Genomic DNA, 144,179 nt, shown 5'->3' with positions numbered 1-144,179 from the left:
ATGAGGAATCCATTAATGTTTTCCCTTCTAAACAAAAATGTTTGCTTACAATCCCAAGCAAAGCTCTGCTCCTGTAACAAACTCCATGTTAGCTCATTACTTTGCAAACAGTCTTGTTTTAAACTGCCTGTAAACTGGCAGCCTTACTCACCAGCCTGGGGAATTATCAGCATCATCCTCAATCAGTCTTTAGCCCCTGCCACTGAGCTCCATTTGCTGTCCAAACCACCACAAACTCACAAAGGAAAACAAAACTTCCAGTTGGGCTTTCTGCCCAGCCATAACTCCCAAGGTTTCCCACCTAGCTTGTGAACTACCACAAGCAACTCTCCCTTTCTGCAGTCTTCCTCCCAACCCCTTTTCTGAAGCTCCTTATAGGGAACACCTGTTCCCCAACTCTACTTCTCAGTAGCTCTGATCAGTAACCAGGGCTGGCTGGCCCTAAGCCTCTGGCCCTTAAAGGGGCAGGCCACCCTGCTACTCTGCCCTTTGCTGGAAAATTTGTATTTGTTCTTGAAAATATATAGAGGACTGTATAGCACATTGATCAACATATAAAATTTAAAAAGGGAATGAGAACCAAGACCTTGCAAGTCAGGGGGAAGAATGGAAGTCCACATGTTGTCTGCCCTGGAGCAATTCTTGAAAATCTCTGTTAGTCGGTGCAAATTAAACCATTCCATTTTTTAAAAATTGTTTTTCAGATGTATTTTTATGAGATCCAGGGATAATTAAGCAGTAGCCACAGAGGATCAGGGAAGATCCTTTAGAGAAAACAAGATTGGACCAGGCAGCTTTCCCTTAAATTTGGTGTCTGAATTCTACCAAGGGGATCCCTGGAACCCCCTTGAACACATTACTGATAGCTAATGCCAAATGAGGGGCAGGCACTGCTCTCTCCCCATGGTAACTATGATATGCCTGGTTTAATCACTTTTGCCCCACTTCCTCCTGACCTGTTATGTCAGTATGTAGGACAGAAGGGGGTATTGTAAGGAGATTTTGCTGCTTCAAGTCTCTCCCCAAAGCACCATTCTCTTCGTACCAGACCAGACGCAGAGACTGGCAGGCCCCTTACCCCACTATTTCTACTCCCTCTCCCACCCACGGTGGGATTCACTAGGGATTCTTAGCTGCCTAACTTCCACTTTAGGTGCCTACGTCCAAAATTTAGATTCTCAAAACCCCCACTCAGCTGCTGCCTAACACTGAAAGCACTTAAGTTTCCACTGGCAAAATCACCTAGATGCATACATTTCTGCCATTGTGCATGTATTAAGCTGCCTCAGTCATGATGGCACAAAGCCGCTCAGCACCTCTCACGCACCTAGGCCCCAGCAGGATTCACAAACTAGGCATTCCCTTGCTAATCTTACCTGCCGAGCCCAAACATGCCCCAAGACGTGCTCAGAGGCTGCCTTGGAGCATGTTTACAAAACGCATTTGGACGAAGACCTTGTTTTAGATGCAATAGCCCAGTGGTTAAAGCACTCGCCCAGAATGTAGAAGACCTAGGTTCAAATACCTCCTCTACCTGAGAAGAGCAGCAACTTGAATCCAGGTTTCCTATCTCACAGGTGAGTGCTGTACCCACTGAACTGTGGAGTATTTCTTACTTGTGCTCTCTGTCTCTCATGCAATGAATAATTAAGTATTTTACTCAGAGTGGAAGAGATCCAACAGAAGATACCCACAGTATCATATAGCAGTGATTAAGGAACTCTCTGGAGACAGCTGTGTCCAAGTCCCTGCTCCTCTCCAGCAGAAGGGGAATTTGAATCTGGTTCTCCCACAGCCTGGATGAGGGTGCTAATCACATGGGTATTGTGTTGAAGTGAGTGCTTAGACCCTGTCTTTAGCCTATGCTAACAAAAGCAGCATAGACATTTGGATTATACATATATTCAATTGTATACTCTGTAGTTATTAGAGAGAGATTGACTTTGGGTAGCATTTTCAAAAGCAACTAAGTGACTTAGGAACCTACGTTTCATTTTCAGAAGTAATTTAGGAGCCTAAATTATATTGAAAGTCAATATGCCTAAGTCATTTTTGAAAAATGAGACTATCTTCTGAATCACTTAGGCCTTCCAATGCAGGAGTGGGCAAACTACGGCCTGTGGGCCGGATCCAGCCTGTCAGGGCTTTGGATCCGGCCGGCGGGATTGCCCCCTGTGGTGCCGCAGGCCCCACACTGCTCTCAGAAGCAGCCGGCACCACGTTCCTGTGGCCCAGGGGGCAGAGGGCTCCTTGCGTTGCCCTTGCCTTCAGGCACCACCCCCCGCAGCTCCAGCAGCAGCGCGGCTTGGGGCCAGGGCAGGTATGTAGGGAACCTGCCCTGGCCCCAGTGCACGCCGCTGCCACCCTGGAAGCTGCTTTAGGTAAGCGGCACCGGGCCGGAGCCCGAACCCCTTCTGCACCCCGCCCCTCAACTCCCTGCCCTAAGCCCCCTGACTGCACCTCACACCCCAACTCTCTGCTTGAGCCCCCTGCTGAACCCTGTACCCAACTCCCTGCCCTGAGCCCGATTGTACCCCACACCCCTCCTGCACCCCTTCCCTGAGCCCCCTCCTGCACTCCGCACCCCTCCTGCACCCCAACCCCCTTCCCTGAGCCCCCTCATATACCCCGCACCCCTCCCCTGTCCCAATCCCTTGCCCTGAGCCCGTTCCTGTTCACTGCACCCCCTCCCACACCCTACACTCCCTCATGCACCCCAACCCCTTGCCCCGGCCCTGCATACAATTTCCCCACCCAGATGTGGCCCTCAGCCCAAAAAGTTTGCCCACCCCTGTTCTAATGCCTAAATACCTTTAAAAATCTGGGCCTTAGGGTCTTAAGTCCCTTAGATGGTTTTGAAAATTCCATCCTTAGCAAAGGCTGTTTTATATACAATACAAAGCAATTTGTCCGACACATCAAACTAGTAGTTGCATGAACAGTGGAAAATGGTTTTGTTTTTACATGCTTATCAAGTGCTAAGGTACTGCTCCCCTTCTACTAGGTCTCCTGTTTTTACTGAGCCTAACCACAGTCTGGCACTCAACCTCTTTATAAATGTGGGCTGGAGAAAACAAAAAAGGACAGTACAGTATGTGAAGCCATATGAAAAAAGTAGATGATACAAAAGGCAACTTAAAAGATCATTCTACTTTCTTTATTTCTTATTGTTCTACACATGACATATATTACAGTTCTCCTGCTTTATAGGACATTGCATGCAAAGTCAAAGTGATATGTGATGTATTGTCACTAGCTGATACATTTAACTTGGAACTGGTGACTTCTAGCATTTGCATGAGTTTAAGTGCAGCACAAAATTTCTCATTCATGACAAAAGGTCACACGCTCCAAGGCAAAGTCCTTTAAATAAAAAATAATGTACAAGGATCAAACATTTACATTGGAAGGGATCTTTAGCAGGTTCTCACCTTAGTAGTTTAGTCAGAGATGTGACAATCAGTATGTCGGAAAACTAAACAATTTCCCTACAATATGGACTCTTTATCAACATGGGAATCATATTCAATGTACACAAAAGCCAAGTAATATCCCCACCTTGTAAGTGCACAGATACGGAGCCATTGAGTACGTGGGTGCATAAGGGAATCCATGACTGCACATCATGGCAATGTCCACAGACTGGACTTCTTGTCATCAAATATGCTCCTTTGTTTCAGGCAGGATTTTAATTCTAGCTGGGTTGTTTTGATGTTGTGGTTATGTTCCAGTGTAAACTTGGTTTCCTATAACAACATGAGGGGTGAGGGAAAGAAAGAGGTGTAATAATAAATACTATAATTATAGCACTTACATAAGTGCTTCTGAGTTTTGAAAATATTTTACAAACACTGGGCCCAGTCCTGCATGGTACTGAACATGCTTAGTTTCTGTTAACTTTAACAGAGCATATGGGGCTCATTCTCCACAGTCAGTCCCTCTGCTTTTACATGGACAGGACACTAACGGTGTCTCTCTCCTGAGGAGGAAGGCATAGAAGAAGAGACTTGCCACTACTGTAGCATCATTCTTCTGCCTTCATAGAACGATATGGAAGGCATACTGCATGGAGTTCCATGGAGATGGGGCTCTGCAAAGTTTGTGGGTAGGTTTGGGAATAGGAGGAGCCATTCTCTGCAGAATTTCCCCCTCCCTAGGCACAGGGGTGGGGGCTGTCCAGAGGAGCTAGTGGGGGCGGCGGTGATAGTATATAGCACCATCAGGAAACAGCAGCCTCTTTGTGGGAGTGGGACTTCCCTTCCTCATTGTTTCCAATACCAGAAGGACTGGAAAGTCACTCTACCTGTTTCCTCTGTGCAGACTCCTCAACACCTCTATGCAAGAAACATCACAAGTTTCACAGACCCTTGCACAAAACTAGTCCTCAACAGTGCTATGAGGTAGATAAGTATTATTATTGAAAGCAGTAGCAATTACTACTCGTACAGTGGTAATAATTAGTAGTAAAAGTGAAATCTAGCAGATTTCTTCTGACTGATTGCCAAGGTTAACAACATTGTTAACAGTGAAGGTTTCAAAACTGGAAGTTGCTCTTGTAACATCTATTCTGCCATGCAAAGAAAGAAAAATGATGAAGTCCATATATTCTGCCATGCAAAGAAAGAAAGGCAGAATGCTGAGACTGGGCTCTGTTGTGTTTTCAGTTGACAAAGGGGAATGTACAGTTTTGGAGACCTCCTCCTGTTTTGACTCATGGTTGAGAATATCTTGAATGGTCCCTTGAAATATGTTAACTCCTTATGCTAAACAATCTGTTCTACCTTGTGTTTAGCAGTGACACTGGGTACATTTTCCAGACCTGAAGAAGAGCTCTGTGTAAGCTCAGAAACTTGGCTCTCTGACCAACAGAAGTTGGTCCAATAAAAGATATTACCTCACCCACATTGTCTCTCTAGTGTCCTGGGACCAACACAGCTACAACTATGTTGCATACAACTAGATCATGTGTTCTTTTCAGCCAAAGGGAAATCCAAGAATAAGTCCCTTCTCTTCAGAGCTACAGGATCTGAGTAAGCTAAGAGGGCTTTGGATTTATTTTTGTTTTGGTAATTGAAGTGCATGATGTAATTTTTAAAAATATAAAATGCATTAGTCTGAATTTGAAAGAATTGAGAAGCTATTGTAATGAGTAATATAGAAATGCCTACACATTAATATTAAAATCTAATTCAAGTACAATTATATTAAAATATAATTTTCAGTGCCTCCCTGAGACGTATGGAAGGTTAAGGTGCTGGACTGAGATAAAAGAGATCTGGGGTCAGTTCTCAGCTCTGCCAGAGACCTCTTGGGTGAATTTGATCAAGTCACTTAGGGCCCAATTCTATGAATACTTGCCCATGGGAGTAGCCTTGCTCATACTCTGTGCCTCAGTTCCTTGTCTGTCAGATGGGGATAACAGTACTTCCTTTTACCCACACTTTGTCTCTCTTGTCTGTTTAGACTCTAAATACCTTGGGAACTGACTCTTACTATGTATATGTACAGCACTCAGCACAACGGGGACCCCATTTTGGTTGGGGGTCTCTTGGTCCATTAGTTATACAAAATAAATAGCTGAATTTTCTCTGAGACCCTTCAACTGTCCAACTTTGTAAAACTTTCAGCAAAGGGACTCTGCTCTCCAGTCTCATGATCAATATATTGGTCTGTGCCTGGACATGCAGAAGTGTTGAAAGAGAGAGTGCAAGGTGTCCCCCGGTTTCCTTGTGCTAATGTGCTCCCAGCTGGAGTCCCTGTGCTTCCCAAAAAGGGTGGGAGGATGCAGGGCTATAGTTGGCTAAGTGCAGAATAGAGCACATACTATAGAGGTCTTTTAAGCTGCGGTGCAGTGAGCATGCTCCCCCTATGTGCTCGGGAGCTCTGGGAGACATTGTGCTTCCTGGAGTTCCTGCTGCTGCTGCAGTGAGACTCCATGCTGCCTCCATGGCTTAATATCACAATCCAACCCAATGTCTTTTTATTAGCGCTACAAAGGGAAACTGGACTGAAATGTAACATTGCCCAGCATCGCACATACTCTGTACACACCGAACAAGTTCAATGTTTGTCTATACGCAAGAAAGAGCATAAAGAGGTCACCCAATCAGCTACTGACATGCCTGGATCAAGCAAATTCTGCTTCTAATGGATTGAATTTCATCATGAAATGGTAACCTGGTTATCTTTGGCAGAAATTACCCTAATTTAACAGCAGTATTATTTAAGTGGTTACATACAGATCAGAGTGCTGAAAGACCAACCAGGAATTAGAAGGGGGCGGGGGAAAATGAGTGGTATGTGGTACTTTTTCCTGTTTCTAATAGTCTGTAACCATGTCATTTAGTTTAATTACCTGAAGTAATTAAGTGAGGAGAAAGGAAAAATAAGTCATTTAACCAAATACATGAAGGTACCAAGTCCATATGAGGAAAAGGAATCACTATAATAGCAAAGGTGGACTGACAGGGGAGGCCAGAAGGATTCCTATTGTAAGGGGACTGCTGCCCCCTTACTAACATTCAGTGGGGGTGTCTTAGTTGCTAGCTCCCAGTACTAAAAAGGGGGAACAGTCAATGGGGAATCAGGACCCTGAGACTGACAGCCCCCAGGAACAATGGGGAGAGGCCAATGCTCCAGCTCAGCCTGAATGACAGGGTGGGCAGGCTAATCAGGGAGTCAGGAGGCCAGGGAGGTCCCATCCTCCATGTGAGCTGGAATTGACTGGGTCAGACAGAGTGGGGCCGAGCTAAGGAGAAAGCAGGGGCCCGAGCTGAGCTGGGGAGCTATGTTGCAGCCCCAAAGCCAGAGGCACAGCCCAGAGAGAGCAGACTTGCCCTGGGAGCAAAGCTGCAGCAACCAGAGCCAGAGGGGCCAGAAAAGCAGCCCACAAAGCAGGTCAGTGCTGGGAGCAGAGTCACAGAAGCAGCCTGCAGAGCAGACCTGTCCTGGGAGCAGAGCTGTAGCAAGCAGAGGCAGAGGGGCCAAAGAAGCAGCCCAGGGAGCTGGAGGCAGAGCAGCAGCAGCAGCGCTGAGACAGAGTGGTGGAGCTGGGGCTGGAGCAGTCCGGAGCTGGGTGCGGTGAGCAGCTGGGGAGAGCGAGGGGGACCCTGGGCAGCGGGCCCAGCACAGGGAGACAGCTCAGCCAAGATGCTCTGCAGGCCAGGCTTGGATCATAACCCCGACAGGGCAGTGGCAACACTGGGAAGAAGGGTCCTCCCACTTAGAGTCTGAGCCCTGGTCTACACTAGGACTTTAGGTCGAATTTAGCAATGTTAAATCGATGTAAACCTGCACCCGTCCACACAATGAAGCCCTTTATTTCGACTTAAAGGGCTCTTAAAATCGATTTCCTTACTCCACCCCTGACAAGTGGATTAGCGCTTAAATCGACGTTGCCGACTCGAATTTGGGGTACTGTGGACACAATTCGATGGTATTGGCCTCCGGGAGCTATCCCAGAGTGCTCCATTATGACCGCTCTGGACAGCACTCTCAACTCAGATGCACTGGCCAGGTAGACAGGAAAAGAACCGCGAACTTTTGAATCTCATTTCCTGTTTGGCCAGCGTGGCAAGCTGCAGGTGACCATGCAGAGCTCATCAGCACAGGTGACCATGATGGAGTCCCAGAATCGCAAAAGAGCTCCAGCATGGACCGAACGGGAGGTACGGGATCTGATCGCTGTTTGGGGAGAGGAATCCGTGCTATCAGAACTCCATTCCAGTTTTCGAAATGCCAAAACCTTTGTGAAAATCTCCCAGGGCATGAAGGACAGAGGCCATAACAGGGACCCGAAGCAGTGCCACGTGAAACTGAAGGAGCTGAGGCAAGCCTACCAGAAAACCAGAGAGGCGAACAGCCGCTCTGGGTCAGAGCCCCAAACATGCCGCTTCTATGATGAGCTGCATGCCATTTTAGGGGGTTCAGCCACCACTACCCCAGCCGTGTTGTTTGACTCCTTCAATGGAGATGGAGGCAATATGGAAGCTGGTTTTGGGGACGAAGATGATGATGAGGAGGAGGAGGTTGTAGATAGCTCACAGCAAGCAAGCGGAGAAACCGGTTTTCCTGACAGCCAGGAACTGTTTCTCACCCTAGACCTGGAGCCAGTACCCCCCGAACCCACCCAAGGCTGCCTCCTGGACCCAGCAGGCGGAGAAGGGACCTCTGGTGAGTGTACCTTTTAAAATACTATACATGGTTTAAAAGCAAGCATGTGAAAGGATTACTTTGCCCTGGCATTTGCGGTTCTCCTAGATGTAGTCCTAAAGCCTTTGCAAAAGGTTTCTGGGGAGGGCAGCCTTATTGCGTCCTTCATGGTAGGACGCTTTACCACTCCAGGCCAGTAACACGTACTCGGGAATCATTGTAGAACAAAGCATTGCAGTGTATATTTGCTGGCATTCAAACAACATCCGTTCTTTATCTCTCTGTGTTATCCTCAGGAGAGTGAGACCTAATTCATGGTCACCTGGTTGAAATAGAGTGGTTTTCTTCAGGGGACACTCAGAGGAGCCCATTCCTGCTGGGCTGTTTGCCTGTGGCTAAACAGAAATGTTCCCCGCTGTTAGCCACAGGGAGGGGGGAAGGTTGAGGGGGTAGTCACGCGGTGGGAGGAGGCAAAATGCGACCTTGTAACGAAAGCACATGTGCTATGTATGTAATGTTAACAGCAAGGTTTACCCTGAAAGAGTGTAGCCACTGTTTTATAAAATGTGTCTTTTTAAATACCGCTGTCCCTTTTTTTTTCTCCACCAGCTGCATGTGTTTCAATGATCACAGGATCTTCTCCTTCCCAGAGGCTAGTGAAGCCTAGAAAGAAAAAAAAAACGCACTCGCGATGAAATGTTCTCCGAGCTCATGCTGTCCTCCCACACTGACAGAGCACAGACGAATGCGTGGAGGCAAATAATGTCAGAGTGCAGGAAAGCACAAAATGACCGGGACGAGAGGTGGCGGGCTGAAGAGAGTAAGTGGCAGGCTGAAGACAGGGCTGAAGCTCAAATGTGGTGGCAGCGTGATGAGAGGAGGCAGGATTCAATGCTGAGGCTGCAGCAGGACCAAACCAGTATGCTCCAGTGTATGGTTGAGCTGCAGCAAAGGCAGCTGGAGCACAGACTGCCACTGCAGCCCCTCTGTAACCAACCGCCCTCCTCCCCAAGTTCCATAGCCTCCACACCCAGACGCCCAAGAACGCGGTGGGGGGGCCTCCGGCCAACCAGCCACTCCACCGCAGAGGATTGCCCAAAAAAAAGAAGGCTGTCATTCAATAAATTTTAAAGTTGTAAACTTTTAAAGTGCTGTGCTTAAAGTGCTGTGTGGCATTTTCCTTCCCTCCTCCACCACCCCTCCTGGGCTACCTTGGTAGTCATCCCCCTATTTGTGTGATGAATGAATAAAGAATGCATGAATGTGAAGCAACAATGACTTTATTGCCTCTGCAAGCAGTGACTGAAGGGAGGAGGGGCGGGTGGTTAGCTTACAGGGAAGTAGAGTGAACCAAGGGGCAGGGGGTTTCATCAAGGAGAAACAAACAGAACTTTCACACCGTAGCCTGGCCAGTCATGAAACTGGTTTTCAAAGCTTCTCTGATGCGTACCGCGCCCTCCTGTGCTCTTCTAACCGCCCTGGTGTCTGGCTGCGCGTAACCAGCAGCCAGGTGATTTGCCTCAACCTCCCACCCCGCCATAAACGTCTCCCCCTTACTCTCACAGATACTGTGGAGCACACAGCAAGCAGTAATAACAGTGGTTTCGCTGAGGTCTAAGCGAGTCAGTAAACTGCGCCAGCGCGCCTTTAAATGTCCAAATGCACATTCTACCACCATTCTGCACTTGCTCAGCCTGTAGTTGAACAGCTCCTGACTACTGTCCAGGCTGCCTGTGTACGGCTTCATGAGCCATGGCATTAAGGGGTAGGCTGGGTCCCCAACGATACATATAGGCATTTCAACATCCCCAACAGTTATTTTCTGGTCTGGGAATAAAGTCCCTTCCTGCAGCTTTTGAAACAGACCAGAGTTCCTGAAGATGCAAGCATCATGCACCTTTCCCGGCCATCCCACGTTGATGTTGGTGAAACGTCCCTTGTGATCCACCAGAGCTTGCAGCACTATCGAAAAGTACCCCTTGCGGTTTATGTACTCGGTGGCTTGGTGCTCCGGTGCCAAGATAGGGATATGGGTTCTGTCTATAGCCCCACCACAGTTAAGGAATCCCATTGCAGCATAGCCATCCACTATGACCTGCACATTTCCCAGGGTCACTACCCTTGATATCAGCAGATCTTTGATTGCGTGGGCTACTTGCATCACAGCAGCCCCCACAGTAGATTTGCCCACTCCAAATTGATTCCCAACTGACCGGTAGCTGTCTGGCGTTGCAAGCTTCCACAGAGCTATCGCCACTCGCTTCTCAACTGTGAGGGCTGCTCTCATCTTGGTATTCATGCGCCTCAGGGCAGGGGAAAGCAAGTCACAAAGTTCCATGAAAGTGCCCTTACGCATGCGAAAGTTTCGCAGCCACTGGGAATCGTCCCAGACCTGCAACACTATGCGGTCCCACCAGTCTGTGCTTGTTTCCCGAGCCCAGAATCGGCGTTCCACAGCATGAACCTGCCCCATTAGCACCATGATGCATGCATTGGCAGGGCCCATGCTTTCAGAGAAATCTGTGTCCATGTCCTGATCACTCACGTGACCGCGCTGACGTCGCCTCCTCGCCCGGTATCGCTTTGCCAGGTTCTGGTGCTGCATATACTGCTGGATAATGCGTGTGGTGTTTAATGTGCTCCTAATTGCCAAAGTGAGCTGAGCGGCCTCCATGCTTGCCTTGGTATGGCGTCCGCACAGAAAAAAGGCGCGGAACGATTGTCTGCCGTTGCTCTGACGGAGGGAGGGGCGACTGACGACACGGCTTACAGGGTTGGCTTCAGGGAGCTAAAATCAACAAAGGGGGTGCCTGTACATCAAGGAGTATTTCAGGCAGGACTTCACGGAGGGTTCCAATAAGAAATGGTGCACCTAAGTTATCGTTCTTATTGGAACAAGGAGGTTAGCCTGGCCTCTGATTGATACATGGCTAGATTTACCTCACTGCACCTTCTCTGTGAGTGACTACAGTGTGACCTAGAGGAATGAGTCCCCTAGACAGGGGAGGAGGCAAATGAGTACAAAACAAATCTGGTCTATTTCTTGTTTTGACCCACTCCATCTATCTTTTACATCTTTGGCTGGCAGCAGACGGTGCAGAAGGACTGCATGCCATCCACATCTCATGGCTGCTCGGCAGAAGATGGTACAGTACGACTGCTAGCCATCCTCATCTCTTGCCTGCCTGGCAGAAGATGGTACAATACGACTGCTAGCAATCCTCATCTCTTGCCTGCCTGGCAGAAGATGGTACAGTACGACTGCTAGCAGTCCGTATCGCCTGCCTGCTCACCATAAGACGGTTCAATAGGACTGACTGCAGGACTAAAGAGAATGACCTGGTCAAGTCACTCCAAATTTAGTCCCTGCGCCCATGTCTGCCCAGGCGCTCCCAGCCGACGTGGCCAGGAGCACCTCGGACACGACGAGGACGACTACCAGTCGTATTGCACCGTCTGCTGCCAGAAGGCAATGGGTTGCTGCTACTGTGCAGCAAAGCCGTACCGCGTCTGCCAGCACCCAGGAGACATAGGGTGACGGTTACCTGAGCGGGCTCCATGCTTGCCGTGGTATGGCGTCTGCACAGGTAACTCAGGAAAAAAGGCACGAAATGATTGTCTGCCCTTGCTTTCACGGAGGGAGGGAGGGAACGGGGGCCTGACGATACGTACCCAGAACCACCCGCGACAATATTTTAGCCCCATCAGGCATTGGGATCTCAACCCAGAATTCCAGTGGGCAGCGGAGACTGCGGGAACTGTGGGATAGCTACCCACAGTGCAACGCTCCGGAAGTCGACTCTAGCCTCGGTACTATGGAAGCGCTCCGCCGAGTTAATGCACTTAATGCACTTAGAGCATTTTCTGTGGGGACACACACACTCGAATATATAAAACCGATTTCTAAAAAAACAACTTCTATAAATTCGACCTTATTCCGTAGTGTAGACATACCCTGAGAGCATGAGACCACCACCAGAGCAAGTATCTAATCTACAGCATCCCTACAGCAAAGCCAGGGCCTGAGAAGAAGGCCTGGGACTTACAAGGATCAGACTGTGAACTGCCCTGACATTCCAGAGACACTGTTTGTGATGTTCCCTGCCACAGAGTGGGTTGATGTGTTTCCTTTAACCTTTCCCATTTTTCCTTATTTTTTTAGAAATTAATTGTTGATTAAATAACTTGCATTTGCTTTAACTTGTATGTAATGGTCAGTGGGTCAGAGAAGTGCCCAGTGCAGAGAGAGTACCCCGGAGTGGGGACACCCTACCCCCTGTCTTAGGTGACCACAGTAGGGTTGGGGGTCGAGCCCCCCAGAAATCCTGGGCCCAGTCTTGTTGGGGTTACAAGGACTCCCCCAGACAGGAGAGTGGAAGGAGAGTCCTCAAGGGCAGGGAGGCCACTGGGTAAAGGAAGTAGGAGCGAGGACTCAGATCCTTTTGCTAGCCCACTTCACCAGGGTAGTGCAGAAGCCAGGAAAGTTCTCCACAATAGCGGGACTATTCCCCCGCTTACACTATGATGAACATAAGGGAAGAGACAAAGAAAGCTGAGATGGTGAGACAAATATGGAAATAATTATGACAGTTGTCAGTTCAGATGCCAAATATATAGAGGCAATCTCAGCTCATTTGATCATAACAAAACAAATAAAAATCCCATTAATATAGATCATTAATTTTTGCTCTGTTATGGCAGTCATTGGATCCGTCTGGCAACAGGGCAAGTTTAAATATCCTTTCTGCTTTTCCTTTTTCTTAAGAGGTTAGTGATCTTTTTCCACAAGGTGGCAGAAAGACCACACAATCAACCAATAATGGTTACAATCAACCTCTGACTGTCCCTGGAATAGTTATGTTAAAAATAGAAACTAGCCGTGTATTTAAACTTTAGAAATAAAATCTTCAAACAGTTAATTCAATGTTAATTGACAAGTGCTGTCTAGCCCAGTGATTTAACAAAGTTTGAAGGGGAAAAAGATCACAAACAGCATGAGATTAAACTACTTAGTCATTTGGTGCTTAGTCACAGTCTTCTTCCATTTGCAGTATTCAAATGTATTCTTTTGCATAAATACAGACCAGTAATACCTTGATTATTTGAAGGGAAACAGGAGTATGAAAGGAACTTGGGCATGGAAGGACATCAAAGTTTAATGTAAATAAAATAGGTCTGAGGGGCCATAACCTCACTTTGGATAAGATGAGTTTTTCAGATAATCAGGCTTTAATAATATATAAAATGAACTATTTTATGGCCACGTTAGACATGTATACATTATATATGAAGTTTACATTCCTTCAGAAATTTTGCTTGGATTGACCATATTTTATCTAGCTACTTCCAACTGTCAACAGATCCCTGAGGGAAGATAGCTCCTGCAAGTTAACTGAGTCTTGGATGGGACCTGCTGTAAACTCTTCCTCCCTACCTACCTATAAATCTGAGACCACTGGGTGCTATTCCATTGTAGTAGCTACTACACCTAACTGCTTGTGAACCCCACATGTAAGTAGTCCTCTTTGCTTTTATAAGGAAAGACTGGTTCAGCCAAGTGTCCATCAGCTCCCGACAAATGCCTCTTTTAGGATCTGAGGGAGGAGTAATTCCCACGTGCTCCCATATGCAGCAAGCCAGAGGCTATGCACCCCGCTCTTGTGCTAATCAGTTTAAGCTGAGGGGACAAAGGCAGCCTATGTAGTGGGTGGAGCAGGACCTTGCCCAGTGACTATGGTAGCAGTTTGGGTAATGACAAGTATAGATCCAGGGATCCACCGGTGAAGCCAGAGTTAGGATCTAGGGGCCAAGCCCAGGGTTAGAACCAGAGTCAGAAGCCAAGCTTAACCTGAAGGGTAGGCTGGAGCTGTAGTCAGGAGTCAGAAGCCAAAGTTGTAGTCAATGATATAGCCAAGAGTGAGAACCAGAACAGAGCAGCTACAGAGGCAGAAGCAGGAATGGGGCTAGGAGCAAGCTGAAGCAGAAATGAGAGCAGGGTAAGCACATCGGCAAGCATGGTATATATTGAGCAGCTACTCCACTGCTGCTGCTGCAAGGCTCAAGTAGCAGACGGCTGGCTCCCCTGCACAATCAGGAAGCATAACCATTTGGAGGGGGGCTTACTGGGCCCAGCTGAGCTTGCTGGGTTGCCTAGCGACCAGGCTGGGAGCCAGCTGTGTCCCTAACAATTAGCCCTTTTCACTGCACCTCAGCAAGGGCTTTCTCTCCCTGACCCCTGTCAACCTAGAACTTGTAACTACTCAGTAAGAGAGAGAAAAAACTCAAGCAGAATTCAGGGGAAAAAAATGAGAATATAGAATTTAAAACCCGTGATGCAAGTACAGGCCAGAGGTGCTGGAACTAGGGGTGCTGCCGTACCCGCTGGTTGAAGTAGTAATAACAAGCCAGCTACACGGTTTCCACCTTCAGCACCCTCACTATAAAAATTGTTCCAGGACTACAGACACAGCAGTGAATAAAATAATGTAATAATAGAGGCTCCTACGTCAATCATCTTGTCATACATCCCTCCAACTTGTAAAGCCATTCCATATACCTTAGACCAGCCCTCAAAACGTCTCATCTTCTGCCTTGAATGGGATGGTGAATAAGAGAAAAAACTTCACAGTAGAGGCAGTTTAAAATTTTTCACTGAAATGTTTTCTAGCAAACAACAGCGCTTTGACACAAAGAACGTTTTCAGCAAAAACAGGAAAAAAACCCATTTTTGTGGAAAATGTCCATGTTTTTGTGGAAAAAACAAAACATTTCTGGTAATGCTGGAAAATGTTCATGTTTAAACTGAAAATTTTGAGCGCAAGTGCAAGTTTTGTGTTGGTCAAATTTCTTCACTGGAGGAAACAATTACTTCCTCAACAACTGTATTGCACAGGCTCAGGACAGGGGAAGAAGCCAGGCCCTACCTACTCTATCTTTTATAGCCACCATGGTGAGCAAATATGGTGACAGTCAGCAATGTTAACATCCCTGCCCCCACTCCTGCCCCTATGAAGATTAGACAGTTAAGGAGGTTTGTTAGCATGCTCCTCTCTGTTGTGTAGGCCAATGACAGTTGCAAGGCCAACACAGCCTGACACACATCCCTTCCATGTGGTGAGTGACAGGATCCATGAAGCATCCCTACTCTCTCTCGGGTCCCCTCACACCACTCAGGCAAGCTAGCCCCAGTTTAAGAGAATTAATTTGATTTAAAATAATCGTATGTTTTTCAAACACGGAAGAAAACTTTACAAAGGACTTTTAGTATAAAGTGGCAGGTTGTTCAAAGGTGATTTTGAAGAGTTTAATAATAGCATCTGTTTATACATGGGACAATGTTTCCACAGGGATAGAGTCCTACCTTTGAAAGGAAGCTAACACATTTAACATTACTTCACTCACGATAAAAGAAAAAACATTTCAAGCACTGTTATACATTGTGTTGAAGAGCTTGTTTTACCCTGTGGATTAAGCTGAGGAAGGATGTTTTTGTAGTTAAAACACGGTACTGAGACTCAGGAGACACAGATTCAGTTCCCTGCTCCACCTCAGACTTCCTGTGTGACCTGGGGCAAGTTATATAATTTCTCTCACCTCCGTTCTTCATATGTAAAATGAGGATGATAGTGTTTCATTTATCTCATCTGGGTAGACTGCCGGCTCTTCAGTGCAGGGACTGACCTTTACTGTTTGCATGAACAGCATTCAGCACAACAGGGCCCCAATCTTGGTTGGAATCTCTTGGTGCTACAATAATGCAAATAATAAATAAAATGCAAATTATGGACCAAATTGTTCCCTCTGCCACCAAGGAGGGAGGAAATAAAAGTCAGGTAGACTCAGTCCAGGCAGCAGAATGGGGAGTGCTACTTGTGTGGCATCCCCCACCCCTGCATTTCTTTTCTCTGCTCCCAAGGAAACGTACACCCCCAGCTAGGGAAGGAGTGGATCAGAGCAGAATCAGGTGTTCTCCACTCATGAACTTCCCTCCACCCAGTCTTAGGGTGGTACGCAAAAGTTCACACAGATGGAGTCAGTATTCACTTTTGGGTGGAGACCCTCCCTTCATTTAACATCCCACTGCTACACCCCAAAGGGTGGTCCAGGAGCAGTGAGGAAAGCCGCAGAGGCATAGTTCTTATGCACTGATGCTGCCATGAGCTGGGATGGGGATGGACAGAGCTGGAAGGGAGTGCAGAAGCACTGGGACTCCACTTGGTTGGCCCCAGCCTTAAATCTTTCCTCTGAATTCCATGCTGCTCTGGAGCAAGCTGCAGATTCTGCTGATTGCCCAGTTTGTTCCAATGGTGGAGGATCCCTGCCCCCATGAAGGAATGGTCCAGCAGAAACTCAAATAGGTTCACTTTGTGGAGTTTCCAGTCCCCCAAACAGGGGTTTTTCACTATGAAAGGAGTAATCTGGGCCATTAAAACAAATTTACTTGAACCTTGTTTTCAAGGGAGGGTTACTGTGTGTCAGCATGTTACAGAGAGAATTGCAGCTAATGCGCATAATTATGAGGATAAATTACTACAGCATGTGGACCTCAAGGGTACTCACTTTACTGCTGTGCTAACTAAACCTCAAAGGAAGGCTGGCACAGTCCTATATAGCATATAAATGTCATCTTAAATAATTTGCCCACTCTCTGCAAAGGTAAGAAGACTATTTATGCTGCCCCATCTCTCTTATCAAGAGAGCTGTCATTCAGAGTCATACCCAGCACTACTGAAGGCAATTAGTGATATGATCAAGAGTCTGAAACCTCCCTTGCCTTTTTCATGTACGTTTTTCGGAGTCCTCTGATCAAAGGATACGTCCAAGGTAACCTTTGGTGATGTGTGCTGCTTGCAGCTTCACTGAGGTACAGACAGGGCAGCCTCCTCTTTTCCTTCTCATAAAAACCTCTCTCACGTGCAGTCAGGTGTATTGCCATTGTCTAAATAAAGTGTGCCTACCTCAGAGGGGAAAATAGTTTTCTGTCTGAAATACTGAAGAGCTTTTTAAAACGCTAGAGCAGTTATTACACTATATACTCATTTGCTGGGAATATTGTAAGAAAAAGGAAAAATTGAACTCCTCTAAGGAAATTTATTGCTATCGCCCACAGAGACAGGAAAGAAATTCACCCAGAGTCAAATCCTGAGGTCCTGACACAGTCAAGCTCTAGTTGCCCTCAGACCCCTGTCAGAGGTGGAAAAGACCCCATTAAGTCCATGTCACTGCAAGAGCTCCCATAGAAGATGCATCGGATATTAAGCTGATGGTACATATGTTCTTAGCCAAAAAGACCAAGAAGAAAATTATCATCTTCTTCCTCCATCCATCAACAGAAGCATTAACATATAACTGGGGTGAAAATATAAAGCAGTAACTAATTCAGTAGAAAAATCTGCAGTGAAATCCCTCCCACCACCCACTACATCTGTCCACCTACATTGTTTGTGCTACTGCTGCATCCCTACCTAAACTTTAAGAAACTGAAACTCACAGCTTGGCAAGTCTAAGGTTTTATTATTTCACCCACTATACTTTTCTTTGTTGGTGGTATAAAATGTTCACTACAATAAAACAACCACGCATCTAACTCAAGGCCTCCAGATGTCCAAAGCGCAAGTCAATTGAAAGAGAATCTATCTGTATTAGGAAAGACACTATTTTCAATCAATAAAGGTCAGCTGTACATTTTCTTAACCATGCTGTCAGTGTGATTTCTTGTGGCTGCATATATCACTCAAAAGCTTTTCATACTTAGGAGCGTGAGTGGTTTTAGTCACTCTATGCCTCCATTTAGTTTTTGGCTGCTTCAGCGACAATGCCAAAAAGGATGCCAGATTTTATTATGATTTTTGTGACGCGGCTATGTCTCTACTAGAAACTGCACTGAAACTACAAACTCATTTCACATACTGTAGGTCACTGAGCAGCTGCTACTAATGATTTTTGCTCACTAATGACCTAGGTTGTGTTTGAATCAGTGCCCTAGAGGTGAAAACTCTATATTCCATTACTAATCCCATGAGTCATACAATCCCCTGACAATTTTTTTCTAGGTGGCATACCCCATATCATCATTTATTGACATAAAATAGCATATTTTGCAAGCGTCCGTTAACTAACCACCAAAATGCAGCAGTAGGATAGCAAAAACACTACACAACTATTTAGAGGCAGGAAGAGAAATGTGCATTATCCCATTAAAACAGAGTATTTAGGTCAGCACAATATAATTGCTCCTAAACTACCATGCATAGACATTTCTACTGCTGTGAAAAATGCTGTGGGACCTTTAATAACAGATTGGATAAGGACCTTGGTTTTAAATATCATAATTAGATAATGTTCCAGTTTAAAAATAAAAAACATTTAACTGCTAATGCAGTTCTGTCAGGGAAATCTGCTTCTTCTGCTGAGGTCTTATATGTGGTACCTGATACACTATGACTTCGCATCAGTGTCACACACTCACACCAACAAGCGGTCAGTTAAGAAGAGTACCCACTCTCTTATGAAAGAATACAGTAGGTGCATTTTAGGATTTGTCCAATAAATGTATTCGGGGTTAAAAGTACGTGAGAAGTACTTGAGTGTATGCATGGGCTAGTGTTTTTCAAATCTGTGTAGACTCTTCCGACTTGCAGTGCTTAGCTTCAGAATCCAATGTTGCCATGAAAAAAAAACATTGGTTTGCTTTTTCATCCATGCACCACACTGCTTTCACTTTCATCAATACACAGCAAAAGTCTCAGAGGGGAATCATTCCCTATACTGCCTCAGCACTTCTGATCTTTGACCTCCACTGGAAATGGATTCCAAGCACACTCTTGTCGGACAAGTGAACCATGTAAAATCTTATCCATGGGGGGGGAGGAGGGGTTTGTGAAGGGGAATGGAGTGTTGGGGGTGTTTTTTTGTTTGTTTTTAATAAGCCCTACAATACATGGAAACTTTTGGTATATTTCACATAACCTTATTTATCGGCACACTTTATTTGCAAATTACATGCCTGGAGTGGGGATGATGATATACGGCACATGTATGGAATACGTGTTACTACAGTAACGTAGAATTTTAGAAAAACAAAACGGCACCGCTTAGAGCACAGTCCTCAGGGCAAAAGAGGAAGGCTTATAGCTGTGATGTCATAAAACCTCAATAATTCCTTCAGTGCACTGAACACATACACAGCATAATGAATCTGTTCTGTAGAGGGAGAAGCTTAGAAACAGGAGGAAAGAAAAGATTATTTTTAGCTGAGGGAACCCTTTGTCCTACAGCATTAAAAATCCTTGAGTTGGCACCTCACAATAGCAGCCTTGTGCAATGCTCATGGTGCACTGTAAAAGGCAGCAATGATGCAGAGAAAAGTGCTAAACTCTTTAATTCACTTTTTATCAGATAAAAGTCCTTTGGCTTCCATGAGAATTTTGCTTAAAAAAGACTGCAGGATTTGGCCCATAGAATTCAAGATGATTTCTCTGTACAGTTACAGATTTCCTTGCACAAGATAATTCACTAGAGCAAGGGGACTGCAAATAAGTACAGGCTATGAAATTAACAAGGTAAGAGAGTTTTAAAATACGTCTAAAATTAAATCCAAGGGCCTTTCCCATTTGAACATTTCCTCTAGAAAGATGCAGACCACATTCTTCTCTAATGCCAAAAAAATTTGATTCCACATCCATTAATATCCCAAATGTCAGCCACCAACAACATTTTCATCAATCATTGCATTAAGCCACTGACCAAAAGATATACCTATAAAAGAAGAAAATACACTTACCATTACCTTAATGTCTTTACTGTGTTTGCACATTTTTAGGCCATTTAGCTGTAGGCTACTTTTAGTAGAGTGGAGAGTAAACTGCATGCACATGTCAGCTACTGAAATTTTAGTTTGATTTAGCAAAGAATAAACCACTCAAAACATATTTTAGATACATCTCTAATATTTACAAATAAAATAGTACATGGTGGTTTATTTCATTTTATTTTGATTCTGAATTTTGTTACATACAATACTGAGAGATATTTTTTGCTAGTACTGCAGGGATCAGACTGGCGTAGGTGTGACAAAGTAATCAAAGAGACTGAGGGCCAGATTTTCAAGGGTAATTAGGCACCTAAAGGTGCAGATATCCCATCAACAACCCCTTGAGCATAAGAAGCCTTTTCCCTCTAAGTCACTAGTTTGAGTGCTGCTCAGATTGATCACAACAAAATTTCCCCTCCCCACTCCATTTTATGACTTTTCAGTGTCCTAAGTTAAATGAATTGGTGAACTCAGTCCAGTCCCTAGTGTTCACATCCCAAAAGCCACCATTACTACAAGTACCCTTGTTGACTGACTGAGAAGAGATATCAAGGACAGAATGAGCAAGGAAGTGGAACTGCCAGGAAGTGATCATTCACCCTCTCTCTCACTACTGCATTAGGTCTGTATGATACAGTGACTGTTCTGCACATAGCTGACTTCTGTCTATAGTACCAGACCTATAGGGCCCAATCTTGTAAGATGATAAAAGCTGTCAAGTCAAGCAAATAGGAGTGTATGGTGCTCAGGATCTTGCAAGCCTGGGACTTTAATAAACACTAAATTTATTTTAAAAACAAAAAGAGCATTGGAGTCTATTCTCTCTTTGATAAGTCTAAATCCTATTAATATTCATGTCCACACGGCCACCCATTGTTCAGGGTTTTGTTCAGGGTTCATCTAACATCATTATTTATTCACAAGGCTTAATTTAACTTCCACCCACCTGTCTTAGCCAATGACATATATCTGGTTTGCCCATCTGTACTATTGAAATGTTGAGTACAATTTGCAAAAGCTGCTAACTGAATTAGGAGCCTATGTACAATTTTGACTTTCAGTGAAATATAGGCTCCTAAGTCACTTCTGAAAAAGGGACTCAAAGCCAGATGTATAGCAGTATTTGCCTAAAGATACAGATAGGCACCGAGTGAGATTTAACCAGCTCCTAAGCAGGTTAGGTGCCTAACTCTCATTGACTTCAGTGGGGGTTAGGTGCCCAACCTGCTTAGGCACATTTTATCTCACTCATTAAGTGCTTTTAGATGCCTAAATACCTTTGTAAATCTGGCCTTGAGTCCCATTTTCAGAAGTGACTTAGGCACTTAGGAGCCTATGTTTCACTGAAAGTCAAAATGGTACTTAGGCTCCTAATTCACTGAGGAACTTTTGCAAATGTTACTCACTGTTTTTGTCAAACCTTTGCACTTCTACAGTGAAATTCTCTTCCTAAAGTGGTTTTGCAGGACAAACAGACACAAACAGATTTCTTCCCTGAATATTTGTAGGATATGGCATTGAATACATAATTTTGAATCTGTCAAGTATCATGATACCTTAAGTGTTACCTCCTGCAAAGTGCTGAGCATAGGAGCCAACGGTACCCAGCGGCTAGCAGAAATTATCTTTAATCACTGTCCACTCAGCAATTGTACCTGAATGTACACTGAGCAAATGGCCCTCTGCAAATGCCATTTGCTGTTGACTGTCTAACAGCCTCTTACTAGTCATCACAATAATTAGGGGACTCTGAACAACTGATAAATGTTGCCTAATGTGCTCTAATTTGTTAATATTCCAACTTAAAGTAAAACACTAGCTAAAACGTTGCTGACCGACTGATGACTGCTAACACTGGGTATAGATATAGATATACAATGTACTAACCTTGACATCAAGTTTATTATACAAAAGTAGCTTAGATCAAATCTTGCTCTGTCCTCCTTCACAGGAAAATCAACTGAAATCCATAAATAGCTTGAACTTTAGCCATCTCTTAATACCATACAGTCCTGATCCCTTTCGTAAGCAAGGCAGCACATTCAAATGTTTCTAAAAATACAATACAAATATTACAATTCATTGTAACCAAATGCTTTCTTGGCGTTCAGTCTCAGCAATATGAATGAAACAGGATAATCCTTGGCTGAACAGTATGTATAGGAATCTAATTAATATCAACAAGCCGAGCCTGAGCCAAGGTGATGAGGAAAGTGCTACGCATTGGTCTGACGAAGATGAAACATGCAACACTTGCTTATAAAAAAATCCCTACCTTGATTACTGATAATGGGGTATTATTCAAGATGCTCTAGTAGCCTCGGCACAGGGTTTAGGGCTGGGATGAGAATTCAGGAGTGGAGCTTGTAGAAAGAAAATACTGTTCTTTGTACACAATCCAAATTTTCCACAAAAAAATTTCAGGTTTGGCAAAAAGAAACACAGGCATACACACTCGCTCTCTCTTTCTCCCCCCCCCCCCCCTCGCCAGTCAGGAAAATCATAATGAGGGCTTCCTAGCCCCATGCCTGGAAGGCTCTTTTCAATTTTAATTTCTTCCTCCAGGGAGAAAGCAAAATTGACAAATGCTTTCTATGCAGGGATCTGGGGAGTTGCAGCCAGACTAAGGGGAAAGCATGGAGACTGAGTGCCCCAGATCTCCACCTGCCATATAGCTGGGCTGGGGAAAGAGGCAGGAAGGTGGAGAGCCTGGCCCCTCACCCTCCAGCAGCCTGCCTGGAAGTCGCTTCTCCTTGTTGCTTTCTGTGCTAAAGTGAAATGTTGGGCAGTCCCTAAGCTTAAAAAAAAAAATTCCATTTTTTTCTCCCAAAATGGAATTTTTCTGGAGCTCTTTCTGTGAAAAAGTTAATGTTTTTGACTTCTTGTCCTGATTTGGGACAAAAATTAAATGTGATTTTTTTCCATGGAAAGGGATTTCCATTTTCTAGCCAGCTTTACTCAGGAGTTCTAGACTTTGATGCTAATTTGCTGTGTGGCCTTGGGAAAGTTACTTAGCAAAACTGAGGCTGGTTATTATGGAGATAATACTACTTGTCTACCTTATACGACTTTTGTGGGGGTCAATTAGTAAGTGAATTAAAAGAGCTATGTTATTAAGTATCATCATTTATTGCACCAAGCACCCATTCCTTTGGTTAAGATGATACTTTCTCTGGAGGAAAAAAAACACAACAGAGGAAGGGGAGTAAATGTTCTCCAATAACATCTTGTTTTTCATTATAAGATAGTTAAGGGCTGTTTGGCATTGGTCTGCTTTGGACAATCTGTTTTAGAGGGTCTTTGAAGGTAGAACTCCAAGAGAAGAGTATGTGGGAACATCACTTCCCTTTTGTTGTTTGAGGTGCACAAGCCCATATTTGTATTTTGGAGACTGCAGATCAACTCTGGCATGAATATCTTATTGCACACTGGATCTAAAGGAAAGCTGAGAAATCATATGAATCCTGTTAAATCCTACTTATTGAAATGATCTCCCTGTATATTTGGCAATAGGGGTGATGGAGGATCACGTGACTTCTAGTGCAAATGTAGAATCACTGCGTTTGATTCTCAATTCTTTCCCTGGGCATGCCCAGCCATCTCTTTACCCCTTTCATACACACCCCACCCCCACCCGGTGAGATCTCGTCTCATCAAAGGGAAAACCCATTTCTTTGTGTGCAGACTCGGGATTTCTCAGATACGTTTTTGTCTTTGGCCTTCGTGTCAAGCCATCATCATTGATCAGCTGAATAACAAGCCATCACCATTGATCAACTGAATCCTCAGCATCCTCTGAATGCAGGTTTAAGAATCTTGGTACCCCTTCCCTCATATATCACATCCTTCCCTCTCTCTTTCCTGTCCTGCTGTTTGTGCTTTGTCTAATCAATTCCAAGCTTGGCTTTATTAAGAACAGAGAGAGCAAATAATATACAACTTCTTACAGTGCTAGTATATAAATTGATGCTATTGACTGGATACTGAATTCAGTTTTGGTCACAGTCCGACAAAGAAATACAGAAACAGAAAAGGTTCAAAGAAAGTTCAAGAATAAACAAGTATGAATGGGCATGGGGCATATGAGGAGGAATTAAAAACCAGGATTATTTAATTTGGAAAGGAAATGGGCAATATGACATAACAGAAATACACAAAATAATAAAAGGTACATAAAGTTCTAAGTGAAGGATCCTACTTGTCCTATTTAAAGAAACCAAGGGACACTATGTAATTAAAAGGAAACATTTAATCTGGACAATTTATAATTAACCTCTGCCACAGAATTCAGAAGCAAAGATCCTTATGACTATGAACAGCAGCTGTATTTACACTACTAGGATAAATGGTAATGTAATGTTTCTATGGTGCTTTGAGATCTTGTGATGAAAGGAACTATATAAAGTAATATCATTAAGAAAAATACAAGAAATATAAATCCTCATGATTTGTAACAAACAACTGTGTGCTCATATCAGGAACACGTTTCTACTGAGGTAGAGTACTGCACAATTGACTAAGTGCATAATGGAGATTTTCAGAGTCTAATAAAATTGGAGAGTAAAGCCTGCATTAAACCATTGTTCTGTTCCAGTATGACAGTTCCTGTTTGCACTTATGAAAACTGGAGGCATTTAGTTTTTCAGAAGATGGGAGTTTAGTTTAGATTTCACTGTTTCACATTCTCTGTTTACTGTTTTGGATTGTTATTGACAAGACTCTGAAATAGCCGTCTGCTTCAAAACAAATTAAGTCCTAAGGAGTTTTAAAGCTCTTTAAAAATAAACAGGGACAGGGGAAAATGGTTGAGGCAGGATTAAGCGGAGAGAAATCCTGTGTAAAACATAACTGTCCCAGAAGAAAGGTAGACGAGTTGGAGGTGAGAGAGAGAGAAAAATTAACACACATTCAGAAAAAGAGAGTGATGTTAGAAGGATATAAAGCCATGTAATATGTGGAAAGATTAAAGTACAGGATGAGGGTCAGGAGATCTGGGTTCTATTTCTAGCTTTCCTATACATTTCTTTTATTATCTTCAAAAGGTAATACAAATTCTCTGTGCCACTGATTCATCATCTGTAAAATGGGAATGTCAGTAGTGCCAAACCTCCAAGTGATGCTGCAAGACTTAATTTGTTAGTGTTTTTAAGCATCTTGAGTTCCTTGGATGCAGAGTTCCATACAGAAATGCAAGATATTATCGATAGTCTGCTTTAGTTAATATACACCACAATTGGATTGTTTATAATGAAAATACAGAGAAGTGTGATATTGCTTTAAAGATAATATCCTGGCAACCAGGGATCAGCTGGAAAAGTCTGGTATGTTAAACAATATGTCTGAAACCCTCAAGTAGAGAGATTCTTCTGAAGAAAGAATTCAAGGTGGTTTCTTCTGACCATGTTCTTACCCCAATCAGGTATGAGGATCTAAATTTACTGTTTGTTGATTTGGTTTTGCTATTGTTTAATAAAAATTTAAAACTTAAACTGACAACGTGGGGTCCAGTTGAATTTCTGCCATGAGCACCATAAATCCACTTCACGCACATCTCAAATCAAAGACCCATCTGTCTTTGGCTGTTAAGTACAATTTGAAAAACTGAATCTGACAGCTCAGGTTGTTCAGATAGAAATCAGTTACGCAACTTGCGTGAAGAATTAAAAACTAACCAAGTATTCTCCCAAGCTGTCCAATACCACCACAGCAGACTCTCAGGACTAGACTCTCCCACACATACTCAGATTGAGTAGTATTTTCTTCTGTAAGAAATCCCATTGATTTCCAAGGATGAAAGGATCTGCTCTTCACACAGCAGGTCTGATTGCAACTTCTTTTCCAGGATAAGCAGTTAAAATACCCACAAACTTTATCTACTATCAGATAAACTCAGCAACTAAAAATATTTTAATATTTTAATATTTTAAATATTTTAAAGGATCATTTCCAAGTGCTTCATTTCCAGAAATACTACACTACAGTGCTTAAAGTAGTAGTAGCTGGGGGAATTCACTTAATGCTGCAGAATAAGTCTGATCTCGAGAGCTGAAAGGGGAAGTAGTAAAATGCAGCTAATCCTTTTATGTAATGACTTCTAAGATATGCTCTTCAGGAAACGTACCTTTACCGAGCCATAGTCCATATGTGGGACCAAGGCATGCAAATAAAACAGCAGAAGGATGCAAGCTAATTGCTTTCAGATTATACACATTTCTAGAAAGAAGAAATATATTAGATCATCCAGTCCCTGACCCTGCCAGTGGTCTCTGCAATAGTTTTACATCCAGTGTCTCAAATGAATGAGGTTCCACCACTTTCCTTGGAAGACTATTCCAGAGTCCTCTAGATCTCAATTGCACTCTCACTTTATCAGGTAAGAATAGCCATACTGGGTCAGAACAATGATCCATCTAGCCCAGTGTCCTGTCTCAGACAGTGGCCAGTGCCAGATGCTTCCGAGAGAATAAACAGAATAGGCCAAACTTGGGTGATCCATACCCAGTCATCCAGTTCCAGCTTCTGGCAAGTGGAGGTTTAGGGACACCTGAAGCAAGGGGTTGCCTTACTGACCATCTTGGCAAATAACCATTGATGGACCTATCCTCCATGAATTTATTTCTTTTCTAAACCCACTTATACTTTTGGCCTTCACAACGTCTCAAGGCAACAAGTTCCACAGGCTGCCTGTGAGTTGTGTGAAGAATTCCTTATATCTGTTTTAAACTTGCTACCTATTAATTTCATTGTGTGACTCCTAGTTCTTGTGTTTATGTGAAGGGGTGAATAACACTTCCCTATGCACTTTCTTCATATCATTCATGATTTTATAGACCTCTATCACATATCCCCTTAGTTGTCTCTTTTCTAAACTGAATAGTCCCAGTTATTTTAACTTCTCCTCATATGAAAGCTGTTCCATACCCCTAATCATTTTAGTTGCTCTTCCCTGTACCTTTTCCAATTCTAATGTCTTTTTTGAGATGAGGAAATTGGAACTGCACACAGTATTCAAGGTGTGAGCATACCATGGATTTATTTTTTATACACACACACACAAAAGATATATAGTGGTATTATGATACTTTTCTGTTCTATTATGGCTTTCCAAATAATTCCAAACTTTCTGTTATCTATTTTGACTCCCACCGCACATTGAGCAGATGCTTTCAGGGAACAATCCAGGATTATTCCAAAGTCTTTTTCTTGAGTGCTAACACCTAATTTAGACCTATCTCCTCTGTAAAAATGGTTCATCATTTTGTAGGGATTATTTATCCCAATTTGCATTACTTTGCACTTATCAATATAGAATGTCATCTGCCATTTTGTCATGCAGTCACCCAGTTTAGTGAGATCCCTTTGTAACTCTTCACAGTCTGCTTTGGACTTAACTATCTTGACAAATTTTTGTAATGTCTGCAAGTTTTGCCACCTCACTATTCACCACTTTTTCCAGATCTTTTTTGAATATATTGAACACCATATGTCCCAATACCAATCCTTGGGGGACCCTGCTATTTGCCTATCTCCACTGTAAAAACTGATCATTTATTCCTACCCTTTGATTCCTATCTTTTCACCAGTTACTGACTCATGAGAGGACCTTCCCTCTTATCCCATGACTCCTTACTTTGCTTAAGAGCCTTTGGCGAGCGACCTTTCTGTAAGTCCACATACACCATAACCACTGGTTCACCCTTGTACACATGTTTGCTCACACCCTCAAAGGATTCTAATAGATTGGTGAGGCATGATTTCCCTTTATAAAAGCCAGGCAGACACTTCCCCAACACATCATCTTTATCTATTGTGACAAAGTTCCTGCTCTACCTTGGTGGGTCTTGTGCTTATTGGCAGATTTGCTCGCCTTGGAGCTTCACAGCAGCCCTCAGCTTGGCCGTTTTTCCGAATTCACAGTCCAGGTCGACTCCTCCTGTGTCTGACCAGGAGTTGGGAGGATTTGGGGGGAACCTGGGCCCGCCCTCTACTCCGGGTTCCAGCCCAGGGCGCTGTGGAATGCAGCTGTCTAGAGTGCCTCCTGGAACAGCTGTGCGACAGCTACAACTCCCTGGGCCACTTCCCCATGGCCTCCTCCCAACACCTTCTTTATCCTCACCATAGGACCTTCCTCCTGGTGTCTGATAATGCTTGTACATCTCAGTCCTCCAACAGTCCGCGTTCTCACTCTCAGCTCCTAGTGCCTCTTGCTCCCAGCTCCTCACACGCACACCACAAACCGAAGTGAGCTCCTTTTTAAAACCTAGGTGCCCCGATTAGCCTTCCTTAATTGATTCTAGCAGCTTCTTGATTGGCTGCAGGTGTTCTAATCAGCCTGTCTTAATGGTCTCCAGAAGGTTCCTGATTGTTCTAGAACCTTCCCTGTTACTTTACCCAGGGAAAAGGGACCTACTTAGCCTGGGGCTAATATATCTGCCTTCTATTACTCTTCTATAGCCATCTGGCCTGATCCTGTCACACTATGCGTCTGATAATTCGGTTCTTTCCTATAGTTTTGAACAATTTGCCTGGTACTGACATTAGGTTAACTGCCAGGATCACCTCTGCACCTGTTTTTTAAAAAATCAGCATTACATTAGCTATCTGTCAGTCATCTGGTACAGAGGCTGATTTAAGCAATAGGTAGTATACCACAATTAGTAGTTCTGCAATTTCATATTTAAGTTTCTTCAGAACTATTGGGTCAACACCATCTGTCCTGGAGACTTATTACATTTTAATTTATCAATTTGTTCCAAAACCTCCTCTACAGACACTTCAATCTGGGACAATTCCTCAGCTCTGTCACCTAAAAACAATGGCTTGGGTGTGGAGATCTCTGCAGTCAAGATGTCAAGGTTCCTTCCCCACTCTGAACTCTAGGGTACAGATGTGGGGACCTGCATGAAAGACCCCCTAAGCTTATTCTTACCAGCTTAGGTTAAAAACTTCCCCAAGGTACAAACTTTGCCTTGTCCTTGAACCGTATGCTGCCACCACCAAGAATTTAAACAAAGAACAGGGAAAGAGCCCACTTGGAGACGTCTTCCCTCAAAATATCCCCCCCAAGCCCTACACCTCCTTTCCTGGGGAGGACTTGATAAGAATCTTCACCAATTTGTACAGGTGAACACAGATCCAAACCCTTGGATCTTAAGAACAATGAAAAATCAATCAGGTTCTTAAAAGAAGAATTTTAATTAAAGAAAAGGTAAAAGAATCACCACTGTAAAATCAGGATGGTAAATACCTTACAGGGTAATCAGATTCGAAACACAGAGAATCCCTCTAGGCAAAACCTTAAGTTACAAAAAGACACAAACAGGAATATACATTCCATCTAGCACAGCTTATTTTACCAGCCATTAAACAAAAGGAAATCTAACGCATTTCTAGCTAGATTACTTACTAATTTAACAGGAGTTGTGAGGCTGCATTCCTGATCTGTTCCCGGCAAAAGCAACACACAGACAGATGAAACCCTTTGTCCCCGCCACTCCAGATCTGAAAGAATCTTGTCCCCTCATTGGCCATTTTGGGTCAGGTGCCAGTGGGGTTACTTTAGCTTCTTAATCCTTTACAGGTGAAAGGATTTTGCCTCTGGCCAGGAGGGATTTTATAGCACTGTATACAGAAAGGTGGTTACCCTTCCCTTTATATTTATGACACAAGACACAGATGCAAAAAATTAATTTAGTTTCTCCACAATAGCCTTGTCTTCTTTGAGTGCTCTTTTAGCACTTTGATCATCCAGTAGCCCCACTGACTGTTCAGCAGACTCTCTGCTTCTGAGGTACTTAAAAAAATAGCTGTTCATTTTTGTGGCCTTAGATAGTTGCTCTTCACATGCTTTCTTGACCTGCCTTCTTATACTTTTACACTTGACTTGCCAGAGTTTATGTTCCCTTCTATTTTCCTGGCTTTGACTTCCAAATTTTAAGGGATGCTTTTTTGCCTTGAATTGCCTCTTTTACTCTGCGGTTTAGCCATAGTGGCATTTTTTTTAATCCTCTTACTGTTTTCTTTTTATTTGGGGTATAAATTTAGTTTGAGCCTCCATGCAGTTTGTAGGCATTGCACACTTGTAACTGTTTCTTTTAATTTCTGTTTAACTAGCTACCTCATTTTTGAATAGGTCCCCTTTTTGAAGTTAAATGCTATTGTGGTGGGTTTCTGTCATAAATATAAAGGGAAGGGTAACCACCTTTCTGTATACAGTGCTATAAAATCCCTCCTGGCCAGAGGCAAAATCCTTTCACCTGTAAAGGATTAAGAAGCTAAAGTAACCCCACTGGCACCTGACCCAAAATGACCAATGAGGGGACAAGATACTTTCAAATCTGGAGGGGGGGGAGAAAGGTTTTTGTCTATCTATGTGATTCCTTTGCCAGGAACAGATCAAGGATACAAGCCCTCCAACTCCTGTAAAGTTAGTAAGTAATCTAGCTAGAAAATGCGTTAGGTTTTCTTTGTTTTGGCTTCTGAAATTCGCTCTGCTGGAGGAAATGTGTATTCCTGTTTTTGTGTCTTTTTGTATCTTTAGGTTTTGTCTAGAGGGATTCTCTATGTTTTGAATCTGACTGCCTGAGATAAAGTTTCTTGACACCTTAAATAACTGCTTCTTGGAGCAGCTAGTCCTGGAACCCACAAGAGGAAAGGCAATTCTTGATTTAGTCCTAAGCAGAGCACAGGATCTGGTCCACAAAGTGATTATAGCTGGACAGTTTGGTAATAGTGATCATAATGTAATTAAATTTAACATCTCTGTGGCAGGGAAAACACCACAGCAGCCCAACACTGTAGCATTTAATTTCAGAAAGAGGGACTACATAAAAATGAGGAAGTTACTTAGTCAGAAATTAAAAGGTACAGTGCCAAAAGTGAAATCCCTGCAAGCTGCATGGAAACTTTTTAAAGACACCATAATAGAGGCTCAATTTAAATGTATACCCCAAATTTAAAAACATACTAAGAGAACAAAAAAGTGCCACCATGGCTAAACAACAAAGTAAAAGAAGCAGTGAGAGGCAAAAAGGCATCCTTTCAAAAGTGGAAGTTAAATCCTAGTGAGGAAAATAGAAAGGAGCATAAACTCTGGCAAATGAAGTGTAAAAATATAATTAGAAGGGCCAAAAAAGGATTTGAAAAACAGCTAGCCAAAGACTCAAAAAGTAATAGCAAAAAAAATGTTCAGTACATCAGAAGCAGGAAGCCTGCTAAACAACCAGTGGGGCCATTGGACGATCAAGATGCTAAAGGCAAACACAAGGATAATAAGGCCATCGCGGAGAAACTAAATGAATTATTTGCATCAGTCTTCATGGCTGAGGAGGACAGGGAGATTCCCAAACCTGAGCCATTCTTTGTAGGTGACAAATCTGAGGAACTGTCCCAGACCGAGGTGTCATTAGAGGAGGTTTTGGAACAAATTGATAAACTAAACAGTAATAAGTCACCAGGACCAGATGGTATTCACCCAAGAATTCTGAAGGAACTCAAACGAGAAATTGCAGAACTACTAACTGTAGTCCGTAACCTGTCATTTAAATCAGCTTCTGTACCAAATGACTGGAGGATAGCTAATGTGACACCAATTTTTAAAAAGGGCTCCAGAGATGATCCCGGCAATTACAGGCCGCTAAGCGTGACTTCAGTACAGGGCAAACTGGTTGAAACTACAGTAAAAAATAAATTGTCAGACACATAGATGAACATAATTTGTTAGGGAAGAGTCAACATGGCTTTTGGAAAGAGAAATCATGCCTCACCAATCTAACAGAATTCTTTGAGGGAGGTCAATAAGCATGTGGACAAGGGGGATCCAGTGGATACAGTGTACTTAGATTTTCAGAAAGCCTTTGACAAGGTCCCTCACCAAAGGCTCTTAAGCAAAGTAAGCTATCATGAGAAAAGAGGAAAGGTCCGCTCATGGATTGGTAACTGGTTAAATGATAGAAAACAAAGAGGAGGAATAAATGGTCAGTTTTCAGAATGGAGAGAGGTAAATAGTGGTGTCCCCCGGGGGTCTGTACTGGGACCAGTCCTATTCAACATATTCATAAAAGATCTAGAAATGGGGATGAACAATGAGGTGGCAAAATTTGCAGATGATACGAAACTACTCAAGATAATTAAGGCCCAGGCAGACTGTGAAGAGCTATAAAATGATCTCACAAAAATGGGTGACTGGGCAACAAAATGGCAGATGAAATTCAATGCTGATAAACGCAAAGTAATGCACATTGGAAAATATAATCCCAACTATACATATAAAATGACGGGGTCTAACTTAGCTGTTGCCACTCAAGAAAGAGATCTTAGAATCACAGAAGATTAGGGTTGGAAGAGACCTCAGGAGGTCATCTAGTCCAACCCTCTGCTCAAAGCAGGACCAACCCCAACTAAAGCATCCCAGCCAGGGCTTTGTCAAGATGGGCCTTAAATACATCTATGGATGGAGATTCCACCACCTCCGCAGGTAACCCATTCCCGTACTTCACCACCCTCTAGTAAAATAGTTTTTTCTAATATCCAACCTAGACATCCCCCACTGCAACTTGAGACCATTTTTCCTCATTCTGTCATCTGTCACCACTGAGAACAGCCTAGCTCCATCCTCATTGGAACCCCCCTTCAGGTAGGTGAAGGCTGCTATCAAATCTCCCATCACTCTTCTCTTCTGCAGACTAAACAAGCCCAGTTCCCTCAGCCTCTCCTCCTAAGTCATGTGCCCCAGCCCTCTAATCATTTTCGTTGCCCTCCGCTGGACTCTCTCCAATTTGTCCACATCCTTCCTGTAGTAGGGGGGCCCAAAACTGGACACAATATTCCAGATGTGGCCTCACCAGCGCCAAATAGAGGGGAATATTCACTTCCATCAATCTGCTGGCAATGCTCCTACTAATGCAGCCCAATATGCCATTAGTCTTCTTGTCAACAAGGGTACACTGTGGAATAGGAAAACTAGGCTTCATAAAGTTTAAACTAGTTCAACTGACTCTTTGAATCAATCTCTGCTGGTGATTTAATTTCCCAAAATTATTTGGGTAGAAATTGAGTTCCTCTCATACTGACACATCTAAGCTATTCTCTTTACACAATAAGAAATCAACTTTGCCACTTTTTTTTGGGTGAATGAGATCTTGTCTGGGTCTTCATTGGGATATTGGGAGGAAGCGCGAGCAGGAGAGCACGAAAGGGGAGGACTCCTGCCTCATACTAAGAAAGTAGGACAAACAGCAAGTTATCTCAAGTGCCTATACACAAATGCAAGAAGCCTGTGAAACAAGCAGGGAGAACTGGAAGTCCTGGCACAGTCAAAGAATTATGATGTGATTGGAATAACAGAGACTTGGTGGGATAACTCACATGACTGGAGTACTGTCATGGATGGATATAAACTATTCAGGAAGAACAGGCAGGGCAGAAAAGGTGGGGGAGTTGCATTGTATGTAAGAGAGCAGTATGACTGCTCAGAGCTCCGGTATGAAACCGCAGAAAAACCTGAGTGTCTCTGGATTAAATTTAGAAGCATGAGCAACAAGGGTGATGTTGTGGTGGGAGTCTGCTATAGACCACCGGACCAGGGGGATGAGGTGGACGAGGCTTTCTTCCGGCAACTAACGGAAGTTACTAGATCGCAGGCCCTGGTTCTCATGGGAGATTTCAATCACCCTGATATCTGCTGGGAGAGCAATACAGCCGTGCACGGACAATCCAGGAAGTTTTTGGAAAGGGTAGGGGACAATCTCCTGGTGCAAGTGCTGGGAGAACCTATTAGGGGCAGAGCTCTTCTTGACCTGCTGCTCACAAACCGGGAAGAATTAGTAGGGGAAGCAAGAGTGGATGGGAACCTGGGAGGCAGTGACCATGAGATGGTCGAGTTCAGTATCCTGACACAGGGAAAAAAGGAGAGCAGCAGAATACAGACCCTGAACTTCAGAAAAGCAGACTTTGACAACCTCAGGGAACTGATGGGCAGGATCTCCTGGGAGAATAACATGAGGGGGAAAGGAGTCCAGGAGAGCTGGCTGTATTTTAAAGAATCCTTATTGAGGTTACAGGGACAAACCATCCCAATGTGTAGAAAGAATAGTAAATATGGCAGGCGACCAGCTTGGCTTAACAGTGAAATCCTTGCTGATCTTGAACACAAAAAAGAAGCTTCCAAGAAGTGGAAGATTGGACAAATGACCAGGGAAGAGTATAAAAATATTGCTCAGGCATGGAGGAATGAAATCAGGAAGGCCAAACCACACCTGGAGTTGCAGCTAGCAAGAGATCTTAAGAGTAACAAGAAGGGTTTCTTCAGGTATGTTAGCAACAAGAAGAAAGTCAAGGAAAGTGTGAGCCCCTTACTGAATGAGGGAGGCAACCTAGTGACAGAGGATGTGGAAAAAGCTAATGTACTCAATGCTTTTTTTGCCTCTGTCTTCATGAACAAGGTCAGCTCCCAAACTGCTGCACTGGGCAGCACAGCACGGGGAGGAGGTGACCAGCCCTCTGTGAAGAAACAAGTGGTTTGGGACTATTTAGAAAAGCTGGACGTGCACAAGTCCATGGGGCCGGATGCATTGCATCCAAGAGTGCTAAAGGAATTGGCGGATGTGATTACAGAGCCATTGGCCATTATCTTTGAAAACTCATGGTGATCGGGGGAAGTCCCGGAAGACTGAAAAAAGGCTAATGTAGTGCCAATCTTTAAAAAAGGGAAGGAGGATGATTCTGGGAACTACAGGCCAGTCAGCCTCACCTCAGTCCCTGGAAAAATCATGGAGCAAGTCCTCAAGGAATCAATTCTGAAGCACATAGATGAGAGGAAAGTGATCAGTAACAGTCAGCATGGATTCACCAAGGGAAAGTCATGCCTGACTAACCTAGTTCCCTTCTATGATGAGATAACTGGTTCTGTGGATGAAGGGAAAGCAATGGACGTGTTATTCCTTGACTTTAGCAAAGCTTTTGACATGGTCTCCCACAGTATTCTTGTCAGCAATTTAAAGAAGTATGGGCTGGATGGATGCACTACAAGGTGGGTAGAAAGTTGGCTAGATTGTCAGGCTCAACAGGTAGGGATCAATGGCTCCATGTCTAGTTGGCAGCCGGTATCTAGCGGAGTGCCCCAAGGGTCGGTCCTGGGGCCGGTTTTGATCAATATCTTCATTAATGATCTGGAGGATGGTGTGGATTGCACCCTCAGCAAGTTTGCAGATGACACTAAACTAGGAGGAGTGGAAGATACACTGGAGGGCAGGGATAGGATACAGAGGGCCCTAGACAAATTGGAGGATTGGGCCAAAAGAAATCTGATGAGGTTCAACAAGGACAAGTGCAGAGTCCTGCACTTAGGACGGAAGAATCCCATGCACGGCTACAGACTAGGGACCGAATGGCTTGGCAGCAGTTCTGCAGAAAAGGACCTAGGGGTTACAATGGACGACAAGCTGGATATGAGTCAACAGTGTGCCCTTGTTGCCAAGAAGGCCAATGGCATTTTGGGATGTATAAGTAGGGGCATTGCCAGCAGATCGAGGGATGTGATCGTTCCCCTCTATTCGACAGTGGTGAGGCCTCATCTGGAGTACTGTGTCCAGTTTTGGGCCCCACACTACAAGAAGGATGTGGAAAAATTGGAAAATGTCCAGCAAAGGGCAACAAAAAGGATTAGGGGATTGGAACACATGACTTATGAGGAGAGGCTGAGGGAACTGGGATTATTTAGTCTGCAGAAGAGAAGAATGAGGGGGGATTTGATAGCTGCTTTCAACTACCTGAAAGGGGGTTCCAAAGAGGATGGATCTAGACTGTTCTCAGTGGTAGCAGATGACAGAACGAGGAGTAATGGTCTCAAGCTGCAGTGGGGGAGGTTTAGGTCGGATATTAGGAAAAACTTTTTCACTAGAAGGGTGGTGAAACCCTGGAATGTGTTACCTAGGGAGGTGGTGGAATTTCCTTCCTTAGAGGTTTTTAAGGTCAGGCTTGACAAAGCCCTGGCTGGGATGATTTAGTTGGGGATTGGTCCTGCTTTGAGCAGGGGTTTGGACTAGATGACCTCCTGAGGTCCCTTCCAACCCTGATATTCTATGATTGTTGTATACCCTTTTGTGCCACAAATACTGTATGAACATGTCTGTTCAGTTTTGCTCATTCTGATCTAACAACGCTCAATCTTTTGGAATATGCAATAAAGAACTGGATGACTCATAATGGCAACAACATTTATCTTTTGTAAGAGCAGTGATATGACTGTACGAGGAGCAGATGTGTGTGTCTATTAATAGCTAACAAATATGGGTCAAATCCTGTGTTAGTTAGATCTTACACAGACAAAATTACCACTGACTTTAATGGAATATTCAACCAAACAAAGACTGAAGGATTTGTTCCTATTTAAAATCTTATAATAAAGAATTGGATATGAAAACAAATTGAAGTGAATGTATTGTGTTCACAATATTGCAAGTAAAGCTACTGGAGTCCAGAAAACCCTGTATTATCTGTATATAAAAGTAATTAAACATTAAAACATTAACAAATATTAAAAATAAGACCTTTAATGAACCCCTACAGAATACAAATTAAGTCTACCAGTATGTTTGCCTAAACTCAGTATTATAAATATAAATGCAATAGAATCATGCACAAAAGAACGATAAAAGAGAGTAACTACCTTAAAAAAAGAATTGGACAGAGGTGCAAACAGCAGAGTAAGATATACATGGACGTAAATGCAATATAGTAAGTTATCTAATATAAATAAGAACTGAAGCCCATTGGATCTGCATGCAGACAGCAAGCCAATCGGACAAATTTTGCCATACCTCCACCACAATGTTTTATCTTCTACTGCCAGCTCCAAGTCACAAAATCAAGACCAGGACAATAAAATTAAATTAACTTTTGATAAAATATAGGGTAAACACTACAGAGTCTTAATAAAATTCCAATATACTACTTTTTACCAGCTCACAATTCAGTATACAGTAAATAGGAGTTTTCCCTGCAGTCCATCTCTCCTAACATTTTAATTGCACAGAACTTGTCAGCTTGCTTCAGAATCGTTTTGCATCACATCAACTAGCTCTTAACATGAGCAGTATCTGACAGAAGTCCTCTAAACCCATCTTACCAATATTTCTTAAACGCACACCCAGCTCAAAAACTTAAGTGAGCTAGACAAACTTCCATAAAACATGCAGAGCTTTCTTTCTTTCTTGGCATTTGTCATAAATATAAAGGGAAGGGTAACCATCTTTCTGTATACAGTGCTATAAAATCCCTCCTGGCCAGAGGCAAAATCCTTTCACCTGTAAAGGGTTAAGAAGCTAAGGTAACCTCGCTGGCACCTGACCCAAAATGGCCAATGAGGGGACAAGATACTTTCAAATCTGGAGGGGGTGGGGAAGGTTTTTGTCTGTCTGTGTGATACCTTTGCTGGGAACAGATCAAGGATGCAAGCCCTCCAACTCCTGTAAAGTTAGTAAATAATCTAGCTAGAAAATGCGTTAGGTTTTTTTTTGTTTTGGCTTGTAAATTCTGTGCTGGAGGGAATGTGTATTACTGTTTTTGTGTCTTTTTGTAACTTAAGGTTTTGCCTAGAGGAATTCTCTGTGTTTTGAATCTGACTGCCTGTAAGATTATCTTCCATTCTGATCTTACAGAGTTGTTCTCTTATCTTTTTTTTTCTGTTGTTATTCTAATAAAGTTCTGATTTTTAAGAATCTGATTGGGTTTTTTGGGTTTTACAAATCCAAGGCTGGTTTGTGCTCATCTTGTTTATTCTCAAGCCTCCCCAGGAAAGGGGGTGTAAGGGCTTGGGGCGATACTTTGGGGAAATAGGAACTCTAAGTGGTCCTTTTCCCTGGTTCATTGTTAAAGCACTTGGTGGTGGCAGCGTTTTACCTAATCCAAGGGCAAAGACTTTGTGCCTTAGGTTAAAAACTTCCCCAAGCTGGTAGAAATAAGCTTAGGGGGTCTTTCATGCGGGTCCCCACACCTGTACCCTAGAGTTCAGAGTGGGTAAGGAACCTTGACAGCATTAGATTGACCTATATTTTTTAGTGTAAATTTTGTTTGGGTTTATTGGGGATGCTTATTTTTTCTTAAGTAAATTGGGCAGTTTTTCAAGTGGCAAGTTATATCTTAGGTATTTATACTTTCTTCCTGAAATTCTATTCCTGGCTCAGCTGTATCATTCTAAACTTCATCAGGTTTATTTTATATTGAAATAGCCTGTATGGCCAGTCCTGGGATAAAACAGTTTCTCAGATAATTGATAGACAATAAGTCACTTTGTTTGACAACCATTCTGAAACGTTCCACTGAAATCAACAAAGCCTATGTGCAAGTTGCATATTGTCCTATGACTTTCTCAAGGAGAGACTTTTCTATAAAACTGGCTTAATATTATTAATAGCCACCATCATCTCTATTATTACAGCACCTAGAAGCCTCACTCATGGATTAGGACCCCATTGTGCTTGTCACCATACAAACACAGAACAAAAATATAGACCCTGCTCCAAAGAGCTGACAACCTTAACCAGCTCCAAGTAAGATCAAAATGTGCAAATTTGTTTGGTTTTCAGTTTTACTGTAACCTGAAAGCAAACATTGTGAATCTTTGTTCTTCTCACCAGCTTTTGAACCACAGGCCTCTTCTTTAGGTCTATGTGGCTTGAAAGCTTGTCTCTCTCTCACCAACAGAAGTTGGGCCAAAAAAAAGATATTACCTCTCCCACCTTGTCTCTCTAGAGATTAGCTTAAGCATTTTGGATGGCCCTACAAAATCATTTTTCAGGTCCCAGCCAGCCCTGTCTCACTCCTATCCATTATAATCATAACTCTATCCACAGAGTTTGTTTTTCAGATTTTCTAGAGAATAAGAGAGGATTGTATGGGACACCTCCAATACTACTCATGGGGGAATTCTGCACCAAAATATTAAAAAAAATTTGGAGTACAATATTTTAAAATTCTGCATATTTTATTTGTCAAAATAAAGCAATATAATCATGCTGGTTTCAATTATTTTGGTAATTTATTTAAACTACAATCCAATGGATGGAGAATGGGAGTGGGGAGCATTGGAGGAAATCCCCAAAGCCCCTTTGTCTAATAGTAATGTAGCTAGGTTTGACCCTTTATTTCTAGTTATTAGTCAACAAATATATACAACCATATGCTCAGTGTTACATCATCGGCAACTGAAGAGCAAGTGAGGGTTGGGGAATCAAACTCACAATTTATATTGGCTATTGACCATCTCCAGAAAGGAAACAAACAGTTCATGGAGCACATTTTGATAAGAATTTTTTTCAGTCCAAAAATTTAGACCAGTTCTAATCACTAAAGCACCATAAGCATTTATAAGCCTGTACTGTCCTTTACACCACTCTGGCAATGTAAAGGAGCCTTAAAACTTTTACACCTGTTTTATACTTCTGGGGGAATTCACAAAGACAACAGGAACAATTCACTAAGCAGGCAGGCTACTACATTCTGCTCTGCCTGAGGAGACAGAGCCTGCCCCACACCTAACTCCTCAGAAACACCCTAAAACCCTGCCCCTCCATGCCAAACAAAAGGGACAGAAAATCTCACATACACACACCAGCCCAGCCCCCTTCTGGGGTGATTTACGTCTCTACCAGCTGCTCTGGGCACCTGAACTGACCTGCCTGAGCTGCTGGGGAGGAGTGCATGACTGCTCTTGCGGCTTCCCTTTGCTTTCCTATCAGAAGTTATTTTTCTGCGGGGAAGCAAAGACATGAATTCTGTGCATGCGCAGTGATGCGGAATTCCCCCAGGACAATTCAATACTTATCAGTTTCTTGTTATATAAAAAGAAGGGGTCTCTACCCAGCCTCCAGTAACAGATGAAGTGGAGCCCAGTAACTTATACCAGTTTTTCAATGGACAATTCTTCAAATAAGCCAGGGGGATATGACTCACTATCCCCCATCTACCAAAGCTTTGTATTTGCTTTCTCGTAAGTCTTTAGCTACATTCATTAATCACTATCCCCTTGAGGTGAGGTAAGTATTATCCCTCAGCTGAAAGGTGACTTGAATAAGGTTACAGGGAGAGTCAGTTTTAGAGCTAGGATTAGAATTTAAGAGTCCATTGTTCTCAGTGTGATGCTCAGTTTGCTCAGTCAGGTTGGCTCTCACTATTTGGCTATACTCCTTGTGGTCAAAGTCACATTGGTTGTTCAGCAGAGGAGCTGGCACAGCTGTTGGGGGGGAACTTGCAATGAGCTAGCATAGTAAGCAGGACCCTCTCACCCACAACCACCACAGATTGCTCTGTGCTCCCTTATGGGGTGGGGGAAATCAAATGATGGTCATGGCTCGGTAGTTTGTACCATTACATATTTTAGCATGTTGGAAGACAAAATATTCTAAACATGTAAACATTTAATAAAGGTTGATATATAAATACAAATCAGCACCAAGTCAAAGACTGTGACAACATCATCAAAAACATGAATTAACTGAAATTCATAGTATTTGTTATCCATTGTACTTTGGTAGTACCAAAAATCTTGTTCTAACGGGATATTCCATACTCAGAACTATCAGTAATGCTTTTCTTTACAATGAATTTTCTATAATATTTACTTTCATCAACATCAGCCTGTCTACTTATACTTTTTGAATCACTGCAGGTTCCTGAAACGTAAGAGCTTTACCAAAGAAACAGAACAAATGGATTTCTAATTCACAAGGTTAGCCCCAAGCATATACAGCCATTATTTTTGCCATAATACAACTCCTCGGGTTAAAGGAAGATTTAATGCGTTGAGATACTGTGTCCATCATACAGGATTGGTGCATGGAAGTCTATATTTATATGCTCACTATCAATTTGCTATGCTCTAGAGTTTTGAGGTTAACTCAGACGCCTTAGGATGGCTTATTGTATCTTTAACTGAGGGATCAAAATGCTATACAAACCCTAGAAAGAAAAATCTCCTTATCATAAAGAACAACATTTAATAAGGATTGTTGGTTTGTCATGAACAACGTCTAACTGCATTCCCAGAGACTCACCTAGTCACCACTGTAAACAGATATAAAAAGCCAGAGATATTTTGGTCAGCTAGGTGCCCGGCTTCCTAAATAGTAGCCAAATAAAACAGTAGCGATAAACAAACACTCTATTTCACAGGAACAATTATCTTTAACTACAAATATCAAGCCTCCCAAAATGTCTGAAGTGCTAGCAGAGGATAAAGTAGCTTTATTCCCATTTATATAGGGGAAATTGGCATGAAAAGGTTATGTAAATTATTTGGGGTGATAACTCCTAATATTGGAATAGATTTGGATACTAGGAGTTCTGGCTTCTGTGTTCTACCCACTAGACATGCTCTTGCCACAACTATGAATGTACCATTATTTTTTCTTTTAAAGTATCATTTTGGGGGAGGGGGGAAGAGAGGCCCCAATCAGATGCAAAAACCCACAAACAAACAAAAAAATGAAGATTAAAAGAATAATACTTGCCAGGAATCTCAGGCTGAGATTTATGTTTGCCAATACTATTACCAATAAGGCAAACCTAGGGAGGGGATAAATTTGGAGTTTGGGATGTGTGTGCTCTCCTTCTCTGCCCCCGCCCTGCCAGTTTACAAGTAGATAAGTGAATGAACCATACCAAAAGCATTTACCCTATTCATTTAAGGGCTTGATCTTGTCCTATTTATTTCTACAATTTATTACAATGGGAGCAGGAGTGAGTACTGGTGACTGAACCCTACCACTGATCATCTCATTAATTTGAATGAGTTCATTTTAAAGCCTAGATGGGACTATTAATCTTAAACAGCTAAAGGAGACTTCACAAGAACATACAAATCCAATTAAATATTAATCATTTACTCTAAAAAAAACTAATGAAATGTCAGTATTTAAAAATAACACCTCCAAAAGTCCAAGAACATATTTTTGGGGGGGGGAAAAAACATCAGAAATTTATGTGGCTCTCTAGGGCGAGATCCAACTCCAGTTAAAGTTAATGAGAAAATGCCCACTGAATAAAATGGGAGGGGATCTGACCAGTAATGAATAAATCACATAAATTATGCCACACAAAACAATCTTTTTAGTCTAAGAATCAAAGTGGATGAATGGAATGCAGGGTATATAATAGTACATATTACATGTCTATCTATCTAGCATTCAGTAATTTTCAAGAATCCATACTTGAGAAATGTATTCAAATTAGCTTAAGTATGCATCTCACATCAGTTGAAAACTGGCTGCCTAACCATAAACAAAGGATAATGATAAATGGCACAGCACCAAACTGCAATAAGGGATCTGCTGTGGTATCACAGGGATGTGTATTAGCACAGTTTTATTCAACAGCTTTATTAATGAACTGAAAGGATGATGCAGGAAGAGAGCAGAATGCTGGTCAAATTCACAGGTGGTGCTAAATCTCATGAGCACCACTGAAAACAGAGAAAGGGGATTTAGAGATGTTGAAATATTGGCAGAAAGGGGATTTTTAGCATGGAGAAACACAAGCTAATGCATTTGGGGGAAAGTAATCCAAAACAGAGAGCTTTAGTATGAGAGAGATATTTGGTAAACTCTTATAACCAAGGGAGATTTCGGGGAAGGTGAAAAAAAGAGTTGGCATGTGAACCCTGCAGGGTTCGATTCTCAAAGGTTCTTACACTGAACTCTCCAGGTTTGCTCACAGGGGTTGGCAGCAAGCCCACTCCCAGATAGACACTGGGAGATCTGAATGATGAACTTGAACCTCCTAGGGGGAATATCTCATCATCCTCCCTACACAACACTTACATGTGGGGTTATGTGACCTGGCTGGCCCCCAGCTGACTAAAGTAGGTGTTTGCTGGCTCACTGCACATTTGTTGCAGTGGGGAAAGGACACAGACACATCCTGTCCACCAGCAAGCCCTTTATGGACTGATGATAGCAGTCCAGCCCCCAGAAGAGTTAGCAAGAGGAAGAAAAAAAAAAAAGAGTACATACAAATACCTGACACTCACCCCTAGGCCCATGATGGAGTGGGTGAGGAGAGAAAACAAGGTAGATCTGGTGTACAAGTAGATCAAATGAATAAAGCGAGGGTCCTCCAAGATTTGTTGAGTGGAGAAGAGTGGCTCCGCAAACCTGTTGTGACCAGAGCTAGGGGCAGAAGTTTGCTGTGTGCTCCACAGTCTCTGTGAGCGTAAGGGGGAGATGTTTACAGCGGGGTGGGAGGCTGAAGCGAATCGCCTGGCCGCTGAATACGCAAAGCCAAGCACCAGGGCGGTTAGAAGAGCACAGCAGGAAGCAGTGCGCATCAGAGAAGCTTTGAAAACCAGTTTCATGGCTGGCCAGGGTACCATGTGACACTTCTGTTTGTTTCTCCTTGATGAAAACCCACCCCCTTGGTTGACTCTAATTCCCTGTAAGCCACCTGCCCTCCCCCTCTTCGATCACAGCTTGCTTGCAAAGGAAATAAAGTCACTATCGTTTAAAAAACATGTATTCTTTATTAATTGATTATAAAAATAGGGAGATAACTCACAAGGTAGCCCGGGTGGGATGTGGGAGGAGGGTAGGAGGGAAGGAAAAGGCCACTTTAAAACTTGTTGAATGCCAGCCTTCTGTTGCTTGGGCTGTCCACTGGGGTGGAGTGGTTGGGTGCCTGGAGCCTCCCCCCACGTTCTTGGGCATCTGGGTGAGGAGGCTATGGAACTTGGGGAGGAGGGAGGGCGGTTAAGTAGGGGCTGCAGTGGCAGTCTGTGATCCTGCTGCTGTTGCTGAACCTCCACCAGACGCCGGAGCATGTCCGTTTGATCCCACAGTAGCCCCAGCGTTGCATCCTGCCTCCTGTGATCTTCTGCCGCCACCTCTCATCTTGATCATCCCTCCTGTCCTCATGTTCATTGGCTGCTTTCCTGTACTGTGCTACTGTGTCCCTCCATACATTCTGCTGAGCTCCGTCAGTGCTGGACAACTGCATGAGCTCAGAGTTTCATTGCGTGTGCGTTTTTTTCGCCACCTTATCTGAGATAGCCTTTGGGACGGAGGAGGGAGGCTTGAAACATTTGCAGCTACAGGATGAAAAAAGGGAGTGAAGTATTTAAAAAGATACATTTTACAGAACAATGGCTATACTCTTTCACAGTGAACAACACTATTCACATTACATAGCACATGTGATTTCAGTATAAGGTCGCATTTTGCATCTTATATTGAGTGCCTGCGGCTTTGGTATTAAAGATCACACATGCAGTGCGGGGCAACAGAATTCGGCTTGCAGGCGGCCATGGTAAGCCATAGTCTTTCAGCTTCTGCAACCTTCATAACAGCAGCACTCTCCTTTCCCATACCAAGCAAAGTCCACTGAGTTGGCCATTTAGTGCTGCCGTTTTTGTGTTAACGTGCAGAAAACAAACTAACTCCCCCACATCCAATTCTCTGGGATGATCACTTTACCCCTTCCCCCACCACATGGCTGTTATCAGGGAAGTTCTCTGCTAGCCAAACGCGAACAGTTCAGCGCCATTGGCCCCACCACCACCGCTTGGCTAACTGCGTGGAGGATTTCTTTTCAGCCACAGGCAAACAGCCCAGTAGGAACGGCCACCTCTGAATGTCCCCTTAATAAAATTCCCGTATTTCAACCAGGTTACCATGAACGATATCACTCTCCTGAGGATAACACAGAGAGCTAAAGAACGGATGTTGCTTGAATGCCAGCAAACACCAGGACCATACACTGCCAGGCTTTGTCATGCAATGATACCAGATTACTTGCAACTAGCATGGCGTGGTAAAGTGTCCTACCATGGAGGACGGAATAAGGCTGCTCTCCCCAGAAACCTTCTGCAAAGGCTTTTAGAGTGCCTCCAGGAGAGCTTCATGGAGATGTCCCTGGAGGATTTCCGCTCCAGCCCTAGACACGTTAACAGACTTTTCCAGTAGCTGTACTGGCCACGAATGCATCCCAAGTCCTCAGGGCAAATTAATCATTAAAAAACACTTGCTTTTAAAACATGTATTATATTTAAAAAGGTACACTCACCAGAGGTCCCTTCTCCAGCTTGATTGGGTTGGGAGAGTATTTCAGTCAGGATGATAAAAAGATCCTGGCTGCTGGGGAGAATGGTGTGCTGTGCGCTCTCCTCAAGCTCGTCATCCTCCTCCTCCTCATCTTCTCTGTCCGCAAAATCCTCAGGCATGGCGGAGAGTACCCCATCATCGGAGTCCACAGACAAGAGTGGGGTAGTGGTGGCGGCCCCCCTAGAATTGCATGCAGCTCAGCGTAGGAGCGGCATGACTGGGGCTCTGTCCCGGAGCGTCAGTTTGATTTTTTGGTACGCTTGTCTGAGCTCCTTAGGTTTTACACGGCACTGTGTTGCGTCCCTGCTGTAGCCTCTCTTTATCATTGCCTTAGAGATTTTTTGAAATGTTTTGGCATTTTGTCTTTTGGAACGTAGTTCTGATAGCACGGATTTGTCTCCCCATACAGCGATCAGATCCAGTACCTCCAATTCGGTCCATGCTGGAGCTTTTTCGATTCTGGGATTGCATGGTCACCTGTGCTGATGAGCGCGCCTGGCCAAACAGGAAATGAGATTCAAAAGTTCCCGGGGCTTTTCCTGTACACCTGGCCAGTGCATCGAAGTTCAGAGTGCTGTCCAGAGTGGTCACAATGATGCACTGTGGGATAGCTCCCGGAGGCCAATACCGTCAAATTGTGTCCACACTAACCCTAATTCAAAACAGCGATGTCAATTTCAGCGCTAATCCCCTCGTCGGGCAGGAGTACAGAAATCCATTTTAAGAACCCTTTATGTCGACAAAAATGGCTTTGTTGTGTGGACGGGTGTAGGGTTAATTCGATTTAACACTGCTAAATTCAACAAACTCGTAGTGTAGACCAAGCCTAAGAGGTAGGAGACCTAGGTTCAAGTCAGAGAGGGGATTTAAACCCAGAACTCTCACATCCTGAGTTACTGCTCTAACAACTAGCTTTTAAGGATGGGGTGGCAACAGCACCACCATTAGCCTTGTATGTGAGGTTAGGCATGCCTACCAGATCAGGCCCCACAGGTGAGCTAAGCAGGGTAACACCTAGTTTGAGGATCTCACTGGGGTTCAGCCTTGAGCTAGGTAGCTGAGTACATGCCCAGCAGCAGAAATTTAGGGACCTACAGTTCTTAGGTATCAACAGGATAGGCAGCAGCTGAGTGAGTGTTTGAGGATCTAAATTTTGGATTGAGGCACTTAAACTGGCATATAGGCACCAAAATCCTTTTGTGAAAGCAGCACACAGTGCCTTATCTGTATCCTCCCCTCAGCATGGCTTCTCCATCCAACATGATGGGCATGGAGACTTCTGTGTGTACAATGTAGTGAAAGAGTTCAAACTTGGAATCATTATGAGTTACTGGATGTCAGCTGAAAGGCACAACCAGCCAATCAGAATGTGGCTTTGAACAATCAGTACCTAGCCCTGCACCAATGAATTATCGGTTCATCTTAATAGTCATGATATATTTTAGTTAAACATTTTCTTTCCAATAGGTTCATTGTTTTTTTAAAAAACAATAATATACCTAAGTATATAAGAATGGGGAAAACAAATCTGGTATTAGCTCATATTTCCAAGATGTAAAATGTAGAGTATATCATTTGTATAAGGAGAGTTTTTAATAAGAAAGACACTGTGTTGTATTGTGTAAACAAGCCTATTTCATTACAGAGGGATATTGCATGATACTAGAATTATAAATATATTAGTGTATTATAGGGGAAGCGTGTAGCAACTCCTGTCAAAGTTTTTATATAGGCATCACAGTACATCTATGCAATGGCTTTACCACTCAGGAGTAATGTGGCTTTTCCGAACTCATGTTAATAAAACCCTTAGTGTCACTCCACTCAATATTGCGTAATACATAATATATTTATATTTAGATTATATTTCGAGCTGTATACACACACACACACACACACACTTTATACATTATTAAATGTTTTATACAAAAATCTAAATAACCAACCATTGCAAAAAGATGGTTCACATTTATTTTTATGCATAAAATGTTTCCACCTTTTAAAGATTTACTAAAAGTTAATTACTCTGTCATTTAAAGAATTACTCTTTCATGTATTTTGTAACATATCAACAATAAAGACTGAAGGAAGGAATATTGGCATTGCAGTTTGAAATCAGTACAAACTATCAATGGCTACTCTTGATAAGAATTGCAATGAAGAAATCCATTGTAGTAGTGAGGACTCAGCTCCTTACAAACGTAAATGAGGGCTGTGGTGGAGAAAAGAAAAGAGAGGAAAAGAACCACGTGTTTAAAAAAAGCAAATCACACACACTTTCAGACACTGGCATTTCTTTCATCAGTTGAAAAATTTGTTTTTTCTATGCCTAAAACTAAGGAAAGGTAATGTAATGTTTCCATAAGGAACTCAACAAACTTTATGGCAACATTACATTAAAACTTGAATTAGCACATACTAAATGCAGTCTTTATGATGGGATTCTTCAGAGAAGAAGCTTGCATTATTTATACCATAGCACTAATTTCATTACATACAAAACTAGAATGCTACAAGAAAAACTTCATCTTTTCATTTTAGAAGCAGAAGTTTTAAGGAGATGATTATATACTCTGGAAGGGATAATAAATTGACATTTCTGTGCATATCCAAGAAGTGCAGAACAAGTAGTCAGTCAAGACATCTAACTTATTAACCTATCTAATGATGCATGTTCTTTTAAGTATTTGAATCATTTTGAAAGAAAATAAAATACTCTTTTTACTATGGAATTCATACCAGAAGGATGCAATATTTTAAAGAGAAGTATTACAGGATAATTGAGGACAATAGTATTGCTGCATTCAGCATGGGTCCATTGAATATGAAAAGCATATTGTATTCTGCATCACTTAATTCAACAACAGTTTTGAAGAAATGCACTCTCCTTTGTTCAAGTTCACCCTGCCATTAATAGCTTCTTCATCATCTCTACCCAGTGAGACTGTGTCATCATACAACCCTGGCATGGTTAAGTAGCAGTATCTCAGGAACCACTAAAAGTAGAAATTAATGATTTTCTAGCTATTTGAAAGGTAGAAGTCCAAACTTTCCAAAGTGTAAGTACTGATTCTAACTCTAGCAGTTCTTGTCAAAGCAGCTGTAAAATAAGATAGGACTCAAGGTGGAGTAGAGGGGAGGTGGATAAGATAGGAGTCAGAGTGATGTGAACTTACAGTCTGGTTTTTTGTAAGCTATAATTCTGGAATTTAACCACCTCTTTTTAATAGTAGCCAGGATGGTATTTATAGCCCTGGTGGCTTTCAATATAATTGATCTTAAAGATGGCACGGATAGACTTGGTCGATAGCAAAGGTAGACCTAAAAGTTCAATCCAGGGGCATCTGGATAAAACTTTTCTATCAAAGCACATGGCATGCTCAGAGATGGCCCACTGATTGGATAGAAAGGGGAGTAGTTGAGGACATAACTTTCATGGAACTTCCTCTCATTTTAGCTGCAGTGACAAATTACGGGGTGCAGTCTGCAAACAAAAGAGTGAGATTCTGGAGTGAAAACCTGGTGGTAGTGCATGTTATTAACAGCTAGTCATTCAAATCACTAAGCATGTTGGGGCTGGTGAGAGTATTTATCCTGCAATGTTTAAACCTGTAACAGCTGTTTTACCACTAAACATATCCCTGGGATTAAAGGTGGCATAGCCAACATTTGTCTCAATTACAGGTGAATAGATTTCAAGACTTGGTACTGGGAGCCAACAAGGACCCCAAACAGATGCCTCAGACACTTCAGAACCTTGACTATCACTGCTCTTAGGATAGTGCAGAGATCTGTAGGGGGGTGAGGGAATTTATTCAAGTTCAGGCCACGGTGGGCCTGCCGAAACTTTGGCCAATATCAGAAGATCAGATACTGATAAATGCAGTCTGACATGGTCAATGATCTCCAGTCGTTTATCCGACATCACATTTTGCAGCAGATTATCAGGTTATCCAGATTCTTGTGGTGAGTCTTTAGTAAGGAGCCTATTAGACAGGTGGTTTCGAACCACAGGCCCTAGGGAAGATCCCTGATAAATCCATCACTATTCAGGTCCTGCATTTGACGCAGCATGAGAAAGGGTGCAAAACTGTGGCCTTCTATGGTAACAACACTTCTTCCAGGTTTTGACCTGTAGGTGGAGGTAGTCACATACTTTTGATTGATCAGAAAAATGGAAGGCCTTTTCTGGGATCTGAAACTTTATTTTCATAGTCACCTTTCACGGATCCCTGAGACATAGCCCGCGGATCCCCAGGGGTCTGCAGACCACAGGTTGAAAACCACTGCCATAGAGTATGTCTACATTACAAGCACTACAGTGGCACAGCTGCAGCTCCACTGCTGTAGTGCTGTAGTAGAGATACTTGCTACAGTGATGGAAGGGGTTTTGTTGTAGCTGTAATACATCCACCCACCCTCCTCAGAGACAGAATTCTTTCATTGACCTAGTGGTAGCTACACTGGGGCTTAGTTTGGCTTAACTATGTCTTTCAGGGATGAGAATTTTTCACACTCTGAGCAACGTAGCTAGGACGACCAAAGTTTTAGGTGTAGACCAGGCCTTAGTCTTGTCTCTGTGGTGGGTATGAAAGCTTGGAGGAGTGGTTGCTGGAAGACTAGCATCCATACTAGGGCAAAGTTCAGGGTGGATGACGATTGCTCCAATGGTGAGGTCTCTCTCTCTCTAAGTGGAATAGAGGGTAAGCTGTCTTAACTATTGCTTTTGGGTTAGGTATGTTGTGTATAGACCTGTCTTAATTGACACACAATGTAGTATTTTGTGATTTAATATTATAGACTTGCAAACAAATCCTGTCTCTGGAGGAGAGCTAAAAATGTCAGTTGCAGCTGAAAGGAAACATCAGTTAACTCAGGTGGAGAAAAATACAACATACTAGATGCCATGAAGGAAACATGTTCACATCTGTGTATTTCCAATAAGGAATACTTGCCTCCAACACAGGATGGCAGTGTACAAGCTTCTTAGGAGTCACCAAAAGTCATGGATCCAGAGTTTTCTGTTAGCACCCACAACTGGAGAGAACAGAGAAGCAGAAAAAGTATTTCAGCAGTAAATTCAAGCATAGCTTTCAAAAAAAAAGACAAAGACATTGATACACTTTAGAATAAAACGTGCTTCCCCAAAGTCCCCATCTTCTCTGCAGCTCAAGTCTCATATTGTGGAGGGAAGCTGGAGCAGACTGTCTCCTATTTCTTCTCATCAAGAACATTCTCTGATGGCACTTAGAGTGGTAAAGCTATAAATAGTAAATACTGTTGACAGTTAATGTAGTAAGTGCCCCTAGCATTTCATTAGGCCAGGCAGACTAGATAGGCAGGGTGGTTTGCATTCTATGTCTGCTCAGCCATACTAGAAAGATTAAAGACCCATCTACCATATCTCCCTCCAGCTGATCATCTGTTAAAAAATGGTTTGAATACGTAGTCAAAACTCCCATTCCCTCTTAAATGGTTGTTTCCTTACTGATAATTCAACAAGCTTTTGGTGTGATCCACAAAGCGACTTAAATACCTAAACTCCAGAGTTAGGTGCCTAAGTCCCCATATGCATCACTGAGATCCATGAAACTCCTGCTTGGCTGTCACCTAACCCTGTAAGCACCTAAATTCACTTGGTTCCTACCTTTCCACTGTAAAAGTTCCCTAGGTAGCTAAATTGTAGACCCTGGGGCAAGTAGACGAAGGTTTCTAACCATCAGAGGAGTGAAGTTTTGGAATAGCCTTCCAAGGGAAGCAGTGGGGGCAAAAGATCTATCTGGTTTTAAGATTAAACTTGATAAGTTTATGGAGGAGATGGTATGATGGGATAACATGGTTTTGGTAATTAAATAGTCATGGTAAATAGGCCCAATGGCCTGTGATGCGATATTAGATGGGGTGGGATCTGAGTTACCCCTATATTTTCTGTAGTATCTGGCTGGTGAATCTTGCCCATATGCTCAGGGTTTAGCTGATCACCATATTTGGGGTCGGGAAGGAATTTTCCTCCAGGGCAGACTGGAAGAGGCCCTGAGGTTTTTCGCCTTCCTCTGTAGCATGGGGCACGGATCACTTGCTGGAGGATTCTCTGCTCCTTTAAGTCTTCATACCACGATTTGAGGACTTCAATACCTCAGACATAGGTGAGAGGTTTTTCGCAGGAGTGGGTGGGTGAAATTCTGTGGCTTGCGTTATGCAGGAGGTAAGACTAGATGATCATAATGGTTCCTTCTGACCTTAGTATTTATGAATCTAAGTACAATGCTGCCACCCTCTAGCTGTCCATCTCCTGCCTAAGCCCTATGCCCCAGAGCAATTCACAAACCAGGGGAAGATACATCTTCATCCACCTAGGTTGTATGCAGACCCTTATCCACTTGGCGGCCCGTGAGCATGCCTAGCGGATCAGGTCCTGTCCTACCGCTTAAGTCACATGCAGGGCCCGATCCACTAGGCAGCCTTTGAGCACATCTACTGGAGTGGGTCCCAAAGGCACTCTCACTCTCTCTCTGACGCAGACTGTTGCGTGGGAGGGAGCACATGAGACAGAATGGCTCTGTAGTCCAGTGGTAAGAGCATCCACCTGGGGAGGTGGGAGGCTGCAGGTCCAGTCCCCCTGCTCCAACCATTCTTTCATTATTTATCCACAGTGGAACAGTTTCAACAGGAGAAATTGAGGGAAGCCCACATCGGAATACCCAGTGGTTAGATCAGTCCCCTGAGAGGTGGCAGACCCCTCATCAAATCCTCTCTACCTCTGGCAGAGAGAGGGGGAATTTAACCTCAGTTTCTCACATCCCAGGTGAGTGCCCTAACTACTAGGCTAAAAGTTATGAGGGGGAAGGCCCTCATCACCACCTCCTCCTCCAACCATCTGTGTAGTGTGAGGCAAGCACTGAACTCATTCCTGCAAGAAGTGACTTAGGCGCCGATCCATCTGACTCCAGGTGGCTGGTTCTGAGCAGACAGGCACCTCCCTGCAGCCTGGACTTAGGCACCTATCTTTGAGAGAGAAGAGGGGTTTAACACCTTCCCCCCCATCATCATCATTTCCCATTGGCTAGGTTAGGTGGCATCCTTTCTAGCATGCTGGCTTTTGTGGATCCCATTTTTAACCACCTCTCTCTCCCTATTCATTGTACAAGAAGCTTAAGTGCCAAACTTGGATTTGTGGATGGCAGAATTGTTCCTGTGATTTTCTAGGCACTGTGACACTCAGCATTGTAATGCCTAATGCCAAAATCCCTTTGTGGATCCCACCCTTTGAGCTTATTTCTTAGGATATGTCTACACTGCAATGTAAGCCCAGGTTTAGCAGAACTCAAGTTAGTAGACTCTGGGTTTGTTAACCTAGGGCTTGAGCGTCTATACTTATTTGTAACCCCAGGTTAGGGATTTTTGACCCCTGAGTCCCAATCTGGGGCTTCGGTGTCTACACTATATTATGCGGGCTTGCATCCAGCCACGCATATCTAAAACTTCTAGTGCCCTCCCAAAAAGTGGCCACTCCAGCCCTTTGCTGGTGGTGCAGTGAGAAAACTTGACTGTCCAGACAAAAAGTTCACCCGAGGGCTTGTGGAATGCTTTTAGTGGACTCCCAGAGCATGAGTCTAGTGCTGCTGTATTTACACTGTAAAGCAATAAGGCTTGAACCCTGGGTCCTGGCTTGACTCAGGCTTGGACCTTCCCTCCCCATGGAGTCCTGCAGCACTGGGTTAGTGCAATTTGTGTTTAGACAGAAGTGCGGTTTAGGCTTGAGTCTGATTTGATGCCTGGGCTTACCTTGCAGTGTATACATACCCTTTGATGCTTATGTGATTACATATTCAACACATCTCATAGAAGACCTTCCTCCCCACCTACAATTTTGGTATTACATGGCATACCCTTCTTCAGACAAGTGATAACTTGCATATATACTTTATCTAAATTAGTCAGGACCACCTTTGGTATCAATGGTTAATAGAAGAAAATTAAACATTCCAGTGTAGGTTCCTTAACCGTTGCAACAACCAAAGAATCAAACTCTCTTGTAGAAACCATTAGCTATTCATTTCTTTTAAGTTTCTAAAATAAAAGTTAACATCCAGGACTCTGCACAATTATCGCATAATTTTAAAGCTAACACATTATCACTATGAGCATTCAGCAAGAATTTAATCATATTTTCTAATCAGTTAAATAACAGAAATAAGGAAACGATTGCCTATAGAGTCACCCGAGCCCAGCACCTTCTCAACAACCTTAGAAAAGAGAGAGGGGGGGGCACGTGGGGGGAATATAGCCTTCTGGGAACACTGCAAAGCCTAACAAACGTATGTTCTGGCAATCCAAGCATGCGGACCCTGTTTCAAAACTGAATCCTCCTCCTCGGAGCATGTCCTGACAGCAGATCCCTCTCATCCATAGAATGGCAGCTCCAGCTCAAGCATCTTTGCTGTGGCAGTATGAGGAGGAGACAAGATACTGCAGGTATATCAGGTCCCAACCCATTTAGGGCTCTATAGGTTAAACACCACCTTTCATTTCCACCAGAAATTTTCTGGAAGCCAGTGCAGAACACTAGTCTACTGTGCTTCCCACATGCAGCATTCTGCAGTAGGCTCAGCTTCTAAATGGTCCTGAGTGCATTACAGCAATCTAATATTGAGGTGACAAAGAATTCATTGAAAAGAAAAGGTTACACTACTCTGGTCAAGAGTTAGTAGAAAAAGTACTCTTGGCCACAGCCCTATCTGAGCATCCAAGAGTAGCCCAGAATTTAAAAGCACCCTGTGTTTTTGAAAGTGCTGTTGTACTCTCTCATTAAGCTCGGTATCATCAGTGCACTAAATACACGGCAACCCATGTCTCCTCGCTAACAATCTCATATACCCTATGAACAAGAAAGGTGATAGTACAGACCCCTTCAGCAGCTACAAAAGAGCACTCTTGGGACAGAGAAACCATTGACCACAACTCCCCTTTGGGGTCCTCAGAAAGATAACAGCCACTCAAAAGCAGTGCCATCCATCCCTGCTCCTGTCTGTAAATGAGTCAACAAAATCTCAGTCAACTGTATCAAAAGCTGCTGACAAATTTATAAGAATCATACACCCTTAATCTTTGTTCAATGCTTGGATATAATAAACTAATGCAACCAGGGAGGTTTCTACCCCCTGTTAGGGCCTATGACCTGTTTGAATCCAAGGAAATCTCAATGACCTTCCTTAAAAATGGGAGATGGGACATAGGCTGGTAGCCAGAATGTGAATATCAAGAGTTGGTTTCATGAGCATGAATCTCTCAATAGCTTATTTAAGAGGTGCTGGGATCCTGTTCTCATCCACCCACAGAAAAACATTCACAATCTTGACAAATAATGGACCCATTACTTCTTCACTGGCCTTCACTAGCCAGAAAGGATAAGACTGCAACTCACACATTGTCAGGAAGCAGCTACAGCACCTCCACAGTCTCTGAGAGTAATACTGGCTGCAACTCAAGCAAAGACGACGAACTCATGTCCTTCTCCACATATGGTTGAGTTTCCATAGCAATGGGTACCTCAGTCCAAATTTGAACTTCGTCTGCAAAGTAACATGAAAGCTCTCCACAAGGAAAAATTCAATCTGCAACCAAGTGGACACAGCGAGGATTCAATCACTCAGCACAGTTCTGCTGTGCGAGATGTTTGAGAAGCTATAGCAGAATTGAAGAAAGGCAGTTTTTCACTTCTTCCACAGCCATGACAAGCAATCTTTAAATATTCCGTATACTGCAATCAAGTTAAGGATAAGATAGGGTTAGTGTAAGCATGTAGGCTGCCCCACACTAATACAAAAGAGCCTTCTGGGTTGATTAGGTTCCTTATTACACTGGTGCTGGAATCACCAAGATTGGTAACTTAGAATTCCATGGCTGCCATGATCATCATTCTACTGTCCCAGGTAGTTTTAAGATCCATTCATGAGGCTGGATATGCTTTGGATCAAGTGTTTGGACTTGGGGTGGAAGGCAGAGGAATTGATATTAACATCTTTCTATCCAGGACTGCCCATATTCTTTGAAGTTAGGGCACATCAGTCCCATTGGGATGACTGATGTTTTGACAGTTTGCCCTCAGAAGTTGATGAGCCATTTGAGTCTCTGAGCAGCTAAAAGGGATAAAATTGTTCTTCTGAGTTTTCTCTATTGATAATTTGGTAGGAATTTACAACAATCTCGTCTTCCACTATTGATACGAAGGCTCCTCACTACCAGCTTTGCCCTCACAGGTCACCTTGATTATAGATTACCTGAGACAGATGAAGTAAGAGGGAAAATGGCTAGCGAATCTGGGGCAGAAGTCCATGCTGATGTTGGTCTTTGGGAGGGCCAAGCTGTCACTGTTGGGGGCTCAGATAAACTCCAAGAACAGACCTGCTTTCCCTCATGGAGGGCTCTTCCTTACAGTGCCCTACTTTTTCACCAATTCATCTCCCTCCACAAAATCACACCTTCAAAACAAAAGATAACAAAACAGGCTTGACAAAGCCCTGGCTGGGATGATTTAATTGGGGATGGGTCCTGCTTTTGAGCAGGGGGTTGGACTAGATGACCTCCTGAGGTCCCTTCCAACCCTGATATTCTATGATTCTATGATATAGCTCCACAAATTTAAAAAGCAAAACTCCCTGCAGATAAATTTCACTAATGCCTCACAATCCTGAAGGATGAAGGCAGTCGTGGTTGATATATGCCTTCCCTTCAGTTCCCCATCTGTAAAATGGGGACAATGGTGCTTTCCACCATCATAGAGGTATTACGAGGATTAACACTACAGATTATGAGGTGCTCAGATGCTATGGTGATGGGAGTCATAAGTACCTAAGGGTATTGCTACACAGAAGACAGGAGGGTGCTTCCCAGCAAGAGTACCTAGAGACACGCTAGCTCTCCTTGAGCTAGCACATTAAAAATAGCCATGTGGCAGAAGCAGCACAAGCTAGCCATTTTGGGTACAATCCCACCCAACTCAAGTACCTGTTCATGCAGTTCACCTGAGCCACTGCGCTCAAACTGCTAATTTTAGCACACTAGCTCAAGGAGAGGTAGTGCATGGCTGTCTAGCAGTACAAGGAAGCATCCTCCTAGCTGCTCTGTAGACATAACCCTAAAACAGATTCCTTTGACAGCTCTTCTTGGTAGGACTGGATTTAGGGTCAAGCTGCAAGTAGCAGTATAATATATGCAATATAATCAGGCAGTATTTAAAACCCTGTTGTGTAGAGTCCAAAGGAACTATAATGGTGGAAAAATGTCAATGAACCGCAATTCAACACCAAAAAGATCAAAGTATATATGCACTACATCCATCTAGGAATGAAGACAGGTAACAAGGATTAGCTGTAGTAAAGCTCCTATACATTTCTGAAAAGAGCTTGTGGATAAGTAAAGGAAAGATAGCATTCACTTTGACAAACAAGGTAGTGGACCAAATTCATCCTTGCTATAGTCCACTGAAGCCCAATGGAGTTACCAACAGGGATAAATTGACCCCAAGTGAGCACAAATTTTACCCCTAAAGTCTGAACACTTTATTATAGTTAAGTTTCAGCACAGGAAATGATGAAGCTAAAGGGAAGTGTACAGAATCTAGTGAATCACTTAGATAACCTAGTGAAAATCTTGAGAATCTTGCATATGGCAAAATATAATGAAAGATTAAAATATGATGCAGGCAAAGGACATTCATCTTTGACAGAATAATGTTCAGATAACAACATTTGCTGATCTAAGAAAACATATAGGGTTAATCTGGATTTGAAGGCAGCCAGAAAGTTTTTGTAGCGATTACTACATCATAAACCAGTGGTTTTCAACTGGTCGTCTGCAGACTATATCTAAGGGGTCCATGAAAGGTGACTATGAAATTAAAGTTTCAGATCCCAGAAAAGGCCTTCCATTTTTCTGATCAATCAAAATTATGTGAATGCCCCCATCTACAGGTCAAAACCTGGAAGCACTGTCATTATCATAGAAGCCCACAGTTTAGCACCCTTTCTCGCACTGTATCAAATGCCGTGCTGAACACATGCAACATTTATAGCTCAATCCTGTTCAGTCAGTCTTCAGTCTAAGACTTTTATGGTAGGTGTTCACAGACCACAGGTTGAATTTCCAAAGAGGTTTGCACCTCCATTCCAAATTTTTTAGGGGTCTGCAGATGAAAACGGGTTGAAAACCACTGTCATAAGCTATATTGCTCATTGCACTCTGACAGACATTGAAATAGCAAATACCTCCTGAATGGCCACATGTGCAAGAATTAAAACAGTGTAAGTATCAAGTTTGAAAATTAGAGGATGTATTCCTGTCTAGGAATAGCAGAACAGCAATCCATGGAAAATTGACCAATATTATATAAATTAGAGAATTTAAAAATAGCCTCAAAATATGCATAGATAATTTTAGTTGAGGATTAGTGTTCCAAGCAAGGATAAAAAAAATATAATTCTTCATTTTTAAACAGTTTCTCGGCATGCCAATATCAAGAAAAATGTTTGCATAATCATAACCAATTTCCTGTTGAACAGCTCAAATCAGGTTAAAAAAATCGAGACACTATCTGAGACACGGAATTTAACTTCTGTTGAACAAAGTCCTCAGTTCGTAAAGGATAAAAATATTTTACAGGTTTTGTCATTTTCAGGGGGTCTATGCTTCTTCAGTGTATGTGTATATACACATCTTCATGGAGCAATATATTCCTAAAGATGATTCAATTATTGCATGCATCAATACAAGGGGAGAAGTTATCCCTTATTGGAATGCTTTTATACTTAAATATTCAAGAAACCAAACAGCTTTTCAAGTTTTATAAGTAATGTAAGAGATAGAAGAAAACTACTGAATTATAAAACATTTGGTGTAGTCAGTTTGTAAAGACGGACTGCTAAATTTCACCTTGGCATTTAATTGAAAGTTATTGGGTGATTTTGCCTTTAAAATTTTAATAGGCAACTAAACTGAACATTGTACACAGTAAGCATCTTAATGTTTTATTCATTGAATTCTTTATACAGAATAAGTTTCACTGATATTTAATTCACTGCAGTATTCTGTTGGTGGTGCAACACAGGATTACATTAATTATAAACAAAGAACAAAGATCTGACTTTTTAAAATTATTATATATATATATATATATATATATATATATATATATATATTATAATATAATATATATATATTCATTCCAGTTGACAAATAGCATCACAAATACTGTATAAAAACTGAAATCACCATGGAAGCTAAGACCTACATTTTTTTAAATCTCCAGTTAAGTTTCCCTCTGTATATATTTACCAGAGATATTAGGAACAAAATTCCAGTACCTTGAAAATAAACAAGTCTATGGTAATTTCTAGCAACCACTATTCAAGAAATGCAGAAAACATACAAGAAAAAAATGTTTCTCTTCATTGAAGTCAGAAATCTGTCACCTATACACACTATGTATGCTCAAAATCCATAAAGTTGTGTATATAATGAATTTTAAAATAATCTGTAAAACATTACGTAACGAAATGCCACTTTTCAAACTCAATGTGTGGGATTTAAAGAATAATCTACTGAAAGAACACATTTAAAAGCAATACATTTTAGTAGCAAAATTTGCCTATAACAAAATACATAAAGTACTAATCCGAGTTAAAGTGTCAATGTGAGATGCTCAAGACAACATAACATGTTTTCATGTTTATCAAGATACTGCTCTTATGATTATCGTAAAAATGCTCAATTTAAAAAAATTTAAAGCAATGCTTTTCATGGTTTGAACTTTCATTAGAACAATTATATGACAATTCCATTAGCCAAACTATGGAGAATCAATATGGAATGACATTATTCCTTGCTTTATAGCAGTACTAAAGATTACCTATAAACTTCACTTTAAAATAGCAATGGTATAATTTTCTAGTATCTTTATTTTCAGTTACTAAATATATAGCCATATAGTATTTTAATATTAATCTAAAGACTACACAAGAAATACTGACAATGTCAGCAAATAGGAGTGTCATACCAAGCTTTTTTTTTTTTTTTTTTTTAAATGAACCTTTTAGTAAGAGCTAAAGACAATTTCTAACCAGGCCAAATATAAGAGCAGCATTTAAACAACTCATTATGGAATAAGTGATGCAGTCATAATAGAATACATAAGAACAGATGATATTGCAAATATTTTTGGATCTATAATAAGCTTAACTTGAAATGGAGTTGTGGAAATGTATTTGTAACATAAAAAATACATAATTTTGTAATCAAAGATGAATTTAACATCATGGCCAACTAAACGTATACTTCCACACAGGAAGCAGAAACTTAAAAATGAAATTCACAACACAAAGACTGAAAATTGTTTTACCAGCTAGAACTTTTAAATATAGTTTTCTTTTTAGCCTCCTTCCATTAGAAATAGCCAGGTTTGTTTCCTGTACAGTTTGATACTTTGTCTATACCATATATAGTAGAAAAATAAATTCTTTAGCAACCTAGAAACAGTTTATAAAACTCTTGAAAGTTTAATTTTTCTTTGCTAAACATGCCAATGTTAGGCTGACACCTATAAATAAAAGCTATGTAGACAACAGATGTAATGTAGAACAAGTTAAGAATACAACAATTTACAGGACAGACTTTATTTTTGTACTTTATCAATTCCTGTGTGCTTTGCAACAGGAATAGGGCTTTTTGTTCTTGTTTTCTTAGAAAAGATAATTACTTGCAAGAATATAACACAAATATCCAGATAATTTATCATATGTATGTACTTCAACAGCAGCCTTGTTTATGCAATCATCTTAATCTAGAATGATAATCCAAGTCATAATTAGAAGTACAATACCTAGGACATAATTGGGAAAGGCAATTTTTATTTTAGGAAAATGGAGTAAATCAAAAACTCTTAAGAGCCTTAATTCTCAAAATCATCTATTTACTATAATACATAGAAGACGATTGCAAAATCTCATTATGAATGAAGATTACAACGGTGACCACCATAAAGCTTTTTTAAACTACACATAACATATCCTAGCAGCTGAGTGAACCAAATTTATTTTTTTCCCCTTTCCAGGCCCCCCCCCCAAAAAAGCTATAATTTGAGCATGAAAGAAAAAAACTGCTAAAAGTCTCACAAATATTTTTTACTTATGGCCTCCTCTCAATTCTGCTACAATGTGTAGTCTTCTAAAATGGTTACCACCAATTAAATGTTTAAAAAAAATAAAAATTAAAAAAAGCAGCACTCTTTTAAAGCAAAATTGGTACCAACATGAAAGAAAAAAAGTTATAATTAAAAATGGTGCAAAATGTCAGTAATTTTGAATTTTTAGTACAACATACCACAGAAAAAATATGAATACAAATTTGTGATTTTATATATACACTCCAAAGAGGTTAATTGTCAGTACCCAAAGTATTTATTGCTATATATTAGCAATGCATTTTTGTATATCTTTCAAGGGCCACACAAAAATAGATTTAAAGAACAGATTAAATTGAAGTCCTAGATTAAAACATTGTTTGGTTTACAGAATTTTACTACAACAAATTTCATGTTTATGTATGAAAAGTTAATAACCTTATATGAAAATGTCATGAACTATTTTCTACACACTAGATGTGTTCCCAAGTGGGAAAAATTAAAATATCTAAAATATATTAGATTAAGTTTACAAGACCATCAATGATCTTTTAAACATGCAGCTGTTTACAGAATTAACAGTATTACAAAATGTTTAATTCAGTAATGGAACATAAGGAAATAACTAGGAGACATCAAAATTTTTGCACAATATTTGAAATTCACTTTTACAACAAGCATGTCCTTGGCATTGTGCTGTAAGAAATAATAAGCAAGTTTACCCACCCCTCAACAAACTGTCCCACAGGTTTACTTAGAAGTAAAGATGGAAGGTGCAGGATTGTAATATTTTCAACAGTGCATTTTGCATTTTTTCAAAAACCATCCCAAGCATACTATAGCATAAGTAGCCAGGAGGTTACGAAATAAACTACAGCTGGGCCTCAGTTGTCTACACAGAATGCTTGAATGTGAATAACGCTGACAAAAATAGCACATTAAATAACAAAAACAGCCATAAAGCAGGCTGTAAGCACTGAATGTCTCAAAAATGTGATATTTTAAATCATTAAATTTCTATAGAAAAATTTTATTCACAATATATTGTGACAAACTGCCACAGGAATGATATAGTGATTGCAATAAGGTTTCATGCAGCAGCAGCTTTGTACTTTATAGCTATTTTTGTTTTTAAAAATTAAATCTCTCCAGTCATGCTTATCCCATGGTTTTGATCTGCAGTGTGTATGAATGAGGAAATACAGTATGGGTTATAACAAAAATGTCCCATCAGTTTGGATGTGAATTATTTTTCATAAATATGAAGTACATTACTGAATCCTGAAACATGCATGTCTAGCTTTATTTTCTGTCCAATGCCAGGCTGCCTGTGTCTTCTTCTATTTATATAATACCAAGAGGATCTGCTTGTAATTGTGGTTGTATCAGCTGAGGTTGCAATGGTGGTGGTAACTGAAGTGGTACCATGGGTTCCACCATCTGCACTGTATTGGATGGTGGTGGCTGACATGCCACAGGGTTGAAGGTTTCTACTATCTCTCCATTGTAAAAGAAAAACTGGCACTGTTGAATGAAGGTCTCTATAACCGACTGGTGAATCTTGGTGGTAGACAGGAACTCTCGGTTTTCAAAATCAGGTCTCATCAGAGTTGGCCAGAAACAAATTGATAAATTATCAGCAGTCATAAGATTGGTTCTATTTTGCTGGCTAACCCTGAAATGAGAATACATTTTCAGAACACATTCACAAAGAACAATTAAAAATTATATACAAACAGGTCTGATTTTAAATATTTTCATAAACATGATGTTAATTCAAAATAATATTTTTACAAATATCTATTAAAACAATAGCCCATATTCTTAGATTAGTTACACTGTTGCAAATCCAGAAATGAATAAATTATTTCAGACTTACACAGCTAACACATAAGACTTTGACTCAGTGTTTTACTATTCAAATTTGAATCATGGTGAAAATTAAAATGCAAAAAGTTTTAAAACATTTTAAAGTAGGGACAATGAACCTATAGGTAGAGCCCAGCAACACTCAGGGGATTTCCTGCCCTGCAAGGTAAAATCCATTACTTCTGCATAATGTTTGACCTTTGCACTGGGGGGGGGGGACCTACGGCAAATTTTGGAGTGGCTATAGGCCAAAAAAGACCTCCCCTAGCACCGCCCCTGCCTATATGTCTGACTTTTAAATTATAAATTACTCTTTTTTGCCGATCTCAGTGTTCTGATTGGTTTAATGCAGCTCTATAGCTGCTGAACAATCAAGCCCTCTAATGTTGTCTCAGTCCTAGGGATAGCCTTAGGGAAAATGGCACCCCCGAGCAAACTTCTATTTTGGAGGCAGAGTAGGGCTGGACGGGCTCAGGCTGTCAGCCCCAACATGCGCGGGGCTAGGGCTTACAAGTGGAGCCCTGCCATGTGTGGGGGCTTAGAGCTCATGAGCTCCACATAAGAACCTTGCGACTCCCAGTTTGGGGACACCTATTCTAGAAGAAAAAGAAGACAGCATGCCTATAAAAAGAGGAACATATATTTAGTGATGTCTAGATATCAAAAGAAAAAAGCAAGTAAAGATTGAAATATTTCACTTGATTATATGCTTTTCATATTGGCCAGTGATAAAACAGTGTCTGAAATTAAGCTGTGCTATTAAGCAAATTCCCACTGTTATCAGTAGGTGTTCTGCTTACATCAAGATACACAGGTTGAAGTGCAACATGTCTCCCCGCACAGTTACTTTGAGGAATACACTGTTGAAAGCTAGATGATTCTGCCATGTCAACACTAGCTAATGTCAAAAGAAGAGTATAAATAGCAGTAAGATTAACTTTTATTTTTTAAAATGTTTAAATTTAATATAGCTGGGCAAAGTTGGATAAAATGAATTTTGCGAAATTCAATGGAAAAGTTTTCACCTATTCATTTTGAATGGTTTGAGCCCTCTCAATTTTATTTTTCACAGAATTTCAAAGTCCCATTTTTTTTTTTAAAGTTTCTCTTGAGAAATCGCCTCCCAATTTGATGTTTCAGTTTTATATCGTTGACAGCTTGCGCAAAAGCACCACAGCAGCTTGAGTTCCAGCTGACTTCATTTTTTAGGTCTGGTACTCAAGTTCAAGATGCTAAAAAGGTATTTTTAGCTTAGGTGGGGAATAGGGAAAATCTAAAATACAAATAGTTGAGGCCAGGTCATGCATTTTTCTTTTTGTTCTGCAAGATGGAAGCTGTTGAATGAAGGGACATAAATTAAGCTGGAAAGAATAAAAAGGTACCAATATGCTGCTTCAGTGATTATCCAGAGACTCAGAGAAATCCTCCACACTGAGGGAAAAAATAACTGTATTGTACATTTCAGATATTTGTATAGATTGATAGTTATTGTACACCAGTGGCCTCCAACCTTTTTATGCCAAAGATCACTTTTTGAATTTAAGGGCAACTCAGGATCTACTCTGCACCTTCCCCAAAGCTAAGGGGGAGGGGTGCAGGCTCTGGGCTGGGGCTGAGGAGTTCACAATGTAGGAGGGGGCTCTGGGCTGAGCCTGGGGCAGTGGGTTGGGGTGTAGGAGGCGGTGAGGGGTGCAAGCTCTGGGAGGGTGTTTGGGTGCAGGAGGGGGCTCCGGGCTAGGGCAAAGTGTGAGGGTGCAGGAGGTGGTGCGGGGTGCTGGCTCTGGGAGGGGGTCAGGGCTGGGGCAGGGGCTTGGGGTGCAGGTGGGGGTATGGGGTGCTGGCCCTGGGAGGGGACTCAAGGCTGAGATACGGGTGCACTTACCTCAGGTGGCTCCCGGTTGGCAGCACAGTGAGGCTAAGGCAGGCTCCCTGCTTGCCCCGGCCCCACGCCGCTCCTGGAAGTTCCCCGTTCCCGGCCAATAGGAGCTGCGGGAGCGGTGCTTGCAGGCAGGAACAGCATGCCGAGACCCCTGCCCCCTCTTCCCCCCTGGGACAGTGGGGGCATGCTGGCCACTTCCGGGAGCGGTATGGGGCCACGGCAGGCAGGGAGCCTGCCGTTGCAGCAGCCCTGGTGCGCTGCCAGAGCCAGAGATCGTGATCCACTGGGAGAGTCCCTAGGATCAACCAGTCGATTGCAATTGATGGGTTGGTGACCACTGTTGTACACTGTTGAATCATTATCCTGAAATCAAGACTGTCTCCACAAAACAGGTCTATGTTAAGAGACTGTCCCTGTTGACACACAAACCTTCTATACCGGGGGGCAAAAATGAAGACTTTCTGTGCTATGAAGGGCCTTGTTTAACCTGCAAGTTTGGAACAGCTCTCTCACTCACTTTCCATTGCTGATTTCCCTGACCATCACCTTTTCTCCTTCAACATAGCTCCCCTGCCTCCTTTTAGTCCCTGCCATATCCAACCCTTCTGAGATTGCCAGTCTACCCACATCAGTGACTTCTTTAAGTCCTCAGCCTCTCCTCTGTTATCTCAGTAGATAACACTACACTTCCCTTGACTCCCCCCATTGTAAGGTTTGCCTAATCAAGCACAAGCCATGGCTCAGCCCCTGTCCGATAGCTGTTGCTTATTTTAATAAGCATGATTGTTTCACTGTTAACTTGTCCTCCCCTTCCTCACTGGTCTGCTTTATTCACCTGTTGTCTTTCACCATATCTAAGGTCTCTGGGAGCTTTTTAAAATTACACACATATAGCACCTGGCACAATACAGGCCAGATCCCTGATTGTTAATCTGTGCATATATAACCAACATGAATTTGTAGTGACAGGGCAAGAAATAGGCAGTTTTTAACAACTTTTGTCGGTATTTTATTGATTAGGTTAACTATTGATATTGCTCTGTATGTCCTACTATCTTTTGGATCATTATACACGCTTTTTTTTCAAAAACATATGGTTATACACGCTTCCAAACAGGAATAGGGGATTTTGCCCTTTCAGGGGAGTGACAGAATTTGTAAGCACTCAAGGTATAAAAAAGTCCAAAAAAGATGCATAGGTATTAAAACGGTAAAGTAACAAAGAATAGTACCATAACTAATGCCAATCAATATGGTTTTCTTAAAAAGTTATCTAGTTAAATAAATGTGTGTGTTTTTTGTTTTTTAAAGAGATTATACATTTGGTTGACAAAGGCAACTGTGTTGACATAGACTTCTGTAAGGCATCTGACTTAATATCACATGATATTTGGATTAACCAATCAGCACTATACAAAAATCAACATAGTACACATTATGTGGACTAAACACTGGGACATCCCAAAAAAGAACTGTAAATAGGGAATCATCACACAACATATTTTCTAGGGTCCTGCATGGATCTGTTCTTGGCCCAATGATATTCAATATCTTTATCAATGATCTGGAAGAAAATATAACATTGCTAGTAAAGTTTTCACATGACAAAATAGATGGAGTGGTAAATTTTAAGGAGAAGTCAGTTCTACTGAGTAATCAGAATTGCTTGGTAAGTTGGACTCATTTGAACCATTTTAATATACTCAGAAATACAAGGTCATACATCTATGAACAATGACCTTACAGAACGGGGAGGGGAGCCCTGAATTTTGGAAAGGAGTGCAATGCTATGCATAAGAGAGCTAATGCCATTATTGGATGTATAAGCAGGGGAATATCAAACAGGACTAGGGAGAAGGTATTATCTCTGCATAAAGCATTGATAAGACAAATACTGTGTCCAGTGCTGGTGTTCACAATTTTAAAAAAATGTTGACAAACTGAAAAGACTTCAGAAAAGAGGTACAAGAATGATCTGAGGTCTGGGAAACCTGTCTTCCTGTGAGAAAGTTAAGTGATGACTTCTTCACAGTCTGCATGTATCTACATGTGAAGAATATGTCTTACAGTAGAGGGGTCTTTAATTTAACAGTCAAAGACAGAATTTCCAATTACTGGAAACTGAAACTAGAGATTCAGACTAGAAATATGGTGTAAAATTTTAACAGTGAGGGTAATAAACCATTGCAACAGTTTACCTAGGAACTATTTACCTATGCTCGATTCTCTGTTACTAGAATTCTTTCAATTCAGCTTAGCTCTCTTTCTACAAGATATGCTTTAGCTCAACCAGAAGTTATGTGCTTGATGCAAGAACTACTGATAAAATGTTATGGCCTCTGTTATTCAGGAGGTCAGATTATGTGAACGTAATGGTCCTTTCTGGCCTTACAATCTATGAAACTCACTGGGAAGCTTGTCCCTTGTACTCTGTACTTTATCCAGCAGCAGCAATATGTTAGATTTTTAGGTTCTTCAGAAAATGATATATTTGTTTTATAACACAAGTTCCTGAGAATGAATTAAGCGTTATATAAAATTTTAAATGATTTTAATGCTTTATCATCAGCTCTTGAGTGGAGACGTTAATGAAATGACATTTTTAAAGTAACAGCTGGCTTTGTAGCCAATACACACACACACACACACACACACACGGTTTGAAATGAGAGTTCCTTGTGATTTAGATGTGATCACAAGAGAGCTCTTGCTTCTTTAAAGTTTTCTAGTTGCAACTGAATTTCTGCTGTGCCTTTGTTTCTTCAGTTTAAATGTTCCTATGAAAATGTAGGATTCTGTCCTACTTTGAAATACAGCCGCGTATATTTATTAACAAGAACAACAACTGTTTTCTTGTTTTCAACATATAAAATGAGAATTTCCATCTTGGTGCCAGATCTTTGATATCCTGCACTCCTGCCAGGTGTGTGATCTGAGGTAAGTAGAACACCTATTTATTAGGCTAAATATTTCACTACTGTTGCAGCTTTACTGAAAATCAAACTGGTTTTAGATAAGGAATCTTTACCTTTAAAATAGAAAAAAAACCACCTGCATTTAGCTGCCTCCAGACATAAGTCTACATCTTGTGCCGCAATTACTGATTTTAAGGTTTTAGATTTGTTGTTTATCTGGAAATGGGCGGAGTTTTATCTATTTTGGTTTTTAATATATGATTAAGGTTCACCAAGTTCATGATTTGTAGTGCGAAAATAATTGGTTAATAAATCTGATAGACAACTGGGACATTAATCAGGACTCAATGTATACAAATATTAAGACCATTGTACAAGAAAATATTTTCCCATTTGCAATGGAAGAAGTAATTGCAACGGGGAATATTTTGTGTTAATAAATGTAGTACCTTTATCAAGTAGTATAGGATGTATCAAATATTGTCTGTTTTGAACGTATTATGTCCAGAGATATTTACATACTCTTCCTGAATTAGGGCAATATACACATTCTCTTTCTTAAGAACAACTTCTTATATTTTAATGAGTAGTTAATGCTATCAATATTCCATGTACAGAATTTTAAAGAATTCAAAAGACAACAGGGAAGAGGTTGCATTTTGTTAAATGCTTGTGTTCAAGGATTTTTTTTAAAAAATTGGCTCTTCTACATATAATTGTTTCCTAGGCTACATCTCAGAGGAAAAGTAATAAATCAGTCTGTTGCCAACTGAATAATTGAATTAAACTTTTAAGAACACTTAAATCTAAACAGGCTAAAATGGTACACAATACCCTGCTGAGAGCAAAGGGAGTAGATTAGTTATTAAAAGGTCATGTTTTACGATAGAACAAATGCTCAGCCTTTAAAATTATCACAGAACCTTCTCCCTTTTCTTCCTGAAGTAATTCAACATGCTGCCTAGACCTACTATCTGGAGCTCTGTTTTAAACTCCATCCTTGACCCTCTCCAGTGAGACTCCCAGCTCTCTATACTTCTCTGAAACTGCTCTCACTTACGTTGCTAATAACGTCTTCACTGCTAAGTCTCAGAAACAGTATTCTATCCCTACTTCCTGTCAGGCTGCTTTTTACCCTGTTGACCATGCTCTCCCTGAAATCTTGTCTCCCTCAGCTTCCATGACTATTCTCTCTTGGCTCTTCTACCTCTCCAGTTGCTACTTCAGTGTTTGGTTTGGAAGATTCTTCTCACTCCAAATAATGAGAGTTCTACTGGGCTTCTTCCTTAGCCCTCAACTCCTCTCTCTGTATGCAAAAGTGATCATAAAGAGATAGATTTGTTCTATCATCTATCTTCTCTGTGTTGACAACACTCAGATCTACTTCTCTACTCTGAACTTGTTCTGCTCCTGGCCCCAGCTAAAATCTCAGCCTGTCTTTTTGATATCCACGGGTCATCTTAAACTCAACATGATCTTTTAATCATTGCTTCTAAATCCTCCTCATCCCTTCCTTTCTCAGTCACCATGACAAAACCTGCACTCTACCCTGACATGTGTAAGAACTTGAGAGTACCTTTAATTACCCAGCCTCGTCAAGGTATAAGATATCAATAGCTGAAAATATATGGACAATAAGGAAAAAGAATTTTCAGGGGCATGGTGTCTATCTCCATGAAAAAGATAAGTCATATTTCGTATAGACCCCCTTAATCAGTACACTCTCTGTAACTGATATGGAAAGTGTAGACTGCCCCACATTAAGATCACGACAGGTTAGATTGTGATAAATCATAGAAGATAGTCCATTTAACACAATTATTGAAGCTAAGCACATATCAGGGAACTAAAAAGGAAATTTTTAAAAATATCTTTTTTAACAAACAGTAACTGCCATTTTCATTACCTTCCCACATTAGTTTAAACACAAGGTAGCCTAGGAGTCTTTACATTTTCTACTCAGGAGCCTTTGAAGAAGTTTTGAAAATTGCAGAGTTTTTAAATAGAATGTTTGTTTCTTTAAAGCTCTTATGCTGCCAGTCTATTCCACTGGTTTCAGATGACTAGATGACCCATTGAGGTCCCTTCCAGTCCTACAGGTCTATGATTTTCAAATCCTTTTACCATCCATTACTGTGATCAAATTTAAGGCAATCTCTTGCATGAGTTTGGTTCTGCATACTGCATTTTGATCTGGTTCCACTCTTTTAGAGCTGTTAACTTTAATATCCAAATTAGCAGGACTTTCTTTCCTAGTGCTCAGAAAGGTTTCTCCAGGGAGATACAGAAAGCTATTTTTGTGGTTTAATTAGTTGGGGAGCCAAATACTTTTTTGAATGAATATCTTAAAAGGATTCAGCTGGGAGCTCACAGAGCTGCAACATGTGACCTCTTATTTAGCATTTTATTTTTCAACATGTTACTGTTACAGTGAACTAAACATAATACTACCCTGTAATGTATTTTACTATAAAATACATTCCCAAATAAATCAAACATTATATAACTACATTAAAAGTCCACGAGAATGCAACATTAAAATTGTATAGCTAGCCATAATTAAGTCCAGAAATGCAATTATGGTTGAATATTCAACTGTACCTATGTCACCTTGAGCCTATGTATTATAAAATCTTTATACTATATTGTGCTATTTAAGAAATATTAGTCATTATGAGATTTTTCTGCTCTAGATGAAGTTAAGAAGAAGAATATACACAATAATCAAAGAATCAGGGTGTTTCTTAATAATCACTTGAAACAGCCTCATCCATTGCACAGATTTTCTAAAATTGGACAAAAAGTCACTATAATGCACTCTACTCTATAGTCACACCAGTTTAGTTTCAGTTGAGTTAATTCTAATTTATACCAGTGTAACTGTGACCACAATCAGACACAAGGCTTTTCAGGGCATACTCTTGCATTGATGGGATGAGAAATCAGATGACAAAACTGGCCTTTTCACTCTTCTTTCCATTATTCTGAATATTACATATTCGTACATACACACGAAGTCATAGTATGGGGAGTGCCCATCTGCTAGTCTAAAGATTAAAAACAATTCCTTATTTGTTAAAATCAAGGAAAAACCTTGACAGCATCAAATGCTCATGTAGACCAGATTTGAGGAGACAAATATAAGATTTCACTCCATAAGAAATATTTGTTTTCAAGCAGTTTTATTAAACAAGACTTAAAGATGTTATGAAAAGCCAGGAGCAAAATAGACATGATCCTAAGTACCCCTGTATTCACACCTTACAGGCTACTGCAATGTTTGTACAAAATGTCTTGTAATGATTTCCCTCTGTATAACATTACTAGAATATATTTAAAGACAAAGACAGCCTACCCTAGGTAAAAGAGATAAACAGGTCTGTCCTAGACAAAGGAATATGATTTTAACTCAATTTACATATGAGCCATTGTGACAGGGCAGCAGTAAAACCCCTTGAATGCCCTGCCAAAATGCTAGTTAAGCCCTGCTTTCTGGTAGGGAAGCCAGGTGCAGGGGCCCAGGTAGCCAGCAGAGAGCCCAGATGCAGGCCCTAATGAGGGTCAAGGACTTGAGCTAAGTAGCGGCAGCTGGACTGAGGAAGGGAAGGGCTATAAAAGCCCTAGAGAAAGCTCAGTAAGAAGGCTAGCCTGGGAGGGGACAGGAGGCTACAGCTGTCTCCTCACCACAGGAAGGGAGCCTCATGGGCCAGGAGACCCTAGAACGGGTTAGAAAGGGGATAACTGTTGGGGGATAAAGAGGACTACACTGTAGCACTGTAAATAAAAGCACAAGGTTGAAACACTGGAACAAGGCATGAGGACTCTTATTTTGTCAGCCTAAGCACAGGGTACAGGGGAAAGGAGGAGGAAACCTGTGAGGACCCTGTGACAGCCATAAACAAAACTATCAAGCTAAACCTGCAGAGGCTGTCTTAAGCCTGAACTCTAGAGAGAATTAAAGTGGCTCCTGCCATGAAAGAGACAGGAGACTGAATCCCCGGGTGGCTTTCCTAACTTTATATTCCCAAAAAATTGGCTTTGTTCTCAAAGGACAGAGAAACTCCATCTCTATCTTTTACCTGTGAAGACAAGGGAAGCCAGCACCTTGAATTTCTGTAGAAGGTTCTAACTGAGAGACAGTCAGTCATGCTAGACAAAGAATAATTGGTGAGAGAAACCATCCTAGAGACCGTACCTTGCTAGATTAAGTTATAGACTTTTAGGTTCATATCTTCACTCCTATTACTAACCATCTTTACCTTTATTTATTTTACCTAGCATTACTTAAACTATGTTCTGTTGTTAATAAACTTGTTTTATTTTTCATCTAACCCAACCCAGTGCTGTGTTTGAACTGAACTGTTAACTTCAGTTAAATTGGTAGGCTGCTGGGTATTGTCTCTTTAAAGAAGCAAACGTACCTTCTGATTTCTCTGAGTAGTCCAGGGGAGCACTGCAGACTTCAGGGCAGACAGTTCTGGGCAAATTTGGGATTGTAGGCGTGTTGGGGTCATCTTGCCAGGTGTAACCAAAACTTGTAGAAACCAGGGATGGAACTATTGTGTTGTAAAGAGGCTGCTAGGGTCAGAGAGCTGAACAAACGGTTACTTACCTGTAACTTGTTCTTATAAATGTGATGCAGACATGTATTCTACTTATGTGTGTGTGCATGCACCCAGCACACTGGAGCTGGAAAACACTGCCTAGCAGTATTCATAGGGGCAGTGCTCATGTCCTGTGCCCTAGCCCCTCCCCTGGCCATATAAAGGTGGTACTGCCCCAATCTCCTCAGTTCTTTCACACAGAACATCAGAAGTACAGACTCTGATGCAGACGGCATGGAGCAGGAGTCATGGAATATACATTTGCATCACATTTCAAGGAAAAACAGTTACAGGTAGGTAACCAACTTCAGCCACCTCTGAAGAGGACATTGGCACACACTTGCATATTGGACGACGTGTGTGCATGCAACAATATGGCCTAGCAACTGCACACATATTCAGGCTGTGGTTGAGTCTGCAGCTCCAGACATAGGTGGGGATTGCCTGGAATCACTCAGCTGGTGGAAATGCTCTTGAACTTGTAGAGTCCATCAGTGTCCCAATGAACTTGATTCTTTGAGTTAGAACCAATGTTGACTTTCCGCTGTTTAGGAGGAGACTGAGAAGACCAGGTAGGCATAGTGTGAAGTGAACCTGACAGAAAACTTCCTCTCTGGACTTCACCCTTAGTAACCAATCACCCAGATATGGAAAGATATGAATACCCCTCTTCTTGAAGCATTCTGTTACCATAGTCATGTATTTGGGAAATCCCAGGAAGCAGAAGATAGGCTGAAAGGCAGCAGACTGTAGTGGTAGTGCTGGACAGCTACCACAAACATGAGGAACCTCCCATGGCTCGGAACAATTGATATGCGGAAATAAGCATCCCACAGGTCCACAGCAGCAAACCAGAAATTGTGATTTAAGGCGGAGAGGATAGTTGCTAGGGTGACCATACAGAATCTCACATATATATTTGTTGAGATTGAAGAGGTCAAGGACAGATCTCTTCCCTCCCTTGGGTTTGGAAACCAGGAAGTATTGGGAGGAAAGCCCCCATCCCCAGTGCTGCCGGGGAACCTCCTCTATAGTCCCCAGGGCCAACCGAGACTGAACCAGCTTGAGGGGCACATTCTCATGAGAGAAGTCCCTGAAAAGGCAGTGGGTCGGGAGGAGGGATGGAAAGAAACAGTATGGCATAACCCAATCTGATGGTGCTTAGGACCCAGCTTTCCATGGTAACTGAGTCCAAGATATGATAAAAACAAGCTAGCCTGTGCCCAAAACAGATGGAAAGGAGAAAGAGAGGTCATCACTGGGTTACAGTCCTGGACACTAGAGTCAAAATAGGCGCTTGCTGGATGCTGGGGAGAGAGGGAAATGGGGGAATGGGAGAGCTGGCAGGTTAAACCCAGAACCAGAGAACCCTCTCTTCTGGGATCTGTGGCCCTTCCAGGAGTAGTCCTTCTTCCTTACAGGAAGGGAGAACTGTCCGAAAAAACGTTGCTGTGTTGACCGCAATAGTGGCATCTCTTTATGGCCAGAGTATATACTCCCAAAGAACAGGACTTAGCTATGGAGTTTTTAAAAGAGTGCAGGGTTTCATCATTTTTTTCCTGAAAATAAATCCCAACCATCGAACGGTAAGTCTCCAATGGTCTGCTACATCTCATGTGCAATGCCCAAATTCTGCAGCCATAAAGCCCTCCTCATGGTCACAGCCAATGCTGTAACTCTGGTTGCGGCATCTACCATGTCCAGAGCTAACTGCAACAGTCTTGGTCACCATATGGCCTTCTGCAATGAGTGCTATAAACTATTCCCTGGGAGGATTCTGGCAACTTATCCACAAACTATATACATGGCTGCCCAATTGACAAGAGTCATATTTAGAGACCAACACCCGATGGTTCCCAATGCACATTTGCATGGAAGAGAAAGTATAAATCTTCCTCCCCCTTAAGTCCATCCTTTTGGACTCTTTGTCCTTAGGGGTGGACTTATACCTTCCCTGCCATGCCCTGTAATTTGCTGCAGTTTCCACCAGAGAGTTAGGAGCCAGATGGGAGTAGAAACCCTCAAAACCTGGCATGCGAATGAAATACCGCTTCTCTGAATGCTTTGCCATGGGAGGCAATGAAGCTGCAGTATTCCAGAGGGCTTCTACAGGCTCCAAAAGAGCCTCATTCATCAGGAGGGAGAGTCTCCCTGAAGCTAATGATTGGAGAATACCCAAGGTAGTGGCCATATGCCTTAGGAGGTCCTGATAAGACTTAAAATCCTTAGGTCACTGAGGGAGAGAAAGGATCTGGTACAGGACAGTCATCCAGGGAGGAGGTTTGGTGCATCAGCGACGGGTACTGTTCTTGCACCATGGGATCTGATCGCAATAACTCCGGAGGTCCAGGGGGAAACAAGCTCAGCAGTTGCTTGCAGCCGAGATGGCCTGGGAGTGGGAGCCATCAGTGGGACCAGGTATCTTGCTCTGATGTAGGTCAAGGAGTGGGACCTCAGGAGCAAAGAAGCATCCGAGGGCTTCCAAGGAGGCCACTGGGCATACAGTTTAGGCATTGTTGGCCAATAGGCACTGGGCCAAGAGCCCTGTCCCAAATGCAGAACAGATGCCCATCTCCGTACTGATGGTGATCGAGGGGGATCTGTGATGCCAATCTGATGACGAAGGGTAGGATGACACGGACCTGGAGCTTCAGTAGTCCTGGAGCTTCTCTGGTGACAACGGAGCAAACAGACTCATCTAAAGTCCAATATGGGGGCGGCATCGGTGCTGAAGAGGAATGGGTGATCAGCAACGGCAGTACTGAATGAGAGAGAGAGTCCCATCCAGTACTAGGAGAGGCACCAGTATCAATACTAAGGGCAGCACTGAAATTGACAAAGGAATCTGCTGCCATGATGATGGTGCTGAAGGATGCACCCACATCAGGGGCCATTCAGTACTGGGCCCAATGTTGGCCTCAACTCCACAGTCTGAGGCCCAGATGGTGCTCTGGTGATGACGAGCCCAGGAGCTCTGCAACATGGCCACAAGATGCCAAAGGCACAAGAAAGGACAAGGCTGCAGAGGCCATATCACCAGCCAACTCTTGAACCAGTGGAGAGTCTGGGACTGAGAGGCAAAGAAGGTCGATGCTGTTTGCTATGTTGCCAGCATTGAGACAGTTGCGTGGTGCCAACATCATTGGTACCAGACTCAATGAATGCCCCATGACCAGAACCAGAGTCAACACTACAGGCTCTCTTAGTGGTACCAGGAAGCAGTTAGATGATACTGCTCCATCCTGTGTGCTGGTGGGAGTACACTGCTCCTTTCAGAATATCAGGAGAAGCCTCCTCAAGCCCTGGAATGGTCCAGATTCATTTTACGGGATCTCTTCCTCGCCATACCAGAGGAGGAAAAACAACAACCGCTTTTTCTTCTTGGGAAAATGCCAGAGCCCAAGCATGGAGCAGAATCACTTGCCAGATCTGAAGGTGACTGCCAGTCTGGCACTGAAGCCCTCATCTAAGTGGGCCTCCTTCAGGTGCTTGTCTCTCACCACCCGAGTCCTCACTGTGAATGACTTGCAGATGGTGCACCACTCTTTAATGTGTCCTTCACCAAGACACAAGCACCTTATGTGGGGATCACTGTTGGGGATGCCCCCCGCACCCACCCTACGACAGACAATGCTTAAACACACAGGGCAGCCAACAATTCAAACTAATACTATACTAACACTAAACTTAAACTAAGTGGTACTATATTCAAGAAAAAATTCTTAGAAACTGAGACCGAAAGCAGAAGGTGAAAAACACCACATGGAACTCTGTCACTATCCACAAGTGGTCAGAACGTACGGAGGGAGTCGGGACAGCATTGCCCTTATATGGCCTGGGGAGAGGCTAAAAAGTCACAGAATATGAGTGTGCTCATAACAGGTACCGCTAGGCAAAGTTCTCCAGCTCCTGTGAACTGGGTATGCACACATTAAGTAAAATACACAGCTGCATCTACTCGGAGAACCAGGGCTCCACAGCACACACACACTCATGATACTGCATGTTTGTCTGCAGACTGTAAGCCACAGCAACAGAGCATTTAAGGCACGAGGGTTACAAAGCAGGCAGTGACACAACCCCTTACTGATCTAGACTGCAGAACATGACAGTAGATTAAATATTTATTGCATTCTTATGTTATTTAGTTCATTGTATGGTTTTGTGCTGAATTTTAATTAAATAACTCCCAAATCTACAAGTGTTGCACGCAACTGTCTCTTCAACAGAGACATTTACTCAAGGTAGAGCAAAATTTCTTATATCCCACAAAATAGTGATAGTGTCAGATTATCCTACTTCAATAAATCACAGTTTATTTTTCAATTAATCACAAATTAATAAGATAGAGTAAGGCAAACCTATTACACAAACCATGAACTCTTTTCATTTCAAATTAACTTACGTTTCAAATCCACTTTCTTGCATTCCTTTTTTTTTGCCCTTAGTATCAGTTTGGTCATGCATTCAATATTTTTATTGACAGATGAGTGATAAGACCATATAAAATATTCAGTAATTATTAAATAGATTTTTAGTAGTGATAACAATACTAAACCTGTTTAGATGAGTTATTACAAATTTGAAGACATCGTAGTTCACAGGATGGAATTTCTTCACAATTTCTTTTAGCTCATGCAGTCGTTCTGTCTTATCCAAGATCTCTGTAGAGATAATAGCAAAACACCAATTTTCCCTATATATTTAAAAGGAAACCTTTACAAATGGTGCTGCCAATTCGTCTCATGAGTTTGTAGGGACAGAAAGCATCCATACTGGAAAGGAATGCCAAGGTGAGAAACAGTATTTGACAGTTACATGAAGAATTGTATCTAGACGAACTATTGTATAGTTCTACTTCTCTATCATAGGTAGAACACAGTCGGTGCCTGATAAAATTATTTATCTGTGTTTAATGTTGGAAAATCATTTTAATAGCTCATTGTTGGCTTGTGAGATGATCATCAGTAACTCACTTATGAGTCAGATTTCCTGTCAGATTCCTCTCTGTTTTCACTGTTACTACCCAAAATATTTTATAAGACTTTTATTCAGAGACAGAAGATTCCCAAAATTTGGGGAGAGGTTGTTCTAATGCATGATTTATGCCCATGAACTGAAAATATGTTAAGCCCATCAACTAGTCCAACTGGTGAAATAACATGATTGAGCCTGGGACAGAGAATTTAAAAACCACTCAGTTTAAAAGAGAAAAAGGTAGAAACTAGCAGAAGCAGGCAAACATACAAATTTTAAAGAGCAAGTACGGACAACAGTCTAGAGAGTAAATTAACAGAGAAGCCTTCCCCACACTATTAAAAGTGCAATGTACATAGGCTAATTTTTCTGTATGGATAGCAATCACAAGTTTATCCAAACCTTTGCAAACAGCAGCTGCAGAAATTATTTGAAATAAATTTGTAATTTTAGGGTGAGTTCTTGGTGTTTAGATATAAGGACTGGCACATAAGGAAAGATCATTCAATATAAAATAAAAAGTTTAAGGTAGCAGTAATAGAAAGAGCCATTGGAATGGACCTAATCTCTCTCAGAGTAACAGCCGTGTTAGTCTGTATTCGCAAAAAGAAAAGGAGTACTTGTGGTACCTTAGAGACTAACCAATTTATTTGAGCATAAGCGAGCTTAAGTGAGCTGTAGCTCACAAAAGCTTATGGTCAAATAAATTGGTTAGTCTCTAAGGTGCCACAAGTACTCCTTTTCTTTTTGCTAATCTCTCTCGGAAGTGATATGACTAAGGTACCCTCTTTGTCTGATATTTGGGAAATATTTTGTGGCTCCCAGTGGAGCAACAGGACTGGCAGTTTTAGTACTGCTGAAAGTTGCAATTGCAGCAAAAGGACTGAAGCTCCCTCTTGATTCTCTAGAAGACAGTTGGTTAGACAAAAATAATTATCCATAATTTCTTCAAAGGCTGATTGAATGAAAGTTCAAAGAACTGGAACATAAAGGATGCCATCATGCATTTCTCTGGGTAGCCCACGATGTATATGCGAAAATTTCTTGAGTTTTAAAAATTGAGAGAGAGTGGGGTCAACTGGCCAAATGATATTGCTAAAGGAAGTGATGCTGTTTTACAGCTTAAAAAGGACTGAAATGGAATTGTGTTTAGGGCCAGGAACTCAGCGTTTGTCATATGGAGGAAGAGACTTCTGGTATGTTTTCCTATTTAGATGGTGTTAGGATTATTACTTTAAAAAAAACAAACAACAAAAAAAACAACCATCAATTTTGATCCATCAATTTTACTGTTAGTGTACATAATATTTTTACCTTATTCTTCTGACTGGTAATACTTTATTAAAAACAGGGAACAAATAGTCTCTAAACCAGACTCAAAATAATGCTACAATTAAACAATATGTAGGCACCAGGGAGTTTCCACTCTGCCCTGAACATGCAAACACTTTCTGTGGAGTTAATGCCATTTGGCATCTAGTTCATTAAAATGTTATCTGCATGATTTTATTACTAAAAACAAATTTGAAATGCAGGGCCATACAGCACAGCATTAAATCTGTTTCCAAATTGGGATTATTATTCTGCAACAATAAAATTTAATTTATGAACAGTCTTTACTTTTTTTTTTTTTTTTAAACTGAAAAAGAAAATAATTATGAGTCTACTAGATGCCTAGGAGCGGGTGGGGGGGGGGAGAATGCCCCCAGATAGGGAAGGAAAGTGAAGTTCTTCTCCTTTTTCTCTTTTCTTTTTAAGCCAAAGGAACAACACACAATAAAATACAATAAAATACTAGCCTGAGTTCTTTTAGGAAGAACAAAGGTAACAAAACAAACACTACTTATGCTAATGACACAGATAAGGAAGGGACAACTGCTCATTCTGTCAGAGGCCAAAGGCGGTAGAGAAGGAAGTGAGGGGGGTTCGCCCGTGCAGTGCTAAATAGCCTCAAGGCAGACAAAGAGGGAGGGAGAGCACATACGTGGGCTCAACTGGACACTGCTACCAAAAATTTCCCATTAGAGATGCAGGGGCACACAGACACCTAAAGTGGAGCACCCATAGGGACACTACTCGAAGAAGAACAGCTTTTCCTGTAAATAAAGTATTTATGGATATCAACTAGATAAAGCCAAAACATACAAAGATACATGTGTTAAAAGGTAGGTTAATCTAGCTGGTCTTCCGTACCAAGTTTCCAGATTTAGTGTGATGAATATACTGTCATGTTTTGGATAAGAAAACAATACTATTTGTGTCATAGTTCCACCCTGCAAAAATATGTAACATTGGCTTACGTTTATGGAATAGTTTGCTGCAATCCAATTCCCTGACCTAATCTGATTCAAAGAAGGCCTTCAAATGGGGGAGATCCATAAAAGTTATGCTTTTCAGCTGTAAGTGTATGAAACATAACTGAAAGGTAAACAGATTTAACACTGTATAGTTTTTGGGTTTTTTTAATAAACAAATTTGGGAACATTCCCAAATAAAATGAATATTAAATATTTTAACTTATAAACCTTTTTGAACTAAGTATTTATTTCATGCATGCTTCTATTACTATTCTATAAATTTCATCTTCAACTTTACTACAGACTGGCGAAGCTAATTCTTTCAATTAAATGAATTATCCAAATAAGACAAAGAATAAAATCACAATTTGGTCTGAGATATTAATTAAAGGTTTTACTTCTTTATGTAATAGTGCTCATTCATTTTAAAGAATGTCATTTTAAAACTGCACAGACACACCAGAGAGCACCAATTTATTTTAAAAAATTCAGTTTCACAAGAGCTAGTCATGTCAAAATATAATGAATTTAAAACCTACAATAAGATAACCACAGAACATAATCAACAAGAGACTAGATTTACTACTTACTTGATGCTTCTACCAACTCTGGATGTAGAGAATAAGGTATTAAAGGATCTGGCAGATCTGCAAAGAAAGCTTTAAGAGCCCCTGCCACAGCATTTACTGTCACTTCCATAGATTCTAGGTTGATATTATGATCTGTGAGACACAATGAAACAGCAATTTATTAGTGTAAGCAAAACCAACAGCTGTCACTGCACATACCTTATTTTTAAAAAGTATCTATAATATAAAAAAGGATATACCACCAAAAATTCTATTCCAAAAGTAACTGAATGAAAAGGTCCACCACTAGGCAAATACATGCCTGCAATCATGCTCTGATCCAAACGTGAGTAAATCCACTAATGTACCTATACAGCTGAAGCACTAAGATATTTTAGATAGATATTTAATATATAGATTTATATATTCTGTACAGAAGATGTTGGCTTCAATGTGGCAGAGAAAAAAATCTAATTTACTCTTGCCACTGTCTATGATGAATGTTACTGCGGGAATCAAGGTCAGAGTGTTTCTATATACATGACTGGGGCAGTATATTACAGGGTGAAGTTCAGAGAGGAATAATAATAAATACTACTAATAATACAGGACATCTTCCCTTGGAGATCCAGATTATAACCACAATACACTATTTGCATTCAAGTACATTCTAACAAGATGAATAAAGGCTCTACATTGCACTGGAAGTGGACTACCTACATTTAACATTTTAACAAGATTACTCAAAATATAATTCACTAGAATAACAGAATCCTCATTAGTCATACATCTTGCTTTTTAATTAGAACATGAATGCCAAATACTAATAAATATAAATATTTATCCAAAAATACAACAGTTAAGCTATAAAGGAAGTAGAGGTATTTTGGCAAATTACAGTTGAGAAATGTCAGTCAGAACATAAGAACTGCCATACCAAATCAGACTAGTGGTTCATCTAACCAACATCCTGTCTCACAGTGACCAGTAACAGACAGGAGTGCTCTTGGATTCTTCACTAACACTAAGGGCTTGTCTACATGGGAACACTCAGGAAAATTAATCCAAATTAACTAAAGGTATCAATTTACAGTGGATTAGTTCAACTGCATTAAACCCATGTGGACAAACATTCAGAATTAAAGTGGGTTTAATTCACTTTATTTTAATTCACTTCCAAAATCAGTGTTCCGCTTTAGGAGTAGTAACGGGGATATGTTAAAATACACTGTTAGAAGTAGAAGAACTCAAGAACGAACGACATTCATTTGAGCAATCTAAAAGAAATTAGAAAACAAAGTACCTGAGTTCTTATGAATAATATTTAATTTATAACAGCAGGATGCTAGAGTGACCAATACTGAACCCCAATTCCCTTCCAAAAACAGCTATTAAGAATAATTCTGGAGAAGAGACTTATTGCTGTACCAGGAAAACCAGCTACAATTACCTTGATCAAACTGTTTCTGAATGTTGTCTTGATCAGTTTTATTCCCACTAACACGGTAAAGGCCTTCAGTGCATAGTCCTGGTTGGGGAAAGAAAAAAACTTTTTTAAACATAAAAATATATTTTACAGAGTAACAATGAGATGGACATACTGTACATAAATATTCATTCATACATGAAAAGTAGAAATTAATGTGTTCTGCACATAAATTGATTCAAAATAATTGGCTGGATATTACATTTATATAGGAATTACCATATTGTTTCAGAACAACAGTCTATCTAGTCCAGTTTCTTGTCTCTGACAATGGCTACGTTTTAGTCACAGGTATTTTTAGTAAAAGTCATGGACAGGTCACAGGCAGTAAACAAAAATTCACAACCCATGACCTGTCCATGCATGACTTGGGTGCTCTGGAGGGGGGTGGCCTGGGGGCACCATCGGTGTTCAGGGGAGGGGTGTGGCCAAGGGCCTTCACTGGTGCTGGGGAGGTCTAAGGGGCTGGCAGGCTCCCTACCCAGCTCCACACGGCTCCCCGGAAATGACATGTTCCTCAGCTCCTAGGCGGAGGCATGGCCGGGGGGGCTCTGCAGGCCCTGCCCCTGCCCAAAATGCCAGCTCCACTGCTCCCATTGGCTGGGAACCATAGCCCATGGGAGCCTGAGCAGCTCTGGCAGCCCCTGGGCCAACCACACCAGCCACTGCAGAAGCCACGGAGATCACAGAATCTGTGATCTCTGTGACAGACTCGCAGCCTTAGCCATAATACCTGCCTGCATTAGACACATGTGGAAAAATCTCCCCACCACGAAAGAGATCTGCTTAAATCATGAAGTCCAAGGTTTAATATAATTTCTAAATGCACTGTCATTAACAAAAACTTTGGATATTGATATGTAAATATATAATCCTTTTTTGAATCCTAATAAATTCTTTGGATCAACAACTTCCTGTGGCAATTACTTCCACAATTTAATCACATGCTGACTGAAAAAATTAGTTCCTTTTATTGGTTTTGAATTTTCTACCTTTTAATTTCAGTGAACATGGCCTGATCTTAGTTAAAAAAGAGAACAGATGACTTTGAGATCTACCTTCTTTACATCATTTATTATTTTATATATTTTTATCATGCCCCATCTTATTCATCTCCTTTCCAAGGCAAACAATCCCAATCTTTTGAGAGTTTTCCAGGCCTTTGATTATTCTCATCAATCTTCTCTGAACCTCTTCCAGCTCGGCCATACCCTTTTGAGTTGGGGTGACAAGTATTACAAAAGTATTTCAGCTGAGGCCGAAGCATTGATTGTATAAAAAGGATTATGTTTTCAATATTATCCTCCATTCCTTGGCTACCCAAACATCTTGTTGGCTTTTTGGCACACTGCACATTTCCATTGAGCTGTCACCAGTGACACCAAAGTTGCTCTCTTGGGTTGATAAACTTAATTTAAAATCCTCTAAGATGTAAAAGTAGTTTAATTTTTTTCCCTCTAATGTGCATAACTTTGCATTTGTTGATGTGAAATTTTGTTTGCCATCATATTAACTATTCACCTAGCTTTAGGTCTGTCTGTAGTTCCTTACAGTCTTCTCTGGTCCCAACTAATCTAAATAACTGTGTGCCATATGCAAGTTTTGCTATCTCACTACTCACTTCCCCCACCACCTTTCCCAGACCATTAATAAATATATTAAACCAACACCAGACCTTGTATGGAGAGACCTAGCTGTTAACCTTTTGCCATGTTGAAAATTGACCGTTTAATCCTACTCTGGTTTGTCTCCTAGCCAATTTTTGATCCAAGACAGTACTTTGCCTTTCACCCTGTGCCTACTTAGTTTCTTTAGTAGCCTCTTGCAGAGGACTTTTCAAAGACTTTTTGGAATTCTACATATATTATATTATGTCATCTAGTTCTCCTTCATCCACTGCTTTACTGATACATTCAAAGAATGAGATATGATTTTCCTTTGCAGAATCCATACTGATTAGACTTAGCAGATCAAGAGCTTCCAGACATTTTATTATTTTATTTATAATTGTCAAATCACCAACCTACCATGTATAGATGTAAGGTTAACCATTCTACAATTCCTTGGATCACTCCAATGGCCTTTTTATGGATGCAACATTTGCTACCTTCCAATCCACTAGAACAGTAAATGTTTTAATAAAAATGTATTGTTACCAGCTCAGCTACTTCCTACTTGAGTGCCTTTAGAATTCCTGAATGTACCACCTGGGCTTGGAGCCGGATTCTATTTTAAATTACCATTTTGCTCCACCACCTCTTCTCAGAGTATATAATCTTTGTTATCATGAAAAAGCATGCTCAGGCTAGGAATCTTCCCAACATTGTGGGTAGTGAATATTGATAAAAAGAAGTCACTTGGCTTCTCAGCAACATCCTTATCTTCCTTAATTACTCCCTTTAATCAGTGGTGATCCAGCAGATGCACAGATTCTTTCACAGGCTTCCTACTTTTGATACATTAAAAAAAAAAGAAGAAGAAAAAACTCCTGCTTGTTTTTGTACCTTTAGCTATTTGCTTTTCAAACTCCACTTCAGCCTCTCTCATTTTCTTCCTTCTTAATGCCTGCTGTAATTTATGTTACTGTTCATTGACTTCACTATGGTCAGATAAATACATTTTGAATAATTTCTGTTTGGCTCAAATAGCCTCTCGAACTTTGCCAGTTAGCCATAATGGTTTCCTCCTTGCTTTCCTGGTTCCCTTTTTATTCAGCAGTATTCACATCTTCTGTGACTATTATTGTTCTTCTTAGTAGCATCCAAGTCACATCCACTGATTTTACTTCCTTTACTTTTAAATTTAGGGCCTTTTTGGCTACCCATCTCATTTTATTGAAATCTCTTTCTCTATAGTGTAGTGTCACTGTGACTTTTTGGTATGCTACCTGCTCTTCAGATACTGGACCTAATTAGATTACAGTCACTGTTATTTAGTGGGTCAGTTATGGTCACCTCTTGAATTAGCCTCTATGTTGCTTAAGACTAAGCCAAGAATAACTTCTGCTCCTGTGTGATCTAGAACAAGCTGTCTCAAGAAGCAATCACTTAAGCTCTGAGAAATTGTTTCTCTGAAGACGGTTCCATTGTGCCATTTGACCAATTTGTACGTTATCATTAGATTTCACTGCCTCATTGATCTTTCAACATTATGCACTCAATTTCCTTTTCTTCATCTGGAGATCACTAGTACTGCCCAACTAATATATTTATAATTTTTTCAGGTTGAAATTTGTGGCCATATAAGATTCAACTGTGTGGCCACTCAGAATTTTTATCTTGTTAGATTCTCTGAAATCCCTTATATACAACCTTACTCTCCCAACACTTCAGTCTAGTCTGTCTTTCCTGTGCAGGTATTATCATATCCCCACTGGCTTTTATCCTCCCACCACATTTCTGTAATGCATGTTATATCAAGGTCCTCATCCAGTACAAGGCATTCCGGTTTGCTTATTTTACTATTTAATCTTCTTGAATTTGGATATAGACATTTACAGTTTTTATTTGGATGAAGTGCCTGTCTTTATTTAACACCTTAATCTAACACCTTGCTGAGTTTGCAGAATTTACCTCTGTGTCCTTATTCTGTGCTCTAGTTCAGTTGTAATTTGCACCCTATCCTTTACTGGATTCGCAGATACCACTGTATTACCATCTTTATCAGATGACTCTGACTTGTGTGCTCCTCAGCTACAGTCGGCTTTCCCCATTTATAAGTTTAAATATTCCTCCAACATATTATTTATTTTACGTACCAAACTCTCCTGTGTTCATTCCACCTTCTGAGTCTAGGGCTTCTCCTCACTGGAGACAGGCCTTTCTCTGCCTAGCTCTGTAGATAAAGCTATCCCAAACAAGGATCAAAGACTTCAACTCCTCCCAACCACTTGATTATTGATGATTAGTGTCCTGAAGCTGGCATTAAAGAACTTAGTACAATGCATAACTCAAAAAGTCTAGGGGTATGTCTACACTACAGATGCTAGAGCGGTACAGCTACAACACTGCTGCTGAAGCACTGTAGCATAGACACTTCCTACATTGAGGAAAGGAGTTTTTCCAATCTGTGTAGTTAATCCAGCTCTCTGAGAGGTGTTAGCTAGACTGACAGAAGAATTTTTCTGTCAACATAGCTGTGTCTACACTAAGTCCATCCCAATACAGCGCTGTATTGGGTTGGACTTAGTGTAGACACAGCTATGTTGACAGAAAAATTCTTCTGTCAGTCTAGCTAACATGGAGCACCATTTTTCAGGGAGCACCATTTTTCACAACCCTGAGCAATGTAGGTTGATATAATTTTTAAGCATATACCAGGACTAGCAAAGAGTTGCTGTATGCTAGATCCTTTTTAAAAAAATAAATGAAGTCAGAAAGATATTTATAGATCAGTAATGTAAAACTGTATCTTCTTAATATGATTAACACAGTTCTAGTTAGTTACTACTGACATCTCTCAATCCATTCTCTCTTCCACACCATAAAATCAGGTATTTTCTGTAGACTGAAATCTTACACTGAACTGTGTAACTTGGCCTTTATTATAACCTAGTGGGAATCACAGGCAATGAGGAGCAGACTATGAAGTAAAGAGCCTGAAGGCTTGGGGCAGGGAGTGGGGTGTGAGGAGTGGAAGAGGCAGGAGAGCCTAAGGCAGCCTCCCCTCTTCTTCCTCCCACACATCCCTTATTTCCCTTCTACTCCAGCCCTGTCCCCTTCTGTTCCTGTCCCCTAGCACCCCCCTCTTTTTCATTCTGCTCCTATCACTCAGTCTACCTCTGTTTCTAGCTCCCCCAACTCTGCACCTCCTAGCCTGTCCTCCTCCTCTAATCTGTTCTCCCCTGCTCCTATTCCATTCCCCTCCAAGCATGAACCCCATCTGATCCTATCCTTCTAAGTCTGCACCTGCACCAATTTCTTGTCCCCCCCATCTCTGATCCTCAGGCCTCTGCATTTGAGTTATGTTGTTCCTCCTCCTCCACACTGCCTGAACACCAGCAGGGGGAGTGCTGAGAGCACAGGAGAGTCTCTCCCTGTTCTTCTCACTGGCACCGCATCAATCCTCAGCTGTCGAGGGAAACAATTGAAAGAAGTTCATCTCAACCCAGCGAGAATGTTTTGAGATTTTAGCTGCTTACAAATCTCTAAGGAACACGTGTTACAGTGATTTTCATAGATTTATAATTGGGGCAAATCTGAGTAGATTTTCACAGTAACAGCACAAAGCACATCTGATGTTAGGGCTCATAGGTTCTGACTTTCCAAAGTGCGAGGGTGCTCAACCCTGTCTCTGCCCCAGGCCCTACCCCTTCCCCAAGGCCCATTTCCCCACCCCGGCTCTTCCCACCAAGTTCCACCCCCTCCCCTGAGCCTGCCGTGTCCTTGCTCCTCCCCACTTCCTCCCAGCCTCCTGTACACCACAGAACAGCTGACTGCGGTGGGCAGGAGGGGAAGGCGCTGCTCCGCAGGCCTGCTGGTGGGCGGGAGGCATTGGGGGGGTGGGAAGGAGAGCTGAAAGGGGCTGCTGGTACGTGCTCAGCACCCACCATTTTTTCCCCATGGATGCTCCAGCCCCAAAGCACCCACAGAGTCAGCGTCTATGTCAGGGCTAGTCCCACCAAATTTCAAGTTCCTACTTCAAAACATGGCGGATGGGATTTTCAAAAGCACCTAAGCGAGGTAGAAGCACAGATACATTTGACTTTTGGTTTTGAAAATCTCACACAAAGGCACTGAAGCTTTTCATTGAAACAGCTGTAAGAATTTAACATTGGCAAAACAACCTATTTTTCCCGAAACTTCTTCCAAGAAATGGCTGTACAGTTTTTGTTAAAACTTTAAAAACAAAATATGGCTCAAAGCAGCCACCTGGCATGGAAAATTTCAGATCAAAGAATTGAAGTTTGGCAAAGCAAATAAAAACAGGACCTGACAAAGAAAAGTGTTAGGCCACCTTGAAGTGAAAAGGGGAGTGATTAGGATGAGGAGTCTGGGGACTGGGACTTGGATGAGAAAACTGGAGGAAGACACTTGGACAAGGTGGAAGACAGGATCCATGATGGAAGAGGTCAGCCAAGATTGAGGATGGAGAATGGGATTGATTAGGCAAGGAGATGGGCTGGGACACAAAGCGGGGGGTGAGGGGAGAGAGATAAAGAGAACTGGCACAACAGGCTGCAAGAGACATGAACAGAGAAGCCTGTGCCCAGTAGAGTACACTGTTCCAAGACATGGAATGGAACCCAGCATTCTTGAGGCACCCCCTTCATCTACTGTCAGCAAATATTTGCAAAAACCACTGGCAAAGTGCATGTTTTATGCCCTACAGGTGGATGGCCCTGTGGATGGAGGGGGGTCAACCAAATAGTACTATCAGTTATACAGTTGGCTCAAGTGGTAGAGGCCTGTGCTATGGACATGAAAGTTCCAGCCCTGATGATGACTCAGGTAATGGTCAATATGAGTCCCAAAAATGATGAAATTTGTTTTTCTGATTTGTTTTGTAAAAAGTTAGGAAATTACACACAAAAAGCTACGTTAAAAGAATGTTATGATTGCAAAGTCAATCTTTCAAGTGTTAGGAAAAGAATTAATTTGTCATTTGAGTGTGTATGCATGATATAATCCTTAATTATGTGATCAGAGCTTTTCCAGTATTTTCCAGACTATTTTAGTGCTGTACAAACATATAACCAAAAGGTAACCTCTGCTCCAAAGAGTTCACTATGCAAGTAATTATTAGTAATCTAAGGTTGTTCTATAATTGCATACGACAAGGTTTTCTTGGGTCTTCCCCGAAGCATCAGATATGTTGTCAGACCATACTGAACTAAAAGAACCATTGGTCTCATCCTGGATGGCAATTCCTACGTAAATGAAGTAATTTATGGGGAAAGAATCTAACCCATTTTATTTTTAAAGGAGAAAAAGAATAAAGCAAATCACTTATTCAAGTATGTTAAAGTTTCACATGAAATTAACCTATACAAATGATAAATTTAGAAGAGCAGACATTCTTAATCTAATCTTTTTAATTTGTAGAAAGGGTGGGATTTACACACTACTAAAATGAGGTACCATTCATAAGTTTAAAAAAAACAAAGCAGAACCAGACAACTTCAACATTAAAGTGATCTAACTGTGCTAATTAAACAATTTATAGTGAACATTAAGAACTTTCAGTGGGCAGTAGTGTGTTTATTTAAAGTTGAAACTTTTCAAAAGTAAAAAACATGGAGAGCTTCATCTGATGTTGAATTAACAGTTCTACATTTGCAAATACTAAAACTTTTTATGTTAACCAATCTCTAACAAGCCCTCTGACACTACAGCAAGCATGGCTATTCACTCTTATGTCCTAAAGTGTGTTCACACTGCTGACAACCGAATAAGATTTCTACTCATATGACACTACAAGCAGCAATTCACTTTCCCTGCAGATGTCCTAGATGAAGTGCCTATGCATTTATTTTATTAAAGGATGAGTAACTCAGATGTGAAGATTATTTAATTTGACTGCACCCAACTGTATCAGGTGTTTCCTACTTCTGGGGAGCGAGGGGGGGCAGCATATCAGTCACGACAGTGAAAACAGATATTGACACCCATGTTTAGATTTATGCTCACATGATTTATATCTTCTTTACATAATTTCCATTGTGTTGACTCAGAAAAGATATCTTAATTAGTAGACAGTTGAAATGTACAACATTATTGTATATTTCAAAACATGTGACATTTCAAGATATTGTATGATACACAAAAAATTAATTTATTTCTTACTTGTTTTCTCTGATGCCCCACACTAGTACAAACTACTGATATGTTTCTGTCCTCTGTAACACACATGTGGTGTCCAATCAGGATACATGATTTTTCATGCTGGCCTTTGCCCCTTTCTGTATTTGTTAAGGAAGACTTCTCACTTTATTATTTCCAAACTCACATAATACAAGTTAATCTGTGATGTCTTTCCTAACCTTGTCACTCAGCCCAGGCCCCAAGTCCAATGAGGTGGGCATTTATAAATACATGGTCACTCCATGACAAACAATTAACAGGTAAGAAATCGCTATCACATAATGTTACTAGCGGTACCCCTAAGCTATGGAGGGAAAGCTAAAGCCCAGGCTGAGGTAAAGTGACAAAGTCAGAAGCGGATAAAGGAGTGCCAAATTGATCCTCTCCCCTGTGAACGGTAGCCTAAGTCGAACAAGAGACTACATCTCAAAGCACTTACTGTCTTATGCCATAGCTGAAAAGGATCAAACGTATACAGAAAAATTGGAGAAGCTTCATGGAGTACCAAACAGCCGTCTGATACAATTTGTCCTCTGAGGTTTCTCCCTCTTCTTCCCAGGAGGTGGGAATTCTCTCAGCAGAGTGAGTCTGGAGTTAGGGCTCTAATCCACCGAGGACAAAATTTAGAGGCTTGGTTTCCCTTCTTAAAATCCACATATAAGAAAGGGATTGGAATTCCCTAAATTCCTTGGAGAAATCAAGATAAATCTTAGTCCCCACCACACATCTAAGGAATGTGACCAAATTTCTATCTGTGTTTTGGGAGAGGAGCAGAGAAAGAAGTCTGCTTAAAGAAAAACCTGACACTATTTGGGGGGGAAATGAGAGATAGGAGTAACCGTTTTTCTTGATGAAAAATTTGGTAGGCTAAATCGCAAACAAGGACAGCAAGTTCACCCCTCTGCAGACAAAGGGGCTAGCCACCTAAATGGAAACTATCCAAGACTGAAGAGAGAGAGGCACTCCAAGTATTCAGAGGTATCTAAAAATAGATATTTTTTTCTACACTAATCTGAGATTCCAGAGGGTCTGAAAACTAAAATGGGATGGGGATATCTTAGGTAAAATAAGTCACTGAGAAATCTACACATGGCCAGATAAAATCCATTATGAATCCTATCTACCTGACCCTGGAAGAAACAAAGGGAAGAGGCCTGGACCTGGAAGAAGCTAACTGTCAGACTGTTATCAACACTGGCCCATATGAAACCTAAAATTACCAGCAGTACAGTTTTCTGTTGGAGAATTTGAGAAATTCACATTAAGTGCATGGCTCAAATCATGTAGCAGGCAAACAAGGGCTGTTCTTCCAGTGGGACTGAAGAAGAATTATTAGGACTCTGACATGCTTGATCTATTTAGAAGGCTTTGTTTACAAGGTGGGCCATTAGCCTTTAAATTGCAGGACTGTGATGCAGAACAGATTTATCAAGCAAGGCTGGGTCTTCTGGGAAATGTAAGATTGAGACCTTGAGACAATTAGAGCACATCTGCAAATCACATTATTGGCCAATCCAGAGCCACTAGGTCAGTGGGCCTATGCTGTTACTTGCCTTTTTGAGAAACTTCCAAATTAAAAGTGGGAATAAACTAAAAAATTCCCAGGTGTACATAAACACAGAAAATACATCTTAGCCCACACCTTAGATTCTGTATACTGGCTATAGCACTGTGGTATCCAGTTGAAGATTAACTCAATGACCTCTCAATGCTGGCTGTTAAACAATAACACTTCCTTGCACAGCAACCATTCCTTCCTTGGATGGATCTATATTCTGTCAAACCAGTCAGATTGGGTGTTCAACTGGGCAGGAAATATAGAGCACTTTTAAAGAGACTCCACATGCTTCTCTGCCCTTTAACGGAAGATAGAGGACTCTCAGTAGATCTCTACTCCTGGCTTCCCCAGTCTCCTCAGTGGTTTGGGATGCTCTCCTTGACATCATGAGCCTGGGTTCTCTTTATAACCTTGGTCTACATGTCTAGGAATAGTGCCAACCCTCCTCCTCCACAGCTCCTTTTTCCCCTGCACAAAGGCTTGGATACCAAGGGAGCAAAGGACTAATCAAGGCTGCCTTCTACTGGGTTTTTCCCATTTGGGAAAAAATTGAGTTTTTCTGTCAGATTTCTGAGACGAATGAGCCCAGTATGGGTGGATCTTGGGCTGGTATGGTCAGTACTTAACTGAGGACTTGCAGATATAGAGATCTGGGTCAGCCCCTTACTAGAATAAAAGGGAAAAAATGTCTCCGTGATTCCAAGATGGAGAAGACATGTATAAAGCAGGGAGGTTTTTCTCCTACCAGGTCTCTCAGAGAGCTGAGTCCTGGACTTCACAAAAGAATTTTGAGAAATCAGAAGACCTGAGCTTTGAAAATAGAAACTTCCCCTGTGCCAAACTTCTGGGGCTCTGCTTGCTAAGATGAAAGCCTCCACAAAAATCAATAGCCTCAAGATAATTATAGACCTGAGCCTTGATGTTGAGACTATTCAGAGCTAGCAGACAACTAGTTAGATTTCTGCAACCTAGTTTGTGAAGCCAGGAAAAGAGTACTCTGTCCAAATGGACCTCCATTAGCCTTCAGATGGCAGCTGTAGATAGATGTACAAGGGACAACAGGCTTAACCCCTCAGATGAGTATCTGTCTGATCAGTCCTTCATTCATGCAGTCATTGCCTCCAGTCACAGACTAGAAATCCTGAAGTCAGGGGCCACTGCCGATTCCAAATTGGGGTGGGGCAGCCAGAGATCCTGAAACACTCAAACTGAGTTTGTAAACCTTAGTGGTAATTCATAGGAAAAGAAAAGGCCTTGTCTAGAGTGGAGTAACCCACCTCTAACATTTTGATACAGGGATGCACAGCGAGGACCTTTTCATGATTTAGCCCTTGAAGGAATACTGAAAAACTCAACCTCAACCTCCTGTCATTGTGAAGCATGTTGGTGTACAGGAAGTGACATCCATGATGGCAAGGATGGTTGTTCTGAAAGTTAACATGCTGTGGAGTTTCTGGAGAAAGTTGCCTGTGTCATGGAGGAAACTGGCCCTGTGTGTAATGAATGACTTGAGGATAGTTTCTACAAAATCTGATATTCCTTTAGTAAGAGTGTTGTAGCCAGATATGATGCATCTGGCAGTGTTCCCTTTTTTATCTTGGGAAGCATGTCGAAGTCCCTGGGGCAGGTTCATGGGGGATTAGGTTATAGAGTTTCTCTTGCAGTTGTTTGGCTTGATATCATTGATGTATCTCAATTATATTACTGATTTTGTGGTACATTTGTCCAGAAATTTTTCCTGAAGGTGGCCCATGAAGAGACTGGCATATTGTCTGGGAAAAGTATTTGAAGATATATTTAAATTCCTGTGTGAAGTGTGGTGTGGGGTCTTCTGAGTTTTATAAAGTACATTGTGTCAGTGAACTGTCGGTTGGTCTCATGGATGTACTCATCACGGTTGAGGACTACAATGGCACCCCCTTTGTCTGCTGGTTTGATCTCTATCATAGCTGAATGTCAGGGACTGAATAACTACCCTCTCAGTCGAGGAGAAATTGCGGTGGATATAATGTTTGTTAAGGATTTCACAGTCAATATTTTTTCTGATACAATCGATGTAATGATTCATTGTGTGGTCTTGTCCACTGGGGGGTGTCCAGCCAGAGGATTCCTTTTGCTTATGATTGTCCAGGATGTGGTAGTTCTGCATAGTATCATCTTTGTTGTGAAAGAATTTTCTGAGGCAGAGTCAGTGAAACAATTCTTTTTGTTCACCACATTAGTATGATACCAGTTTCTGCAGTGGTGCAGGAGTTCAGTCCCTTGTCATGGTTACTCTAGAGCAGTGGTTCTCAAACTGTGGGGTGCATTGGAGGTGGGGTCCAACTGTGGAGAAACGTTGGGGGGGGAGCCACACTTCCAGCCCCGCTCACCCCTAGATCAGCTCCACCTCCAACCCCAATCAGCCCCCCAGTCGTGCTCCACCACCAGGCCCAGTTCTACCTCCACTCCCTCTCCATCCCCAGACCAGCTCTGCCTCTATCCCCAGCTCCTTCCCCATCCCCAGTTCTGCCTCCAGCTCTGCCTTTAACCTAAGTTTCACTGCTGAGGAAGCGTTGGCTGTGAAGTAACGGAGGGGAAGCGCAGACAGATTCCATTGCTGGGAAGAGGAGGCACAACTGAAGAAGTTTGAGAACCACTGCTCTAGAGGTGTTGTTCTGTTTGTGGAGTTATATTTGGTTCCACTTTTTGTTTTTGTGTTGAATGGCTTGTTACCCAAGGTTTTCAGAACCCTAAGCAGTGGTAACTTAACTGTTTCTCTCCAGGAAGTAACAAACAAATCAATGGGAACACTGTGCTTCCATCTCATAAATGATTGATACAAGCAAGCATGCTTTTATTTAAAACTACTATTTATTAGATATTAAGCACACACCCGCAACCTGTTGCGGATATCCCAGGTATAGTTACCCATAGTCTGAGATGGTTTCGAGTCATCTCCAGCAGGGCTTCCAGGGACCCTCCTTCCATCGAGTTGATGGGGAGTTTAGAGGTCAGCTCCTTGCCCTATGAAAAGCTCCCTCAAACTGTTCTGAGGTATTTACTTTTACCTAACCTTTTAGAGCTAATTATAACAAAGCATAAAATCTATAGGAACTCCTAGTGGGTCATCATCATAATCTCTACTGGATCACCAATTCTCCTAATTTCAACAAACTACTCACGATCTCAAAACATTTGTAGCTGTAAAAACAATATATCAGGGGCAGCTAAAAACAAGGTCTCTATTCACTCACTCTCTTCCACAGCTGGTGTGTCATTCTCCCATTCTGATTAGCAAACTGCAACTATGCAGTTGTCTGACCTTGCCTCACAAAGGCCTAAAATTATTCCTCGCTATGTGGCATTTGGTTTTCAGCTGGCAATGGCTGAACATACAAAATAACTGACTGCACTACCATCAAGTTCTGGGGTGCAGGAATGTTGAATTCCAGGGTAACATGCTGTCACCATGTTCCTTCGATAGTTGTTTTGGGGTTCCTGCATGATTTCCAGTAACTTACATGATTATTTTTTCTTCCAGCGTGTGGGACAATGTAATGGATTTCGTTTGACATGATCCCTTCTGGAGTATGTGAGGTGCAGAAGATGGTTCTTCAGTTTTTCCAAAGTACGTCTGCAGAGCTGTTCAGCGTATGTGAACTTTTATGCAGCGTATGTGGTAGTCAGAAGGTTCTAAAAGGTGAGTCCTCTGGGGACGGTATTTTGTTTCTTGCCTTTGCTCAGGAATTAGATGTCATTGTTAAGTTTGGTTTCCTTCTTGTTGTCGTTGTGGAGTTTCCATTCAATAGGAGCAGGCAGATTATCAAGATCTCCTAGCCAAAAATCTAAAAAGACAAGGAGGAAGAACTGGTGTTCAGACTAAGTGAAAAGAATTGGTTGATTGTACAGCAGATACCTGGCCTTTATTGTAATAGAGGCTCAGGCCTTTTGAAAAACAGGTAACAGGAACCCAGTACATTTTTTTACTAGTGGCCAGCAAGAGATGTGTTGCTTTTGGACACACTAGAAAAACCCATCCTCTTGCATGTTCTTTTATTCTTCCTCAGTGTGCCTTTATTAATTTAAGGAGGAAATCCAATAGCTGTCTGAAGTATTTGTGCTACATAAGACAACAACTGGAGCCTCAGGAGATCTGAATAATGAAAAGCACCTTGATGAATTAAGCATCTCATGAGAAAAAGTAGCTATTAGTCTGATGTAGATAAGAGAACCATGGTCTGCGAGGCCAAAATTGGAAAGTTAAAATCAAAAAGGCATAATCTCTATATAACTTCCAAGTTACTTTTACCAACAAATAGAACGAAACAAGTCAAGCACTCCTCAACTGGAAGGAAAAAAGAGTGTATCTTCCAAGACTCCACAATGAAACTTCTCTATAGGTAATTTGCAAACAAGGTTATCTTGTAGAAAGAATTATTTTGGGCTAGAAGCACAAGAATATCCTAGCTCATTTTACTTTATTTCTGTGAAGAGAGCTCTCAGCCTCATGTGGGCTGCTTCCACTAGATGTAAGTGGTCCAAAATGGAGGTCTAGATGTTACAGACATTGGCAGGATTTCTGAGTTTCTGGATCTGTTTGTTTCTAGTGCCTCCTTTCCTACTGATGTGCACAATGGTGGTGTGGTTGTTGCTGCTATAAGCAGAACTTCTAACAGCCCTCATGGAAGGACAATTTTATTGCACTTTCCAAATGATCTCATTGCCAAAAGGCTTATGCTGAAACAAGAATCTTCAAAATCACTTCGGACTAAGGGAAGGCTTGGCTACACATTGAGTTGTTCCTGATTAATTTTTCTTGATTAACTCCATGTGTAGACACGTATTCCTGAATAACGTTAGAGAATTAAGCAGAATAAATCAGTGTGTGGACTAAGGGCTTGGCTACACTTGTGAGTTACAGCGCAATAAAGTAGCCCCAGGCGCATTAGCTCACTACCTGTCCACACTGGCAAGGCACATAGAGCGCTCTGATTCCGTGGCAACAGCACTGCTGGGACTCCACCTCGGTGAGTGGAATAACGTTTGCTGCACCCTCATTGGAGCACTGCGGCGCCAGTGTGAACGAGGTGTTGCTTTACTGCGCTCTGATCAGCCTCCGGAAATCCCATAATCCCCTTAAGTCAAGTGGCCACTCTTGTCACTGTTTGGAATCACCTGTAGGAATGCAGAAATGCCCTTTGAAAGCTCTGTTTCTGACAGCCAGCTGCTTATCTGCTCCAAGACAAAGCAACCTTTAGTGTGAAATGCTGTTTGAGAGAGAGGCGGGGGAGGGGGAGATCTGCCGCTGTCTGAACTTCCAAGACAGCATGCTCATATGCTCTCCCCCCCCCACATACACACAACACACTCCCTGTCACACTCCACTCCACCCCCCTCCATTTGAAAAGCACGTTGCAGCCACTTGCATGCTGGGATAGTTGCCCATAATGCATCGCTCCCAATGCAGCTGAAAGTGCCACAAATGTACCACGCCAGTGCGCTTGAAGCTGTGGAGAGACTGCAGCGCTTTCCCCACTGCACTCTACGAAGGTTGGTTTAACTCAAAGCGCTCTAAATCTGCAAGTGTAGCCATGCCCTAAGTGTTTTCCCATCTGAGCATCTCACAGAGAAACAGAGAAAACTACATACTGCACAAGGGGTATTTAGCCCTCAATCACCACTGAGAGGAGATTAGTCACAAAGCAAAGTCCTGAATAATAAAACAAAATGGGAGTCTTACAACTGGAGGTGAGGAATGAGAAAGGTGAAAGATTAAGCCTCAAATCTGAGGCTTACTTGTCTTATTCTTTGAAACGATTGGTAAGAAAACTGGCGCTGAAAGTAAAATAATTCTGAATGTACATAATTGAATTATTTTGTAATTTTCTCCTTTTTCTATTTCTGCCATCAAAATTGCCACTTCAGAGCATTCCACGTGATTTCTGTACAATATGTCAATGCCTGTAACAGAAGAGAAAAGAAAATTGCCAGACCTTGGCATACCAAGACAGCAAGTGTTCCTTACAAATTCAGAAAGGACCCGGAAGGAATGCTAAGAACCACTATACTAAGTCACTGGAAAAATCAATAGCAGTTTAGAACTCTAAGGAAAGCTTCATGTAATGTTGGTGTCAAACATCAAGAGTAAAATCTTGCTTGGGAGATGGGGGAAGAAGCTGGCAAAATCCAACCACTCTACTTTAAAAACTTAGGATATCACACTGCTCTGAAAACAGATTTGCTTTAACATTTATTTTTGCTTACCTGTCATAATACAGAAGCTTTAGTAAATGGAGTAAATGCTTGTTTTACGGCATGTTTTAAATATCAGTATCTTTGCAGAAGTTCCGGTTGTTTATTCTTACAGCAATTACTCACTGAATAACCTTAAGGAGGCAGTACAAATGGAAAGGGTGGATGGTGAAGCTATTTTCAGGGTGGATAAAAATCAATTATTTAAAAAAAATCAGATTTTTTTTTTATTTAAATCTGATTTTTTAAATAATTTTTTCTGCAAAAAGCATTTTATCTAAAGATAGTTTTAAGATACATTATAGCTCAAAGATACCTCATCATGGAATAGGGATTATAAATTCTAATTCTGTAGCATTCGACAATATATTCATGTAATGTTTAAGAAAAAATTGGAAAATGAGTTCATATAGCTCATGGATTAGGGACCCAATCTTACGGGGTTCGAGGGGCTTCTGTAGAGATTAAACTAAATAATCTTTCTATCTACCCAATGAGACACAGTGCTCAGTCTAAAAGATACCATAAGAGATGCTTCATTTTGCAGTTCTCAAACTGTGGATTTGTGTCTCCAGAGATAACAGCAAAAGTGTTTTAAAATAAATAAATAATATATAGAGGTGAGAAATAACAGACCTCAACCCTATTGTCCCTCTGCAAATTTGTGTATGCAGAGTCAATCCCTTACCTCTCTCTAAAAGTGCAAAGTTTCAAAAAGTTGGGGGCAGAATAGATCTGGACAAGGAGAAGAAGTCTGGAGATAAATGTGAGAAGGGAGGGATAGGCAGCAGAAACAAAAAAGTGAAGCTGTTTGAGCAGCATATTCCAGAAGTCTTGAGGTCTTTCTGAGTGTAGCCTTCATTGATTTGAGATCTACCATACCATTCTCCCACTAGCAGGGGAAACCTATAATGGCAGCAGGCCATAAAACAGACACAGTTTGGGAATATTTTAAAGAAGTTCCTCTACCTGTGGGTAAGACAGGCATGCGTGCAAAATGCAAACAGTGCAACAAAGAAATGCAAGGCCTGCTTGCCTGAATGAAACATCATCATGAGAAGTGTTCCTTCTCAGGAGGAAGCTGCATTGATGAGGATGAAAGGAACATGTCTGAACATGCAGGATCTTCAGGTTGGTAAACTTTTTTATTTCATACTTCTTTCTTAAGGACTGCCTGTCTTCCTTCTGGACTATTCTAATTCTCATGTTTGAGCAAAAAAATATAGTTGTTACTCTATGGTACTATAATTTTAGATGCAATTGTGATAAAAAAAATAAATAGCTGAAACAGGCAGATCTTCCTTTTACAATTTCACCTTTAAAGGAGTACTGAGTGTCAGTGAATGCAATGAGTAATACTAAATGAGCAGTGTGGTAATAATAATTAAATAACTGCGTTGACTTATTTTGTTTAGGAGAATCCATCCTCAACATACAGGATTCTGAAGACTATCCACCTTCAAGATCACCATCATTTTCTATAGTTTCAGAGTTATCTGCCAATGACAGTATTTCAGTCACATCATGTATGTCACATAACCACAGTATATCACCTGTAGCAAAAAGGAAAAAAAAAATCTCCATCATCCAGAAACAACCATAGATAAGTTTGTGATAAGAACCAGCAGACTACAAAAAGTGGTAATTGATGAAAAAATTGCCCTGTTTCTTTATGCAACAAACTCTCCTTTCCGTATAATTGAGAACCCACACTTCATTAACATGGCTCAGTCATCAAGACCAGGATACAGTCCACCCAACAGAGCAGTGTCACAGGCAAATTGCTGGATAAAGTGTATGAAAGAGAAACTGAGCAGTGTGCAAAAGGTCTAGAGCAGTGGTTCCCAAACTTTAACAGCCTGCAAACAAACCCCTTTCACTAAATTGTGAAATCTCGTAAGCCCCCTCCTAAAAATGAGTATTTCCAGGGATTTAAGTTTAAATTTCCTCCGCATTCCGTGGGGCTCCTGCTGCTGGATCCCGCTGATCACCCCAGTCAACTGAGCTCCATTGAGCTTGGGCTGCAGGTCCCACTGACCACCAGGGCTCGGACTGCCAGCCCCAACTGCCTGGCCCCACTCTCCCTGGGCTTGAGCTGCCAGTCCCATGCAAAGCGCTGGGGTTCAGGCTGCCGGCTCCTCCGCTGACAGGGGTAGGGCTCGGGCTGCCAGCCCAAACTGCCCGGCCCCACTCTCCCTGGGGCTCAGGCTGTTTGCCCTATAACCGGGTCCCACCTGATGCCTCCAATGCCCGGGGGCCTCTGGCCGCCATTCGTGAAATTATTCTGGCGAACCCCCTGTAATGTTCGCAGAACCCAGGGGTTCACGAACTCCAGTTTGGGAACCACTGGTCTAGAGGGTAAAATTGTTAACCTGAGTCTTGATGGGTGGAGCAACGTCCACAATGATCCTGTTGTACGTGCTTGTGTGACAACAGAAAAAGGGAATGTCTTCCTTACAGAAACAATTGATACATCACGAAATGCACACACAGCAGCAGAATACTTAAAAGAAGTAGCAGTAAAAGCTATAACAAACTGTGAAAAAAAATTCAAATGTCCAGTACACAGCTTGGTCACAGACAATGCTGCAAATGTATCCAAGATGAGAAGAAATTATTTAGAAGAGAGTCCCAAACTAATAACATATGGTTGCAGTGCTCATTTGATGCACACTTCCTAGCCAAAGACTTCAGTGTTCCAGAAATAAAGGCTAATGTTGTTGAAAATGCAAAAATACTTCTGTAACAACCACTTTGCAGCAGCTGCTCTGAAAAAAGGGGGAGAAACCAAGCTAACTCTCCCACAAGACGTGCGATGGAACTCAGTAGTGGACTGTTTTGAGCACTACATCAAGAACGAGCTTAATCGGATGAGTTTGTGAACAAAATTGTGAAAAAATAGATGGCACTGTCACAGCCAAAGTTCTCAACACTGGGCTTAAGAGATGTGTTGAACACATGCCGAGTACCCCGAAGCCTATTTCTGTAGCCTTGAACAAAATGCAGGGAAATAGCTGTTTTATTGCTGATGCTGTTAAAATTTGGAAGAAACTGAGTGAGATCTTAAAAACAGAAATATGCAATGACAGAGTTAAATTACAAGCATTAAAAAAACAAATGGGACAAGCACTATCTCCAGCTCATTTTCTTGCAAATATTCTCAATACTCGGTACCAGGTAACTGCTGAAGAAGAGGAGTTGGCTATGACATGGACATCCAGCAATCACCCCTCCATAATGCCAAAGTATAATAAACTTCAGAGCTAAGGGTGAACCATTCAAGATATATATGTTTGCTAATGATGTTTTAAAGAAAGTCACATTAGTGAACTGGTGGAAGTCACTTAAGCACTCGGATTCAGAGACTGTTGAAGTGATAATCTCACTTTTAACAGCAGTACCTTTTTCTGCCAGTGTAGAAAGAATATTTTCTTCTTTTTGGACTAATTCATTCCAAATTGAGAAATCCTTTGGGACCTGAAAAAGCAGGAAAGCTTGTTTTTCTTTTCCAGATTATGAACAAACAGGAAAATGAAGTGAAGACGACTGAGTTAGCTGCAGAAGCCAATATTTTAAGTTTCTCATGTTGACGTGGCTGACGTAGTCAATTTAATTTTTGCTGTTTTTTTTTTAAATATTTCATTTAACTATTTTAGTTAAAAACACGTTTAAAAAAACAAATCTGATTTTAAAAAACTTAAATGTTTAACTAAATTCAAAAATTCATATGCTTGTTTTGATAAAATATTATATGTTTGTGGTTGAAGAAAAAAATCCAGAATACTTAACGTTGTTGTTTTAGTTAAATAAAGCAATGTAAATGGCTGACTGGTGATGTTTTCTTCCTAATACAGCATGGCAAGAAAATCCTCCAAATATTAAATGATTAACCTGTTGAATTAAAGATCACCTCCCAGTGACACCATAAATATCTGCTTCAATTACCTTTGGTAAATGAAATAAGCGAACAATCATTCATTTTCTGATACAGCTGTAAAACTAATCTGAAAAGCTTTCAAAATAAATCACTTTAAAAATGTATAATCTGTACCTTCTAAAAATGAAACCTACGTCTATCTCTCAGTTGTGAAGAATATGTATTAAGGTTATAACCATCAACATTATGTTATGTAGAAATCCATGATTAAATCGAGTCTTCCTGACTAGTGATTTAAACCATGATTTAAATCAAATCCACCCTGGCTATTTTCAATCTCTCTTCAGTCATTTCAAAAGCTCAGTGCTATACTAGGACTCCTCAACGCTAATACTAAATATGTCTAGTTGGCAGCCGGTGTCAAGTGGAGTGCCCCAGGGGTCGGTCCTGGGGCCGGTTTTGTTCAATATCTTCATTAATGATCTGGAGGATGGTGTGGATTGCACCCTCAGCAAGTTTGCAGATGACACTAAACTAGGAGGAGTGGTAGATACACTGGAGGGCAGGGATAGGATACAGAGGGACCTAGACAAATTGGAGGATTGGGCCAAAAGAAATCTGATAAGGTTCAATAAGGATAAGTGCAGGATCCTGCACTTAGGACGGAAGAACCCAATGCACAGCTACAGACTAGGGACCGAATGGCTAGGCAGCAGTTCGGCAGAAAAGGACCTAGGGGTGACAGTGGACGAGAAGCTGGATATGAGTCTGCAGTGTGCCCTTGTTGCCAAGAAGGCCAAAGGCGTTTTGGGATGTATAAGTAGGGGCATAGCAAGCAGATCGAGGGACGTGATCGTTCCCCTCTATTCGACAGTGGTGAGGCCTCATCTGGAGTACTGTGTCCAGTTTTGGGCCCCACACTACAAGAAGGATGTGGATAAACTGGAGAGAGTCCAGCGAAGGGCAACAAAAATGATTAGGGGTCTGGAACACATGACTTTTGAGGAGAGACTGAGGGAACTGGGATTGTTTAGTCTGCAGAAGAGAAGAATGAGGGGGGATTTGATAGCTGCTTTCAACTACCTGAGAAGTGGTTCCAGAGAGGATGGTTCTAGACTATTCTCAGTGGTAGAAGAGGACAAGACAAGGAGTAATGGTCTCAAGTTGCAGTGGGGGAGGTTTAGGTTGGATATTAGGAAAATCTTTTTCACTAGGAGGGTGGTGAAACACTGGAATGCGTTACCTAGGGAGGTGGTAGAATCTCCTTCCTTAGAAGTTTTTAAGGTCAGGCTTGACAAAGCCCTGGCTGGGATGATTTAGTTGGGGATTGGTCCTGATTTCGAGAAGGGGGTTGGACTAGATGACCTCCTGAGGTCCCTTCCAACCCGGATATTCTATGATTCTATGTTCTGTACTTGGAAGTTTGAACCTAAAGACACGAAGGAGGAAAACAGAATTAAACATATGGCCAAATGGCTTTCAGTATCTTAGCCTTCAGTTGTATGTATTTATATTATTTTAGTTCAATTAGATAACTAAAACTTGAAAGCCATGCAGCATGGGACCACTGAGACTGCCTCATAGGTAGATATGCCCGTGACTCCTAATACTGTTACAGCTATCAAACCCAACAATTGTATAACACCTGCTGAATCAGACAAATCTTTTCCTTCCTCAACAATGAGAGAAATGATACAGCCTTGTGAGGGAGGGATAGCTCAGTGGTTTGAGCATTGGCCTGCTAAACCCAGGGTTGTGAGTTCAATCTTTGAAGGAGCTATTTAGGGATCTGGGAAAAAATTGGGGATTGGTCCTGCTTTGAGCAGGGGGTTGGACTAGATGACCTCCTGAGGTCCCTTCCAACCCTGATATTCCAGGATTAAAAGCACTGGACTGTTACTCAGAAAATTCTTGGTTAATTTTCCATGTCCACTGCAGATTTCCTGTGACCTTCAACATGTCAATCTCTCTACACCTAAAGACAGGTTTCAGAGTAGCAGCCGTGTTAGTCCATATTCACAAAAAGAAAAGGAGTACTAGTGGCACCTAAGAGACTAACCAACGTATTTGAGCATAAGCTTTCGTGAGCTACATCTGATGAAGTGAGCTGTAGGTCACGAAAGCTTATGCTCAAATACACTGGTTAGTCTCTAAGGTGCCACTAGTACTCCTTTTCTTTCTACACCTAAAAACTCCCAATCTGTAAAATGGGTTAATCATACTTTTCTCCCACTCTTTGTCTTGTCTATATAAACAGTTAAGTTTCTTGGTCCAGAGATTACATCTCGTGTAACCCAATCCCAGTTAGGGCTGCTAGGCACTGCTGTAATACAAAGAATATATAATAGTGTCATGATCCACACAGGAAGACAGGTGTATCCTGATACATCTGGGGCAGGAAGTCTTTCAGTTGGGGTGTGGCAAGCAGGACTCTTAAGCAATGCCCAAGGTACAATGAAGCAAAATCACTTGCTTTCTGGCACATTTGGAGCAGTACATTGGAAATTCTGGATCAGCCTCAAACACATTTAAAATAAAGATTTTAACTAAATACACAAAGGAGTATAATCCAAATAGTACTTGTTTTGTTAATATGCTTTTCCTAAATTTTTCAATGTTCCACCTACTTTTGTATTGACAATATAAAACTGCATTGCAGAATTTATGTGGGGGAAAATCTAACCAATTCTTGTAATTCTGTATTAGGAATGAAGTCCCATGCAGAGATTCAGAACAGAGCACCCTGCCTGCTCAGAAACACAGACTGCCAGGAATGTATTACCTCAACTTGCCATTTTCTGCACTGTCTCCCCAGTGACACACAGACGAGTTCAAGACTATTGTCAAGATTTTCAGAGTCCTAGGTGACAGAATGCTTCTCTGTCCATGACAACCTCCCATGACAGCGACACTGGTACAATGAAACTGTTGATCTATATGGCAAACTTATGACTGCAAGAACAGAACTTTCATGGGAGCCAAATCAAGACAATGGAACTCACTGCCAGATGAAATAAGAATAACCAGCATTAGCAGAATTCAGAGCTAAGTGCAAAACTCACTTAATCCAAGCTTTCCTGCAATAATACCGTCAACTTTTAGCAACTACAAATGTTACAAAAATTTATTCATTTTTATGTAAAAGCTTCCTTTTAGTAGGAAGGTCTACTAAACCTTGCAGTCAATCTTCAGCCTATGTGCTGATCTGAGGAGAGAATCAGACCTGTCAGCCACTGGCAGTAAAGAAGTGGTCCTTGTCCTGGATAGACCAATGGTTTGAAAACTCACACATCTAAGAATACTGTAATTATAACTAGAAGTCAACGTGAACATTTGTAACAGTGAACTCTAACACAGAAACTATGAATTTGCAGTTCTCTAATGAAGATCTTAAGAATTTTCTCCTCCACTTTAACAGCTACCAGTTTGTAGAATAACAATGTTTTAGCCCAGGATAAACTAGATCTGATGAGATTCTCAGATAAACACATAAGTTTTCCTATACAAAAGGAAGGTTAATAAGTAGAGCATAATTTTAGCACACTGTGTAGTCAGAGTGGGAGATAAAAATGTTAAGAACTGTACATACAATTTACATCTGTTTCCACCTTACAGAGATACTACAGTAGACTATACTTTAGTGCTAAATGCAGTTTCAGTTAAACTAACATGCCCACTTTCCAGAAATTTGAGAGAGTGGGACGTCCTTGATTTTTCACCTATGTAGATAAAACTGCAGGATCCTAACATGTTAAGTCCCTTCCTTACCTCAGTAGAAGTGTGGCAATTATCCAAAAAGGGCCATATTTTTGGAATTTAATATACCCACCATATACACACCCACATCGTATAGGATTTGAAAGTTTATTTTCTGTATGTTTAGATGAGATCTGATGTGGAGCTGCCAAGTGGTGCCAGTAGAAGAGGTGAAACAATGGTACCCATAATAAGAAAGGGTCTTTTTTTTTTTTGCACAGTTCCAGAAACATTGCAACATGACTACTGACTATAGTTATTACCGATTACATTAATCTCAACACCTTAATGTGGTATTTATTGGTCAAAGCTCCCAAATGACAGCATATTAAGAGATTTTTAGTGGTTTTGAATGGTCAAGGGTTTCCCACCCTGTCCCCCCAAAAAGATTAAACTGTTTAGCATGTGTCAAAAATAGCAAATAACATTTTGCAACATATTAACATGAAATATTTGCACATTGCATATTCTTAATTGTTGAAATATTTCACAAGTGATTATAACAGTTTTCTATATTTGCAACTGAACACTGCTGACCAGATCAGCCTCAAACTAAAGGTTATGCATCAGGAGCATGCGTTCTCATAGCTCGCACAGCATAGCTGGCAGATATAAATGTATGTGAATTCCAAACGTAATGCTTCTCGATTTGTAAGCTTTTGTTCATAAATGCATCCTCTAGTCTTCTTAAGGCACGCCTACACTACGGCAGGGATCGACACAATGAGATCGATCCACAGGCAGTCGACGTAGCGGGCCTACTAAAACCTGCCAAATCGACTGCATATCACTCTCCAGTTGACCCCGTTCTCTACCCCTGACGAGAAGAGTAAGTTAAGTCAAGGGGAGATTTTCTCCTGTTGACCCCCTGCGGTGTAGACTCTGAGGTAACTCAACCTAAGGTACGTCGACTCTACTTATGTTATTCATGTACCTGAAGTTGCGTAGCATACGTTGACTTACTGCAGTAGTCCAGACATAGCCTTAGTACAAGATTTTAATTTGTAATAGCCTGTGCATGCACTACTAGATTTTGAAATATTCTAGAGACTAGCTCTTTAATTCTGTGTCACTTATGCACAGGTCAGTATTAGTGTTATGCATGACAATACACAGCTTCACAGTATGAATATGCAAAAGCTATTCATAATAGAGAAAGAAGTGGCCCAACAAGAAGTAGTGAAGACAACGTTCACAAACGTTCACGATGTGATGGAGAGACTGCCGAGACTCATCAAGCCCTCGGATCGCTACCCCTTCCTGCTTTTCCACGTGGGCACCAATGATACTGCCAAGAATGACCTGGAGCAGATCACTGCAGACTACGTAGCTCTGGAAAGAATAATAAAGGAGTTTGAGGCGCAAGTGATGTTCTTGTCCATCCTCCCAGTGGAAGGAAAAGGCCTGTGTAGAGACCGTCGAATCGTGAAAGTCAACGAATGGCTACACAAGTGGTGTCAGAGAGAAGGCTTTGGATTCTTTGACCATGGGATGGTGTTCCAAGAAGGAGGAGTGCTAGGCTCCACCTAACGAAGAGAGGGAAGAGCATCTTCGCAAGCAGGCTGACTAACCTAGTGAGGAGGGCTTTAAACTAGGTTCACCGGGAGAAGAAGACCAAAGCCTTGAGGTAAGTGGGGACATGGGAGGAAGCACGAGCAGGAGAGTGCGAGAGGGGAGGGCTCCTGCCTCATACTAAGAAAGCAGGACAAACAGCAAGTTATCTCAAGTGCCTATACACAAATGCAAGAAGCCTGGGAAACAAGCAGGGAGAATTGGAAGTCCTGGCACAGTCAAGGAATTATGATGTCATTGAAATAACAGAGACTTGGTGGGATAACTCACATGACTGGAGTACTGTCATGGATGGATATAAACTGTTCAGGAAGGACAGGCAGGGCAGAAAAGGTGGGGGAGTTGCACTGTATGTAAGGGAGCAGTATGACTGCTCAGAGCTCAAGTATGAAACTGCAGAAAAACCTGAGAGTTTCTGGATTAAGTTTAGAAGCGTGAGCAACAAGGGTGATGTCGTGGTGGGAGTCTGCTATACACCACCGGACCAGGGAGATGAGGTGGATGAGGCTTTCTTCCGGCAACTCACGGAAGTTACTAGATCGCAGGCCCTGGTTCTCATGGGAGACTTGAATCACCCTGATATCTGCTGGGAGAGCAATACAGCGGTGCACAGATAATCCAGGAAGCTTTTGGAAAGTGTAGGGGACAATTTCCTGGTGCAAGTGCTGGAGGAACCAACTAGGGCAGAGCTCTTCTTGACCTGCTGCTCACAAACCGGGAAGAATTAGTAGGGGAAGCAAGAGTGGATGGGAACCTGGGCGGCAGTGACCATGAGATGGTTGAGTTCAGGATCCTGACACAGAGGGAAAAAAAGGAGAGCAGCAGAATACGGACCCTGGACTTCAGAAAAGCAGACTTTGACTCCCTCAGGGAACTGATGGGCAGGATTCCCTGGGAGAATAACATGAGGGGGAAAGGAGTCCAGGAGAGCTGGCTGTATTTTAAAGAATCCTTATTGAGGTTACAGGGACAAACCATCCCGATGTGTAGAAAGAATAGTAAATATGGCAGGCGACCCAGCTTGCCTTAACAGTGAAATCCTTGCTGTTAAGGATTGTGATCTTAAACACAAAAAAGAAGCTTACAAGAAGTGGAAGATTGGACAAATGACCAGGGAAGCGTACAAAAATATTGCTCGGGGATGCAGGAGTGTAATCAAGAAGGCCAAATCACACCTGGAGTTTCAGCAAGCAAGAGATGTTAAGAGTAACAAGAAGGGTTTCTTCAGGTATGTTAGCAACAAGAAGAGAGTCAAGGAAAGTGTGGGCCCCTCACTGAATGAGGGAGGCAACCTAGTGATAGAGGATGTGGAAAAAGCTAATGTACTCAATGCTTTTTTTGCCTCTGTCTTCACAAACAAGATCAGCTCCCAGATTACTGCACTGGGCAGCACAGCATGGGGAGGAGGTGACCAGCCCTCTGTGGAGAAAGAACTGGTTCAAGACTATTTAGAAAAGCTGGACAAGCACAAGTCCATGGGGCTGGATGCGCTGCATCCGAGAGTGCTAAAGGAGTTGGCGGATGTGATTGCAGAGCCATTGGCCATTATCTTTGAAAACTCATGGTGATCGGGGGAGGTCCCGGACAATTGGAAAAAGGCTAATGTAGTGCCCATCTTTTAAAAAGGGAAGAAGGAGGATCCTGGGAACTACAGGCCAGTCAGCCTCACCTCAGTCCCTGGAAAAATCATGGAGCAGGTCCTCAAGGAATCAATTCTGAAGCACTTAGAGGAGAGGAAAGTGATCAGGAACAGTCAGAATGGATTCACCAAGGGCAAGTCATGCCTGACTAAACTAATTGCCTTCTATGACGACATAACTGGCTCTGTGGATGAGGGGAAAGCAGTGGATGTGTTGTTCCGTGACTTTAGCAAAGCTTTTGACACCGTCTCCCACAGTATTCTTGCCAGCAAGTTAAAGAAGTATGGGCTGGATGAATGGACTATAAGGTGGACAGAAAGCTGGCTAGATTGTTGGGCTCAACGGGTAGTGATCAATGGCTCCATGTCTAATTGGCAGCTGGTGTCAAGTGAAGTGCCCCAAGGGTCGGTCCTGGGGCCGGTTTTGTTCAATATTTTCATTAATGATCTGGAGGATGGTGTGGATTGCACCCTCAGCAAGTTTGCAGATGACACTAAGCTGGGAGGAGAGGTAGATACGCTGGAGGGTAGGGATAGGATACAGAGGGACCTAGACAAATTAGAGGATTGGGCCAAAAGAAATCTGTTGAAGTTCAGCAAGGACAAGTGCAGAACCCTGCACTTAGGACGGAAGAATCCCATGCACCGCTACAGACTAAGGACCGAATGACTAGGCAGCAGTTCGGCAGAAAAGGACCTAGGGGTTACAGTGGACGAGAAGCTGGATATGAGTCAACAATGTGCCATTGTTGCCAAAAAGGCCAATGGCATTTTGGGATGTATATGTAGGGGCATTGCCAGCAGATTGGGGGACATGATCGTTCCGCTCTATTCGACAGTGGTGAGGCCTCATCTGGAGGACTGTGTCCAGTTTCGAGCGCCACGCTACAAGAAGGATGTGGAAAAATTGGAAAGAGTCCAGCAGAGAGCAACAAAAATGATTAGGGGATTGGAACACATGAGTTATGAGGAGAGGCTGAGGGAACTGGGATTGTTTAGTCTGCAAAAAAGAAAAAAAAGAGTAGGGATTTGATAGCTGCTTTCAACTACCTGAAATGGGGTTCCAAAGAGGATGGATCTAGACTGTTCTCAGTGGTAGCAGATGACAGAATGAGGAGTAATAGTCTCAAGTTGCAGTGGGGGAGGTTTAGTTGAATATTAGGAAAAACTTTTTCACAAGGAGGGTGGTGAAGCACTGGAATGCGTTACCGAGTGAGGTGGTGGAATCTTCTTCCTTAGAAGTTTTTAAGGTCAGGCTTGACAAAGCCCTGGCTGGGATGATTTAGTTGGGGATTGTCCTGCTTTGAGCAGGGGGTTGGACTAGATGACCTCCTGAGGTCCCTTCCAACCCTGAAATTCTATGATTCTATGGTTCTCTGAACTGAAGAGGGATGCAAAGCATGTTACAGCTCTTACCAACCATGTTATTAACAATCTGACAAACCCACTGATCCTGAATCACATCTAGAAGTGAATATCAGCATATCTACCAGACTGCATGTAACATCAGATATACAAGAGACTCTACTGACAACAGCAGGTGTTGGTGAAGAACAAATGGAGAGATTGGTGAGAAGTACACTTGATTCTGATGGGACATCTAGCTTCTTCAGCTCAGTCAAGAAAATCTGTCATCAAAACATCTGCTGACATGGCCAAGAAGACCAAATTTGAAGTCTAGCAAGGGAAGGAGAATCACATTTCTGGACTGATAGCTACTTGCTTCCACAGAGCCCTGTCCTTAGCAAGACAAAGATGTGTCAATGGGAACTGTCCTTAGGCACATATGTCAGACAGAGCTAAATTAGGGCATCAACTAGGAGTTCAAGCTGAAAGAATCCATGAGCTAAAAACCCACAAGAAAATAATCCACAGTATACATAAGCGATGCCATAGCCATCACACCAATGATGGCTGGAGACAAACTCCACACTTTCGATGAATTGGCTGCTGCGCATTTTATGCATGTCCTAAAAGGATTAATTCTGTAATCCAAGTCTTTGAAAGATATGACAATAGTATCTCTAAAAAATGCAGAAAGACGGCACAAGACAGGATATAAGGTTAAGCTGCAAGCAATATCAAGTGATTGGTGGATGCTCTGTGCCTCCATGGACACCCTTTGACATTCAACAAGCAGTCACCTGTAAAATTCCCCAGTTAATATAGGGTTCAAAATGCACCTGAGAGTGAAGGAGCACACCCAGTACAAAACCACTCCTTCCTGGTGGACACTTTCCCTGTTATTAAGTAGCAAAGTCCATCACCAGCAAAAGTGCTGAAGAAGCCCAAGACTTATACAGTACAGTAACTCCTCACTTAATGTTGTAGTTATGTTCCTGAAAAATGTGACTAAGTGAAACAATGTTAAGCGAATCCAATTTCCCCATAAGAAGGAATGTAAATGGGGGGATTAGGTTCCAGCAAAAAATTTTTTGGCCATACAATACAGTACTATAGTTGGGTGATGCCCCCGCCTTACCCCACACAGGCACAGCCCACTGGCACTGGAGACAATGAGGCAAGCAAGGAGGCTGAAGGTGCTGTAGGCTAGGAGAAGCACATTGCGCAGCAGCAGCTTCCCCGACTCTGCAAGCACCAGGGGCAGGGGGCCCAACCCTCAGCCCGCCCACTCTACCTCTTTCCCCAAGCCCCTACCCTTAACCCACCTCTTCTCCCCCGCACTTTCCCCCTTTACTCCACAGGCCGCATCCTCACTCCTCCCCCCTCCCTCCTGCCTGCAGCAATCAGTTGGCTCGCAACGGTCAGAGGGCAGGAGGGTGGGGGAAGGAGCAAGGACTCAGCACGCAGCCTCCCCCCTTCCTCCCGCCCGTGGCAATCAGCTAGTCTGCAGCATTTGGGAGGCAAGGGAGGGAGGGGGAGCCTGCGCGCTGAGTCCTCGCTCCTCCCCCCTCCCTCCTCCCTCCTGAATGCCACAAGCCAGCCGATTGCCATGGGCAGGAAAAGGGGGAGGCGTTGATCCGCAGGGTCTGCCGGAGGGCAGGAGGCACTATGAGGGTGCGGGGGGCGTAGGGGAGCGGATGGGGGGCTGTCAGCTGTGGACAAAGTAGGCAGCCAAACGATGTTCTAGTGAAGCATTGCACAACTTTAAATGGAACATGTTCTGTAATTGACCAGGGATGTAAGATTGAAACAACATTAAGTGAGAGGATGTTAAGTGGGGAGTTACTGTACTTAAGAGGAAGCAGTCAGAAGAATGTTTCTGCATGCTGTATATGCCAATATGGGTTTTGGGCCTCTTGGTGTCAAAGGAACCGTAGTAATTAGGTCACATGACAGATGTTTTACTCCTTGCTGTTCATTCTTTTAAAAAATTGAACACAGATATATGGACTGTAACAGTCACCACTATCAGCACAACTGACAAGCTTCAATTCATATCTGTGCATGCAATTTGTGATGCACTCACTCCTGACTTCTGCAACGTACTTCCTGCTGTACACGCATTAACAGGATGTGACTGTCATCCTTATTTGGTATGGGGGGTGGGGGGGAGAATCTGTGTTTAATGCTGTTAAAACAAATGTAGCTTACCACTTCAGAGTCCTGCCAAGTAGGGAAAGACTGACAGACAAGCTGCAATTTCTGCAGCAAGGAAGTTGGTAGGAGTGCTGTATGACCAGAGCGAAAAAGAAAAGGAGACCCACAGAGATCTGAATTGCTCGTGCCTCAATCTAGCCATCAAAAAGGACAAATCACTGGCCAAATTCCCACTACATGAGGACAGTTTTGAAAAGCATGTCAAAAGAGCACCATGGCAAACAAAGATTTGGATGTCTCTGTGCACCGGAGCCCCCTCCCACACTCCGAACCCCTCAGCCCCAGCCCAGAGCCTGCGCCTACTCCCAAACCCAACCCCTATCCCAGCCCAGATCTAGAACGAAGATCTGCTCCAGGGTCTGTAAGAGGAATGACAAAAGGAAAGACTATTGCCTGAGTGGGGAAAGGATAGATATTCCCCCCCCCCTTTTTTTTTTTTTTTTACTGGAAGGAAGTAGCTTTTGATCCAGGACATCCCCAAACACATTTCCTTTCAAAGCGGGTGGCAGTGAGACAGAACTAAGCCTGAAATTCTCCTTCTGGAACCCAATCCATAACATACTTCTGAAATTTAAGGTGCTATCAGTAGAATAGATATGGCCAAATCAAATGCTGCTTCCTGTAGAATATCTGCAACCAACTGAATGCCCAATCCACATCAGCACTTTCTGAGTCTCCTCTTTTGAGAGGCCACCACAAGCCAAGAGACTGACTAAAATATATGATCCCTTCCAAGGCAGAAAAGGGATTGGTTAATGAGGGCAGGTTACTGGCTGAGAACATAAAGATGGCAAGTCTTTTCCAGCTGATTGAAAGTGAGCTGTAGCTCACGAAAGCTTATGCTCAAATAAATTTGTTAGTCTCTAAGGCGCCACAAGTCCTCCTTTTCTTTTTGCGGATACAGACTAACACGGCTGCTACTCTGAAACCTGTGATAAAAGGAAGAGTAACCCACTTCCCAAATCATTAGAGCTTTCCCTCCCACCCCCGCCCAAAGCAGAAGTCATATTTTCATCCCCTGTGTTTGATAACAATTATAGTTTGAATACTCCAGGTATTAGGATGTTATTTTTATCGATTTCTTTAAATTAACTTTTCTCAGAGAATTGAAAGTGCTCTCACAAAATTAAACGTCCAATTTCTCATTTGACAGCTGAAAGACTTATGAATATGCAAGAGTTTATTTAGATAAGATTGCATATTACCTATCTGTAGACTTTCTAAAAATTAATTTTTCCAAAATATCTGTTGATAAAAAAGTTATTTTAACTTAAAAAAAGGAGTACTTGTGGCACCTTAGAGAGTAACAAATTAGGTGCCACAAGTACTCCTTTTCTTTTTGCAGATACAGACTAACACGACTGCTACTCTGAAACCTTATTTTAACTTAGAACATTTTATTCCCATTTTTAAGAGAACATTTTTGATTTGGGCAATGGATTCACCACCACCGAACATATTCATTTGCCATACTCTGGTAACATTTGCAAGCCAACATCAAGTAGATTACTGTTATACAGTGCCTTCTCTCTCTCTCTTTTTTGGGGTGGGGGTCAAACACCAGCTCTTGCCTTCAGGCATGGAAGCCATGAAAGAAGAGTGTTAGAGACAGACAATTCAGTTTCTTAATTCTCTGATGCCACAAAAGGTCAATGCCTGATCAATTCATCTAATGTATGTACATCATATCAATGCCATGTATAACAGATGGAACTTCTCCATGGTGATGACTATTAGTCATACCACCTGTAGTAGCTCTCTTAGAAACATTACAATAGCACATACTAAACAGCATTTCTATTACTGATAAAAATATCCAGTTTCATTTTACTAGCAATAGACATACTTTGTCACCCTACGATCAATGGGATGCTACGGGGGATAAGAATGCTGGCCAATATGAATCAGTAACATCTTAGTATGATACTTCCACCGGCCTAAAAAAAAATACCAAACAGATTAAGTATGTGTGTTATGTTGTATTACAGAATGTGCATGCATATACTGTCTTCAAATATTTTTCACTATTAGAGAATTCTCAGAAGTGTTAAACTGGACTACACAATCAAATTATTTTTCTTTCAATGTACTGCATGAACAGTAATTTCTACATGAAAAATGTTAAATATCATAAGAAAACTACTAAGAAGAGCATTATTTTGTCAATTTAAAAAGAAAATTTAAGTTGGTAGAAAGGATTTTATTGAACAAATTGCACTCATATTAAAATCAAGCAATTGTTTTCGCCACCTGAAAAATGTGGATTGAGTTTTTTTAATATATGATTATGCAAAATATATTAGCGACAATCATGGTGCCATTGTGTTAAAGTTCTAAATAATTCTACTGACATTAAAAATGAAGCTAGCCACTTATTTAAAGAGCTGCAGTGGCTATATTTAAAAATTGTGTGTGTAAATACCCATAAAACCAGTCATTTTAAGCATATGATCTAAACATACTTGATATTCCTGAAGTGTATTTTTATCTTACAGTAAACAATCTTAAAATTGTACGAATATGTACTTGTATGTCAACGTCAAATTATAAAATCAATTTCACAACTAAAGGAAAGACACACATTCCTCGCTGAAAAGGGTAAAAATCTTTCTTCCAACAATACTTCTATCCTACCTGTATCTTCAATAAATTCCACACATTTTTCAACAAACAGTGGTATAGGCTTCTCAGGTGTAACCAGATCCTGTAGGGGCATCCCAAAGTAATTACTTTCCCAGTTTCTACGGGTTGGAGGATTGAATGCCTTAGTTTTCTTTTTCTGCTACAACAAAACATACCACAGTTACTCCAAAAATATTATTAAAGCAGTGTAATAAAACATTCACAATACAAACCCTCAATTAAGATCACATCTACAGTATGTGAGTTTTCCTTAACAGCAAAACTTAAGTAAAAAGATGTTTAAAATAGTGTGCTTTAAGTAGAAAGCATTCAATCATTTCCATTCTGTTAGGTCATATCTGCACCAGAAAGCAAACAGGATGATTTTTAAAAAAAAAGACAAGAACAAATATGAAGCCCCAGGAATCATAATATACTATTTGTCTAGAGTTGCAATGATGCTTTTTCTTCTGTATTTAAACTAATTAACATGTTAACATGAAACACCATTCAGAGTGAAATTATAATGATGCCATCTTTCACAACAAAACTACAGAAGTCAGTTATGATTATGCATACACAAAAAAAGATGTAATAAAGATTCACACTGACAACAAAAGAGGAAAGAATATTTCTGCATCTTTTGAGAACCAAGTTGCTAGAACTCTGAATGACTCTTCAGTATGTTTTATACTAAGGATACTGTATTCTGCGCACTAGTTATTTTACAGACACACACACACGCAGAATTATCCCACAACAAATGTAAAATAAAAGTATAATGTAGCATCAGTTTGACATCTAGGACCCATTCATTGGTGCTTATTAAAAGTTTTGCCATTCGGCTTGTGATTTTGGCTAAAAAAAAAACAGTTTGTACTGGATGAAAACTAAAGAGAAAATGGCTGAATTTCACATCCAAGTCTTTTACTATTAGCATGTGCAGGAGCTTTCCACAATGAAATTCTTGTTTCAGCTACTAAACTGATGAAAATAATCCTGATATCAAACATTTTATCTGTCAAAAATGTAGTACTACTGGACTGTTTGCAGCTACATATCCACTTTTTACATTTCACTTGTAAAATCAGCACCTAAATGTGGAAATTAAACTAGCAACCAGAAATAAATTTTACATTTCATGTACAAGTTACAGACATACAAAAATGTCAAACTAAACTAAGATCAGAGTCAAGTATGTGTCAACACAAAAATGCAATTATGAGTCAACACTTATAAAATAGTGCAAGAGTAGTGAGTTGGGGGCCATCTAAAAACCAGAAAAGCTTTTGAATTTGTTAAGCAACTTCTCAGTAAAACATCATTTAAACTGCTAACCATAATTACAGTTCTGCTGATATGTCCACAAGATTATCACCTGAATTAATATTTAGAGTACAGCATATAATCCAAAATTTTATTTTAGGAAAAAATTCCATACCAACTCATCATCTTGCAAGACACAAGGACCTATTAGGATATATGAAGACAGAATTTTTTGGAAGTTATTTCTTTTGAAATTTCACACAATTTCTTCAATCTCGTGTTTACAGGAGGGTATTTTCCTTGGCGTGAAAGTAATTAAAAATGTATCTGTTTCCAGTCAAAGCAAACTGAAGTTGCACAGGATAAAACACTGCAGCATCCTCCCCAATAATGTGAAAAAAACCAGACTTCAATAGAAATGTCTACCTTCTAAACTGGGTTGCATATAACAGATTATTAAAAGTGACTGCTTCCCCCCAAAGCTGAGTATTTGTAAGGTATTTATTACCCCTTTGCCTACTACAATGCTGCTCCTTCTAAGGAGACTTAGACCAGTGTACACAAGAATAACATCCTCCCTACCTCACATGAGTGTTGTGAGGGATAAAATTAATTAATGATGGAGAAGCACACACATACTACAGTGAGGATGGACACATGTGTTAAGTTCTTCCCTTGGTGTTTTCTTGAGGAGGCAAGGAGAAGGCCAGAAGCGGTGCTGGTGCATCTTCCCATTGGAGCAATTTGAGCAGGACAGGTAAGGCAACTGAGGCAAAGCCATGCCTGCACATGAGCACTATATTCTGTGCACAGCCACACCAGAGGCCTGTTGGCAGTGGGATAGGGCAAGAGAACAAAAAGCTAAGAGGGATAAAAAGTGTTTTTCTCAGGGTCAGTTCTCACCCTCATCAACTCCTTGCTTCAGAGATCCCTCTAAGTATGTGCTTCACTCATAGTTCAGACATAAGGAACTTAGGATGTTTGGCTTTGAAAAGACTTGACAGTGTGGGTACTTCCTGACCTTGAAGCTCCTGCAGGAGAAAGACCATGCTGCACTCAAACGAAAGCTGACCCACTGCCAATAAGATTAAAAGCTGCAGACACAGCAGTGTGAACCAGGACACTGAAATTTCCTTGTTTTTGAGTACTTGACTTTGCAACTGTAATATTTTCTTAAGGTATTTTTAAAGGTAACGTCCTACTTTTTTTTAAAAGCCTACTGAAAACAAAAAACCCACAGGAATTACATGTGGAACCATGACTACCAGACAGCTCATTAGAAGAGCTGGAACCATGAGAGCCAGAGCACAGATCACCCAAACTACTTGAGTTAACTGAGTAACTGATAGCGGTTAGCCTCTGAGCAGAACAGAAACTATAAAGGGAAAAGACATTTTGCCAGTGCGTTTCACAGCTATTTGGAAGACAGCACAGGACTATTGAGACTCCAAGACCCTGGATTCAATTGAAAGTTCTGGAGGAGAACGTTTTCTAGGAGTTAAGACACACTTCTGCACTTCCCCTTCACAGATACTCCCTGCCCTTATCTGCCCCATTTCCCCTGTCAGACTCCTGCCCCACCCACTCCACCTTCCAAGCTCCTATCCACATGAACACTGCTCCTGTCCCTTCCCCGTTCCTATCCACATGCACATGCCTCCTGCCCTCTTACCACCTGTTTTTAGCCTGTTCCTGTCTATTCCAGCTTGTCCCTGCCCTCCCTCTCTGCATTCATCAAGCAAGTTAAATTATTTCCTCCACTACTGCATGGTGCCTGGGTAAAATGGGTTTGTTCGGGGTGGGAGAGAGGGGTATTCAGTACACAGGAAAGTTTTCCTGCTCCCCGTTTTTGTGCTCAGCACTACACAGCCAGCCCTGGGTAGCCAGGACAAGCTATTGCAGGAAAAGTCCTCAGTTTTGCCAACCCCCAAAAGTTCTAAAAGCAGGAGTCAGACCCCAAAATAATCATGATTGGCCCAAAAAACAAGTATTTTTTAAATACACCAAAAAGTACAAGAAAATGTTTTCATTTTCCCCTGGTCATCCTGAATGCGTGTATGGCAAAACAGTGTGGCCAACTCTCCCAATTCGTAAGGTAAGGTGATTTTGGCCCCTGCTGCAGGAACTCTCGCAGGCTGCCTGATGATGTGGATCTGCCAACTTCTCTCCAAATCCCAAAATTTTAATGAATTCTGCGCTGTCCCCGGCATCATCTTGACCTGTCCCCCAGCCGATCAATGTATGCACCTCCCAGCCTTACATCTTCCTCTTGCTCATCAATGTACCTCTGCTCCTCCTGAGGTTCTTCACCCTTCCTCCTCGGGGGGATCCAGCTCTATCAATTTTTCCTCTCTCTCTCTCACACACACACACACACACGATAAAGGGGAGGGGAGGTTGAAGGAGTAGAGAGGAGCAAATCCATTTGTCACGTATTCAAAAATATAAGGTTTTGGACTTTGGGTGACAAAAGTCCCCTGAAAAATACGTTTGCAGAAGACAAAAAACTGGTGGTGATATTGAAAGGTCCCCCCACCAAGTAGATTCATGGGTAGGAATACAACACACATATATTGCTTGTGACTTATAATACTGAAATATGAATATGAAATAGCTAAATGGTAAGATTAAGAGTTATATTTTAATAATTTATATTTATGAATAGTTAATGAACTTAGATAAGGTAACACTTAAGTCAGGGCCTTATTGGCATGATTGTGGTTTTGCCAATTCTCCTCCTCTCATACAGATTTGCTTAAAATGATGTTATTATTGACATAATAAAGGTGTCATGTTGTGCTGGAAGTTCTGAGATAAAAATACACAAACCTGTAATAATGAGAACCCCCTTCTCATGGGAAAATCCAGGGGAAGGATGACACAAACATGACGACATGGAAATTAAACAGCAAAAGTTGTGTAAACTGAAGCGTGTGCATGCGTATTACCTAAAACGCTTGCTTAATGTGCTTAAAATTGATTGAAGTTAAAAAATATGTAACGAGGAAATGTATAAAAGGACCGAAATAAACAAGGCCCAAATTGGAGAAACAGCAGACCAGAGACTGAAGGAACAGACAGTGATCAGAGGAGTTGACAACCATCATGGAGTATAGGAGAACTTCTAGGTCCCCCAGAATATGGTAATTTGGGACCCATAACAATTCTGTCTTATTGTTTATTGGCTGTCAGAAATATATGTTCAGACAGTATAAGTGACAAGTCTGTCTGAAATTGTATAAATAAAGGCAGAAATTAAGCAAGCCTAAATTGGGTGGACTCAGTTTCCCACCTTAAATCCCAACAGGGTCCATTTAATCTTTAGTTTCAAAATGGGCAAAAATCTTCAGCCACATTTATAGAAACATTTAAAAATAATGCTATTAGGTTTCAATCATGATTGAAGAAGGGGAAATTTAAGTGAATTATAAACAATACATTTTAAGCAAGTATTTGAATGTAAATGTTTTCCTGAAACATATGCCCAAAAGAGAGATCTGCCCTTCTGCTTACTACAATTTTAACTTCATCATCATCACTTACAGTAGTTTTCCGTAGATTTTGTCACATGGAAGGATTGAGACATGCATGAATATCCTGCTGTAGCAGCCTGGTTTATAAATATCGTCATCCGCAACTCACTGGCAGCCGAAAAAAAACTTACTTTCAAGCTTTTTAGCCTTTGGGCAATTGTTATATATGCTTTCTATAAAAAGATTTAATTCTTGCAGATTCATAAAGGTTGAACTAAAAGGGATATTCAAAATCCAACATCTATTGTGGTCCTGGAAGCACTATTAGGTGTTTTTCCATTTGCCACAATTTTAACTTCTGTGGACAAATAAGTCATTGCTTGTCCTTTAGCTCATTGTCTCCAAATTATCCTATTCAACGTTCCCACACATGCAGTTATTGTGGCTTGGAAAGTGTCAATATATAATCAGGCTAGACATGCATCATGTAACTTTTGGGTCATCTTCTCTTTCATTTCCAAGCAATTCACTGTATAGCTGTAGTTAAAAAGTTAAACTGTGCAGATTCTTTATTTTCATACTTTGCATCTCCACCAAATTCCTCCATATGCCCAGTGTATGCTCAGTCACAATACAGCTTCTCCAATTTCTTGATCAGGAAAAGCAAAAACCACTTTTCCCCATTCATAAAATAGCAATGTGCTCCTTTAGCAGTGTATTATATCCTAAACTGACCTTACTTCAGATCACCAATCTATTTGTACATGTCCTGGAGTTCAAAAGACAATAATTTTATAAAAACATGAGCGCTAACACATTTCTAAGTCTTTAACAGAAGATTTTCTCGATTTATGTATCACAATACAATTTTTCCCAAATATTAGGTGGTAAACTTTAGAGAAGGTTACCTAGGCTACTTTGATTATGACTTTTTAGCAATACTTGTAGAACAGGCTGACTGCTGCCACATGAACCATTGTGTATTTAGCCTATAAAGGTAAGAGGCTGTGGTACTAGTGTCAAGTCTAAGGGGAATACACTGAACACCTCAAGATGATTAATAGTACCTGGATCAAGAACCAGGTGAAGAAAAACAAGCCATCTTCAACATCTTACTTCTGAAGTCAGTATTACAATTTACAAGCAGAACCTAAAGACCTTGTCTGGAATTAATTTCCATTTCAGGCATGAGTGTAGCTGCAACAGCGCAAACCCTTAGTACAGATGAGGAAAACGTCAGTTCACACTTGTGAAGTTTACCTGAATTTCCAGCAGGTGTGCGCCACCACTGGAAATTGTGACTGTCTACAGAAAGAGTCTACATCAGTGCAGCTACACTAGTGGTTAAAAATTGGGCTAATTCCTGGTACAAAGAAATTCAAAGATCTAACAACTCCACATTGAACCCCAGTCCCATTCTAGGTATAACTAAGGGTACATCTACACTGCAGCTAGAGATATAATTTTCAATTCAGATAGACTACATGTGCTAGCTTTGACTCATCTAGCTTGCTAGAAAATACCTCTGTAGAAATGGCAGTGTAAGCAGCAGCATGGACTAGCCGCCTGAGTTCAATCCCATCTGAAACCTAGGTAAGTACTCGGGCAGCTAGCCCACACCACTGCTGCCACCTCGCTACTATTTTTAGTGCACTAGCTCAATTAAACACTAGTGCATGTACATCTACCCAAGCTTGAAATTACACCTTGGGTCTAAGGGTCTAAGGATGTGACAGGCCTGAGAGATCATGAATTAGTCAGACTGTAGGGAGAAAAGGATAATCTTCCATTGCTCTGAAGAGAAGGGAGCACAAATTACTGTCACCCCAAGCTCCCCTTTAGAACCAACAACATTCTGATCCAAAGTACTCCAAAAGGTAAGAGAGCAGACAGACTGTCAAGAATCACATCTGAGGGGCCCAGAATTCAGACAGTCAGGATTCCACACCCCTTCTGACTCCAAGACCCTTCCAAACCCAATGAATGTTACTGCCTGTACACTAAACTCTTATCACTGGCTCTTCATACTGGGCTCAAAGACAGTGCTCAGATTCTTCCCTTCTTTTTCTGATGGTCAGAGACAAAGGCATTAAGAATTCTCTCAGGCTTTGTCTACACTGGACTTTCATCAGTGAAACTTTTGTCGTTGAGGGGTGTGAAAAAACCACACAGCCCAAACAACAAAAATTTTACCAACAAAAAACACCGTCATGAACAGCGCTTTGTTGGCAGGAGAGCTCGCCTGCCAACAAAGCTATCACCGCTCACTGGTGGACTTTTTTTTTTTTTTTTTGTCGGCAGGAGAGCTCTCTCCTACCAACAAAGAGCAGCTACACTGTGCACCTTTTAGGGTTCAGGGGAAAAAGGCCACAGGGGGAGGGGAAAGGACGAGAAGGGACTTCTGCATAACAACTTAAACACAGCCTCCAGTCCAAGGCCAGAATCTTTGGATTTTGTGAACTGTTTCACTCTGAAGCAGCCCTGCATCCTGAGGGATTTAGGAGTCTCTGAAACAACAGGAATGAAAGAAACGGAAATAGTCCTATTAAGCTCAGCACTCTAGGTTCTCTGTGTTAATGGTAGCTCCAGCCAATGCTCCTGCTTAACTTAATCCACAAAGCCAATACACTGATTGCAGAATCCTTTAGCAAAAGAACTTCTGAGGAACTTTCAGCATTTGGAGTACTGTTTTCTCTTGGATACTTTGTCTGAATACAATATCTGAGATCACTTGAATCCAGAGTTCTATGCAGAGATGTTGCATTTGAGCAAATAAAAGGAGCAATGATAAACTTGCCCTAAACAAGGAAACATTTACATAACTTTACTTCTTCCTAAGTTAGAAATGTTAAATAGTACTGAGCACTTAAAGAGAAATGATGGTTCAGAGGCCTGCTCCCTCCAATAATAGGAAAGGAACACAGAACAGGAGCCACAGCCCCTTTCAGACACATGTGAAGGCTTGTATACCAGCCCCACATACTGATTTCCAGATGATTCTGTGACTAAAAGGCACTCTTAAAAGTGGGGATCTGCAATGGCAATACTTGATTGAAAAGCAACCAAAAACCTAGCAACTCAAATAAAAAAATAATAATAATAAAAAAGTGTTTTAATCTATAATCATTAGCCATGTACAAATCTGGACTCATTAACTATTTACACAGTTCCATGACATGCTGACCAAGACCATCTTAATCAAAGACATCAGCGATTTACAAAGACTCTTCTATTACGACAAACATACACAGTACACAGATTTAACTGGGAATTGGTCCTGCTTCGAGCAGGGGGTTGGACTAGATGACCTTCTGGGGTCCCTTCCAACCCTGATATTCTATGATTCTATACCAAGGAAAGGCCAGAAAAGTGCTTCCTTTAATTAAAACAAGCTGTTCTGGTCTCATCCTAAGCAAAAAAGCATCCACTCCGAGCACAAATTAAATATAAAAGCCCCTCAACCTGATCAGCTTATTGGATTTTTATTTTCTCAACAAAACTCAGCTATATGCCTAGTTTCAACTATTAGAGAAAATCAAAATACTCACATTATAAACCAATAACCCTAACTTTAAAGCAATAACACGGCAGCAGGGGTAGTTATAGATGTAGCTTTTTGCATTCAAATGTTTTCTGATTTTATATATATTTTATATTTCTTTATATACATAAACATATATAAAGAAATATAAAAATATCTTATTGGCAAATAACTAGAGCAAGATTTTCTTTGCTAAAGACATTTCTAAATAGAGAAACAGAGCCACACAAATGCTGACGCAATATACTTTTATCCTCTCATCCAATTTGTACACTCTACAGAAAAGTACTTTTATTTTTGGCACAGCACAAGAAAAAATTAGTTTGCATAAGTTTTGTTTATTGTGTGGGTATTTTGTTTTAAATACTTACTTCTACTTTCAATAGTATATCAAGCTTTTTACATTAGACAAAGAAAAGATGTGTATACATTGTCTTGGTTAGAGACTATGGAACAAAGAGTCAACTCTAAGTGTAAAAGTCTATACGGGAAAATTCTGCCTTCAGGTACATAATTACTTTGATTCATAGCAGACAGAAAATTAAAAACCTAAAGATTTTCCACAACCTTCGACGTGAAGAGTCCTCTGCAGTTCTATACAAGAGACCCAGATTAAATACCAAGTCTTTCACTCCCTTAGCCAGAAAAGAAAGGAGAGTGTGTTTCAACAACAACCATTTAAACTGAGTAGCCAGAAGTTTCTAAGAGCATTTTATATGGAATTTCTCAGTAACTATAGAATGGTAGGTGTTCATGGCACCAACAGAGAAAGAGAGGACACCAGTCCATGCATGTTTGTTTCTTTAACATTCATTTTCTTTACATACTTATTTCAATCAAGCCAGGAGTTTCAATAAAGTTTTATGAATATATGGGCCATAAATCTATCTGAAACATACCAGTACATTCCACAAAGTATTTCTTGCCTAATGATAACATAAAAATAATCAATTATGTACCATATGTCATAGATGAAATCGTCACTAGCTGGGAAAGGTAGCCAACTGTCTTGTACCACCACCTACAGCTGAACAATTGAAACTGATTAACAAATTTAAGAAGCCTGTATATACACCCTTCTAACCGTGAATCTAAAACAGCAGTCCTTTCATGGTTGAAGGGGGAAAAGTTAAAAAGCCTCAAAACAAAAGTCAGTAACAGTTTTATATGGTTGGTACTAGGAGAAACTGGATGTTTGTCATATGTGCAACATATCTCTTCTATTCAGTGAGGAATAGATGTAGTATAAGAGTCTCATTCTGCAATTAAAAAATTCACGAAGTGCCAAAAGACTACAACTTTCTCCTGAGGACATTCTGCACCAAAAATTTAAAAATTCTGTGCACAATTTTAAAATTCTGCAAATTTTGTCAAAAAATGTGGAAGCGCCAGCATGGCATTGGGGAGCACAGGCCATTGGCTGCACGGAGGTGGGAGATCACTGTGCAGCTCCCCCCGCCCCCCCGGGACACAGACTCAGCAGTGAGGCTGCACCCAACCCACACAGCGCAAGGACTGGGCCTGCCCCAGAAACATCCCAGGACCCTGTCCCTTCATGCCAGGTGCACCAGCTGTGGGCAGGCAGGCTCAGCAAGGCAGGATCCAAGTGTGGGGGGATCCAGGTGTGGGCTGAGAGGGTTCTGTGTGGGGCTATCTGGGTGCAAACAACTCAGTGGGAGACCCAGGTGCAGGGGGACATCTAACTGCACAGGTGCTTGTTGGGGGGCGTTCTGGGTGCAATTGTAATGGGACTCTGCAGGGGGGGGCCCAGGTGAAGGTGACTGGGGATCAGCAGGGGGTCAGCGTGAGGGCAACAGAGCTCAGCACAGGGGCCTGGGTGTGGGGGACCTAGATGCTGGGAGGAGTGGAGCTCAGTGGGGTGGGGATCCAGGTGCATCTGGTTGGGGCTTGTTGGGGTGGGGATCCAGGTGCAAGTGGCTCATTGTGGTGGTCCAGGTGCAGGGGGAATGGGGCTCATCAGGGGGGTTCGGGAGATAAGGGACCTGTACAGGGATCCCTCCTCCTGCAGCTGAGGAGCCATGGGTGCAAGGAGTGGGGGAAGGAGGGATGCAGCAAAGGGAAGGGAGTTTGCAAAGATTCCTGCAGCTGGGGGAAGAAATCTGGAGGAGGCTGGGAGGTTGACCCAGCCCCAGATGCTGTGCAGGGGAAGGGGAAGTTCTGTCCTCCACACCCTAGCCAGGACTAGCAGCTGAGCCCAGCGCAGGGTAGGAACCACCAGCTGGATCTTCCCCAGTCCCACCTCCTGCCTCATAGTGATTTACCTCTCTGCCGGCTGCCCTGGGCACCCAAAACATACAGCTGGGGAGGGTCGCATGACTGCTCTTGTGGCTTCCCTTGGACATTCTGATGGGGAAACAATTTTTCTGCAGGGAAGCAAAGAAATCTACAGGGGACAAATTCTGCGCATGCACACTGTTGCAGAATTCCCACAGGAATAATGACATCTAAAAAGTGTAGGAAAACAGAAAGGACTGCACCCTTCCAAACTGAACTTCCACTCTGCCAGAGAATCCTCCAACACTTAGTATGATCTTGCTGGAGCTATATATGCCAGCTTCAGAACAATTTTGTGCCAGTAACGCAGTACAGCAAAGGACATTTTCAACTCTACACAGCAAGACTGTTTGCACCCAAAGTAATAGGCACCCCTCAATTAGGTTTATTACAAAATTATTTAAAAGTTACTGAACTTAGTTAAAAAGCATAACTTCAAAGTGAGTATTTTTGTAACTACACAACTCTGTTGAAGATATTTCATGAATATGAAGGCTTTGTTTGTGCTAGTTTGGGAATCTCAAGAAACTGGCAGTGACTTCGTACTGAATCATGTATTTCAGAAAGTAGTCCATTTATAAAATGTGGATTTTAATTTTACATGAAAAAAATTTGTAAATGCTATTCAAGAACAGCAAATATAACCTTAAATTAATGGGAAATTCTGCGATTCTGCAAAAGGCAACATCCATAAGATCTACCAATTATTTATATAGTGACCAAAATGACAACTAATTGACCAAATGTGTTTCTGATATCATACTAAGTGAAAACCAGGAGTACAATGACCAAAGCATTTCTGTGAGACTAAAGTGTGGCACAACTACCTTAGACACCCTAAGTTAAAAAAGTAGAGGTCATACAAGTACCACAAAGTTTTCATTCTGTTTATATAATTAGATATTTTAAACAAAGAAACTTAACCTACCAGAGAACAAAAATTAGAAAAGGGATCCTGAAAAATAGAAACCTTTCATGTAGTTGCACATGTGAAACAATCACACCATTGCTCTTACTAGTATTTTTTTTTAAACAAAGATGCAATATCTGCACACAGATCTATTTAGCCTTGTGTGCAGAGTAACTGTGCATGTTTCTGAACATTGCAAATAAACAGTAAAAAATTTTAAGTGAAGTTCTATGTAGAATGTATCTAAAAATAGTATTGTAGAATTCTATGTTTAGAGTCCCAGTTTCCACGCAAAATGTATATAATTTACAAGTAAAAAAATTTTTTTCCTAAATGCTAACTCTGCAAACTCTACCAAGGATCCAAAATTCTAGCCGGCTTTATTCCCCCCTTTTCTTGCATTATCACTAAAAATAAAGGATCTGAGGACAAATGATGCCTTTTGGGACAATGTGCAACCCCACTGCCTTCCATGTGTTTGAAAAGGAGAACCTGTCTAGGACTTTGTAAACAACTGATGCATAAGGAGAAAAAACCCAGCTCATTCCCTCATATTAAACTGGCTGTTCAGTGCTAACAAGAGTAAAAACTTGCACAAAAGAAAGCAAATACAACTCTGAATACATACAAAGAGCAGATCTATTCATAAAGAAAGTGCCACTTTCTAATCACAGAAATGAATTTTAATGCTTTATAAGTTAGGACAGCCAAAGAACTGTTTAAAAAAAAAAAAGGGGAGTCTTAGCTTCATAGAACTCATCTATACACCATTTAACAAAATGGATTGAGCTAACTTACCTTCTTATCTTCTTTTACTTTGTGAGTTTTCTTCTTCATTTTTTTGTCATCTAACTCTTGATCTGAAGTGATAGCGGGGTTATCGATTCCACCTTTCCAGGTTTCAACTGGAGACAGAAGTGGATCTTCTTCACTTCCACGATGTCTTCCTTTTCTTTTTGTTTTAGATGTGGTAAAAGCCTCATCATCACTTGCGTCTGAATGTGTTCTCCTGTAGTAAGATTTTGCTTTACTAAACAGTGTTTTGGATTTATATTTGTATTTTGATGGCCTTCTTTCCCCATGACTCTTTGATATTCTGTCAGAAAATCCATTTTCTTCATCTCCTTGTGCATTTATAACAAATGAGTTTCGAATTTTAATAATACGATTCTGACTATCATCTGGAACTGCATAGATATCATCAGTAAAACCTCTGTGTTTAAAAACAGTGTCAATAGGTTCTGCATAATTATCGGATTGGTCTGAATCTTCTGGTGGTGCCAAAGGCACTCGAGAGGATTGTTTCCTTGGGTTTTTACCAATGCCAGCCTCAATCGTTTTTAGAAGGTTTGGATCCAGTTTTTTCACATTTGCCTTAGGTACAAGCGGCTTGGGTTTTATAGGAGGAGGTACTTTGTGGTTGCGTTCATGGTCATGACAGTTGAGTGGTGTGCTATGAACAGGATACTCATTTCCTTCCAAGTCTAATCGATATTTTGAACGATCGCTAGGTGTTGGGAGCAACTGCACATCATCTCCAATTGGGCTATAGGGGGGTGGTGCTTCCGTATCATCTTCTGAATCTGGGTAGTAATTATACGCAAGAGAATTTCCTCTGGGAGACTGCAGGAAAACATCTTCACTTGTATGTGTTGATTCTCTGGTGCTATCAGACATATAGGAATTTTCAATCATGTTTTTCTTCTCTAATACGTCACTGAAGAACAAGGTGAAAACCTCAGTCTGACGATGATACTGAGATAAAGAATATAAAGCTGTAAATTTAGCAGTAATCTCTGTTGCTATATGTTCTCCTTCAGTCATTAATTCCTTGATAGCTTCATTCTCAAAAAAATCTGCCTGGCTATCAGTTACAGCTACCAACTGGACAGGAATAGTGTCCTGTACTTCTGAAAGAAATGCCCGAAGCATTCCCATAGATGCCTTCCTTTTAGCAGAATAAACTAGTATATACCCATGAACTAGTTCATCTTTCCTTACACCAATTGAAGAATGGTATGATAATATGGTTATCTGTATCCGCCTCCTTTTTTCACCTATAATTTTATCAAGCATTAAAGAGTTATTCTGGCCAGCCTGAGCAGCACTACACGAGTGAGAGTCAAGGAAGGGTGAAAGAATAAGATCCACACTAAATGGATCTCCACACATGGCACACATCACAATTCTCAAGTCAGCTTCTGACAGATCTTTAATGGTGGGAACTGGGCTTACAACATCCAAATTGTGTTTAACTGCTTCCAGCACTCCCCTTAGAGCTTGCTTTATTTGAGCCTCATTAAATTTACGTGGATATGTACCAGCAGGCACATCTACAAAAGGACACTGCAACTTATTGGCTAATTGCTGACCTTGGTGTCTCAGAATAGGTAGGTTTTTGCTAATGCTGTCTCTCTGATTAGCCAATATTAACGTAAATGGAAGACTAGCCATATACTTGTCTCTCCTTATCTGAGATGCTTCAGCCCTTATTTTTCCAATGCATTCTCCAATAAAATTGAGGGATTCAATAGAGTTAAACACACAGAAAAATCCATGCGGTTTAAAGGCAGAGGTCCATAACTGACTTAAAAGGTAAGGTGACTTTGCATCAACTGGCCTAAGATCTAGTTCATATATTTTTCCATCTAAGGCATATTCATCATCAGTGGATTGTGTCCGAATCTCATTTGCCAACTCCTGCGCAAGACCATCTTTACCCAAAATGAAAAGATTAACTTTATCAATATTGGCTCTATCATGGTACAAATTTAAGCGACCATGGTCAAGCTGCAAAAGACTATTGGCAAGTAACTGCTCTACTTTAATGTCCATGCAATTTTGGCCACTGAGACAAGTTTCTTTTGTGGGATGATAAACAAATCCTATGTGTTTAAGAAGAAGGGATTCTCTATCAGGTGCAAGTTTCTGTAAAGCTTTGTATCTCGGCTCTTCACTCAGAACTGCATGAATTTCACTCATTTTATCTGAACTGGGTGTTGCATTAAGATCTAGGTCATAGAACAGTTCTGAATGTTCAAAAAGCATTTCCTGAAACTCCTCTTTGGCTTTTTCAACTATTTCCCTCTGATGCCTGCTATATACTTCTTTACTGTCTGCATCAGTGATATATTTGAATGCTTCATCCTCCATAACAAAGCACATAACTTCTTCCCATGGCTGCCCAGGTGAAATGAACTGTATTTTCTCAAGAGTTTTTTTGAACTTCTCCTTCATTTCAACCCTCCTCTTCTCAGATATAAGATGCTGTACATGGTTTTGATAGACTTTTTCAGCTTCTAATGTACTGAGAAGGTCAAATGGAATCCTCCTATCATTCACTTTGTCTATATGGTCGGTTTCATCCCAGGGTGTTTTTTCTAATACAATAAAACAAAGTTGGAAGTCTGGCCTTTTCTCCATTATCTTCAAGGCTTCTGACCAGTTCAGGTGTTCAATCTCATCAAGGTTTGACAGCAATGTGTTAAAAGCTCTTGGCAGTGTATTAATATATTCTTCTCTTCTTTTTCTTATATGTTCCTGTTTAAGCTGCTCTATGTGTTTTGAAAATGTATTTTTGGCCTTTTTTGTTCCTTCCAAATGTATGTACTCCTCGTAATCAGGATGATTTTTCAGTTTATTACTAACAGTTTTCCAAGTTGCATGATAGTCTCTCACAGTTTGCACAAGTTTTTCAAATTTATCTGTTGCAGTAACAACAAGTTGTCTCTGTGTCTTATAGGCATCCAGATACGGAATTATTTTAGGTTTGCCACGAGTTTTATCCATCATTTGTACCAGTGCAGTAAAACATGTCTCAACATTGATATTGAATCTTGCTGATGTTTCCACTACCACAAGGTTCTTTTTATTTGAAGCAAACGCCTGAACCTCTCTTAGATAATGATCCACACATTCATCACATTTAGTTGCTGCTATTATTATAGGTTTTTTAGATTTTGAGAGCTGGATATAGAGATTATTCACAAATTTAAGTTGATCATCGAATTTCCTATTGCATCCTTGGCTAACATCAATGCATAATAAAAAGCCATCTATGTTCAGTTTCCCTTCAGGCATTTGTTTTTGCTCAAAGTCTTGCTCCAAGCCTAGCTGATCTGTGCAAATGTACATTAATTTTTCTGCTGACTGCAATTTGGAGGCAGCTGCCCGTTTTATATATGGTTGTAAATTCGTACTCCGATGAGGCAAGAAAGTCTGATCATCAATGAACTCAGTCTGTTCAATTACATGAACTTTGCATTCTGTTCCATCCTCACCGCTTTGTGTTACGTCACCCCAGAACAAAAAGTGATCATTATTAACAACTCGTCCTCCAAAGTCAATTGTGCTAAGCACAGAGGTATGCTCAGGATAATATTCATCTGCTTTCGAACGCACAAACCTATTGCACAAACATGACTTTCCAACTCCACAATTACCTTTGTCTTTTTCAGTTCCAGATAGTCCAACCACACTAATAGCATAGGATGGGGGACGAGGCTCTTTGTTTTTAGCCATCATAACTTTCTTCTCGTCCTTCTGCACTCATCAAGATAACTGAATGTGGTTTTCATTCTGAAAAAAACTCTTCAAATTAAAACTGTATATCCTCGTCTCCAGGATTAATTTCAGTTTTCCTTGTTTCCCCCATCACCATGAGAGCTTATATATTCAGGATTAGGTGAATCATCGTCCTATAAGAGAAAAAAGTCATTTTTTAAAATGTTGACTATGGTTTCACTGAATATTTAAGATACAAAATCAATAAGCAAAAGTGAATCAATTTCAATTTTAATTTACAAATATCATATTACAAATGCCCTTTTCAAATTAGGAGGAAATTTTATAAATACTTTAAATAAAACATTTGTAGTTCAGACTGCACCCTTTTATATTATTTAAAGCACCAAAACTTAAACTTGCATCTGAAAAATTTTCAACTACTGTTGCTAAATTAACACTTTAAACTACTCTAAAAGATGAGAGAAAAATAAATTCTGTGGGGTATTTTTCAGGTTGTTGGCTCTGTGCATTTGGCAGCACTTTACACAATCAGTTCCATTGTTTCTTTTGTTTGTTTTGGTCTTTCACATACCACAAGGCAATGAAGTGAGCTGTAGCTCACAAAAGCTTATGCTCAAATAAATTGGTTAATCTCTAAGGTGCCACAAGTACTCCTTTTCTTTTTGCGAATACAGACTAACACGGCTGCTACTCTGAAACCTAAAAGAGAAGAACACTGAATTCTCACCTAGATAAAAACAATACAAAATATACTCCCTATGGAACTGATGCTGTACAAACCTATGCATCTCTCTAAACAGGTGAGTAGTTCAACTGAAGTTAATGGGACTATTCATATGAACAAAGTTACACGGATAGGTTAGGGTCTTATGTTTGTAAAATCCAAGTCCTACTAAAAATAGGAAGAATCTGCATGATAGTCCTTGAATACTTATTTCAGTAAAGAAATGCTTAAAAACAGAGTATAAAAACAAAAGACTTGGTAGAGTAACTAAGGAGTACACACACATACCAAAAACTAATATTTGGTATTTTTTTTTTAAATGGACTAGATTTCATAGTTGACAGCAACCCATTTGAGCAGAACAAATCACTAACAAAGTGTAGAAGGAAACAAAATGTTATCATCCAGAATTGGGATTTACAAAATAACCTTAATACTGAAATACACACAATCTTTATTTTTTACTCGGTACCATTCACGTTGCTTTCAAGAAAAATAAAGGTTTAGAATTTGTTGTAAACAACAACAACAAAATTTTAAACAAACACCAAATATAATGGAGTTACTCCAGGTTCACAATGGTATCTCTGAAACAATAATATGGCACAAAGACTATCACTAACTTTTAGCTTTCTTAACAGATCATCTATTTAATTTAGAAACTATGAAGTTATGGGGAGAGGGGAAAGAGTGGAGTACATTTCAATAGCTAGTCTATTCTAATTATGATCCCCTTTGACAGACTTCTGGGAAAACAAGGAGTATCAGATGACACGGAAGACTTGGTAGGACTACTGCTAGATTAGAGTACCACCCATACATTTGTACAGATGTATGGGCTCATAAAACAAACATGCAATTGTGCATGTATAAGCAACCAAAACACAAAGAAAAATTTTTAGGTGGGCTATATAGACTGAAATTCCAATTTTGTATCTCAATTTTGAAATCAGACTTAAATTATAATTTAGTCTTTATTTTTATTATCCTAAGAAATCCATCAACTACAGTGGATATGAATGATATGATTCCAAGAAAGCTTCTTTAGGCCTTGTTTACACAGGATGTTAGTACACTGCAAACTAATGTGCTGCAGATTTGCACCGTGGCTTGCTGCACACTAATGTCTCATATAGACAAGCTCTTAGTTTTAACAAAAACAAAAAAAAGGTTGGCATAATACATTTCCAAAACCCGCCAAAGTTTAGGTCAAGACTTAAAACAGATAGGCAAATATTAAAATGTATCTATATTTGAAATTCTAAATTAAGATGAGGCAAATAAGAATGTATTGTAAATAGACTAAACTGATGTCAAATATTCAAGAAATTATTTTTCATGGCTTTATCTTGTAAAGCCAATGTAACGCTTCAACACAGCTTTCCATTTGACATCTAGATTAGAAAGAACTAAAACTGAGCTTCAAACTGATCAGAAGCAAAATGCTTACATGTACCATCCGTTGTCATGATACTCACTTACTTAAAATTTAAACAGTTTTCACCTAGTGTTATCTCAGCTATGCTGCTATTACTAAAATGGGTAATTTTAAAACCAAATACATTTCATTAAAAACAAGGAATTTAAACTCAGCTTGATTTCTACATCACAGTGAGTTTTTTGGTCACAAGAGGCAAAACTATTATGCATTTTATTATGCTTGATATTATTTGCCAACAGTCTCTGACAGAAACATGTTCAAAAAGAGTAAAACAATGTAAGATTTTGTAAGTTCCTTCTTCCTAGGTTTTTCTCTGTTCTTACAACCCGGAGAATGCAGGCCTAAAACAAAATGGCTCTCTCAGCAAAACTATTTAGCAAAAATAAATTGGAACACTGTTTATAGATAATACTAGGTTTATTTGTCTTTTAAAGTAAAACACATTATAGTGGCATCATTCACAAGATAAGAATTAGACACTGAGTCAACATTTTCATTATAAACTACTTTCTGTTCCCCACAGTCCAGTAAAAATTTGCTGTGGACTGAAGGTTGGAATGTAAAGTCTTGGCCAAGGAGGTCTGATTCACTGATTTATTTCAAAAGACATATCATTTGAAATCCAGTTAGTTGAAAAAAATAGTAAACAATAATTTCAGTTACTATATCTACAAATTTAAGGTTTCATTTTCACATTCTCCTTTTCGATTTTTAAAAGTTTTATTTCCCTTGTGACTGTGAGATGGCATAAACAGGACAAAATGAATGACAACACCAAAGACTGATACCAGCTGCAGACAGAATACTGTCAAATGAGAGGTAAACAAACATCATAGAAAAAAAATCTTCTAAGCTTTCAGTTATAACAAACTTGGAGTTACTCATAATTCTAGCATATAAATGTTTTCAGACATAATTGATTTTTATTTAATGTATCCCCTTTAATATATAAACTGCACACTAAGTCTTTCCTTCTCCTCTCCTTTTAAGGAATCTGGGTTCAGAACATAATACCAACTTTCCAGTTGTACAACTGAGAAGACAGGATGGAAGTTATTCTAAAAGACTAAAGACCTAAGAACAAGAGGAATTAAGAGATATTTCAACTGGGAATAACAGAATGAAATTAAGGAAAGAAAAATAGGTTTTTTTGCTGAGTAGCAGTGAAAAGTTCCTGACAGGTGTATTAGACTGATGAAGATCTTTCATGGAAAGTGGTAAAAGTTGCATCAGTTGGAGCGTTGGAGCATTAACAAGATGGACAAAGGAAAAAATTGTAAGGAGGGTTGGCATTAGTAGGAACATGAACTACGTGACCCAGCAGGTCTTTTTCCATCTCATTCATGTACAGATATAGCTATAGATAGATATCGAATTAGAAAATAACACAAATAGACAATGAAATGCCTTTTAAATAAATACATGAGAAAGTAATAAACCTGTTAAAGAAATAAGCTGACTATACATTATGAGTAGGCGTTTAACAGACCATTACTACTATATTGTTCCCTAAAGGGAAGCAAGATTTTCTTCTAAGTACACCAATATAACCCTACCTCTAAATGTTCCATGTTTACAAATTTTGTAAACTTACAAATGTGCATTTTCTATAAATTCATGGTAAGATATGAGTTATATAGTCTTATTCTATTCAACATAAAATAATTACACTGAAGTATCATTAAAGATCTGATTAAAACATGAATTTCTAGAAACTTTCCCTAGGGTTTTTGATTGCTGGGAGTTCAGACCTTTGTTTTGTTTCATTTCTAAAATCCCCTACCTTCCAAAATTTTGGGGTTACTAAAGGATCACAGAGTTTCTATTTTTGGGTCCCTAAAAGAAGGGCTTTGTGAATTAAAGCATACTGAGGAAATGCATGACATCATTGCAAAAAGAGTTGCTTTGAATTGTCTATGTCTTGCCATGGGACTGAACGGGTTTTTAAATTTCAGAATGTAGTTATAAAAAAAAAAACCCATAACATATGTTGTGACCAGTATCTATTCACTTCTACTAATTTTTCAGAAGATCATGAAGATCAAAAGCCTAAACTTACCCTGATAGAAGCAAGGTACCAAGCAAGAAGATGGTTAACTTCCAGAGATTTCCCTGCAGCGATGTCACACATTTAAACTATCTCCTTCAATTAGTCCTTCCTTGAGGGATCTGAAAATGAACATATGATCCATTAATACTTTCAAAGTTATAAAGACATAAGAAAACCAGCATTGGGATAAGGTACAAAACTTTATTTTATTCATCAGAAAGATTTACTTTAGTTTAAATCTATAAATACATGAATTACATTTGTTTCCGCATATATGTACCTTAAAAATACTTACAAGAAATATATTTTTAAAATACAGTTATATATTACATTACAAGCTACTAGGTATGTTTGTCATTAGGAAGTTACAGTGGGTTATAACAATTGGAGCAGAAAAATAAAAGCATTGCTATGGCTCAAGATGAAAAACCCTCAGCTTTTGGAAATAAGTTTTTTTTATTTTAATCCTCCCCAAAAATTGAATTTATACCAAGGGATGCTGCAATAAAGTAATAAGAGAGGAAAGGTGTTACACTTCTACTATGCTGTCCTTTGAAAAAAAGAACATGAACAAAGGTTCATTTTTTCCTGTCTCTGGTGGTGGTTCAGTTCTTAATAAGACTGGTTTTATTTTATTTTATTTTATTTTGGGGGGGGGAGGGGGGGAATACAATGAAACCTTGAGTCCTGGGAAACATTCACTAGGTTTTAGTGTTCAAGGCTGGGTATGAACTATATTGATGATGCATATACCAGAGCCATTGAACCACCAGTATTCATTTCCTTACTTTCAGACATCTCAGAATGTTCCAGGATGTTAGTTACCAAGAGTTACCCTTAGGTGTTACTTATGACAGCCTTTGTAAAGTGAGTTGATAGTCTCAGTCCATTGCCTAGTGGACAAGGGTGCACACACCTCACTTCAACATTCATGCACATTAAACAAAGCTGTTTAGGAATGCTTGCACTACCTCTGACCATATTTAAACTTAAGTATTCAAGACTGCCAATTGGGCACCTTTCATAAGCATTAAAAAATGTAGTAAGAGTGACTATAACCAAACTGAATTATTCATTAAAAAAATTGAAAATGTGTAAATAACTTCAATAAATTATTTTAAAACGGTTAAAAACCCAGAAACACTGAACCAAGGAAGAAAACATTCAGGCTACATTTCAGGAAATAAGTGCAACACAGGAATAACTAACAAGAATAAATACAGAAACAAACTACCAAGAGAGGTGGCTTGAGCACTAACATTGCAGGTATTTCAAGATCAGAGAAGATATTATGTTGAATGGAACAGTAAGTAGTAAAGCGAAATAGATAGCGGATGAGACTGGATGATCCAAATTTTTATTTGTTTCTGTTTTCTTTATTATATGAATTCTAAATATATCACATTACATTTTTAAAGAGCAATACAACCTAATTAATCCTATAAAGAAACTGCTATCCTCATTTTACAAACTGGGACGGACAGAAAAATTAAGTGCTTTGCCCAAAGTGGACCCCCCCCCAAAAAAAGGCAAAACTCGGCTTAAAAAACAGGTGTTTCAAGTTCTCAGTCCCTTTCTCAATCCACTAGATTTTCCATTTCATCTCTGACTGACTAATACTATATTCAGTTTGAAAATCCCTAATTCTCTTAAGATTTAACATAACCTACAAATTATTTCCACTTTTAAAAACAAAACACCCCACAGAGCTCTCAGGATGGGATCTTATATTCCAATTGTTCTAAGAGTAACTATATTTTGACTACTTGTGGCACCTTAGAGACTAACCAATTTATCTGAGCATAAGCTTTCGTGAGCTACAGCTCACTTCATCGGATGCATACTGTGGAAAGTGTAGAAGATCTTTTATACACACAAAGCATATAAAAGATCTTCTACACTTTCCACAGTATGCATCCGATGAAGTGAGCTGTAGCTCACGAAAGCTTATGCTCAAATAAATTGGTTAGTCTCTAAGGTGCCACAAGTAGGCCTTTTATTTTTGCGAATACAGACTAACACGGCTATTACTCTGAAACCTATATTTTGACTGTTAGCAATTTCACATAGTGCTCACCAAATAAATTTACCATTTGCTATTTTTAAATTTCTTTCTAAAATCCTAGGAAGCATTTTTATGACTATTACATTACTGTATTCATATAAAAAGTTAACTACAAGTGGATGTTACATTCAGGAACCACCACAACATGTGTTGTCTTGAAATCTCAAACAACTGTTTTATGAAGACACACATGTTGGCAAACAGTAATGGTTCAAATTACCATCATTATGGAAGTCTGAACTTTTTTTCTCTAAATTAGGCTATTGGTCTTCTACAGAAGATTTTCAAATATCTGAAAGACAACTGTTAAATTTAGATACAATACCATTATTTAAACAGAAGCAAAAAGTAAAACAGTAACACAAAATTAGACTAGGCCTGATCTTGTAGTCATTATGCAGGAGCAACTCCCATTAAAGATATTCATGCTGTTCAACAAAAGTTTCTCAGTGCAAAGACTGCAGGATCAGGCTCTCCATTTACAGATAACATTATAGTTACTCAAAGACCACAAAAGCGTTGCTGGAAGGAAGATTACCAAAGGGAATTATGGGGAATTCACAACAGAACCTGCAAGATAATGGGATAAAGGAAGTGATGAAGAGGGAAAAAAAGAAAAAAGTCATAATTAGAGGAAGAAACTGTGAAACTGAACTAAAACCAGTTTGGCATGTGGAAGAAAAGAGAATAAATCCAGTCACTAAAAGGACAGAGAAAATAGTGGAGCAGAACTCAGCAACCCATATTTATTGTACCACGTAAATCATGTGTCCTTTTTGTTTAAGGAGGAATTGTGATGGATGGCCTAGGCCCCAGTAACTAAAAGTCAGGAGATCTGGGTTCTATTTCTAGTTCTGCCACTGACTTTTATGACCTTGGGCAAATCAAACATCTTTGTCCCAGTTTCCCTCGCTGTAAAATGAAAATAATGCTTACTCACATTTGTAAAGTGTTTAGAGATCTATGCATAAAAAGCACTCTCCAAGTACCAAATATTATTAACTATTATAAAGAGAAACTTAAGGCCAAATTTTACCTTTGAAAACATTTTGCAGTGCCTGGGATTTCTAAAAGTATCGTCAGTAACAAATGTTATCTTCCAGTGCTAAAATAATTGCTCACTATAGTAGTAGTATAAAATTATTGTAGATTTACTCAACATTTTCTCTAGTAACTGCCCATTTACAGTAGAACATCTCTATGCACACCTCTATGTGACTAAATTTTGAAGTCATGAATTACTCATTCATTCCAGACATCCACTTAGACAAACTTTTATTCCTTCAATAAAGGTAAATTCACATTTAGAATCAACTCTAGAAGCTGCTTTCTGGAAAATTTAAAGAATATCCCACATATTAGTCTATTAAAAATAATAAATGTTTCAAATTATATGTAAGGCATCCTCCAGGAGTGCCACTATATTTACCTTTAGTTAAGGAAGTACTTTTTGGTGGTCTGATAAGATTGCCAGCATCCTTTAATACCTTCATTAAAAGGAATGGAATTATTTTTAGTAGCATTATTCTTTAATAAAGATGCTCAGAAAACCCAAATATATTAATATGTTTATGTAAACTTCATAGAGAAATTTTCCTTGAAAGTAAAGACCTATGGGACAAAAAAAATTTAGCTTTAACCTCAAAAAACAAATTCTGTTTGTTTATACTTGTGCTAACAATAGGATTTTAAGACCATTTGTTCTGAGCATAAAATATTTAATTGGATTAATTATGTTACCAATGCCACACCTTAGAAAAAATAAAGCCTAACACCACCAAAAGAAGAAACTTGGCTGTAAGTTTTTCATTTTATTGCGTTGTTCACAATTGCACTATTAAACCTATTTACATTCCAATCAAGCTTATAAAAGGTGTTTTAATAATTTGCATATTCAGTGTTTAGAATATTATTTTCCCAAATTAAAAGCAACAAGCTAGTGATAACGTAACAAACTCTTAAAGTAGTATTCTGACACTGTATGATGTACTATATCGCCACTAAAAATATCACCACTATATTAACTGCACACTCACTATGTTATAGTAAAATTACTGTATTTAAGTTGTAGCATATTACCATAAACAAAACCAATAGTTGCAGGAAAAGAATATAAGCGCCCATGTCAAAAATGTACCTGGATGCTCATTTATAAACCAACAAGTTTTAAATATGCACTGTTAATTCTTTTTTTTTTTTTTAAAAGCATAATTCTGGGATTATGGTAACTGTTGTCACAGCTGAAAACAGCTTTCATACCACAGAACCTTATAAGGTAGGACTCCGTGACATCAACACAATAAAAAAATACCACCTATTCACTCCGCATTCATTTATGACATGGGTATTCCAGTATCAGTGCTGTAATTCATTTCAATAGTAGTGAAAGCCTTCCAAAGACACACAGTTAAAATGGACGTTCGATTGATCAGCAAATGCAGTGATCCATTTCAGTTTTATTCTGCAGTGCACACTTTTAAAAAAATTCTGTCAATCTCTACTACCTAAGCAAAAAAAAATAAATTATCTGTGTGAATCTCAACTTAAGAACACACACACACACACACACCTCTATGACTATTTTGTTTTGGACTTAAAATGTTTGACTCCCACTTATTAGGTAAATCCTTAGCACTGAGTATACCGAAAGCCTCATACCCAGAGGGGGCAAAAAAGGGGGGTAGCTTCCCATTTTCGCTGTTATTGATCCTAAATTTTTTTTAACAGATCCAGTGTTTCACCCTCCCTATATCATGCATCTGCAGCACCGTACTGTTATTTCTATATGTATCTCTGGAGCTTTCCTTGGGTGGAGAAAGTCTAAAGGTTACACCGGTGGAAGGGATATAAATGCTGTAAATTGCAACATCTTATCCTGGATCCCCTATTTCAAAGGCTTAAAACCCACCTGGTGGAAAAATAGAAACGCACACACATCATTAAGGGAGCGAAGTTTGCTGAGATTTAATTTCAAGGAATTTTTGAGGCGTGAGAGAAGGGGGCGAGGGTGGGAAAACTGAGAACAGTTGAAATCCATTAGAGAAGGGGAAAAAAGAGAAAGGAAGAATTAGGAGGAGGAGGAGGAAGGAAGGCGAGAGGACGAGGAAAGCTCCCCCCACAACCGTGACCAGCTGGCAGCCTCGTACGGCAGGCTCAGACCCTCCCATTGCTCAGGCCTTGCCCTTCACCTGTCTGGGACCAGGCAAGCTCACTCCTCTCCCGCCCTCCCCCGCGCGTAGGTGGCGGGCGGCGCTGGGGCAGCCGGCTCCCGGTTCCGCCGCTCCCAGCGGGCAGCCGTCCCGGCTCTCCGAATGGTTACACCCAGCGGCGGCGCCAGCTCCCCCTTCTCCGCCGGCCGGCCCCGGCCCCCGCAGCCCGGGGTGGGGAGCCGGGTGAGATCCCAGGGGGACGGATTCTTTCCCCTACCTCGCGCGGTCGGGATCCGGCTCCTCCGCGGCGGCGGGGGTAGCAGCATTCCCGGGACGCGCTCTCCTCGCCAGCGGCTTCTCCTCCCCGCCGGGCTTCCTGGACTCGCCGGCCCTCAGCCGCCGCGGCCCCGTCCCACCTCCCTGGCGCTCTCGGCTCAGTAATGGCGGCCGCTGAGCCTCCCCGGCTCTCGCTTCGCTGACGGAGTCTCTCTCTCTCTCTCTCTCCCCCTAACTTTACCTCAGCAGCTTCCCTCCCGCTCCCGCCGCCGCGCGCTCCCGACGCCCGGCTGCGCGTGCGCGGGAAGAAGCTCTGCTGCTCCCGCGAATTTCCTGGGAAGCTGGGCGGACGCGCGCCTTCCCGCACTCCCAGTGCGCGCATCCGTACGGGCGCGAGCTGCCGCGGCTGATTTACTCCCTCTTGGCTAAATGGCTAGTCCAAGGAACTGGCAGAGGTTGAGCCTCCGGTTCTAATCCCACCTCAAACCCTCATTAAGGGCTACGTGTGCGGTCCTGGACACCAGACACTTAAGCCCAGCTTTTTGAAAGTAGCTGTCCAAAACACTGAGCAGATGAAGATGGTCTTTTACAAGAGGGGGAATACAACCTTTGCCCACACCCCCCATCCTCCCCTCTATAAAAATAGGGTAGTGACACTTGCCTACCTAGTAACATAGTTTGGGAAATTTAATTCACACAGGAAAAAAAGCAAGAATTAAAAGCGTGAGGGCACAACAATCAGTATTACAGCCTATGAAATTTCCTTAACGCTTCCCCTTCTGAGACTGTTTTCAAGTGCTTATAACTTTGCCAGACTATAACTGTTTGGACTGAGAATTCCAGCCAACACCTGCTGCTCCTCAAAGTCATCTAAGGAGTCAGTGGAGCCCCAAGGAACTCTGCCCAGAGACGTGATCTACAGCTGTGGGTCCTTTCCCGAACTTTCTCCTCTCTGCCCCCTTCTCCACTTTCCTTCTCCTGCTGTGACGGATGGCTGTCTTAGCCAGCATCAGGAGCAAGCTGACAAGGAAATCTTGCAACTTTCTGAGGCTACAGCTTGGGGGTGAGTGAATCAGGAGGTGCAGGGAGAAGTGTAGCTAGAACCTCAGTAGGAGGTTCTGAAGGAAGGGCTGCAACCTGATGCATTCTGTGTAGATGTGCACCAGGTACACAAAAAGGACAGTTGTTAGGGGAGTTTGTGTTTGTGAACCACACCAGGTACACAGCTGTGCTCAGGGTTCTATGAAGGAACCGCCAACCATAGGCAACGTATGGGGGATGTTGGGGCATGCAAGGTCAAGTATACCTCCCCCAGATTTGTGCTTGGCCTGCCAGGGGGAAGGAAAAGGGCTCTGTCCTTGTCTCGCTGCACCTGCCCCCTGGCACACTCAGGCCCTGTCACTGCCAACCAGGCTTGGTTGGGGACCAGCCACTTCTCACGTCCGCTGCTCCTGGTTGCTGCTCTGCGAGAGCCAGGGTACAGAGGCACATTTCCGGATCCCTCAGCCCCTGTCCCCAGCAGCGGGCAACCCACTGCCTCTGCAGTTTGGCTCGTACAGGCAACCATTGCGCTTCATAGAGCAGTGACCCAGAGCAGCCAGCTTTAGCTGACTCCTTCGAGAAGCGGCTCCTTCCTAGGCCCGACTGCCAGGGAGAATGCTCAAATGTGCCAGGGGGCAGTGGGAGGAGGACAGAGCCTCCTTCTCCCCTACAGCTAATTCTGGTGGGGCAGCGAAAGCATGGGGGTCGAGACTGGGAGCAGAGCAGGGAGGTCATTGGACAGAGGAGATATGTGGGGTGGTCACATGTCCTTCCCTTTAGATTGTGCCCCCCCCAACATAAGGAGGCACAAGTTGTCTATGCCATTGACTAATATCCCTGGCAAGCTGTGGGACCAGAATGGAGTGCAGACTGGCCCACTGGGGCTCCTCGCCCTCCTTCAGTGGCAACAAGTCCCACCACTTGGTGTCGGGGCAGGACACAAGGGCAAGGAAGTGGATGGTGTGAAGCACAAGTAATACAGATGTTTTTCCTGGGCCCAGTTCAGAGGCAAACCAGCTGAATATTGTGCATTCGGCTCTGGTTGCATGTTTGGGTCAGCCAGGGAGGCTCACAGGACAGGGACCCATTGATGAGTTCCAGAGGGCCAGGGTGGATAGCCTCAGGCAGTGGTTAAGGACCATAGGTCCTCTCAGACCCTCCTATTATAGTCCAGGAGGTCTCAGACTGGTGGTACCAGCCAGGACCAACCTCCAGTGCACCAAGGGAGATTCTACCACCTGCACACACAGATGAGGGTTATGTAGCAGGGGTTCTGAGAGAATATCCTCCCACTAGGTGGCTGCCACTTTCTTGGTTGCAGAGACTAGCTTCCAGGTCCTGGTGGAAGACTGGCAGCTCAGAGGTCTGAGGGGACACACTGGTCATACTGGAGTCTTCAGAGGTGCTGGAGGAAAGTATGCACCAGCGTGCTCCACCCTAGACTACCTGCACTGTAAAGGAGACTCTGCAGGACATGGAAATGGAAGGCAGGGACCTGGAAGGCAGGGACCTGGCTGCAGTTGCAGACCAAGCCCTGCCTTCCCTACCCCAGGGGGAGACTCAGCACATCCACAAAGACCTAGTGCAGCCTTGGCCAGAAAAACTCCAGGATTATCTTCTGGGGACCATCCAGGGTTCCCAGCAGCAGGCTCAGTGTGGTAAATTAGTTCCAGAGCATCTGATTGAGCACCAGTGCCCTCCCGCAAAAGGGAAAGGTACCGGAACAGCCCTGTCCATCTCTGCAACCAGTGACCAACCTGGTCTTGTTATTGACCCAATTCTCCAGGGCCATGATGAGCTGCCACAATCTTAACAACCAGTTCCCTCCTCACCCCCCAAGGGGGTCGTGGCCCACCCTTGCCCCCCGGGACTCCTGCCCCATCCACCCCCCTCCCCTGTCCCCAGAACCCGGCAGGAGGGTCTCGTGGGCCACCGCAGTGGGTGCCCACCATGCCCTGCCCCTAAGAGCCAGAGGGACCTGCCGGGGGATGAGGTAGGGAGGTGGGTGCTTACCTGGGGCGGCTCCCAGGAAGCATCCAGCAGGTCCCTCTGGCTCCTGGAGGCGGGATAGCGTAGCTAGGAGGGGAGCAGGGGGAGCAGCTGCTCCCCCCACCAGTCACATCAAAAGTGGCCCCTTAGGCACCAACTCCCTGGGTGCTCCGGGGCTGGAGCACCCATGGGGAAAATTTGGTGGATGCAGAGCACCCACTGGCAGCTCCCCGCCCCACGCCCGGCCCCAGCTCACCTCTGCTCCACCTCCACCTCCTCCCCTGAACACGCTGCCCCGCTCTCCTTCTCCGCCCCACCCCCCCAGATTTCCCGCCAATCAGCTGTTCATGCAACAAGCCTGGGAGGGCTGAGAAGCAGGTGGCGGCTTCGCGCTCAGGCCCAGGGAGGTGGAGGTGAGCTGGGGCAGGGAGCGGTTCCCCTGCGCATCCCCCAAGTTACCTGCTACAGCGCGGGCAGCCCTCCTCACGCCCCCCCCCCCCCGCCCCAGCTCACCTCCGCTCCCCCTCCGCCTCCCTGGGCCTGAGCGCGAAGCTGCCACTTGCTTCTCAGCCCTCCCAGGCTTTCCGCGCGAACAGCTGATTCGTGGGAAGCTGGGGGGTGGGGCGGAGAAGCAGAACGGGGCGGTGCATTCAGGGGAGGAGGCAGAGCAGAGGTGAGGTGAGGTGAGCTGGTGCCATGCAGGGAGCTGCCGGTGGGTGCTCTGAACCCACCAAAATTTTTCCCATGGGTACTCCAGCCCCGGAGCACCCATAGAGTCGGTGCCTAAGGTGCCACTTTTGGCCAGTTGTTAAATTTAGAAGCCCTTTTAGAACCGGTTGTCCCTCATGGGAGAACCAGTTCTAAAAGGGCTTCTAAATTTAACAACCAGTTCCAGCGAACCGGTGCAAACCAGCTCCAGCTCACCACTGCTCCAGGGGGAAGGGATCAGTGGCAGAACGGTAGATGCCCAGATAGAGTAGCAGACCTGTACCCCAGCAGATGGCACAGAGAGCAGATTGGAGGGCGCCCACCTGCCACATATCACTGAGATACGTGGGAGGGGATGAAGCAGAAGGGGTCAAGCTTGGGAGAGGACAGACAGAAGAGCCTGTCCCCTTTAGATCGTGCAATGGAACCCAAAATTCCTAAGTCTCAACATACCTCTGCTGCCAGCAAACATCTCTGAAACCCACTGACAAAGTGTATCATTCCCTTTTAATGCTGGTCTGCATAAAGAACCACCCTACTACTGCTATCAGTCACTTTATTAGCTCAAGCAGCAGAAGCGTATGGAAGTGTAAAGGTTCCAGCTCTGTCGATGATCCATGTGGGTGTCCATACAATGCCAAAAAATTGAATTTGTTTGGGTTTTTTCAATTTGCCTTTTTAAAATCATAGGAAATTAACAGAAACGGAAACCACCAAACATTAAGCCTGAGAAATCAGGCATTCCCTAATTCTAGCATTTCTTAACTTTCGAGTCCTTAACTTGGCAGACTTAATAACGTTCTTTTGTGCATAATTATATATACATATTATAAAATTCTGGAAAGAAAACAGGAAATTAGACGGCTAGTTCAACAATCTTCTAATCCCTTCTGAAGACCCGCTTCTTCTGAGTTCTTCTCTACATGAGAAAGTTACACCAATTTAACATCATTGGTTTAGAAACCAATTTCGTAAATTGGTAAAAACTACTTGTGTGAACACTTTCAGTATAAGAATACCCATACCAATTTAGCTTACATCAATTCCTCACTGGTTTAAGTTAAATCAATATGATCCACTTTAAAACTGAAATGAAAGAGAGTGTCCACACAAGAGGCCTGAACCAATTTAGGGTTTTTTAAACTCACCACTACAGCATCCTACTTTTCTGAGTTTTGAATTTTTAATCTTAACTCTGAATTGCCTGACTTTCAAGTACTTGGGGTATTTTTCTTTTTCTGTTTTGTTTAAAGTTTACAACTTAGAGCATTATAATTACAT

At 41.4% G+C, this 144,179-nt stretch overlaps 2 protein-coding genes and 1 long non-coding RNA gene across 6 annotated transcripts; 1 reads left to right on the top strand and 2 right to left on the bottom strand.

Moving 5' to 3' along the window:
• The first annotated feature begins 7,287 nt into the window (after positions 1-7,287).
• LOC125638376 (myb/SANT-like DNA-binding domain-containing protein 2) lies at positions 7,288-9,403 on the top strand. The gene is made up of 2 exons (XM_048854042.2): positions 7,288-8,172; positions 8,761-9,403. The coding sequence occupies exons 1-2, from the start codon at positions 7,590-7,592 to the stop codon at positions 8,844-8,846; spliced, it is 669 nt and encodes a 222-aa protein (XP_048709999.2). The 5' UTR covers positions 7,288-7,589; the 3' UTR covers positions 8,847-9,403.
• A 34,052-nt stretch (positions 9,404-43,455) lies between these two features.
• On the bottom strand, positions 43,456-46,483 carry LOC142072354 (uncharacterized). The gene is made up of 2 exons (XR_012668751.1): positions 45,014-46,483; positions 43,456-44,039 (listed from the first exon to the last, which is right to left on the bottom strand). It is a non-coding gene; the product is annotated as an uncharacterized LOC142072354 (long non-coding RNA).
• Positions 46,484-46,622: 139 nt separating this feature from the next.
• ARHGAP5 (Rho GTPase activating protein 5) lies at positions 46,623-139,527 on the bottom strand. Of its 4 annotated transcripts, none has more exons than XM_048853305.2 (8): positions 139,162-139,519; positions 133,680-133,789; positions 125,727-129,625; positions 113,456-113,603; positions 80,787-80,864; positions 79,358-79,489; positions 76,052-76,157; positions 59,579-61,901 (listed from the first exon to the last, which is right to left on the bottom strand). In XM_048853305.2, exons 3-8 carry the CDS (start codon positions 129,450-129,452, stop codon positions 61,571-61,573), a joined length of 4,521 nt encoding a protein of 1,506 aa, XP_048709262.1. In that variant the 5' UTR covers positions 129,453-129,625; positions 133,680-133,789; positions 139,162-139,519; the 3' UTR covers positions 59,579-61,570. The 4 variants fall into 4 exon arrangements, 3 of the variants coding, with proteins under 3 accessions (XP_074985851.1, XP_048709262.1, XP_048709263.1); XM_048853306.2 differs by having other exon boundaries at positions 113,456-113,600; positions 139,162-139,518; XR_007357147.2 differs by lacking the exons at positions 59,579-61,901; positions 113,456-113,603 and having other exon boundaries at positions 76,056-76,157; positions 139,162-139,526.
• Positions 139,528-144,179: the final 4,652 nt, after the last annotated feature.

This window comes from Caretta caretta, chromosome 6 (assembly GCF_965140235.1).
Source record: "Caretta caretta isolate rCarCar2 chromosome 6, rCarCar1.hap1, whole genome shotgun sequence".
Lineage (NCBI taxonomy): Eukaryota > Metazoa > Chordata > Testudines > Cheloniidae > Caretta > Caretta caretta.
The sequence above is the reverse complement of the archived record's forward strand: the minus strand, read 5'-3'. Positions and strand labels throughout refer to the sequence as shown.

Excerpts from the sequence above, each read along its gene's own strand:
- LOC125638376 (XM_048854042.2), top strand. The coding sequence starts at position 7,590 with ATGCAGAGCTCATCAGCACAGGTGACCATGATGGAGTCCCAGAATCGC. Across the intron at positions 8,173-8,760 it reads AGGCGGAGAAGGGACCTCTG|CTGCATGTGTTTCAATGATC; the intron begins GTGAGTGTACCT and ends TTTCTCCACCAG.
- ARHGAP5 (XM_048853305.2), bottom strand. The coding sequence starts at position 129,452 with ATGATGGCTAAAAACAAAGAGCCTCGTCCCCCATCCTATGCTATTAGT. Across the intron at positions 79,490-80,786 it reads TCAGAAACAGTTTGATCAAG|ATCATAATATCAACCTAGAA; the intron begins GTAATTGTAGCT and ends TGTGTCTCACAG. Across the intron at positions 61,902-76,051 it reads GTAATAACTCATCTAAACAG|GGTTAGCCAGCAAAATAGAA; the intron begins GTTTAGTATTGT and ends TTCTCATTTCAG.